Source organism: Erythranthe guttata, chromosome 10 (genome assembly GCF_056151865.1).
Source record: "Erythranthe guttata isolate IM_541 chromosome 10, IM_541, whole genome shotgun sequence".
Classification (NCBI taxonomy): Eukaryota; Viridiplantae; Streptophyta; class Magnoliopsida; order Lamiales; family Phrymaceae; genus Erythranthe; species Erythranthe guttata.
The window spans coordinates 15,079,762-15,203,368 of NC_142542.1; the positions used below are offsets into that span (position 1 = coordinate 15,079,762).

The 123,607-nt window shown below is 33.8% G+C and overlaps 11 protein-coding genes and 1 long non-coding RNA gene across 14 annotated transcripts; 10 read left to right on the forward strand and 2 right to left on the reverse strand.

Moving 5' to 3' along the window:
- Window positions 1–1,140: 1,140 nt before the first annotated feature.
- On the forward strand, window positions 1,141–2,364 carry LOC148767665 (F-box protein CPR1-like). The gene is made up of 2 exons (XM_088824895.1): window positions 1,141–1,600; window positions 2,180–2,364. The coding sequence occupies exons 1-2, from the start codon at window positions 1,269–1,271 to the stop codon at window positions 2,250–2,252; spliced, it is 405 nt and encodes a 134-aa protein (XP_088681021.1). The 5' UTR covers window positions 1,141–1,268; the 3' UTR covers window positions 2,253–2,364.
- Window positions 2,365–6,607: 4,243 nt separating this feature from the next.
- LOC148767666 (uncharacterized) lies at window positions 6,608–8,357 on the forward strand. Its single transcript, XR_016034064.1, has 2 exons — window positions 6,608–7,411; window positions 7,898–8,357. It is a non-coding gene; the product is annotated as an uncharacterized LOC148767666 (long non-coding RNA).
- Window positions 8,358–11,109: 2,752 nt separating this feature from the next.
- LOC105971515 (F-box protein CPR1) lies at window positions 11,110–13,218 on the forward strand. The gene is made up of 2 exons (XM_012996369.2): window positions 11,110–12,307; window positions 12,913–13,218. Exons 1-2 carry the CDS (start codon window positions 11,208–11,210, stop codon window positions 12,971–12,973), a joined length of 1,161 nt encoding a protein of 386 aa, XP_012851823.2. The 5' UTR covers window positions 11,110–11,207; the 3' UTR covers window positions 12,974–13,218.
- Window positions 13,219–14,400: 1,182 nt separating this feature from the next.
- On the forward strand, window positions 14,401–29,282 carry LOC105971569 (F-box protein CPR1). Its single transcript, XM_088824196.1, has 2 exons — window positions 14,401–15,667; window positions 28,988–29,282. The coding sequence occupies exons 1-2, from the start codon at window positions 14,562–14,564 to the stop codon at window positions 28,989–28,991; spliced, it is 1,110 nt and encodes a 369-aa protein (XP_088680322.1). The 5' UTR covers window positions 14,401–14,561; the 3' UTR covers window positions 28,992–29,282.
- Window positions 19,944–24,062, forward strand: LOC148767667 (uncharacterized). Its single transcript, XM_088823858.1, has one exon. The coding sequence runs from the start codon at window positions 19,977–19,979 to the stop codon at window positions 24,060–24,062; it is 4,086 nt and encodes a 1,361-aa protein (XP_088679984.1). The 5' UTR covers window positions 19,944–19,976.
- Window positions 29,283–36,143: 6,861 nt separating the features above from the next.
- On the forward strand, window positions 36,144–37,433 carry LOC148767668 (protein FAR-RED ELONGATED HYPOCOTYL 3-like). Its single transcript, XM_088824745.1, has 4 exons — window positions 36,144–36,208; window positions 36,297–36,566; window positions 36,655–37,161; window positions 37,271–37,433. Exons 1-4 carry the CDS (start codon window positions 36,144–36,146, stop codon window positions 37,431–37,433), a joined length of 1,005 nt encoding a protein of 334 aa, XP_088680871.1.
- A 1,434-nt stretch (window positions 37,434–38,867) lies between these two features.
- Window positions 38,868–42,181, forward strand: LOC105971518 (uncharacterized). The gene is made up of 9 exons (XM_012996372.2): window positions 38,868–39,116; window positions 39,685–39,769; window positions 39,898–39,972; window positions 40,077–40,113; window positions 40,689–40,833; window positions 40,971–41,077; window positions 41,261–41,326; window positions 41,749–41,878; window positions 41,950–42,181. Exons 1-8 carry the CDS (start codon window positions 39,035–39,037, stop codon window positions 41,854–41,856), a joined length of 705 nt encoding a protein of 234 aa, XP_012851826.2. The 5' UTR covers window positions 38,868–39,034; the 3' UTR covers window positions 41,857–41,878; window positions 41,950–42,181.
- A 3,119-nt stretch (window positions 42,182–45,300) lies between these two features.
- On the forward strand, window positions 45,301–50,563 carry LOC105971538 (two-component response regulator ORR22). 3 transcript variants are annotated; one of them, XM_012996388.2, is made up of 6 exons: window positions 45,301–46,095; window positions 47,300–47,452; window positions 47,588–47,947; window positions 48,053–48,129; window positions 48,573–49,472; window positions 50,213–50,563. In XM_012996388.2, exons 1-6 carry the CDS (start codon window positions 45,960–45,962, stop codon window positions 50,279–50,281), a joined length of 1,695 nt encoding a protein of 564 aa, XP_012851842.2. In that variant the 5' UTR covers window positions 45,301–45,959; the 3' UTR covers window positions 50,282–50,563. The 3 variants fall into 3 exon arrangements, with proteins under 3 accessions (XP_012851842.2, XP_088679824.1, XP_088679823.1); XM_088823698.1 differs by lacking the exon at window positions 45,301–46,095 and adding an exon at window positions 46,389–46,504; XM_088823697.1 differs by lacking the exon at window positions 45,301–46,095 and adding an exon at window positions 46,484–46,744.
- A 5,536-nt stretch (window positions 50,564–56,099) lies between these two features.
- Window positions 56,100–59,387, reverse strand: LOC105971543 (uncharacterized). The gene is made up of 3 exons (XM_012996394.2): window positions 58,950–59,387; window positions 57,072–57,095; window positions 56,100–56,747 (listed from the first exon to the last, which is right to left on the reverse strand). The coding sequence occupies exons 1-3, from the start codon at window positions 59,140–59,142 to the stop codon at window positions 56,446–56,448; spliced, it is 519 nt and encodes a 172-aa protein (XP_012851848.1). The 5' UTR covers window positions 59,143–59,387; the 3' UTR covers window positions 56,100–56,445.
- Window positions 59,388–61,276: 1,889 nt separating this feature from the next.
- Window positions 61,277–63,451, forward strand: LOC148767669 (uncharacterized). The gene is made up of 2 exons (XM_088824746.1): window positions 61,277–61,677; window positions 61,929–63,451. Exon 2 carries the CDS (start codon window positions 62,072–62,074, stop codon window positions 63,449–63,451), a length of 1,380 nt encoding a protein of 459 aa, XP_088680872.1. The 5' UTR covers window positions 61,277–61,677; window positions 61,929–62,071.
- Window positions 63,452–66,080: 2,629 nt separating this feature from the next.
- Window positions 66,081–73,214, reverse strand: LOC105971545 (alpha/beta-Hydrolases superfamily protein). Its single transcript, XM_012996396.2, has 10 exons — window positions 72,544–73,214; window positions 71,233–71,413; window positions 71,000–71,133; window positions 70,798–70,910; window positions 70,596–70,719; window positions 70,342–70,497; window positions 67,677–67,829; window positions 67,496–67,575; window positions 66,552–66,601; window positions 66,081–66,461 (listed from the first exon to the last, which is right to left on the reverse strand). The coding sequence occupies exons 1-10, from the start codon at window positions 72,928–72,930 to the stop codon at window positions 66,328–66,330; spliced, it is 1,512 nt and encodes a 503-aa protein (XP_012851850.2). The 5' UTR covers window positions 72,931–73,214; the 3' UTR covers window positions 66,081–66,327.
- A 26,379-nt stretch (window positions 73,215–99,593) lies between these two features.
- LOC105971566 (VAMP-like protein YKT61) lies at window positions 99,594–103,515 on the forward strand. Its single transcript, XM_012996419.2, has 6 exons — window positions 99,594–100,051; window positions 100,997–101,094; window positions 101,211–101,315; window positions 101,407–101,472; window positions 102,747–102,833; window positions 103,258–103,515. Exons 1-6 carry the CDS (start codon window positions 99,856–99,858, stop codon window positions 103,306–103,308), a joined length of 603 nt encoding a protein of 200 aa, XP_012851873.2. The 5' UTR covers window positions 99,594–99,855; the 3' UTR covers window positions 103,309–103,515.
- The last annotated feature ends 20,092 nt before the right edge of the window (window positions 103,516–123,607 follow it).

The window sequence follows — 123,607 nt, forward strand, 5'->3', positions numbered from 1 at the left end:
CTTTTCATCCTTAGTAATATTTCAAAACTAATGTTCATGATCAACGAGTTGTTAACCCGAAAAAAGAAAGAAAGAAAGAAAATCGGAATGGACCCATAAGTTGATGTTTTAATTAAGGTAGTGTTTGCAAAATATTTTGCCTCACAATCACAATCAGTTTTTTAATGTTTGCAAGTTTGCAACACTAGTTTTTGCTTCGATTGACTTAGAAAGATGACGACAAGTTATACAATATTCATAACGTTTCCATTTCTCATCTGATTGAGTTGATTCAAAATAGTTGTAAAGCTTACAAATTGACCTACAGTGTCAACATTTCAAATTAAAATTATTACAAACAACAACTATAAAACAAATTTCGTGATTTATTTGGATTATAACTTTATTATAAAATTTGGAGTTTTCGAGATTTCTTATGTATCATGCTCTAAGATCAATTAGAATAATTCAAACTAAGATGGGGTATTTTTGTCCATTAATTAAGGTTCGTTAATATCTTTATAACAAACAAATATACTAGTAATCAGTGGAATTCAATCCCTAAAAAATGTCGCAGAACTCGTTCATGAAATACTCCGACTGCCCGCCGATTCTCTCCTGCGGTTCCGGGCCGTCTGCAAGGGATGGCGCCGCCGCATCGACGATCCATCATTCATCAGAGCCCACACCAACAACCAAAACCCCTCCACCACTCTCATCATCACAAACCCAATGGGTACCTGCCTCTATTCCTTAGAACTGGACTCCCTCAACTCCAAAGATGCCCACCAAGTGATCGGCGTAATGCCTGTGAAAACATTGCACCGCATCCTCTAATACCGGCTTCGCCGGTAGCCTCGTGCAACGGTCTGTTGTTCCTCTCCTACTACGGCTTCCAAAAAACATGGGTTGTGTGGAACCCTTTAACACAAGAGTTCCACGAGTTGCCGAAATTTAGCTATCGGGCTTGGCTATGATTCTGCTTCTGATGACTACAAAGTTGTGAGGGTAGATGATCTGCCTATGCGCCAAACTTATGTTTATAGTCTAAAAATGGAATCTTGGAGAATGATCAAGGAATCGCCCCCTCGCGACTTTCCCATGCCGAATCAAAGTATGGGGGTTTATCTGAATGGGGCATTGCATTGGAGATCACGGGATTTCGTAATTGCTCTGAATCTTGAAATCGAACATTACTACCAAATGCATCTGCCCTTACCCACCGGACAAGTCGAACCTTCCGGAACGCATCTAGATGCGTTGGGTGGGTGCTTGGTTACTACTACACGATGGACCGAATGGATGTATGGGTGATGAAAGATTATGGAGTGGCGAAATCGTGGGTCAAGTTGTTTTCGTTTGGGGGACTAGGTAGTATTATTGGTGTGGGGAGCGTTAGGCCTATTGCTTATTTCAAGAACAAAGGTCTCGTTTTTCTTCAGCATGGTGATGAGTTTTTTCGGTTGGATATTGAGAAAAAATCTGCGAAAAAGGTTACCGTTGGTGGGCTCCCGGACAATTTCTCTTCTCAAATTTTCTCGGGAAGCCTTTTTCGACTCGATGGGAATCGTGCTTTTGTAGTTAAGATGAACAAGAAGAGGCCGAAGAAGGATAATACCAGGTGAAACTACTCAACCTAGCCTCTTTGTTTCCCCTCTTTGGATGATTTGTAGAGTGATTGGATTTTAAGTTTGCGGGGGCTGAATGCATTAAAAGTTTTATGAAGGGGAAACAATAATACTAGTTATACACGATTTCTTTTTTAATTTTTACATAAAAAATAGGGATTCGAGAATTGCTAGGGGCCATGGCCCCCTATGGCCATATGCCGGTTCAGCTACTGACTATATACCAAAACACTCGAACAAAAACAGTATATTACATACAAAAAAGAAATCACAAATAAATATATATAAAGCTACATAATTATTAATTTGGTCCTTATTTTCTTCATCTGCAATACTAGTTGTTGATAATGGACAAAGACACGAGACAGAATGACCTAATCTATATGAACTGGATATATACATATATATATATATATATATATATATATATATATATATATGCTAATGATTCGAATGATGAAATGCGGTGAGAAAAATAGAGAGTTATGCCTTATGAACATGTTGGCTTTTAGCTTATTTCTCGATCATACACAGGTATGTGATAAATGACAGATGATGTTTTATCGTTGCAGGTATAAGCACTTTGTAACAATCACTGATGTTAACTGCTATGGACAAGTTGTTTTTGGTGGAAGCAATGGATGAAAGAAAAATGCTTCGGAAATGCCTCGTGTCGATCTTTCCTCGCTTCTTTTGCATGGATAAATATGTTAAGTTGTGGGAGTGATCTTAACAAATGTTTGCAAGTTCAGTGCTTTAATTTACGAGTTTATTTATATCAAATAATCACTAGCAACTGTTTGGTGAATTGAAAAACGAGATTTTTCTGGTTTTGATGATGGTTAAGAAAATATGCAGTAATCAAACGATTGCTGAATTTCATTTGTGAACTTTGCGAGACGCACCCTGTACCGGAAGTCGTATTTGCAGTAATCATGTGTAGCATCTAACTCTCCCCATGAACTTTGAAAACCATCAAAACAATCCCCTAAACCACGGCTGGGCATGGGTCGTTATATCAGCCAACCGATCCACTTTCGAGCCAACCGATCCACTTTCGACTTGCTTCTTTCGGCCGATAATTTTAACCGACGCATATATAAATGGGTCGGTTGGTGGTTTCAGTTTACTCAAAAGTTGGTTGGCCGATATTATCGACCTACCAGTTTTTTTAATTATTTTTTTTATTATAAATATTTATTTGTAATTTTTATTTTTTTAATATTAAACTAAGATATAAAAGACTTAAAACTCAAAAACTCAAAACACAAATTTATAAACCTCTTTTTACTATTTCTATTTTATAATTCTTATTTCATGTCATTATATATTTACTTATTGTAAAATTTTAATTAAAAAAAAAAAACTCGTAATTTTAAAGTTTAGATTTTTGCAACATAAGTTTTACCAAAATTTTTAATATCTTTTGAATTTTTTTATAAAAACATCTTATTATTGTAGAAAAAAAAAACAATAAATAGATGGCCGATAATACCAACCACCCATTGTTTATTCGACAAAGTCGGTTGTCAACCATTATTCGACCCATAATGGTCGGACCGATAATGATTTTCAATTTTCAGCAAAATCGGGTGGTCGGGTCGGGGTAGATAATTGGCCGATAATTACCCGACCCATACCCAACCCTACCCTAAAGTATAAGCACTATATAAAATCCCAATATTATTTTTTGGATTCAATTTGGCCTATATTTTGTGTTATTCTAATTTCATATTCTTTTATTAAAGGGTATATTTGTTCTTTTACCTCAGTCAACGACTAAAAATACAATGGGTCAAATGTGTTATTAAAAAAACCACAGAGGGATTTTTTGCTAGTTTATTTATTACAAGGGTTTTTGCATTATTTCGAAATTATAGAGACGTGCTTTTTACAGTTTACTCTACCTTTTGAGCATCATTTGTTGCAGCAAACATTTCTACCGATAAATTGCTGAGGCTTTTTTTTTTTTCCGGTTTCTTTTTTAAGAAGAATGGGGGTGGGGTTTGGACTGGACCTTCAACCTGTCTATAGAGTAAAAATCAATGAGTACATAAAGAGTTTCTGACAATATATTATACCCAAAAATGGCTAGAAATAGCTGATACGATCTCTTGAGTATCATAAGATTTCTTTACTGAACGTAAGAAAACTCTCCTTTATTATTTCTCTTCATTATAAAACCCTAGCACAAGACGACTATTTAAAGAGAATAAAACCCTAGAATCCTAATCTAACTAGGAAAGATAATTACCTATACTAATAAAATACTAAATAATCTCCTAACCACTACTAACTCACGGCAATATCTATATCTAAATATACTATTCTAATTAATTAATAATTAAATATTAACTAAACAAATAATTAAATAATAAATTAAATAATATATCCCAACATTCCACCCCGCTTGAAATGAATCTTGTCCTCAAGGTTCGTCTTGCGTTTCCATCTATGCTTGATGCCATCAAATTTCTTCAAAAAGGATTTGCTCCCATGTAGGATGCTGAGAACAGGAATCTCAAGCAATTGATCAACTCCTTCATCACATGTCTCCACAATCGTTGACTTTTTAACATATTGTTTGTTATTGTCAAACAATTCATTAAACGTCATCAAGGAGATATTTGGCACTTTTAGTGATACATCAATCGTCTCAATAGCATTGTTAGATTTCTTAATCTCCTTCAAAATCGTCAATAGTCCTTCGTCTTCTTTCCTTTGAACATCATGGAAATCTTCCAATATCCATCGTAGCTCTTCGTTCTCCTCCTTTGTTAATTCCTCGTCTTCGTCCCAAATTACTTCTACCGAATCCGGTAATTCTTCTTTTGGCGAAATCACAAAAAATCGGGGCTCTTCGACAAAATCATCGTTGTCCTCTTCCTCTCCCTCCGGCGACAGGCTCGGCAACGACGGTGGTGATGGTAGCGGTGGCGTTGGCAGTGATGGGCGGCGGTCCCTTCGTCTTTTGTGTTGGCGTTGACGTCGTCCTTGACTTTGTTCGAGCAATTTCTGAAAATTAATCCGTAATTTCTCTACGGATTTTTCCAATCGCTCCAACCGTCTTGTTTCTGACATCATGATTTTCATAAAGTTTTGATGTGATCTCAACTTTGCTCCAGCGTAGCTTTGATGTAATCGCTGCCTTGCTAACGAAGCGTTGGTGTTAATCGCAACTTCGCTCTGATACCAATTGATACGATCTCTTGAGTATCATAAGATTTCTTTACTGAACGTAAGAAAACTCTTCTTTATTATTTCTCTTCATTATAAAACCCTAGCACAAGACGACTATTTAAAGAGAATAAAACCCTAGAATCCTAATCTAACTAGGAAAGATAATTACCTATACTAATAAAATACTAAATAATCTCCTAACCACTACTAACTAAGAGCCTGTTTGGCTAAGCTTATAAGCTCCTAAAAACATCTTATAAGATGTTTAGGAGCTTATAAGTCGTTAAAATGTGTTTGGTAAAGAAATTACAAAAGATCTTATTTTTTCCAAAAATAAGCTGTTAGGGAGCTTATAAGATGTTTTTAAAAAAGTACCTCTACCCCACCTTTTTTCTTTAAGATCTTATTTGCTTCTTTACTAAAACACTTAAAATACAAAATTACCCTCAAATACTTTATTATATTACATGAATACTAATAATATTTATATTTTATTAACACAACGTATTCTTGTAATCATGATTAATAACTAGTTAAATATAATTATCGTAATTATCATAATAATTGTAAAAAAAATTATTCTCTATTTATATTTTATATGTATATAAAAATACACAAATATTCTTATTATCTCCATAATAAATTATATTTCTTTCATCTATAAAAAAAATTATATTTATTTTACAACTTTTATTTTATATTATTATTATTTGAAAAAATAATTTGTAAATATTATAATAATATTTTAGGAACAAAAGTATTTGAGTCAAATAAGTTTAACAATTATACTAATAAGTTTAACAATTATACTAACGTCATGTACTTTTTTGTCATTATAGCAATAAACAGACCTTTTATTTCCAAACACCTGAACAACTTATAAAAACAAAAAGTAACTTATAAGCTACATATCCAAACACCTTAAAAAATAATTTTTAAAATAAGATCTAACAGCTTATCAGCTCCTAAAACATCTTATCAGATGTAGGAGCTTATAAGATGTTTTAAATAAGCTTAGCCAAACGGGCTCTAACTCACGGCAATATCTATATCTAAATATACTATTCTAATTAATTAATAATTAAATATTAACTAAACAAATAATTAAATAATAAATTAAATAATATATCCCAACAATAGCATCTGCCAAAAAAAAAACTGTAAAAAATAGAATAACATGGGTAAAACAGGCGGTCCAAATTAATGATAAGAGAGAGCAAAGTGGTCATATAAAGCCTGAAAAAATCGAGAGTCAATTCACATCACCACAACAATTGAGACCACTTACCACCAAAGATGGACGGAACAGGTATAGCGGCTGCAAAAATTATGGCAACAAGCAGCAACCAAACAACTCCAAATCGGCCCAACCAGCCTATAACCACTCCATCGTGGCCAATATAGAATAAACGATAACCTGTATAATGTGAAAAACTACTAAAAATAGACACTGCTGAAAATGAAAAAGCGTGAAAATCATGATACGTATATAGAAGAGTGACATCGAAAGGATGGATACACAAACTGGTCCACTCGAATCATCTGCTGATTAGTCCGAGGGCGCTCCGCTGCAGCGAAAGTACAAGCCGAATCGGTCTAAATACCGCGAAATTGATGGGTTGACATTTGCAGCATCAAATTTCTTTGCAACAAAGTCACCGGTAATGGCAAACTCCTACAAAAATCGCAATTGATTGTCATTCTTCTTCATCATCCTCCCAGTCCAATAACTTACCCCCACCACACCATTTACGTTTCTACTCAAAACCCTAATCCCCAATTTCTCTAACAATGTTGGACATCCCCAGAGATTTATATATGTGTATATACTTTTAGGTGTTGCTCTTGATTTTTTAGCTTTTGACTGATCCGAATCTTTATTATCCTCAAGTGTCGGAAATAGTACATATGTACCAGACGAACAGTGCTAAGTACGAGGAAATTGCTCGGAGCTAGACCAAAAGTACGCGGCGGGTTAGTACAATTGTGGGTACGGTCGCATTGTAAAATTCCATATGGGTTGTTCTTTTTGTTCTTGTATAAGTTGAGGTTAAAATTGATGATGGCAAATGAAGTTAAATGATTTTAGTGGAAGAGAAAAGGGATAATTAGTGAGAACCCCCACATCATTTACATATATTAGGGTGGATATATTCTCATTTTCATAATTAGTGAGACCCCCCCTATTAATATTTTCATTTAGAATAAATATAAATCTTTAGTTTTATGTCTATATTACCCTTTTACCATATTACAACATCAAACCCTATTTCTCTAATTCTTCTTCCATTTTTTATTTACAAGCCGCCACGCCTCTCTGTCGTTCTCTCCCCTGCGCCACTGCTACTCATCTCCACCAAGCCGCCTCTCCACTTCCATTGTTTCTCAACTTTTCCCCAACGTCGCTTCACGATCTTCCTTGTTTCCACTCGTCTATATATCTTCGTCTCTGATCCACAAATCGCCGCAATCAATCCCCCTTCTAAATTGTCTGCACATCCGCCGGTGGAGACGACACGCAATCAGCGATGACTCGCCGGAGTATATGGCGGCGGCGACGCATATACTGTTGGTTGTTATTGAGTAATTAGTAGCCTTCTGGTTTGCTCTTCTATGCTTCGTGGGTATGTATTTAATTATTAATTAGTTTTGATGGATTTAATTTATTTAAATACATATATAATTTGAAGGACTCATATACATTTGGATTATTTTAGACTGAGAAGTATTGATTCCAGAATCAACTATTTGATCCCATAATCAACTATTTGTGATGAATGTCCCTAATTTAGTTTTATGTCTAATACCTTGGATTAGATGTATAACACATAGAAGGTATGCATAATGGAAGGGAGTGGCAATGGATGCTTATTCGCTTTTGTTTTGCAATGGATTGATTTTTTAGATTTATGTCGTGTTGAAGAATCCAGGACGATGGTGAATTGAAGAAGATAGTGTTTATGTAGTTGTATCTGCTCTAATTTATAGTAGTTTTGCTGAAATTATGGTTATATTTTTGTTGTTGATTACGATGTAGCTGTAGTTGTTTTTGTTAATTTTATAGTTGTTTTACTTGGTGGTTTACATAGTTGTATTTTTTGTTTTCGCAGGTAATTTTGTGTTGTTTCGTTGGATTGGTTAAATCCATAAGAGACATGATTTATGAAGAATTGTGCTGTGTTGAATAGACGGGGGATGAACAAGGTGAATTGGAGAAGATCGTATTTTATTGTAGTTGTATTTGCTTGATTTTATAGTAGTTTTGTTGGAATCGAGGGTGTTTACTTTGTAGTTTCAAATCCTTTGTAGTTGTTTTTGATAATTTTATAGTTGTTTTAAAAAATTTGGAGAAGATCGCATTTTTTTGTAGTTGTATTTGCTTGATTTTATAGTAGTTTTGTTGGAATCAAGGGTGTTTACTTTGTAGTTTCAATTCCTTTGTAGTTGTTTTCGATAATTTTATAGTTGTTTTAAAAAATTTGTAGTTGGTTTCGAGAATTTTATAGTTGATTATGAAACAAAAAAATAGTTGTTTTAGTAATTTTGCAGTTCACTTCAATTATTGGTAAACTAGCTGTTGACCACCACAATTTTATAGTTGTTTACGATAATTGTATAGTTGATTATGGAAAAATATGAACTAAATAAATTAAGAAAAAAATTGTAGTTGATGCAAGAAATATTATAGTTGATTTCGAAAATGTTGTAGTTGTTTTCAGAAGTTTTTTAGTTGTTCTGGTAAAAAGAACTGATTTTTTTAAAATTATTTTTTTATTATTTTTATTATTTTTTTTTTATTTTTTTTATTTTTTTAAAAAAAATTAATCTTTTTTAATTAAACAAACGAAAAAAATTAAAAAAAAAAAAGAAAAGAAAAAGGCTAAAATGGTGGGTAATGGGTAGTGAATAGATGGAGGGTAAATTTAGAAATAAATAAAGAGATGGGTCTATCACTAATAAGTGAAAATGGGCTGGACCCATCCTTATTAAAAAAATACTATAGGGGGGTTTGACTAATAGTCCCAAGAAAAAAAGGAAGGAAAAAAAGAGAGAAGAAAATAGATAGAAAGAAAAAGGGTCAAAAAATCATTTTGTCGAAAAAAAATTATTGGAAAACTTTTACAAAGAAAAACGTATTTTTGGTGGAAAAAGGTTTTTGGAAGAAAAGGAAGGGTTAATGTAATTTTAAATTAAAGCGAAGAGTATTGTGGATATTTTATTGAGAATTGGGAGAGAAATATCAGTGAAACATAAAAGTAGAAAGTGCACTCGTAGAAATGTTTCTAAGGGGACCAATTAGTATATGAAAATGTAGGGAATGAGAAAAACCGCCATTACTAAAAGTTTAATTAATTAGGGGTCTTAAGATATAGGTCACTGGTGACAAAATTAATTTGAACTAAATGACGAACTCAACTAAACATTTGTTTCACACCATTTATTAAATTCATTTCGAAACTGCCATTTCACTCATCTTTCTTTTTTCAAATTTCACTCTAGCATTTTTTACATTATTATAAACAATATTTTTCCTTATTTTTTAAATTTCAGGTTTCGTTAAATAATTCAGCAGATTTTTAAAATACTATGGTTTACACAACTATTAAAAAAAAAACTTTTTTTTCTACGTACTATTTTTCGTTTTTTTTTTAATTCAATCTACATATATTTTAATTTTAATTTTATTTTATTTGTTGTCAATACTGTAGTAGACTATGGTATACTACAATATACTATGATATACTAGTGTGAACTGTGGTATACTACGGTGTATTATGGTATACAACGGTGTACGACCAAACCCTACCAGCCAACCACCCAATCCTTGCCAACCCTAGCAGTCAACGCATCAGCCGTCAAACCCTAGCAGCCAACATCCGCAGCAGTCGCAATCGTAGTCACCTACCAACTTTGGGGAAACCTAGATTTACCACTTTGAACCCAAATCAAGAACAATCTCTTAAAGATCAAGAAAATCAGATTCAAATGGTAAAAAGGAAAAATATGATTTCCATCATATATCCACCATAACCACATCCTCGCCGCTGCCTCGACCACCACATCCCGTGTCGCCGCCTCGACCACCACAGCGGCACAACCCCCCGCCGCCTCGACCACCACAGCAACACAGCCCACCGATGCCGCCCCGATAATCACAACCCCTCACCCCCATCTCGAACAATCACAGCCCCCTGCCGCCGCCTCAACCACCACTGCCCCCCGCCACCGCCTCGTCTACTATAGGCCCTTCCTTGTGCTGCTAGTGAAGAAAGCAAGAGAGAGATATAGAGATAGACAGATGAGAGAGAGAAAAAAACGTGAAAAGAAGATGCACAGAACTTGTGAGAGAGATGGAGAGAGAGAACGTGGAAGAATACCAAAAGAACAAAATAAATCTGAATTGGAGAGACGTGAATACGTAGGTTAGAGATTTTAGATTAAAAGGGCAAGATAGGGATTAAAAAAATTAGGAATATTGCTTATATATTATTTTAAACTAAGGATTTAATTAAAAAATGAATTTTGACTAATCATTTAGTTCAAATTGAGCTTCTGAGGAACTCATTGCATATTACCCCTAATTAATATTACAATATATTCTCATTTATTTTCAATAATAATGTGAAGGGAGAGAGAATTTTGATCACATCATATGGGTTTTTGCATGGACCACCCTGTAGAATCTCTAATTATTATAAACATCCTCATGTTAAAAAACATTATCAAAAACCCTCATGTTGTATTTATATGGCACACCGGCCCTACATGAGATTCCGCCCCTACATGAGATTCGGAAGCTTACTTAACTATGACAAAAATACCCATAATGATTTTTTTTTAATAATCAAATTTAGGGCAAATTACGGCCACCCCTGAGTTATCGTCAAATCACGAAATCCCCCCTTTTGTTTGCGTAATTACAACCACCCCTCTCAACTATGTATTATCTTTCGAAAAAATCCCTCCAGAGCTAAAATTAGGGATGTTAAATCGATAAAACCGAATGAAAATTTTGGTACGCCAACATTTCATACCGTTTACCGAACGAAATATACGATTTGGTTAGATAAATAACCGAATTACATAAATTTTACGTAAAAAAAATTTAAAAGGAGGGAGTGGCTGTAATTACCCAAAGAAGAGATGTTTTTTCGTAATTTAAACGTAGCTCAGGGGTTGGCCGTAATTTGCCCTTAAGTTTAAAACAAACAAAACTATATATTAAATATTAAAATAAAAAATAAAAAATAATTAAAAAAATGTCATCTTTTTCTTGTACCATGTACAAGAAAGAAAAAGGAAAAGAGGATCATCATCCGAACACAGATAAGAATTCAATTTCAAGCCCTAAACCCCTCTTTTTTTCAGCCCTAAAACAAAAACCTTCTCCACACACTGTTTCGAATTCGATCCCTTAAAATGTCGGACATTCCCTCCGAACTCTACGACAACATACTCCGGCGAGTGCCCGCCGATTCTCTCCTGCGTTTTCGGACCGTCTGCAAGGAGTGGCGCCGCCTCATCGACGATCCATCCTTCATCAGATCTCACACCGACAACCAACTCTCCTCCGCCACTCTCCTCATCAGAAACTCAGACGGTACTCGCCTTTATTCTATATCTTTTGACTCCCTCGACTACAACAACGATGCCCACCAAGTGCTCGACGTAATTCCTGTGCAGGCTTTGTACCGCAAAGGCGTCCCTCGAATACCTGAGTTGCCGGTGGCCTCCTGCAACGGCCTGATGCTCCTTTCCGAACCCTACATCGAAAAGACATGGCTAGTGTGGAACCCGTTAACCCGACAGTTGCACAAGTTGCCCGAACCCGACATCAAATATCCACGCTTAGTAGGTAGTGGGATTGGATATGATTCTGCTTCCGATGACTACAAAGTTGTGAGGGTAGATCGACTGTACCTTGGTAATGAATCTGTGTACCAAACTCGTGTTTATAGTCTGAAAACGAAATCTTGGAAAATGATCGAGGATTGCCCTCGTCATTTTCCCGTGCCTAATCCGAACGCATCGGTTTTTCTGAATGGGGTAATGTACTGGAGATCACATGAATTCGTAATTGCTCTGAATCTTGAGACCGAACATTACCACAAACTGCCTCTCCCACCTTGTTTAGGGAATCCGTTCGAAACTCATCTCGATGCTTTGGGCGGATTCTTGGTTCTGAGTGAATACTACTCGATGAAGCGAATCGATGGATGGGTGATGAAAGATTATGAGTGGGTGAAGTTGTTTTCGTTTGGCGGAGTATATGGTAGTGGTTTTATGTGGAATCTCAGGCCGGTTGCTTATCTCAAGAGCAAAGGGCAGCTTTTTCTGCAACATGATAAAGGGTTTTTTATGTTGGACATGCAGAAAAATTTTGCGAAGAAGTTTACGATTGATGGGCTCCCGGATAATTTCTCTTCTCAGTTTTTCCCCAGAAGCCTTCTTCGACTCGATGAGAGTTGTGATGTTGCAGTGGAAAGTACAGCAGGGATGAAGAACAAGTATAATCAAAGGTGAAACCGTGAAACTACTCAATCTATCTAGCCCTTTTTATTTCTTTAGATGATTTATACGACTTGTTAACTTCTGTTTTGGTAATTTTTATAATTGACGTAGACATGTAGTTCAAAATACGAAATCCTGTTTTTTCCGTGTAGATTGAAGGATATTTTTCGTGGGATTTATCTTAGCATGAGAATCTTAGTGCACGTGATGTTTAAAGAGTTATTCCATCTAAATATGATTCTTCAATTGAGTGCAATAGTATACTTTTATTTGTTGCAACTTGGAAGATGTTTTAACGTAGCAGCAAAACGTAACTTTTGGCCCTTATTTCATCGTTTGCAATACTAGGCTGTTAATAATTTGTTGGGACGAGATATTTATATGATAAATATGCTAACGATGAAACGGATGCAATGAGAAATAGAAAGTTTATACCTTACGAACATGTGGAGCTTTTACCTTATTCTCGAGTATGTATTAACCTTTCATGTTATAAATTTTTCACATTCTTTTGTGTTGTAAATGACGGGGATTCTTTTTTTTTTTCACATTCTTTTGCGCTGTAAATGACGGGGATTCTTTTTTTTTTTTTTTTTTTCTTTTTGCCTTGCAGGTTTAAGAACTCTGTAACAATAACCGATACTCGTTCTCATTCCTATCGAAGTGATGTTTAGTACTTTGGAGGAGTTGTTTTGTTTTCTTTTGTGGAAGTGAAAGCAATGGGTGAACCGAAGATGCCCGTTCGTCAATCAATCGTTTCTTCTCCAATTCCTTTTTGCATGGATAAATATGTAATTATCTTATATCTACCACATAATATTGTAATGTTGACTTTTGTAGATGGAGCTAATGCTCATGGTTATGAATTGAAGTATTCTTAACAAATGTTGCAAGTTCTTGCTCTTTTAAGTGCTTTAAATCACCGGGTTTATATGATATAATCACTAGCAACTGTTTGGTGAGTTTAGTCTGGTTGGAGCAAATGTATATATATCAATTGACTCAGGTTCGAATCCCCTTGGCAACAGTCATTAGGTGGAGCTTGTCACACATGAATTATGATTAGCCTAGTGTTGTTTACATGATTAGTCTAGTGATGTTTACGTCTCTAGTATGATTTACAACAATAAATTATGTAGCATGTAATGTTCAATATATTGTTATATAAAACCCAATTATTCAATCTAACTAATGCAAGAACAATTTTTCATTATCACTTAGTATTTGTCAACTATCAAACAAAAGATAGCCTTAAACCCCGGTATCCTCGACTCGGAATTGGTAGTGGTGCAGGTGGCCTTAATTTGTCCTTTTCTATTTTGTTTATTTAAAATTGAAATAATGTTTAAATTCTAGGGGTTACTTTTGTCATTTCGTCTAAGTCAATGCATAATTTTGATAGATAATTTTTTTTTCCGGTAATAAAGGAACCTGCACACTTTTATAATAGCTTGAAAATCATACGAAAGACGTAAATCACATTAGGGCTTAGGCTAATTATGTGTGACAAATTCGACATATCAATCGTTGGTAAGAGGATTCGAACTTGAGTGAATTAATCGATAATTTTGATGCAAGAGGCCATGTGCATTGCAAAACAAGATAGGGGTAATTTGGTAATTCTTTGAAGGGTAAATTACAGCCCCAAGGTATTGTCAAATTACGAAAACCCCCGTCTGTTTGGGTAATTACAACTACCCCTTAATTATAAATCTTCTTACACGGCCACCCTTGCGGTTTCAAATTTAGTGGAATCTTCGAGATTATATGGAATATTATCACTTTTGTACCCGCTTTATCCCACTCGAACCTCACATTTTGAAGTAAGATGATCATAATATGTATTTTTTGACTTGTATATATCAGACTGTGGTGCATCAGAAACTGTATTTTGACACAAAATGAGTACAAACTAGAGCACATTCCAACAAATGTAGATGATTATGTTGAATTTGACACTATAAGGATGGAGGTGTAAGAAAAAATCATAGTTAAGGGGATTAGTATAATTATCCAAACAAAATGGGTTTTTTCGTAAATTGACCAAACCTCAGGGTGGTTGTAATTTACCCTTCTTTTAATTGATGGGCTTATTCGACAAGTAGAGATTAAACTCTTTCTGTGCATACCTCTTCATTTGCAGGATCAAAATTATCTGCAACAAAGTCACCGTCAATGGCAAACCCCCAATTCATGTTTCTACCCGAAACCCTAATCCCCAATTCTCCCTCCTAAACCACCACCTCCCAATTTCCCCAAACAATGTCTGAAATTCCCCTAGAACTGTGTCGCGAAATACTCTCGCTATTGCCCGCCGAGCCCCTCCTCCGCTTTAGATGCGTGTGCAAGTCGTGGCGCGAAACAATCGACGATCCGCTTTTCATCAGACTGCATCTCGACCGTCAACTCCTCGACGCTCGAGACTCATCCAACGGCGTCGGCCGCCTCATCCTCAGAGGCGATCTCGATAACAGGTTCTACTCATTACCTATTGACTCCGTTAATTCCGACACCGTCAAACCAACCCTTCTTAAACACACACCAACTCACGAATGGACGAATTCACCCCTGTCCTCGTGCAATGGCGTAATTCTGATTTCTTACTCAAAGCGAAACTATTTATTATGGAACCCACTAACCAGAGATCTCCACAGCTTGCCACCTGTCACTACAATGAGCAAGAAAACTCGAGGTTTGTACCATTCGGTGAGTGGGCTCGGTTACGATTCCGCTTCTAACGACTTTAAAGTCGTGAAAATCGCGCAAATTTTCGATCCGAGAGACAGAAGCCTTAAATCGGAGACGATGTTGTACAGTTTAAAGTCGGGTTCTTGGAGGAAAATTGACGATTTTCCTTACAGGATATCGAGGTTGAGCGGTGCGGTTTTCTTGGAAGGCGCGTTGCATTGGATTTCGGGTACGTTGCCACTTAAACACACTGACGATTTGATTGTCGGCCTCGATCTCAGCACCGAAGAGTATCGTTTGCTGCCGTTGCCGTTTGATGTCTATGGATACGAGAAGCCGTTGGCGAAGCATTTGAGCGCGTTGGGTGGGTGTTTGATTCTGTGTTGCTGTTATCGAGTTGAACGTTTGGACGTTTGGTCGATGGAGGATTACGGGCTTGAAAACTCGTGGGTTAAGTTGTTTTCGGTTGGGGTTTCGGACTTTGTTGGTTCTGTCGTGACTTTGAGGCCTGTTGCTTATTCGAAGCGCAGAGGCGAAGTTCTTCTGCAGCACGATAAGAGGGAGTTCGTGTGGTTCAATCTCGAGACCAAATCGGTGACGAAGAAGATTCGTATCCATCGTCAACCGACCATGTTTTCTTCTCTGTTTAGCGTGGCAAGCCTTGTTCGACTGAATTCTCGGTAACAATTACTCTACCAAATTGGCTCCTTGGTATATGCTAAAATAAAATTGTTTACTTCCTTATATATAAATTTAAGGGCAAATTACGGCCACCCCTGAGTTATGGTCAAATTACGAAAACTCTCCTCCTGTTTGGGTAATTAGAGCCACCCCTCAACTATGTATTACTATTATCTTACGAAAATACCCCTTCGAAATTTCGGTACGCCAGCATTTTATACTGTTTATCGAACTGAATATACGATTTGGTTCGGTAAATAACCAAATTACATAAATTTTATGTAAAAATATTTAAAAGGAGGGGTGGCTGTAATTACCCAAACAAGAGGGATTTTTCGTAATTTATCCATACCTTAGGGCGTGGCTGTAATTTGCCCTAAATTTAATGAATTACGCAGAGTAAGTTTGTGATTTTTACTCGAGTAATTCTAGTGTGTTGTGTTGCGTTCATTTAAAATTCTGATTAGTTTGCCCCGTATACGAAGTTGGTAGTTATCGAATTATTCGTTCTTATTCATCTGCGATCAAGGACGTACTTGTTTTCGTTTTCCTTGAAATGGGTACACATGATTGACTATTGAAAATTGAAATATTTATCAGAAGCAAAACGACTATGCGATTAACTCCGTCTCTATATATTAAACAGCCGCTTCTATGAATTTAGTCGTGTTTCGGGCATGTAAACAATACACTAATTTAGTTGGTTATGAGTGTCTTAATCTCTCGTCTAATTTCATAGGAAAACCTCGTTGGCTTTTACTCTTTCATTGGGCATTATTGTTTCACTTGAGGGTATTTCGCTTACAAGAATATTCCGTTTGGGAGAGAGAACTAATTTCGGGATGGGACACAGTATCGAGGATCATTTAGATGCACAAAGAGCAAGTGAATCAAACAATTACTTTTAGTTTCAAAATTTTGATATGTCAAGTTTTATTTTTGAAATAAATATTAAAAATTACAGTCAATCTTAACATTTTTACTTTTTTATGAAAATTATTTATTGATAAATTTTCCTTGCATATTGAAAAAAGACCCGGGTTTATTTTTCGACGGCTATATTGAATAACTTTTAAGAATATTACTTTTAACCCCATGTTAAAAATGGGAACTTTTTTAAGAATATTACGATTGCAATATTTTAAGGTTGAGAGAATACCATTTTTCACCATCAAGCCTACAATTCCTGCACCATGCATACCAAAAGACAAAATGCATTTCGCCTCCTTGAAATCTTTAATTTTCACACTTTCCCCCCTATAAATTAATAAATGGTGAATTTGACATAGATCTACAAATTTAAGTTTCACTACAAATAGGCTCATCCTTTAACTTTCATTTCAAATAAACCCACAAAAACATTAATTCACAAAATGGCATTACATATTTCTATTTGAGATAATCTCAACATACCCCATCCCATCTCACCCGCTCGCCAGACCAGTCTAACCCGGTCATATTTTTTATTTTAGAGAAAAAAAAAAATAAATCCCGGCGGCGGGTCGTCGGAGCTCCAGGTAGCTACTCAACATTAGTTAACTTCAACATTAAGTAACTTTAAACAATCCATTATTTTTTCTTTTAATTTTTTTTTTCCGGTGGTGGGTCGTTGGAGCTCTGATTAACTGACTCAACATTAGTTAACTTTAACATTGGAAGACAATTTTTTTTTAAGGAAAAAAAATTAATTTTTTTCCGGCGGTGGGTCGTCGGATCTCAAGTTAGCTGACTCAGCATTAGTTGACTTTAAACAATCTATTTTTTCCTTTTTCCTTTTCATTTTTTCCGATGGTGGGTCGTCAGAGCTCTAATTAGCTGACTCAACGTTAGTTAACTTTAACGTTAGTAGACATTTTTTTTTCGGCGGCTGATCGTCAGATCTCCGGTTAATTAGTTCACCCAACATTAATTAACTTGAACATTAGTTCCCATCGAGTCTTCGGGATACCCCACAAAATAGCATAAGTCGGACTTACTGTCCAACTTATCTCCCATTAATCGCTTCACATAAGCGGGACAACCCCATATCCTAATATGTTTGTAGTTGGATTTCCGGGAATGCCAAAGTTCATAAGGTATGGATTTAAATGCTTTGGTGTTAACTCTATTCAGCAAATACGCGGCAGTACGAAGTGCATGACCCCATAAGTACGCCGGTAAGTTTGTGAACCCCATCATTGATCGAACCATATCCAATAAAGTTCGATTCCGACGTTCGTAGACTCCATTAAGTTGAGGAGTTCCAAGTGGAGTCCATTGAGATTGTATTCCATTCTCTTTCAGATAGTCAATGAACTCGATGCTCAAGTACTCTCCACCACGATCGGATCGCAGCTTCTTAATACTTCGTCCGAGTTGCTTTTCTACTTCGTGTATAAAATCTTTGAACCTTTCAAATGTTTCAGACTTGTACTTCATCAAGTATACATACCCATACCTAGAATAATCGTCGGTAAAGGTAGCGAAGTAGTTTTATCCACCCTTCGCACTAACACTTAGTGGACCACATACGTCTGTATGGATTAGGGCTGTGCATGGATCAGTTTTAACCATCAACCAACCCATTTTCGACCCACAATTTGTGATGGTTAATCAACCATCAACCGACCCATTTAAGTTGGGTCGATAATGTCAACCAACCCATGTATAGTTGGGTCGATAATGGTTTCTAATATGCTAAAAAGTTGGTTAGTCGGTTAATATCGGCCAACCAACTTTATTCATTAATTTATTATTTATTAATTTTCATTAAAATATTTAATAGTTTTAATTTCAAATTTCTATTTTATATCACATTTATTAAATTGTTTAATATTGACTAAAATCCTAAAAGCAATAAATCTAACCTAATTATCTAATTTTAACTATTTTAATTTTAAGATATACAGTCTAAATATTTGGACGATTATTATTTGTTGAACCATTTATGTTTAATTGCAATATATATGCCCGTAATGTTTTTTGAATCTTTTATTTGAATATTATTGAACTAGTCGCATTTAATTTATAAAAGATATAGCGTTGTAACAAGTAATAAAATATTAAAAAAAATTAAAAAAATATTTAGATGGATGAACCATCAACCAAACCACCAACCAACCCATTAAATTGGTTTTCAACCATCACCCAACCCATGTAAGTTGGGTCGATAACGGTTTCCAATATTTGCCAAAGTTGGTTGGATGGGTTGGGTTGGTTTTATGCCCGGTTTTTAACCAAACCAACCAACGCACAGCCCTAGTATGGATAAAATCCAAAAGACCTTCGGCTCGTTCCATTTTCCCTTTGTAGGGTGACTTGGTCATTTTCCCTTTAAGGCAAGATTCACAAGTTTGTAGTGATTTCACGTCCTATAAAGAGAACAATCCTTCACTAACAAAATCGTTCATTCTCCTTAAAGAGACATGACTAATCTAGCGTGTCAAAGTTGTGCGGGGTTTTGATCTATCTCCTTACGTTTTGCTGATATAACATTAATAGGTATTTCATTTGGATTTAGTTCATACAAGTTGTTTAATAGTCGTTGATATGACTATTGAACCAGCCCAATAGACTCATATTTATTGGGCCACAGGCCCAACTTAATAGCTACTTCTACGAAGGCCCAATCAATAAAGTATAAATAGAATTTAAATTCATTTAATGAAGGTACGTTATTATTATCCAATCAATTCTTCTATTCGAATTCTCTCTACAATTACCAACTATCTTCACGTCTGACTTGAGCGTCGGAGGGGTTTCCGCCGGATCAACCCCCGGCTTAGATTACGTGTTTTCTGTTCGCAGGATCCTAGAGTAAATTAAAGTTCCCAGGACTATCTAGCTCGTGAGCACGTGACCTACTTTGATCTCCCAGCTTCAACACACTAGGTGATTTATTTAATACGTCATCATTTTGGCGCCGTCTGTGGGAATGCAGACCAGATCACGTAGCCAGCAAGATCCTCCTGAGTCCATTCGGAGAGAGAATGACACAGCTAACAACCTCCCAGTTCGAGGAGGCTCTGGCTTGCCACCTCCTCCACGTGCTCCGGATCCACCACGCGAGGTTCAGGTGATTCCCCCTCGGGACCTACCACTCGCCGATCCTCCACTACAGGCTCCACCTCTACCTGCTTCCCGAACGGTTCAAATAACCGAGGAGGCACTCCAACGAATGATAACAGAAGTTTCTACTCGCGCCGCCACTGATGCGGTGGCGCAATACATCGCCACGGTGGCCCCCCCCCCCCCCCCCCCCCCCCCCCCCCCCCCCCCGCGATCCCAGCTAACGCTCCCCCCGCGATCCCAGCTAATGCTCCACCCGCAATGCCACCCAGGGTACAACAACCAGCCCAGAACAATGACGATCGGATAAGTGTATCCTCATCCACCTCAGATCCAAGATCCCGGATGCAGCTATCTACCAATCACAGGGAGCCACAACCCAGACAACAACGCCACCATTCACTCCAACGGGGTGATGCGTCTCTACGAAGAGCTCATATCTTTAATGAATGGGAAGACGAGATAAATAGTAGAGTATCTCGCCAAAACCAGTTCCCCAGATTGAACAACCCTATTGACGGAAGAGCGCCAGCCCCAACAAGGCGCAGTCCTTTCACCCTAAACATCCTCAACGAGGTACTGCCTCAAGGAGTGAAAGTATCAGGCTTACCTCAGTTCGAAGGAACCACAGACCCGGAGGAACACATAGAGAAGTTCCACGCTATGGCAGATTTATATGGCCCAACAGATGCAGCAATGTGCAAGATGTTCCGCACCACTCTTTCCAAGAGAGCCATGAATTGGTTCAATGCTCTGCCCACAGGATCAATTGACACTTTCGCTCAGTTATCATTGCGCTTCACCAACCAATTCGCCATCAATAAGCAATATGCTAAAACTCCAGCACAACTCTTCTCTATCGTACAGAGAGACAATGAAACACTCCGCAACTACATTAGGCGTTTCGTGGAGGCTGTTCATGAAGGTCCCAGTGTAGGACAAGATATGCTCTCAGGGATTATGCAGCAAAACCTGAAGTCGGGTAGGTTCAAAGAATCTATCGCAGGAAAACCTCCTGGCAACTTAGATGAGTTGTTAAATCGAGCTGAAAAATACTTACGCATAGAGGAAGCTTCTGCCAATGCTCCTCCCAAGAGGAAGAGAGAAGATGACCGCCCGGATATTAGGAGACGAGATGATCGACGTCCTCCACCCCCGCCTCAAGGCCAATCATCTTCAACTTATAATCGATTCACTCCACTCAATACTCGCCTCACTGAAATACTTCATGTGATTGAACAAAAAGGTCTGGCAGAGCCTCCACGCCCAATGCAACCCAATGCGAAACGAGAAAGATCGGATCGCTATTGTCGATTCCACAAAGATAAAGGGCATACTACCGAGGAATGTGCGCAACTCAAATTGGCGATTGAGAGGTTGATCAAGCAAGGCCACTTAAGCGAATACATTGATAAGCCTCGAAATAAACGCCGCGATGATCTTCCACGTCGAGATAACAATAGAAATCAACAGCAACGACGAGAGGAGGGGGGTCATCGGCGCGACCCAGATAACAATGATAACCAACCCACCCGGGGAATCATCTCATTTATCTCCGGAGGACCGGCAGGTGGCGACTCACAAAATGCGAGACGCACCCTCGCTCGATCAGCACGTATGAATCAAGAACATGCTTCTCCATCCGCATCCGTCTATCAAATACGAAGACCTGATCATGGCATAGTCTTCAACTCCTCGGACCTTGAAGGTCCAGATGAAGATCATGTCGATGCGTTGGTGATAACAGCAACAGTGGCCAACTTCTTAGTTAAAATGATATTAGTGGACGGTGGGAGCTCAGCCGACATTATGTATCTCCACACATTCAAGCAGCTAGGCATAGATAACGCCCGGTTCAGTCCCATCACTACACCACTGAAAGGATTCACGGGAGAAGGTGTTTTATCCATGGGGGAAGTAGAGTTACCCATCTCCTTAGGGGAAAATCCTTGTAGAGTAACGAAAATGATAAAATTCCTTATCGTCGACAAACCATCCCCTTATAACATCATCTTGGGAAGGCCAGCGATCCATACATTCAAGTCTGTGCTTTCATCTTACCACCAAAAGTGGAAATTCCCCACTCCTTATGGAATGGGAGAGGTACTTGGAGATAGGCGTCTCGCTCGAGAATGTTATGCAAGAGCTCTACGTGAACCATCTAAGAGACCTAATCCTTCAGGGAAAGGAGACGACACCCCGAGACAAGATAAGCGAAAATGGGTCAACGCGGTCATCGAAGCTGATAAAGAAATCCTAATCAGCGTACCCGACGACATCGCCAAGCTAGCCGCGGTTGAAGAACTAAAATCAGTAGAACTCATACCCGGAGATAATTCTAAGCTTCTCCGCATCGGCTCTGATCTAGATCAAGAAGTGGAGAATCAGCTAGTTAACTTCCTTAGACACAATGGGGACGTTTTTGCTTGGAAGGCTCAAGATCTGACGGGAAATCCTCCCAAAGTAGCATTGCATCGACTAAACGTTGACAAAAGATTGAAACCGGTCAAGCAACGTAAAAGGACTTTCGGTCCTGAGCGCAACAAACATATCAAAGAAGAAGTGGCAAAACTCTTAGATGCAGGCCACATTAGATCGATTCAGTATCCCGAGTGGTTATCCAATGTGGTATTAGTACCTAAACCCGGAGGCAAGTGGAGGCTATGTGTAGACTTCACCGACCTCAACAAGGCATGCCCGAAAGATCCATTTCCCTTACCAAGGATCGACCAGCTCATAGACTCAACCTCAGGGTGCGAACTTCTCAGCTTCCTCGATGCATATCAAGGATACAATCAAATATTGCTCGCCCAAGAAGACCAAGAGAGAGCTAGTTTCATTACAGACCAAGGCATCTACTGCTATCGAGTCATGCCGTTCGGTCTCAAGAATGCAGGAGCTACTTACCAACGCCTAGTAAACACGATGTTCGCAGACTTGATTGGTAAAAACATGGAAGTATACATTGATGACATGCTCGTCAAGAGTATTAAAGTCGCGGATCACCTAACCAATTTAAGTCAATGCTTCTCCATCTTACGTAAATACAAGATGAAGTTCAATCCCCTAAAATGTTCGTTCGGAGTTCGAGGCGGAAAATTCTTAGGGTACATGATATCACAACGGGGAATTGAAGCCAACCCAGCAAAGATTGAAACTATCACCTCCATGGCCCCTCCCACTTCGATTAAGAAGGTTCAACAACTTAACGGTTGTTTGGCAGCCCTAAATCGATTTATATCCCGATCAGCTGATAAGGGTCTTCCTTTCTTCAAGATACTAAGAGGTGGGAAAAAGTTTGAGTGGAATGAGGACTGCCAAAGAGCTTTCACAGAATTCAAAGCATATCTCACTTCCCCACCTCTACTCACGAAGCCCCAGCCAGGAGATACTCTCTTCCTATATTTGGCTATTTCTGCTGATGCCATTAGCGCAGTGCTCATTCGGGATGGTAAAAAAGGTCACCAACCGATATATTACATAAGCCGAGCTCTCCAAGGCCCAGAGCACCGTTACACCAATATGGAGAAACTTGCTCTCGCCCTCATTAATGCAGCCAGAAAGTTACGTCCGTACTTCCAGTCGCACCAGGTGATAGTTCTCACCAACTATCCCCTTAAACAAATATTGAGAAGTCCCGAGACTTCCGGACGATTAGCTAAATGGGCTATAGAGCTAAGTGAATATGGGGTTGAGTTCAAACCACGCCCTGCCATCAAAGCTCAAATCCTAGCAGACTTTGTAGTAGAGATGACTACATCGGAGGAGAACACCTCCATACCCACTTGGACTATCAATGTCGATGGATCATCTACCGCTACAGGGGGAGGCGCGGGTATTGTATTAACAAGCCCAGATGGAGATGAATTCGAGTATGCTCAATGGTTTGATTTCAAAGCCTCCAATAACGAAGCCGAATATGAAGCTTTGATCGCTGGTATCCGCCTCGCTTTAGCAGCTGGAGCTCGCAAACTCATAGTACACAGCGACTCCCAGTTAGTGGTCAACCAAGTCCTTGGGAACTATGAAGCCAAAGAAGAATCCATGGCAAAGTACCTTGCTCTTGCACTTACCCTCCTCTCAAAATTGGATAGCTACGAGATAAAGCAAGTACCACGAGCCAACAATATTGATGCAGACAAGTTAGCTGGACTTGGTAGTTCCATGGCAAGCATTGGAAGCCGGAAAATCACCCTCCTCACGTCTTTCCAACCAGAAATAGTCTCCACCGACGGAGTGAATTGCGCCGAAGAGAGCGAACCCTGTTGGATCAGCCCCATTACAAACTATCTCAAAAGCGGGGAACTTCCGACTGACATCGCCCAAGCGAAGAGGTTAATGATATGACTATTGAACCAGCCCAATAGACTCATATTTATTGGGCCACAGGCCCAACTTAATAGCTACTTCTATGAAGGCCCAATCAATAAAGTATAAATAGAATTTAAATTCATTTAATGAAGGTACGTTATTATTATCCAATCAATTCTTCTATTCGAATTCTCTCTACAATTACCAACTATCTTCACGTCTGACTTGAGCGTCGGAGGGGTTTCCGCCGGATCAACCCCCGGCTTAGATTACGTGTTTTCTGTTCGCAGAATCCTAGAGTAAATTAAAGTTCTCAGGACTATCTAGCTCGTGAGCACGTGACCTACTTTGCTCTCCCAGCTTCAACACACTAGGTGATTTATTTAATACGTCATCAGTTGTCCTTTGCAAATCAAATTCTCATTCTTTTGTATGATGCAAATCGAATTTACAAAAACAAAAGTAAAACCTTCAATATCTAATACATGAATAGAAATAAGGTTTCTAATGAGGGACGGAACAAATAAACAATCGTTCAAAACAATAGGAAAACTAGAATCCAAAACATTTAAGTAAATCGTGCCAATGGCTTCAGCAGCAACTCTTGCTCCATTCCCCATCCTTAGGTAGGTCTCACCCGCTCTAAGCTTTCGACTTCTTGTCATTAGCTGCAAATCATTGCACAAATGTGAGCCACAGCCCGTATCCAATACCCAAGAAGAAGAGTTGACAGATAAATTTACGTCAATGAAATACGTACCCTTTTCAGAACTTTTCTGCTTTAGGTAAGCCTTGCAGTTGCGGCGCCAATGTCCTTTCTTTCCACAGTGATGGCAAGCATCATCAACTTGCTTGCTGACCTTTGTCTTGGGGCCCCCACTACCTTCACCCACTTCGAACTTGCTGTTTGGGAAGGGAACTCTTTCCTTTCTCTTCTTTTGGGAAGAACTCTTCTTTCCAGAAGTAGCAGCAATGAGAACAGACTTCTCTTTCTTAATGGTGGACTCGAAACTGACCAACATGTTCATTAACTCATCCAAGGGAGGATCTAGTTTGTTCATGTTGAAGTTCACTATGAACGATTCATAGGAACTAGGAAGAGACAACAGGATCAAATCCAACGAGAGCTCGGCCGGGAGGGTGACATCGAGATTCACTAGCTTTTCAAGGAGAGTGATCATTTTGAGACAGTGCTCGTGGACCGAAGGCCAATCCGAACGAACTATCAAAACCCTAGAAGATCTTCTCCGCGCTTGTATTCTTGACTTTGGAGGAAATTGGGAATCCCGCCTCCCACTAATCGAGTTCGCGTACAACAATAGCTTTCACTCGTCAATTGGAATGGCACCTTACGAAGATCTGTACGGCCGCAAGTGTAGATCCCCACTACATTGGGACGAAATCGGCGAAAGAAAATTCCTTGGTCCCGACCTAGTCCAACAAACCGTTGATATCATCAAAAACATTCGGGAGAAAATGCGAATTGCCCACGATCGGCAACAAAGCTACGCCAACACACGAAGGAGAGATCTCGAATTCGAAGTCGGAGACTCCGTATTCTTGAAAGTGGCGCCTTTCAAGGGAATTATGCGATTTGGGAAAAAGGGAAAATTAGCACCGAGATTTATTGGTCCATTCGAAATTCTCGACAAAGTTGGTACTCGCGCCTACTGACTAGCCTTACCACCCAACTTATCCAACTTTCACAACGTCTTTCACGTTTCGATGCTTCGAAAATACATTCGCAGACCCGACCACATATTGAAAACCGAACCGGTCGAACTAAACCCTAACCTATCCTACGAAGAGCAACCTTCTCAAATACTTGATTCGAAAACCAAAACCCTCCGAAACCGAGAGCTAAAATTCGTTAAAATACTTTGGCAAAACCATACACCTGAAGAAGCCACGTGGGAACGAGAGGAAGAAATGCGCGAACATTACCCCGAGTTGTTCAGGTAACAATTTTGGGGACAAAATTTCTTTAAGGGGGGGAGATTGTAACACCCCACCTTTCCAAAGCCCGAAAAAAACCCTAAAAACCCGAGACTAATATTTCTAACTCGAGAACCCTTAGGAAATATTATTACGTGATATTAATTATATGCATTACGTGAACTTAATTATGTTACTTAAGTGAATAATTACGTGCGCTATTATATGTGTGATTTATATGATTTAAATTCCCGTAAATTGAAATACTATGGAATTTCGTGAATTACGTGGTTTATGTGAATAATTGCGTATTCTATTTATTTGATAAATTATTTGAAACTTGGTAAATTATGCGGATTGTATCTATCTATATATATACGTACGTACATACATGCATGCATACGTATACATACATATATGCTAATACTTGCATTATACATTAGAATATATTTACATATATATGATATATTTATATATGTGTATGTCCGAAGTGTGTGTGTGTGTTGTGATGATGCAAGTTGAGGTTTAATTTAAATAAATAAATTATGACTAATTAGGCATGCATTACACTTGGCAAAATACTCATCATTTTCACTAAACTTACACTCAACACTCTCATTAATAAGATGAAGAGACACCTTTATCTTTCTTCTTCCAACACCTCAACCATTGCTTGTCTTCTCCTCCTTTCTCCACCGAAACAAATCACCACCACCATCGGCCTCTCCTCTCTCCACCTCACCTTCTATTTACAAAGAAATTCCCAAAATAAGATGAGAGTTCCTTATTTAACACTTGCCTTAGACTACTCCAAGAATACTATCAAAACCACTTGTCTCCTTTTGGGAGATCACAACTCCTCCCTCCTTGAAGCTCACACCATTTCCTTCACAATTAAGGTGGCTTGGTTGGACTTCGGTGCTTGAAAGCCTCTCTTCCTTCGGTTATTTTTCTTTCTTCGATTTTAAGGTAAGAAACTCCGATTTCTTGCTGCAATTAAATGGCATCAATAGTATTGAAATGGTTTTCATAAAATTTTCTAAAAGATTGGGAGTGATTTCGAAAATTTAGGGCTTTTTGAAAAAAAAATGAAAAATGAGTGTTTCTTGTTAATTTCTTGTTCTTGCATGCATCATCTATGTTGATAGTGGGTAGATACAACTTTTATTGGCCAAAAGTATTAAAATTTTCGGATTTCAAAAAGGGATTTCAAGAAAAATGAATTTTTAACTTTTATTGGATTGCATGTGTAAATCGAAAGATTTTTGGGTCAAATCTGTAATTTTTGTAAAGTCAGTCCTAAAAGTGTTTTCTAAACTGTTTTCCAGCATTTATTGAACCAACAATTTCGGATTTAATGAATTTTTGTAAGAAAAGTCGATTTTTGAAATTCCAGTAGGCTTGCATGTGTAGATCTAAATATTTTGGGGTAAATTATGCAATTTCCGAAATTTCTGCATAAAGTAATCTTTCAACTTCATTTTTCTGCATCTAGTAAAGTGGAATTTCAGGTTTGTTAGGGGTTTTCATGAAAAAGTGGAAATTGAACTTCTAGTGTGGTTGCATGTATAAATTTTGAAACTTTTGGGTCAAAACTGCAATTTCCGAAAAATCCCTCATTTTTAAAGTTTGGATCTGTTTTTCCAGTAAGTATTAAATGGGGAAAAAGTTTTCTTCACAAGTTTTCAAAGTAATTAAGGTTATATTAGAGGTTTTGATTTTTTTTAAAGAAAAATGGAATTTTCGAGTTTGTAATTTCCAGAAAATTCGAAACTTTGTAAAATTTTAAATTAATTTCAGAATCTGAAATTTGGATCAGTTAGGCATTCTAGGAATTACTTTGAGAATTTTTGGAATTAGTTTGCTATTATTTCGAAATTAGGACCATTTACATGTCATTTATATATGTTTTGTGCCTTAATGTTTATGTTTTGATTTAATGGTTATGAGTGATGAGTTTTGGTATTTTTGTACTTTTTTTTTTTTTTTTTTTTTTTTTTTTTTGGTAATGCAGGAACCCGCAGCCAACCATATAGGTGCACTGGGTAAACCTACACTCTCGTATAATAGCTTGCAAACCATACGAGAGATGTAAACCACACTAGGCTAACCATGTGTGACAAGCTCGACCTAGCGACCGTTGGCAAGGGGATTCGAACTTGCGTCAATTGACCCAAGCTCTCTTGCTCCAACCGCTAGGCCACCCTTGCGGGTAGTATTTTTGTACTTTTAATTGCTACTGGATGTGGTTTAATGGCTGTGAGAGGTTGTTGAAATGGATTATTACCTAGAAGTTGTAATAAGTTCATTAAATGAGATGTGAGAAAGGGGTATTTGTTTTTAAGCATGGTTTGATGTTAAATAGTGAAGTTTAATGTGTTGGCTGCATGTGTGTGTGCTGAAAATGTGTGAATATGTGTGTGCTGATTGTGCATGGTGTGTGTGCCGTGTGTGGTTGTGTGTTTATATGTGTGAATTTGGGATTTTTGCCCAATTTACAAATATGTGGTAAATTGTAAGATTTGTGTGATTTTGTGGCACTTGATTGATATTTGTGATGTCATGTGTGGGGTATAGCATTATTTCGAAAAGTTGCATTAAATGATTTTTATTTGAAAGATTAATGGAATATCGGGTAATAAACACCTCGGATATAGTGGGCCGGTATCCAATTAGGATGATGTGTGTAGTGGTTTGATTCCACTTAGTGAAAACGGGCTCGTAACAGGTTTATTACTCGGGTACAGAAATTAATCTTTCACGGATCCGATAAAACGAAAAATGTGTTTTTCATGATTTTCACAAAAAGGGCATTTTAGTCATTTTGCATAAGTACGTGATTTTGTGTTAAATGATGTGTTTTCGTGAGTTACGTAATGTTATCGACTATCTTGTGTGGTTGTACGGAACGTGGGTAAGAACGGGTATATAATATTATATATTATGTATAACGTATTTCCAAAGTTCGATATTACTCGGATTTCTTACTGAGCTTTATAGCTCATATAGATGTCTTTTAATTGCAGGTAGTAGTAATCCTCAACCGGGATGGATCGAGTAGTGGATCGAGGTCTTGCCCGGAATTTTTGGAAGACGTACGAGGACCTATGAACGATGTCATATTTTGGGTTTCTTTTGGTGATGTAATATGAAAAACGTAACATTTTCTTTTCGTACCTTTTGAACTCTTTTTCGTTATGAATCGTACTTAACCCCTACTATGATATAGTAAGTTTCGTAATTTGCTATTTTCATGCCTCCGTTAGTGATTTCCGAATTATTCACCAAAATAACCTTTCCAAACTCTGATTTATTCTCGAACCGAAAACCGATAGTGATACTGTAGCACTCGAACAAAAAACCTCCCCTCGAAACTTATTTCCAAACAAAACCTTTATTCGGCTAAAGTAACCTAAGAAAAAATTTTCGAAAGTGCAAAGTTTTCAATACCCAAAGAAGATATTTTTGGTAATTGCATTTTCCCCCCATTCCAATGTTTCAATATTTACAAAAGAGATCCTTTGCTTCCGCTAGTTCAATAAACATTCCGATAAACCGGTTCGATTTATCGCCCGACTAGAAGGGGGGTGCTACAATGATTGTTTGCAATTAAATGTTTGGTCTTATGTTATTTAATTGTTCTCCCATTAATTTTATCGAATTCCACTTCCCTCTAGTAGACAAACGAGAAAATTGATTTTTCTTAATGGGCTTTAGGTCCAATAGACAAATATAACCCGTAGTTAATCTAGCCCGATTATATTTGCCCATAGGTAGATCACAATCAATCATATCCACAATATGACCCTAAATTAATTTTCCTCACACTTGATAATGACCTAAGTTAATCTCGCGAATATCAAAATCGTCATGTGCCAAGTCTAACCTACCAATCAAAGATGCTCATAGAACTTGATTATGCCAAACTAATGCAGTCCCTAGTTAATCTAGCCGACCACGTTAATCTAGCATAACCCTTTTCTATGGCTACCTTCATCACTATGTCAATTGAATTACAGCTTACTCTACCATAGCACTTCCCGCTAACACGGCTTACTGCACTACAGTAAAGGGCTACACATAATCCAACCGTTGGCAGAAGGAAAGAAATAACTCAACAGATTGGGTTTTTCTTTACAGCTTGAAATGATCCTTAATTAGATTAAGAATGAGGGATTTTATTAAAAGTTTTATCTCATCAGAAGGTTTGGATTGGTCTATGTGATTCCTACATCTATGTTCAGTAAAGATATATGGAAACGCATATTGTCCTAAGAGGAACATATGACCTAACTACATAATTAATTACATTAATTAATTATCGGGTTTTTCAAAATAATTATAGAACCTCAACTAGCATAAATCATTCATATAATGTTGAGGTACTACTAATTAAGTTGAACTTATAATCAATATTATATATGTGTTCTATTAATTGAAATCAATTTAACGATTTAAATTAATTAATAAATCCAACACCTATTTACTAAAGTAGATGATTGTTGACTCGATTATCTAATTGGGATTAATTGAAAATAATTTTCCAAAAATTAAAATCAATTTGTTTTAAGTTTAATTTTAGAAATCTGAATTTTTTTTTTTTTCAGTGAACCGGTTCTGCCCGGTCCAGTTGACCCAAATCAGTGGGCCGGGTCAGTCGGACTGAGAACCGGTCTGACCGACCCGAATCCACGTGGATTCGGTCAATTGGATCGCACACAACCATCGAACCGGCCGGTTCGACCGGTTCGATCCGAGCAAATTAAAAACCGACATTTTAAAATAATTTCAGATCCGATTTTCCAATTTTAAACAATTTTAAAGCTGGAGAAATTCTAAACAATATTTCAAAAATATTTTAAACTTACGAAAACTCTCAATTACATAATACAACAATCGCTACTTTAATAAATCGAACATGCATAAAATCATAGCATATTAAAACGTACGCAATTAATTACGCAACGAGCTCTGATACCACTGTTGGGGATCGGACACGTGTACGCAGCGGAAAACAAAAATTTTATGCGATTTAAACAAATTTAAAACACATAAACACATGCCCGATAATTGAAACAATTAATTGCGTACCTTTGCGCTTCCAGCGAAATTAAAAACAACATACATGCTAATTTATTTAACCGAATTTAAATCAATTAACATGCTCGCGTTTAAACCAAATAACATGCTCGCAACAATTAAAACGATTTCACGTAATCACATAAAATCATACGAGAACGAACATGAATATATTGTTTAAACGTATACGAATCAAGAACATTGAATTCGTGTGTTTACCTCTTGAAGCGTGAGGTAGGAGCGCTAAGCAAGTCGAGATTGCTACGGAAACCAATCCGTACAATCCGGGGCAGCAGCGGTGGAGCGGCAGCAGCGGCGAGACGGGCCACGGCGGCGCGTGTATCTCACGCGCGGTCTTCGGGGCGGCGCGTGGGGTTGCGTGCGGCTTCGGCTCGTGTGCTGCTCCTCGATTCTTCGATCTTCGATCTTCCTCCTCTCGGATTTCACCTCGTATACTTTGATCTACTAAACACGTGGCACTAGACACGTAATAGTTAGAAATAACGGAAGAAAAGAAAGAAGAAAAGAATACCGAAAGTAATCGGCCAACGAATGGTCGATTCCGGCGGAGCGGCGACGGCGACGGCGGCTGTGGCCGTGGGAGATGGTGGCCGAGAGAGAGAGAGAGAGTGACGGCTAGGGTTAAGGTTTTGTGTTGTGTGTTGTGTAAGACCTATAAATCTTGTATTTATAGTGTCTTGCATAAAACCCTAGCGGGCTTAAGTTGGACCGGGCCCAACAGCTTAAGTTCGCTAGTACTTTTACTTGCTCGTCTCTCTCAATTCAATGACCGAAAAATTGCAACGATTACATTTTCGGAATCATTATAAAGTCCTCGTCATTACGAGTGCCAATTCTCAATTTCCAACTTTCCAAAAGTGGAAACCCTAGTTCAGTGCACTTTCTAAATATGGAAACTTCCCGATTTAGAAAGTCCACTACAATGTTCGCCTATTCTTTTCCTTTTCTTATTCTCATTCGTAATTCCAAATTACGAATGTTGGATCCAATCGTATTGACTTCCAATCATGCAAAGATAAACTATTTTATCTCTGACCGTTTATTCAAAGATCTCATGTGCACGAGCAGTGTGACCCTCGATGGTTCAGGTGTAAGCTAGCCGTGGGCCCACAACTCTTTGTGGTCAAAACTCGTCCCTTAGAGTTACGATTAAGATGAAACTCGTTTCACCTTAATCACCCAACGAATCAAGATTGGCGTCTAGCAACTACGCGTCATGATTCCCTAGATACAAATGAAGTGCCTGCAAGAACCTTCAGATATAGTTAACGTACAGTACGGTCCCTTCGATACATATGTCCCGATTGAACTAGAGGCATTGGTTCGTCGAGACCTCTTTATATGTTCAATGACGGTGCGATCGTTCTAAGTGTTGTAATCGTTATGTGCATGACTTAGAGAATCGAATTCTCTAATCATCACTTAGTCAGCTCTGGCCAGAGACTTAGAATGATTACAAACTTTCAGAACACACAGGACATCCAAGAGTATTCTAGCGATCGAATCCCCGACTACAATGCACAGACCTCCCACTAGATTTCGGACTGCACGAACACTGGCCCTTGGGATGGTCCTCGGTGGAACTCAGGGACAGGTCACGATACAGCTGGTCCTCTAGCGAAGTCACGGTGATGTCTAGGTCATAAGGACTAATGGTGTACAACTATACCATAGATATCTCTACTCGATTATTGGGAACCACTTAGAGATTTCTAGGGTGAGGGAGTTCAGTGAACTCGTCAACTTACGAGCACCCACTTATGCATGCCGATATCACAATACCGTTTACTGATGAGATGCAGTACACAGACACTTAGTGCTAGTCTCTTAATGGGAAAGGTCGATATCCTCATTGGTGGCGTAACCCTTCGACTAGGAACACGTTTAACAGTTATAACACTTAAGTAAATATCTCACGATCCTAACGATCAATTACTAGTACTTGTAATAACTGTAAGGACTATATCTATGCTTGTGACAAAGGGACAAAGATATAGAATGCCAAGGTCTTTTATCATTAATACGAATAAAGGTTCGTTTATTACAATAATAAATACGAAAGACCACAGCCACATGTTGGCTTGTTGGTCACCTACTCTAACATATCCCACATTATATAAGCTAGTGAGGGGTTATCTCAAATAACGCCATTAATAAAATAGACTCTCCCTCTTCAAAATCTTCTCGTAGCCCAAAATTACAATTTACGGAGTATTTTTCATCAGAATCATGATCGTATCAGTTAATGTCCAACGAATAATGATTGGTGCCTAGCAACTACCTACCTCTCGTGATTCCCTAGATACGTGTCCGCAAGAACCTTAAATTACAGTTGACGTACAATATGGTCCCATTGACAACACATGTCCTGATCGAACTAAAGGATTGGTCCATCGTGACCTCTAATTTGTTTGATAACTGTGCGAATTTTTTAAGTCATGTATTCCTTTCGTGTGTGATTAAGAGAAACGCATTACTCTAATCACCCCAGTTATTGTTTCAGCTGAAGACTGAAGACTGGAATATATACTGAAAGAATACACAGAACATCCATACATGTACTTAAGCTGTCAAATCCCTAACTACAATGCACAAACCCCCAGTAGATTTTAAAGTGTGCGAACGTTGGCACTTGGAGAAGTCTTCGATGAGACTCAGGGACATGTCACAACACATTTGTTCCTCTAGTGAATTCACAGTGATGTATTAAGTCATAAGGACAAGGACTAATGGTGTACAACTATAATCGTAGAACCTCTCGATAAATGGGAACCACTTACCCCTTAGAGATTATAGGACAAGGGAGTTCAGTGAATTCATCTACTATGAGCACCCATTCAAGTATGCTGATGTCTCTTCACCGTAGCTGATGAGACACATCTCACATACACTAAGTTCTAGTTTCGAAAAGGAGCCACCATCCTACTTATTGGCGTAACCCATCGACTAGGAATTGGTTTAATAGTTACAATACTAAATGAACTATCTCACGATTCAACTAGACCAGTTCATAATATATTAGAGTAACTCTAAGGTCTATATTTATGCTCTTATGAGGACAAAATATATAAAGTGACTAATGTTGAGTTTTTTTACTAATACGAAATATATTGTGTTATACAAGTAAGAGGAAAACCGAAACCAAAAGTTGGCTTGCAATTCACCTACTCTAACAATTACAACACTTATCTCATCTATGGACTATGTATACTCCTTGTAAATCAATTAGATGAGTCATGTCTTTTAGACTCTTAACCACGAGTGTAATCACTTGAAGATCTAAATAGCCATGGAATGAGGTGATAGTGCTTGTACATCTTCTATAAATAGGATCCGTATGCTAATGGAATTGTCGGCGTCTAACACTAACTTGGGGTCACAAAAATTGGAGTTAGTGACGATGATGAATGTTATGGGGGCTACAACACTGGAGGTCATCGACGCAATGAATTTCGAAACAATCCCCATAGTTGAATTGAATCAAAGAAGACTATATTTCAGTACTAATCAATGATTAACATCATTTTCCCTCGATTCTTTAAAAATCATGAGAATAATATGAGATTGCAATTTCATCTCGAATTCAGAATCCCTCGTCCTCCCACGATCAATTGATGGTTCTTGTAATACTCTGACGAAGAACATTTGCAGATGATAAGTGATTAATGAGATATGAAAGAGAAGAGATTATATATGAGAGAAGAGAGAAAAATATTGTGATAAATAAAAAGAGACTAGATATGAGAAAAGAAAGAAACATATTGAGATATAAACGAGAAGAGATTATATATGATGGGAGTGAAAAAAATTGACACACTATATAGAAGAAACATGATTTATTTCCATAGTCAGTAACTGTTACGAAACTGTTAAACACAAGGGTACGATTGGGATGAACCAAAAAACTGACATCCACAATAATTCTAAGAATGAGAAATTTCGTTCAGAATAAAAATATGAGGGTCATACCACGCATCTAATAATTAATGCAAATAATCATTGAAAATCAACAAAACCTGTTACTTGATCATACTTCTCCGTCTCACATATTAAGAAAATCATTAGACGCGTAATAATTAATGCAAATAAAAAAAAAATCATTGAAATATCCAAAAGGAAAAAGATTTTTTTTTTAATTATTATCAAGTCTTTCAATTTATAAAGTGTGACAAACTGAAAAAATTGCAATTTTTAATTTCCGGGCAAAAAGAATTGCTCCAAAAGATGGGAAAGTCAATACGAGTTAATAACAAGGGGTTTACTATTCATAGTGCGGTTTTTTCCAGCTACAGTGCGAAATAATTCATTTGTCAAAAAACACTTTAACCTTTTACAAAATCCTCTCAACCTCCAAATATTTCGACTTTTGTAGATCGTGATTTGTTTTCGTAGAAATCAGTTAAAACCCAACGATTATCAAGATGGCCAATATCGATCCCGTAAATGAGGTAAAAAATTATGTTTTAGTGTGATTTTTTTCGATTTTCAGTCGTTTCGTGTAGAATATCACGAAATTATTCAAGTCGTTTCGTAGTGCTTTGCACGAAATTAACACCATATTCGTGTTTTCCAGTCATTTCGTATACAATACTACGAAATTATACCTCTTATTTCGTGTAAAACCACACGAAACAGCAGTAAACTGTTTTGTTATTCATTTCGTGCATTACTACACGAAATGTATACATTAATTTCGTGTACTTTTACACGAAATACCTAGTAATTATTATTATTTTTTTTTGTGCAAGTATCTAACTTTTTTTTTATTTACGAAGACAATTTGTATTTTGATCCCTCGGTTTTTGATCAAAATGAATATGAAGATTTCTCTCACTTCTTCCAAGTTGATATTGTGTTCGATAGTAGGGAAGAATTAATCAAGTGGGCCAAAGCAACTGCAGTTATTCATTGTCACCGTTTGATTTGTCAGTCTAGAAGGGAGAATGCACAGTACTTGACGTGTAACAAATATGGACATGGCCGACAAACGAATATCGATGTGGAAGATCCTAGAAACACTGGAACAAAAAAATGTGGTTGTCCGTTCAAATTGATTGGCAAAAAGTCAAGGTTTGATGAATAATGGCGGTTGACTATCAGCGATGGCAGGCATACTCATCGTCCGGCTTTGTTTCCTCACGGACAAGGTACGACTAGTCGTATAACTCCACAACAGAAAGCAAGAATTAAAGAATTGCGAAATTCTCACGTGAAGCCAATCCTAATCATGGATAGATTGAAGAAAGATGATCCGACGATACAAACCTCTATGAAGCATGTTTACAATGAGTTGGCCAAGATTAAATCTGAGGAAATGGAGGGCATGACTGTTATTCGGTTTATGATGCATAACTTTCAACAAGGCGAGTATCGATATTGGCATCGCGTCGATAGTGAAACGAGCAACACGATTACAGATATTATGTTTGCATGTCCCGAATCTATTAAGTTACTACGGCTGTTCCCGTATGTTATATTGATGGACTGCACATACAAAACCAATAAGTAAGTAAAAATTACGATTGTTTAAATTATGATTATTGTGTTTTAATGTATTGTATTGTTTAAATATGTAAAAACAACATTGTTGTAGGTATGCTATGCCTCGTTTGGAAATAATTGGGATAACTCCACTTGGGAAGAATTTTACAATTGCTGTTGCATTTATGTCGGATGAAGATGCAGACACCTACGAGTGGACTTTGAATTGTTTGAAAGAGTTGCTAGATGGTGTCGAACCTGATGCGATCTTGACAGACTGGGAGTTGGGTCTTTTGAAAGCACTGCCAAATGTCTTCCCATTTTCGTATCATATGTTGTGTATATTCCATATAAACAGAAATGTTGAGGCAAATGCGACGAAATTTATGGGAGGCAACAAAGACCAAGGTCTAATATTTCGACGTGGGCTGTGGGCTAAGCTGGTGAAATCAGAAACCGAAGAAGAGTATCATTACAATTACAATGAAATTGTTGGACGGTATGCAGGGCATCATAGACTGATACAGTATTTGAATGATACGTGGTTGATATACAAGAAGAAGTTTGTTCGAGCCTATACTCGCAATGTGTATTATTTTGGCAACACGAGCACCAATAGGTATTACATGTTTTAGTTATTTAAATGATAAAATATATTATATAAAAATAATATTTATTTTGTAATTTGATGATCGTTGTATGCTTTGATTGTTGTTGTAATTGGATAGGGTAGAGAGTGCTCATTCTTCTGCGAAGGGTTGGTTAAATGCTTCGACCGGAGGTCTGGATAACGTGCAAGGCAAACTTCGGGACCAAGTTTATATCCAAATTAGTCAGCTGAAGTACGATTTTTCATTATCATCCAAGATAAGGAAGCATACTGCAGCATGACCGTGTTTTCAGGGTTTGATTTGTTATGTTACGCATCTCGTATTCCCACACAAGAATCTGTTGCCCATACAATATCTGCACATGAAGGAATCGACTTTTATTCTTTCGTGCCCATATTTATGGTCCGTCTTATTCAAGATTATGTTAACGTGATGGCGGATGGCAACTGTGGGTACCGGTGCGTTGCTCAAACCGCGTAGGGGGATCAAGAAAGATGGCCGCAAGTGAGAGGGGAGTTGCTTATTGAGTTATACGAGCATGCTAATGTGTACACGGCGATGTTTGGCAGTACCGGATACGTTGAGGTCATACGCAAGTGTGACTGGACCTCAGGGCCTTGTCCACAAGCTTATTGGATGGACAAGAATGAAATGGGATTGACCATTGCTACCAGATATAGTGCATTAGTGGTACTTTTGACTCAAGTAGGGAGTATGACTTACCTTCCTTTGTTTGGCAGTGGTCACTTATCATGTATGATTGTTGTGACATTGCACAACAATCATTTCATGTTTGTTAATTTGGTCGCGAATAGTCCTCTACCACCAATCCATCCGGCATGGGTACACCATGGAGCTAAAAACCTGAGGCACTTACTCAAAATGTACAAACCCCGACTACTCTTGTACGAACAATTAAAGTCTGGTCGGTAGTTCAATTTGTAGTTGTATTTGAATTCTAGTTCAATTTGTATTTGTATTTGAATTTTAGATCAATTTGTAGTTGTATCTGAAATCTAGTTGAATTTGTATTTGTATTTGAAATTTAGATCAATTTGTAACAATTAAAGTCTGGCCGGTAGTTCAATTTGTAGTTGTATTTGAATTCTATTTCAATTTGTATTTGTATTTGAATTTTAGATCAATATGTAGTTGTATCTGAAATCTAATTAAATTTGTATTTGTATTTGAAATTTAGATCAATTTGTAGTTGTATTTGAATTCTAGTTCAATTTGTATTTGTATTTGAATTTTTAGGTCAATTTGAGTGTGTGAAATAAATTGGTTAATTTAAAAAACAAATCAATTAGTGATTTCGTACTGAATTTCACGAAACATTACATTATATTTCGCGGAAAAATCGACGAATTGTAAGGTACAATTTCGTGGAAAACTCCACGAAATATGATGTACAATTTCGTGGGTTTTGTCACGAAATAGGCAATTTTTTTCAATCCAACAGTTTCGTCCTTCGTGTTCTATAACAATAAACACTTATATTTCGTGTAAAAATACACGAAATTATTGAGTGGATTTCGTGTAATAATACACGAAATAGCGGGCGAATTTGTTTTTTTAGGAAAGTTACAAATGAAATAAATCGCACTGCAAGGCGGTAAAAGTTGCGCTATGAATAGCATTTCAGTAATAACACTTACCAAACAAGGCCTAATAAAATAATAAAATTGAAAAAATTGATCTAACATCCTAAATTAAATGTTAATTTTCCTTCGGACCCCTTGAAAACCAGCGCCTTCTATATTTCCACCCCAAAAAAGTATAAATCAGCACACACCGAGAAAACCTCTCCTGAAGCCACGCCCATATATTTTCTTTTAATCATAAATAAATTTCGAAAATTGTTCATCAACAAAGAGAAAGATGACTCGGGCATCCAAGAGAAAATCCGACCATCAAACTTCTGAATCTGTGAAAAGTGTTCGCACCGATTCTGTTCGTTCTGGTATATTCTACCCTGCGCAATTTCTTTTTCTTTTTTTTGTGTGTTTATTTATTGCATATTTTATTTTTCAAATATAATGTTTTTTTTTTTGCTGTGATTAATTTTCCGTGGTATTGAATGTAAATTCTTGGTTCTGGGTTTTATTGTTGCCGTGTAAATTGATTGATTCCTGGACTAGGGCTAATTTTCTGTTTCTTGATGAAGTGAAAATATAGGGTCTAACTGGAATTGAATTTCACTTTCTTTCGATTAAATCTGAAATTGAAGTTTAGTGAATCTAAGTTGAATTTTGGATTTTGAAATTCGATAACAAATTCAACCAGCTAAGCTCGTTTCTTATCGAGTAGTTTAAGCATAGTTTGCCTTGAAATCGAAATCCGAGTAGGGTATGTCGATGGTTTTATCAATCAGTTGGCCCGGATTCTTTTACCGTACGGATCGGGTAAATAGGGAAAATTCGTAATTTTTCTCTTTTGCACAATGCGTTAACGAACAGTACGGAATTTCGATGAATACTTTTTAAATTACGTCCATAATAAGTTACACTGTCTTTACGTTTGGTTTTCAGCTTCGAGTAAAGCTGCGATGAAGTTGCAAGAACGTATTGATGAACTTTACAACAAATACGCAAATACAGCCTCGGCCATAATTGAGTGAGTAGTTTTTCGATTATATATTGTCGTTATCAATTTATTGTTACATGTATAGTGAACGTGCTTTTATTTCCGAGGATTGCTCGACAAAATCAGAATATCTTATTTTTCTAAATTTTGTCGTACAGCCCAGAAGGCATCGAGAAATTATGCTCTGATTTACAGGTGGATTATACCGATGTCAGGATTTTGATGCTTGCTTGGTAAGCTATTTTATTGTAGAAAGATCGTACAAGTTTGCCTCGAGATTTACTCGTTATTTTGCTACGAAAACCGAGCCTTAACAAATTTCACTTGTTTTTTTAAGGAAAATGAATGCTCAAAAGCAAGGATATTTCACTCAGGTGAGTCCCGTTTCTGTTAAACATTTAGGCCTCGTTTGGTTGTGGATATTAGCCATGATTAACTAAATAACGGGACTTTGTTTGATGTTTGGTATCCCTAATAACTTGCCGGGTCGACCCGCAAATATTATGTTATCATTCCGTTTAGGCATGTTTTTTTATTGGATCTTCTAAGGTCCAATAATACAATTGGGTTTCATTTAAAGTATTTAATTTTATCTTGGCTAATCTTATCTTGGCAACCAAACAAGGCCTTAGGCAGTTAGGCTATTATGATTATTAATATATCATATCTCTTTCGACTATGCGTTTGATAGGATTGTAGATGTCCTTTGCGTGTACTAGGGCTTGTACATTGTCCAAAAAATATTTAATAATTCGCGTGTAATAAGCTAGTGTGTTTGTATTCTTCGGTTTTCCAATCATTGAATCTTCTCGTGAAGGAAAAAAAGAAAAGAGAAACTTATGGGAATTCCTTAACTTGAGAAGATTTTGCAGATAATTCGAACATTGTACATTTGTCACGTCGTGCCGTGGTGTTGCTTTATCCGTAAATGTTTATTCTTAATACGCAGGATGAATGGCGACGAGGATTTAAAGCTCTTAAAGTCGATACTATAAATAAACTGAAGAAAACACTACCGGACCTGAAGAAAGACGTCTTGAAGTCCGATAATTTCGTGGACTTCTATAACTATGCCTTCCGTTACTGTCTAACAGGTTTGCGTTTACGGAATATGTTCTGCACCTTTTTTTTTTTTTTTGTTTTTTTGTTGCAAGTTTCTGTTTGTTATTTTCTTGTGCCTCGGATAATATTTTGTTCCTAAAATTTGACACATCTGTTCGACTCTTTTCAGAAGAAAAGCAGAAATGTTTAGACATCGATAGCACCTGCATATTAATAGATATGGTTTTAGGGTTCCAATATCAGCCCCAAGTTGATTCATTCATTAAATTTCTTAAGGTATTTATTTTCTCGTTAACCTACTATGAATTTTTTTTTTTTTATTTAATTTTGATATATATATATATATATATATATATATATATATATATATATATATATATATATATATATATATATATATATATTTTGGCTGTCTCGAATTACCCTAACCTGGATAATGATTATTTGTTCTGATGTCAGATCCAAAGTGACTACAAGGTGATGAATATGGATCAGTGGACAAACTTTCTTCGATTTTGCCAAGAGGTTAATTTTTAATGCGTTGATTTGCACCATTATATATATATATATATATATATATATATATATATATATATATATATATATATATATATATATATATATATATATATATATATATGTATAGTTTATTATTAAATTATTGAGTTAATAATTTAACATGTTTTCACCAAGTCGGGACTGAGAGAAACTATTACTTAATCTAGGTTATTAATTTATCGAGTATTAATTTATGGAGGTTCTACTATATATGGTTTGTATCGTATGGTTTTTTATTTTAAGTTGCATCAAACTGAAAAGTAGGTGTTGGTTCTTTGTTCCAATTAAGCTATGATTTTTATTTTTAATTTTTTGTCCTGTGTATGATTTATATACGGGACTTCTAGTTTATTCAATTATTTTATTATAAGGCGGTATTTCTTTCTCAGATAAGCTTTCCGGACCTTGCGAATTACGATACGGGAGAAGCGTGGCCTTTACTTCTCGATAATTTTGTTGAATGGATGAAACAAAAAGCAAATGTAGACTCCCCCTAATGTTTCTCGAGTTTCAGACAAGGTAATAAAATGTTCAGACAAGGGTTCCACCGTTTTAATTATTTTTTTTTCTAAACTTCGTTTCGATTGCAGGTTTTGCAGAATCCTAAATGTTGAACAAGGCATACTTCCTTGGACTATACGCTGAAGGTCACCTGTACGATTTTTGAATTTTTTTTTTTGATTTTTTTTTCGATATAACTATAGTTTGCAAGCTGTTATGGAGATTGTTATACATTTTCCAAGTTTTTGTATCAATTGACACGTAAAAGTTGGGGAATCATTTTTTGAAATATACATGAGAAATGGATGCTATGTTGCCTAAGCCTTCGTTCGGATGGGTAGATTAGCCATTATTAACTAAATAATTAGATTTTGGTTTCATGTTTGGTATCTCAATAAGTTGGTACGTCAACTCGCAAATATTATATTATCACAATTTATCGTTCTTTTTAGGGATTTTTTTGTAGGATGTCTTGGGGTCCGATAAAATAATTGGATTGTTATTAGATTATTTAATTTTATCTTGACTAATCTTATTTTGGTAATCAATGGAGGCTAAAATGTTTTCCTTTTTTTTTGAATATTTTTTTTTTCTTTTTTTTTTTTTGGTAATTTTCAAAACATTGGAACACATTTTAGTAGCAAAAATCTTTATATCATTTTAGTGGCAAGTCCGAAATTGGTAGCGGTGGTAATATTTATTGAAAATACCTAACATTTATGATTTATAAATTGATAAAAGTAAAAAATAAATAAAAAATACGTATATGAATTTATATATATTCCACTATATTTATTATTATAATTAAGATTATTATTATTATTTGAAGCGTAATGGGCCAAGCCGAAAAATCATATTATTATAATTTATAAGCTGCGACAAACGTATCTCACAAACTTTATAGAAGCAAAAGGGTGCCAAATCTTATATTCTATGAGAATCTGGAGTGGTCCTACGTAAGCCCTTTACAGCCAGCTAATCAGATTCCGAAACGTGGAGCTAATCTTCACAGTTGTACATCCAAGCTTTACATGCTTGTACCTTTTTTTGTCATGGTACAACTTAAATTGATGCCAAGTACAATCATTTCCAGAGTCCTTTTCACTCTTTGAGAGAATGAATATTGTGATTTGTGAAGGCATCTTCCTGCAGAGGGTTACCTTCCCTCCGGTGGCAGAGGGGCCATGGCCCCCAATATTTCTTATATGTAGAAATAAATAAATAAAACTTGCATAATAGTATTAATGGTTCCTCCTAAATTATTTTAATACATTTGGCGCTCTGAATTTAAAATTCTGACTCCGCTAGTGTTTTCCTCCATTTTTCATCTCTTTCTTCGCTTAGCACGTAACACTTTCGTACTTCATTTTTTACACGAAAGTGAACATTATAATTTTTTTTTTAAATGTTATGTCGATAAGTTTACTATACTGTAGTCGGCTACATAAGTAGAGGATACATTTAGATTTGTACTTTCGTGTTTGTTGTTGATGAAGCTCTTCATTAAGAGGGATATTTGAAGATTTTCAAAAGTTTGAATGGCAATTCGAATTTTCGTTAGATCTAAAGAAGTGGAAATCGATTGACGGTGAGTGTCTAAAGCCTTCTTGTTAAGTTCCAATATTTTTTTAAATATGATATAGAATCTGATATTGACAGAGAAATTTATTTAATGAACTAAGAGTACTGAGTGAAACCCTACCGAAAAGAAGCATAAATAACAATTAGAATGTCAAATTACTTGAAAGAGATGAATGATAGTTTTTTTTTATAATGCATTAGTTGTTTTATCACCTATATCTACCAATAGTAGTTGCCTCTGCATAAAGAAATTTCTCAAAATTGAAGTTAATCAACTACCTTCGATAAGCCACGAGCTAGGAAATTACTAACTGGATTAACTATGTTTCTCATTGAAAAAAAATTTGACCGAAAAACTTGATTTCACTGGATTGGTTAGTAATTTTGCAGCTCAGAAAGTAATTAAGAAGAATTATTTTTCAATGACATCAGATCTTGTACATTTCAATAGTTCGAATAGTTATAACTATATTATTTGAAATACTAAACGTATATCAATTTGAGACAATTATGTGTTTATCGCATTTTTTAGTCCTTATTTTGATGTTAATACGATGTCACATAGAATCAACATTCATTTATTTCTATATTAATGTTTAATTATATATACAATGAGCTCCATTTCAACCACCTTTACAAAATTTGCCTTGAGCCTCTGAAATCCTAAGAATGAATCTGGTCGCCTATATAGTATATATTATAGTATAAGAAATTGGATATTTTATAACAATCTTTACAAGGAATGAATCTTTTTTTTTGCAAAATTAGCATTCTAATCAACACACATTACATAGTACGAATATGAGTCAAGAAGAATAACCTTCTAGAGAAAGTGTTCTCATTGGATGGTGGTTTATACTGCTTTTAGGCTTAATTAAGCTCTTGCTATTATTCAAATTAAATAGGTTGTTAACTTTGTATAGCTGGAAGCTGTAAATGAAATGATTACTACAAAAAGGAAAATTATACATAATTAGCAATTTAACATTCAACTCCTAAATTATTACCAAGATTCTGTTGTTATGAGTATTTTATTCACCAACTTTTACAAAAAAGACACAAATACCCTTCAAGTAAATTTGTGCCATAAATCTAGGATTTTCCTTATTAAGGTGAAGTTCTACATATTTAGTTCACTAATAATATTTTTTTTTTTAAATAATTCTAAGTGTAGTGCCGGTAAAGATGGTCTCCCATTTCATTTAATATTAGAATTTATTGAAAATATTGCAGTTAATTCATTCAAAATCCCACCACCCTTAAAATTTTGAAGAGTGTTTGGTTAAACTTATAATATAACTTATAAGCTCTTCCAAAGTGTTTGGTAAAAAAAATTAAATAGGTTTTAACATAACTTATCGGACGTGACATTTTATCAAATGTAACAACTTATAAGTTCATTATTCAAATATTTTAAAAATTAATTATAAAAATAAGACGTAATATCATATCAACTTTTAAAACAACTTATTAGACGTATGAACTTATCAGATGTTTAATATAAATTTAACCAAACGAGCTCTTAATTAGGGTAGTCCTCATCCAATTAGAGGGTGATTAGGAAGGAATGCCCAAATCATTGATAAGAGACAACCTTAAAACATTTCCAAAACAACATTATTTATCCGTGGAAAAGATGACAAAAATATGAACACCAAAAAAAGGAACAACGTGTCGAAAAATGGTGGCTTTACATAATTGTACTTTTGAGGGGAAAGTACAATAATATAATTATGGGATGTGGGTGTATGGGATCTCTTGGTGGGAACTACACAGTGAATAATTGCCCCTCCAAAAAGTCTCCCACTTCCAAAAATTGCATGCTTTCTTATATGGCTTCAGATTTAGAGAGAGAAAGTGATAGAGAGAGGAAAAAAGTTACTGTAAACAAAAAAAAAAACCTCCATTATTTGTCTCTTCAATTATTCAGTTCCCACCACACACACACATGGATATGGAATACATACACTAATCTGTATCTATATCCATATTTTTTTTACCAATAATAATACTTGCCCTTTTGTCATCATTCACTAATATAACAGAAGGGGGGAGAAAAAAGCCAACGACAAAAAAGATCTACATAACAGAGAGAGAGATTGAGAGAGAGAGAGAGAGAGAGAGAGAGAGAGAGAGAGAGAGAGAGACTATCAACTGATACGATTTTGGTGTATTTTGTTGGGTTGAAAACCATCATCATTGTCCATATGTACAGCTTTACTTACTTCAAATAAGTCTTGGCCCTGTCTTTTCTCTCTCTTCTCTCTCTCTCTATAACCACACAGTCACGGTGTAGTTCTCTGTGTGTGTGTGTGTTTTTTTTTCTCCCTCAATTAGTGACGAATCTTCGATTTATTTACAGTGAGAGAGGCTTTTGGCATCTGGGTTTGTGTAGAATAGTTCAAGAAAGCGACTTCTGGCTTTTTTTTTTTTTTTTTTTATAAAAAGACTCGATTTTTAGGCTTCAATTTGTGGGGTTTTTTTCATCTGGGCTGTTTGGAATTGTGGATAAAAGAAGATGACTGTGGAGAAAACTAGGGGCGGCGACGAAAATTGCGACAATTTTCCAGTGGGTCTGCGTGTTCTTGCTGTTGACGACGACCCCATTTGCTTGAAATTGCTCGATACCTTGCTTAGGAAATGCCAGTATCACGGTATTTGTTCTTCTTAATGGTTGACATTTTTTTCCTTGCTAATTTCATATAAAAAATCTGTTGCTAATTCTTGAATTGGTTTGACTTTGAGTGTAATTGCTTGTTTCTCTGTCTTTGGGTTTCCAATCTTTTGTGAGATTCTTGAACATTTCATAGGGTATGGATTTTGTGGATCCAGTTGTTCCACTTGCCGAATTTCCGAAGGTTCCGACTTTCGTTTGTTGTCTGTGTGGTTTGTGGTCCTTGTCTTAGATTGAACTTGATACCTAGTACCCTATGGCGATAAATGCAGTTGGGGGTAAAATTAATTTGGTCCCTTCTCGATTCTTCCTTGAAAACCGAACGCTTTTCTCACCGTTTTTAAAATCGAATTTCATGGATGAATCTTGAATCTCATAAATTTTGAAAGGTTCCGACTTTCGTTTGTTTTCTGTGCGTTTGGGTCCTTGTCTTAGATTGAACTTGATACCTAGTACCCTATTGCGATTAATGCAGTTGGAGTACAATTAATTTAGTCCCTTTTCGATTATTTCCAAAGATATGCTCACTTCGTTGTCGTCTTCGTTTCTTCCTCGAAAATCAAACGCTTTTCTCACCATTTTTTAAATCGAATTTCATTGATGAATCTTGAATCTCAGAAATTTCAAAGGTTCCGCCTTTCGTTTGTTTTTCTGTGTGTTTTGGGTCCTTGTCGTAGATTGAACTTCATACCTCCTATGGCGATTAATGCAATCGTAGTGAAATTAATTTTAGCCCCTTTCCGATTATTTCTAAAGATATGCTCACTTCGTCGTCTTCATTTCTTCCTCGAAAACCTAACGCTTTTCTCACTGTTTTTAATTCGAATTTCACTGATGAATCTTGAATCTCATAAATTTCAATGGTTCCGACTTTCGTTTGTTCTCTGTGTGTTTGGGTCCTTGTCTTAGATTGAACTTGATACCTAGTACCCTATGGCGATTAATGCAATTGGAGTAAAATTAATTTAGTCCTATGCTCACTTGGTCTTCGTTTCTTCCTCGACAATCAAACGCTTTTCTCACCCTTTTTTTTTTAAATCGGATTTCATTGATGAATCTTGAATCTCACAAATTGCTTCCCCTTTTCAATATATATGTAATGATTTTTTTCTGTTGGATCTTTGAAAACGAACCAATGCTCCGAATTTACATGAAATATTTTTTTTTCTTCGATTTTTCGACAGTTACTACAACCAGTCAGGCAAGAATGGCTTTGAAGATGTTACGGGAAAACAGAGACAGGTTCGACGTAGTCATAAGCGATGTCCATATGCCCGACATGGATGGTTTCAAGCTTCTCGAACTCGTCGGTCTCGAAATGGATCTACCCGTTATTAGTAATATTCCTATTTCCTTTTTTCTTTCTTTCGTACAAAAGTAATATTCCTATTTCCTTTTTTCTTTCTTTCGTAAACAAAAAATTCGAGATTTTTTGTTTAAATTTCAATTCTAATCGTTTTTACAATTTACAGTGTTGTCAGCAAATGGCGACCCGAAACTCGTGATGAAAGGGATTACTCACGGTGCTTGTGATTATCTGCTCAAACCCGTTCGAATCGAGGAGCTGAAGAATATATGGCAACACGTACTCAGAAGAAAAAAATTCGAACCCAAAAACCAGAATAATAAATCGAGCGATCAGAATGCAAACGCGGACCAAAATGGAGATCAGAATGGGAAATTCAGCAGAAAGAGGAAAGAAGATGAAGACGTGAGTGAAGATAATGGGAACGAAAGTGACGACCCTTCGTCGCAGAAAAAGCCACGTGTCGTTTGGTCTATCGAGCTTCATCGGAAGTTTGTTGGAGCTGTGAACCAATTGGGAATCGAAAGTAAGTTTCTTTTCCTTTTTTTTTTTTTTTTGCATGCATGTCTTTCGGTTATTTTGCACATTTTTCACGTGTGTGTAATAATAATTCCTTTTTCGTAAATTGCAGAGGCTGTGCCAAAACGGATTCTTGACCTGATGAATGTCGAAGGGCTGACACGGGAAAACGTGGCGAGCCATCTCCAGGTCACTAATTTTATTACCTTCTCTTGTTCGTTTCTTTGCGTAAATGACGTATCTTTTCATCGATTATATGACTAAGAAGACGAGGTCATTAATATATTCGGTACAATTCAAGACTCGGTTGATACGAAACTATGTGACTACATGGTATATGATTTAATCGGATATATTTTCAATTTTTCCACGGATAATAGTAAATGTATAAAGCTTATCAAACGAGGCCTCAAAATATTATATCTTAAGGCCTCGTTTGGTTCCCAAGATAAGATTAAATAATCTCATGAAAACCGAATTAGTCAAGATTACTGGCCGGCCCGAAAAGTTAATCAACGATGTTTAATTACTTAACTAATCAGGGCTAATCTTACAACCAAACGAGACGTTAATTCTATACATCAGTCCTTTTAAGTACTTCTTGAATTTTTTATTTCTCCTAATTATTGCAGAAGTATAGGCTATACCTGAGGAGAATTAGTTCAGTTGCAAATCAGCAAGCAAACATGGCATCTGCACTCGGAATTAAAGATTCACCTTTCATGCGCATGGGTCCGTTCGAAGATTATCGAACTTTATCCGCACAAGGAAGACTCACGCCAAACGCACCCTTATCACATTACACAACAAACGGAACCATGCTCGGTCGGCTAAACACCCCTGCTAATAATATAAACCTCCATAATCTTATAACCCCATCAACCCTAATCCAACCAAATCACGCCCAAATCTCGAAAATCTCACCCTCGACACAAAACCCTAGTTTATTTCAAGGAATTCCATCTCCATTAGAGCTCGATCAGTTACAGCAGAATCTCGTGAGCTTCAACGGCGTAGGAGGGTTCGGGAATATTCCATCTTACAACTCGGAATCTTTCGATGCTTGTGTTAATAATAATAACGGTTCTGCCATGCAGCAGAATTTGTTGCTTTCCACCGAGCCAACTTTTCACAATAGCTCGAGGCATAATGGTTTTTCGGGGGGTGCGTATTTACAGAACAACCCTTGTGATATTATTTCTCCGACCACCATGGCTGCTTTACCTATGGAGGATTGTAGAGAAATGCAGAATTATGGGCACGGTTCGAAAAGTACTTTTGGAATGCCGAACGGTTTGATTAACCCTTCGAACGGTGCGGTGTTGTCTCCCTTGAGACAGGATTTGGACCAGGGTGGTGGAGTTTTTAACGAGAAGATGCAAATGTTTGTGAATGGCAGATTGGCAACGGAATCGAGAGGAATGGGTGGTAATGACGGTTTTGCCCTTTTGGAGCAGCCGAAGATGCATGGGGGGTTTGTTTCTCGTGGTTTTGATCCATTGGATGATATGATGAATGCTATGATCAAACGGGTACGATTATTATTATTATTATTATTATTATTATTATTATTATTATTATTATTATTATTATTATTATTATTATTATTATTATTATTATTATTATTATTATTATTATTATTATTATTATTATTATTATTATTATTATTATTATTATTATTATTATTATTATTATTATTATTATTATTATTATTATTATTATTATTATTATTATTATTATTATTATTATTATTATTATTATTATTATTATTATTATTATTATTATTATTATTATTATTATTATTATTATTATTATTATTATTATTATTATTATTATTATTATTATTATTATTATTATTATTATTATTATTATTATTATTATTATTATTATTATTATTATTATTATTATTATTATTATTATTATTATTATTATTATTATTATTATTATTATTATTATTATTATTATTATTATTATTATTATTATTATTATTATTATTATTATTATTATTATTATTATTATTATTATTATTATTATTATTATTATTATTATTATTATTATTATTATTATTATTATTATTATTATTATTATTATTATTATTATTATTATTATTATTATTATTATTATTATTATTATTATTATTATTATTATTATTATTATTATTATTATTATTATTATTATTATTATTATTATTATTATTATTATTATTATTATTATTATTATTATTATTATTTAATGTTGTGTTTTTATTTTTATTTTATTTATTGATGTGTAGGAACAAGATGAAGGGGTACAAAATGGCAGCTTTGGATTGGATGATTATTCGTTCGGACCGTGTTTATGAGGCTCCGTTTGTCACTCTTTATCATGGCTAGCTGCAGGAGATTAAAGAAAGGAGAAAAATGTAATTTCTCAATTAGGAGTTTGTGTCTATATGTTTCATTTGTGTTTATCTTTTTATTTGAAGAAGAATCTTTTTAGAGTAAATTCATGTTCATGTTTAATTTTTAAATATGGGGCTGCAATTGAGAATAGCATTTTAGAGTTGCAGTTGGTGTTAATTGTCAGGAGGAGAAACTCTCTCAACTCCTTCTTACTGAGATAAATAAGGGGTTTGCTATTATCAGTCTGGTTTTTATCACTCGCAATGCAAAATAATTCTTTTTTTTTTTTTCTTTTCTAAATCTTATCCAAACCCCCTCTCAAACACTCTCAATCTTTAATTCTTGAAATGTTTCAAATTCAATAATTTTTCGACCAATATCAGTTAGAGCACAAGTATTATTCGGCTTCGATTTTGAGGTGAAAGTACACGTTTTTTGTTCATTTCCAACATTTTTAGATCTTTCGTGTTATACACACGAAATATATACTTCCATTTTGCGTAATATTATACGAAATGTGTCTTAAAATCGTTTGTTGTTTGTTTCGTAGAAAAACATACGAAATTAAAGCTTACATTTCGTAGAAAAACGTACGAAATGGAAGCTCTTATTTCGTATGTTTTTACACGAAATTGTAGCTTACATTTCGTGTTATTTCATATGAAATCCCTTATATATTGTCTTTTAATTTCAAATGTTTATGCAGGAACTAAGAGAACAATCTCACGATCATAGTCATGTCTTTGAACGTGGTATTGTGTGTGATAGTAGAGAAGCGTTAATTATGTGGGCAAAAGACACAACAATTAGTCATAATCATCGACTGATTAATCGTTGTAAATCAGAAAAATATCATGTTTTAACGTGTGCAAGATATCAATCTGGACGACACGTACTATTGAAGAAACGTTCTTGCCCGTTCAGGTTAATTGGCAAAAAATCAACGGAGGATGGATTATGGCGATTGAGTGTGAGTAATGGTAATCATAACCATCTGCCATGTATTTGAAAGTTTAACTTATGTTTAAATTTGTATTTGTTTTAATTTTGCATTTTAATGTTTAATTTATGTTTTGGAATATTTAAATTTGTAACGTTGTGTTTTGCATATTTATGTTTAACCTATGTTTTTGGAATGATTAAATTTGTAAGGATGTTTTGGAATGTTTAAATGTGTACTTTAATTGCTTCAGTTGTACCTAGTTTCTAAATTCAAATAAAAAAACTAGTGAATTAAATACAATACAACAAACTAGTAAATTAAATAGTTCGTAATAATAATAAACAAAACTAGTAAAATAATTAGTTCCTAATAATAATGAAAACAAATTATTAAATTAAATAGTTCCTAACAATAATAAAAATGCGTAGTCCTAATAATAATAAAAATAAAATTTAAAATTAAATAGTTCATAAAAATACATAACTGGCAAAAAAAATCGATAAACTACCGCCTCGCTCTTCTCGGCGGCTGCACCTCATGATCGTCGTCGTCGTCGTTGTCGTTGTCCTGGTTGATGCCAATATATCGGGCGGCGGGCTGCATAATATCTCCAAGATCGGCACGTAGATCGACAAACTGCTGCATCCAGTCCTGTCCAGTGCTTCTGATGATCGGGTACAATGCACGTACTATCTGGCAATAAGCCGGCTGATCTGGTGGCCTCACATTCTCTCGATGCAGTGGAGCCGGGCCTACGTCGGAGTTGTTGATCTTCAGATGAGTCCGATCGGTATACCACTCCATGTAGTGCTCGTCGACTTCCCCCCGTTGTCGTGCCGTCTTGTATACGTTGGCACGAATGGAATGAGCCTGGACCATGTCCCACATACCACCCGGAAATGGGTAGTTGACTTTGTACGATGTACCTCCTTTGGGACCGCGTGAACATGGCTCCATTGATGGAATCAGGCCGCGCAGAATATCCTGGACCCACCCAAACTGTCGGACGCAACGATCATGCATATATGGCTCTACGACCCACATGTACTGGATCGTGCCATGATACAACGTACGAGGGATACTCTCGTGTATATCCCGACCATACAGTAGCCACTCGACCTAAACAGAAAACAATATAAATACATAAAACAAAACATTCATATTTAAAATACAAACATAAACCGAAAAATTCATATTTAAACAAACTACAATTACGTAAAATCGAAAATTTTATATTTTAAAAAATATAAACACATAAATCGAAAAATTCATATTTAAAAACAAATATAAATACATATATATAAAAAACTTACATCATCCGCTGTCATATTGTCGAGTAAACCTCAAATATGCTCGAGTGTGCCCGCTTTTGGTAGCGCGTTCCACCTCTTGCATCGAGGCTGAAACTCGCGATACCGCCCGCTCTCCTCCGGCGGCTGGAATCTCAGGAAATACTTGTATATCCAGCACTGCAATATTTTATTTAAAGATATTTAGGGAAATAAACAATAGAGAATATATAAATTTAAAAACATTATCAACAAAATAAGTACAAAAATATATTACAATTTACCTGAAGAAGGGTGGTGCAACCCGCCAAGCTCCTCGACTGTGCTCGACTGCATATACCCAACTCCCTGTATAGATTGTCCAAACAGGCCGAACCTCACGAATACGTGCCGACCTGATCAAGCAATGAATCCTCGAGCACGTGCATATACCACGGCTTCACCCGATCACATGTCTTGTCGGGGAATAAAATCGATTCGAGGAGAAACACCAGATATATCTGAACTCGGCCTCTCATAGGCGTGTCGGGCATCAACAACTGTCCATGTATCATCCTCCATGTGGGGCCCCCACGCTTCCATGACTCGTCAATCTCCTCAAAATCGAGGTTTAATACCTCGGACAACAAATACACGCAGTTTGTCGCTCGATGACCTCGTCGTACCTAGGCTCGACCACTCGTCCCTCCACATTGGCACCTAGAATCATCTGGACATCGTGGAGAGTGATAGTCATCTCTCCCCACAGCACATGGAAGTTGTTCGTCTCCGGCTGCCACCGCTCCACGAATGCAAACAACAGCGGAGCATCTAGGCGCGGTAAATAACATCGGGCTAGGGGATACAAACCGGTCATCCGCAGAAAATGCTTGTCTACGGATACACCTATGTCTTCTAGGGCAGCTGTTATCTTCTCGTAGTTGAAATGGTTCAGGGAGTTGATACGGGACTCACTCTTCCAACCTGACGTTCATGCAATCATTTATTTAGAAAACATATTAATTAATCAACTATAAAAATATTTTAATATAAGATACAAAAATTATAATATTAAAATTAAAACATGTAATTAACTTACTTCTCCCCTCCAAATATATGCCACTACGTGCGACTTGAAACTCGTAATCAAAGACGGATCCCGCGGGCCACCGGGAAATGGAAATCTAGCACATCCGGATTGACTCAAGTATGAGCTCGACCTCCATGGCCCCGTCCTCGGCCTCCACGACCTCCACGAGCTACAACCTCAGTCTCGTGAACGGGATCCACAGCATCCTCATCCTCCTCCATAGCACGAGAAGACCCAACATCGGGATCAGCAACCGATGATCTGGCTTCACCAGCTCTCTCAGCCTCTCGCCTACGTCTTGTAGACATAGTCATGCGCTCGCGCTCTTGATGCTCAGCCTCTTCACGAACTGCTCGCATAATTGCCTTTGATTTGCCTTTGTCTGCCATCTGTTAAATAAGACACTATTAACGTCAATCTAAATAAATAATGATAAATAAAACAAATCTTAAAAAAAAAAAGAAATTTTCCAGTTATTTCGTGGAAAAACACACGAAATTAATGCTTACATTTCGTGTTTGTGTTCACGAAATACAAGCACTAATTTCGTGTGTTTTTGCACAAAATAACTGGAAAATGGCCGAAACGTAAGAAAAACAAACAATCCTGCTAATTTTGTGGAAAAAATCACGAAATTAACCCTTTAATTTCGTGATTTTTTACACGAAACGCAATTTTTTTCCGAAAAGTTTCGAATTTCTTCGAAATACTGAAAACGTATAGATTTTCGACGAAATTTGTTACTATACTACTATAAAACATTGGGTTAACAATTTCGAGTTTGAGTTTTACCTTAAATCGTTTTTGAATTGCTCGTTTAATCCGCAGGAATTCGAAGGACCTTGGATAGGGTTTTGAGAGGATTTTGAATTTTGAATTGCTCGTTGTTGAGAGGATTTTGATTTTTTTGAAGAAAAGTTACAAATGAATATAGTCGCACTGCAAGCCGGTAAAAGTTGTTCTATGAATAGCATTTCAGGATAAATAAGGAATGCTTAATTCTTTAGTATCTTATTACTTATTTATTTTATTCCAAATTGTTGAAGCTTTTTTAGATGGTGTTGGCCAAAGTTTTTGGAATTTTAGTGAAAGAAATATAACTTTTGCTTTAACTTCTCTCAAGATATTTATTTATGGGTTATTAGAGCTAACCTCAATGGAGTAATTAAATGGTATATCAAAACCACTATTTTGATATTCCAAATTAAAAAAATTGGCAAATTTTACTTTCCCACCTTGTACTTTAACTTGGTACCAATTTATTCCCTTCTACTTTTGATTTCATCGATTTGCCCTTCTATATTTGAAAAATTGTCTCATTGTGGCTCTCGCTGTTAGTTGTCAGATATTTGACATTAACATCATTTGGTCTAAGCTCTGAAATTACAAAAAAGTCACTCCTAGTTTAAATAATTATAAGAAAAAATTAGAAATAAATGAAGGGGGCAAATCGATGCAATCGAGAGTAAAATGGAGTAAAATGATACCGAACCAAAGTATAAAATGGGGAAAGTGGAATTTAACCAAATAAAAATCCACTCCAATAGAGTTATCAAATAAAGTTTGTATTTTAATAATTTAATCTTGGGATGTAATAACAAATGGAAGTTATAACTAAATGACCACTTAGAAAATGACATCATGGAGAAATAATAACACGTGGAAGTTACAAATTTAACCACCTAAATAATCACTTAAAAAATAACACATGGTAATTAAATATATAATTATTTTATTTATATTTAATTAACCAACTCTTGATTACCTATGGTTTGAACAAAATAATTTATATATGTATCAAAATAAAATATTAATTATCAAAATTAATATTTAATATCTCATTTTGATATTTTGGTCGGAGTTGCCCTTAGGAATAGGCCCCCGCAAACCGCTGAGAAATGAATTAAGTTCACCCCTAATTTTTTTTTTTATTTGAGAGCCCGAAGCACTTTTTGTGCGGAAAATACCTCTCCCTCCACATAGATCATTATTTACACTAACATTTTGTATTTTTTTTTTTTCTGATTTTTTTTCTCAATGTGTTTATTAGGTGGAATATGACTATATGGGTACAGCCAAATATGACTTTATTTGGCCACAATCAACTATCGTCGAATATGATTATAGTCATGTTCTGTTTGTATTCCATCAATAACAATGACTCGAATATGACTATCTTCGAATGTGGACATCATCAATGGATGTGGGTGGGCTATAGTTTGTAATGAAAGAGTAAAATAGGGGTATAACAATTCCAAAGGGGTCTCACTAATTTAAAGTGAGATTTGGGATTTAGTAAACGTCCATAAAGTCAACTTGATTTAGTTCCTAATATTTACCAATTGAGTGGGATTGTATATTACCCCTTCATTTATTTATTTTTTTTATAAAAAAACACCCCAATTAATTTGAGACTATACTCAAAATCACAACTTTAAGTCTTCCAAAAACAAATAAATTGAAGAAATAAAAACAGCTACAAAAAGTAAAGGCACTTCTTTAAATCTCTAAACAGAGATGATTCATTATCCTTAACAAATTACATTGGAACATCAAAATAATGTAAGTTCAGACATATTTAATAACTAGAAAAATACTTTCTATACTCTCACTGCAGTCTGCAGCTAACCTCCAATTTTGTGAGACACATATCTTAGCCAAAACATGCACTGAATTTTTAACACTTAGCAGAAATCGCTCGAGTATTTTTATATATATATTATCATCCTCCTGTGATTCACAATCTATATTATAGCATCATAAATAGTAAAACATATGTCTAGAGAGAGAGAGAGAGAGAGAGAGAGAGAGAGAGAGAGGTATTCATTCCCCTTCCCAACCGAGTTGTCTGGCTCGTGTTTCCCACAAAGAAGTGATCTTTTTCTCCTTTCTCATAAGCACTTGAGCTCTTTCTCTAGCTTCCTCGCATGTTTCTGTGGCGGTGTTGCATTTCTCGGCTTCTTTCTGATACTGTGAAGCCAATCTTTTTGCCTCTCCGAATGTAATGTTCATATGGTGCGAGTGCTCTTCGCTCACATTTTCTTGCAGCTTTATCTCTTCCGACAATAAGTCCACTAATTGCTTCTCCATCTCTTCCTTGAGGTCAGGATCGTCTTTTCCGCAATCTATTTCACAAGTCAAGATTTATACCATGTTATATATACTGCTCATGATTTCACAAGAAAATAATAGACTTCCACTGAGAAGCGAAATGCAAGTGTGTGTGTATGTTATCAAACATCAAAGTTTTAGTGCAGACCTAGATCACTTCTAGCTACATTTTTATCTAATTGGTGAATGCCATGAAAATGAATTTACAATATCATCGTAATTTTTTTCCGACTTTCAACTTCTCCGAATCAGTTGCACAACAATTGAAAGAAGAAAATTTTTAGAATCTTTAAGAATAAATTGAAATTGTTATAATGATGGAAATAACTTATCTTTACCTGTAACAGAGAGATTAGCCAAACCTGCAAGGGGAGGAAAAAAACGGAAAGTGTCAGCTAAACGGAGTTTCCTAAACCTCAAAACAAGATTGAATCAAACCATACTTGCATCTTTTTAGACTAGTGATAAAAATACATTAGAAAATAAGAATAATAAAACGGGTCGAAGTGTATAGGAAGGACGATAATGACCTCGTCACAGAGCCAAATTAATTTCTAGTTAAGGACGTGATTCAGTAGGTTGTGTTTTAGAACAAGACTATACTTTTAACAGTTCTTGTTTTTTAGCATCTTCTTCTTTACTCTTTCTCTTTGTGACTTTAAAGCGAGAGAAGAAAAGAAGAAGGGTAAAATTCCACGACGACACTTCTTGATAGCAAAGGCTTATTTGAATGAATTCTCAGTCCCTTTAACTTGCAAGAGAATACATCTTAGCTAACAACTTTCACGAATTTATAAACTATTCTTTCTGAATTGCATAACCAAGAAAGGAAGTTTATTACTCTCATAACTTGTTATTAATGCCTCCAGAGGATGTAGTGGATATGGAGCTCGTTGAATAATGAATAATGATAATATCGCACGACTGTACTAAATGCTTAAATCTTACTCAAGAGGCTACATTTACTACCCCAATAATTGAGTTCTAAAATAGGACTAAATGACGGCAGAAGTGCGTGCCTGAAATAAGATTGTGTAAACTTAAACATAATCACTAAAATCTAGACGAGGTTTTCTAAAATATGATCTAGTGATTAATTACGAGCAGAAGACTGTGACTGCAATCCTGACGCTTTTCTGCACCTACATTATTTCAGGATAGCTTAATTCGTAAGTACAACTACGATTTACAAAAGATACATAATTGCATAGGATCCCTTTGAGCGCCAGGTGTAACGTGATAATTTTATGCAGCACTTTCTGAAGAGAAGTAATGTGCAATAGTCCTTTCTCTCTCTTCCTAGCAATTTGCCAACAGCGAAAAACCACTCCTTTCAGACTATATTAGAAAACCCCGTTCATCATATTTCAGCACAAGAAAGTATTTCAATTGCTCTTATAAATCTAAGATTGTACTAGTCAAATTAACCCCGAGACAACATCTAACAATTGTGCATCGATTAATTCTTGCATCAACAATCTTATCCAGGAGAGTATATTTGTTACTTGAACTATCACAAGAGAGCGTATATTAGAAAATTATTAGTAGTCACTTTGTTTATAAAACTCAAGCTTTTAGAATGTCGTAGATTCGTGATCATAAAAAAACACAAAAAAACGCTAGTGCAAGCATAAAAAACGGCCACTCTTTCTGTTGCTGACTTACTAACGAACTTTTACCAGGCTAGAGTGCAACGAAGCTTTGTACAATTTGCATAAATACTTTGAAATTCTTTATGCAATAGAACCCAAAGATGGATAGTTGTGTTAAATTCAATGGTAGACAAATTATTACCACTAGTGTATCCCGAAAGACAAACACAATTTACTATAATACTGAGACTCGAGACGAGATTTATTACGAGACTTAAACCCAATCACCACAAGGAAAGTACTCAGTTCCAAATGCAAATTTTCCTCCCAATTATGGAAAGCAAGCTTCAAAATATTGTAGCTCAAACCGAAAAGCAATAAATACCACGAAATCTAGAACACAAGATCATACAGAACAAGAAAACATCAGAGCATTAAAACGAATTTCAGCTGAAATCTAGCAAGTTCATCGGAGAAAACATAATGGATACAATCAAAGCTCAAATATATCAAGAATTACACAAATCACCAAGAACCCATAAGCTTAAAATTAATTAAAAAAAAAAGAAGCAAACACAGAAAAAGATTTAGACATGGATCGAGAAGAAGAGAAGGTCATAATACCAGGAACAATCTGAAAAAGGGATTTCTGAGGGGCACATTTGCAAACACATGGTGGGCAAGAAGAAGAAACCCCTTTCAATTTAAAACCATTCTTCAATTTGAAATACAAAGCCGGACCAGATACACAGAGAGCTGAAACCACTGCAAATATCACAAGGCAACACCGCAAGCAAGTACCGGATCTCCTACTCATCTCTCTCTCTCTCTCTCTCTCTCTCTCTCTCTCTCTCTTTCTCTGTGTCTCTGTGTGTACAAGAATATGAGATCTAACAATGGGTCAGCATATTGTGGGATCTATCTCTGTAATGTGATTTATCAACGCGGTAGAAATGTTTTTTTTAGTGATTCTGGGAAATTTTGGTAGGAGTCGGTGGTGAGTGTGTGCGCACACAGTGGTGGTGTAAACGCTATAAATGTATGTAGGGGGTGAAATTAGAACATGATATCCCAATTCTGCCGATCTGAATTTTTTTATTCTTCGTCAATATTTTTTATTCCAAATTGTGAAAGTTCCAATTTCCGATTTGCCGAATTTTATTTAAACCAAATTTGGGCTAAATATTAGATTTCGATTTCCGTCAATTTTAATTTTCGAAAATATTTTTGAAAGTTACACTTATGTATTTCATAATATAATGACTACGAATATAAAAATCCCGAATTCCTACGATTCGGACCTGATTTTTTTTTTTTTTTATTCTTTTGAAATAAGTTTTTTCATTCTAATTTATGAAATTTCAATTCGAAATTTTCGGATATTATTGGAAACGAGATTGAAATTAGTTCACTCCTAAAAAATAACAAAATAAAATTAGTTGACTTGCATTAGCAGACTACGTATTAACTGACTTCAACATTAGCACCGGCACAGCGGAGAGAATAAACATACTTCACATCGGCAACGAGAGACTCAAGGAGTGAATACCCGGCTAAAGGGGGTAGCTTGGTAGTTCTGACTTGACTGACTCTTGACTCCTTCCTTCTTTCTAGTGCTTAAGGCGAAAGTGCGAAGATGAATTAGGCAGAAGGTCCAACTTTTATTCTTTTAACTTTTGTTTTCATTGATATTAAACATGAAAAAAAATTCCATGTTCATTTTGCAGTATGGTGTGAATGTCAAACATCAAGAATACTTTGCCGACACTCCATCGATCTGCTGGTTTAGATTCCCCTCCGAGAGACGAGTAAAACACACAATGTCGTATTTTAAGGTTTCGTTAAGTTGCTTTTGTAATCTCGATTGACATAATTCTCCTCAAAGTCAAATTATTGGCTATTTCGAATGTTTTGTGATCGGGAGTCTTGTGAATTTAGTACATTGTGATTAGACTTGTGTATTGCGTTTTTTCGTAATGGTGTACTTAGTATTTTACTATATTACATTATCGTATATCGGTCAAATTAATTCTCGGAGATTTTTGTTTGATTGTTTGGCTACTTACACATTCTTAGATATCCACTGACGTTCATAATTTGTTTTTTTTTTTTTAATGTCGAATACATGCTTTTCAAATGTTTATATACAATTAAACTCATATAAATTAAATGAATTCTGGACAAATATTAATTAATTGATAAATTAATTATTATTATTTTATAAAAAATACCGGAACTTTTTTAGATAACAAGTGCACTCAAAATGCAAATTTTAATCAAATGTTATGAGTTATCGTAATGAATGAATGTCGAACATCTCGTTACTATTCTAAAAAGGATGAAACAAATGAATATTATTAAAGTTGATAATTGAGAATATTATTAAAATTGAAGATTTTAGTTTTGCTCAAGTAGCATTTTTTTTTTTTGGTTAAACGGTGAAGAACATAAATAATAGGGTAAATTACCACAACCTGAGGTATGAGTCAAATTACAAAAAAAACCTCTCTTGTTTGGTTAATTACAATCACCCCTCAACTATAAATCTTCTTACACATCCGTCCTTGCGGTGTCAAATTTAGTTGAATCTTGTTGATAATATGGAATATTCTCAATTTTTGGACCCATTTGAGCTCCACATTTTGAAGCATGATGATCAATAGATGTGTTTTTTGTCTTGTATATCAGATTGTCGTGCATCAGAAACTGCATTTTTGCACAAAACAGGTACAAACTAGAGAATATTCTGCGGAATTTAAAAGATTATGTTGAATTGTACACCATAAGGGTGGACATGTAAAAAAATTCATAATTGAAGGGATAGATGCAATTATCCAAACATGATGGGTTCTTTTGTAATTTAACCTACATCAGGGGTGGTTGTAAGTTACCCTAAATAATACAAATAGTTATTTGTATGTTAAAAAAAGAGTAAAAAGCAGTTTACCCCCTAAACTATAGCCCGTTTTGCACTTTACCCCCCAAACAAAAATTTTTTGCACGTTTTTACCTAAACTACGGTTTTCGTTGCACGGTGCCTTAAAAAGGGAATATTCAGGGCATTTTTGCCGGAATCCCACACACGTGCCTTTCACGTGATTTTTCGAAGGGTAAAACCGTCTCATCACTTAAAAACTAAAGAAGGGCTGTATTTCGGTTTTCTTTTACCGACTCGATTAACACTTCAATAATTTGTCTGCAATTTTCCCCAAATCATTTTTCTAGGGTTTTTAGTTCAAAATCTTTCCTCTCAAAATTTCTCCTGATTTGACGCGTTGGTTGCTCGAAATGGTCTGGAAATTAAGGAAAGGCAATGACGAAATTCCTCCAGCACGATTTGCTCCAGAATATGGTAAGTTACTAAAATGTTTATCGATCTTTGTTGTGCTTATTTGTTTTATGAAATCGATGACAAAGTTCATTTTTTATTCAAAATGTTTCTGTTTTTTATTCAAAATGCTTCAGAATATTTGTTTAAAATATGAAAAAGTATGGATCCCAAATACATTGTTCCCTTTTTTGAAGTATACTTGTTTATTTTTCCCACTGTCATTTCTGGTATTTTTTATTCTTGACTGTAATTTTCTATTCATATTAATGCAGGTCCTAATAGTGATTATTTTACTATTAGAATGTACCATTATGGTAAAATTGTTGAGTTAAATGGCAGATATTATGTGGATGGTAAAGTTGATTATTTTGATTGGTGTCATGAAGATGAAATGTCTGTGTTATAATTAAATGAAATGGCTAAAGAGTTAGGATTGAATGATGTGGTTCATTTTCTGCACAATAGGGGTATGCCACATGACTGCAATTATGTTTCAAAGTTAGAACATGATATTGATACTCTGTGTTTAGTGAATTTTGCTGATGATGAAAGAGTCACAGAAATATATGTTCAGCATGAAACTGTTGTGCAACTGAGTGCAAATGAATCTGATATAGATACTGGGAATGAACCTGTTGGGGGTACTGAGAATGAACATGTTGGGGGTACTGGGAATGAACCATTAGATTTCAGTGATGGTTTAATTGATATGAATGATAGTGATGGTAGTGATGGCCAATCAGTTGGGGATGATTCTGACCACTCTGATTTTCTAGCTGATAGTGATTTTTATGAGTCTGATGATGATATCCAGTATGATGAAAATGTAGACTTTGATGTAGAATGGGGAGGGTTAAGGGAAAAATCAAAAACAGAGCCTACCAATAGAAGATCTAGGAGATTAAATAAAACAGTTGATGAAGAGGGGTCAAGCAAGAAAAAACTGAATGAATGCACCCACAATAACTTCCCTGTTTTCAATGAAAAACTTGATATGTCAGACCCTCAATTTCAACTGAGGCCTTGTTTTAATGATGCTGATTCATTTAGAAGTGCAGTAAGACAGCATTCTATTGTCCATGGTAGAGACATCAAATTCAAAAAAAATAAAAAAAATAAAGTCCAAGTAATTTGCAAACATAAGACTTGTGACTGGACAATTTATGCTTCCCAACTTAGAAATGAAGCTACATTCCAGATCAAGAGTCTTAATGCAGTTCATGAGTGCAATAGGAAAGAGAGGGTGACTTGTGCAACATCTAGGTGGGTAGCCAACAAATATAAAGATAAGTTAGCCTCAGATCCTAAATGGCCAATTGATTCCATGATGTCTATTGTGCAGAAAGACTGTAAGCTTTTGTTCAGTAGGCATCAAATGTACAGGGCAAAGAAAAAAGCCACTGAGTTGAACATTGGCTCAAGTGTTGAACAATATGGCTTAATGTGGAGGTATGCTGCAGAAGTGGTTAAAACTAATCCTGGGACCACAATTAGGATTAAAACTAAACCTGTTGGGGATGGGAATGAAATGAGATTTAAAAGAGTTTATTTGTGTTGGGGGGCTTTAAAGGAAGGGTTTCTGTCAGGGTGTAGGCCTATTATCTTTTTGGATGGATGCCACTTGAAAACATCATATGGTGGTATCCTATTGTGTGCTGTAGGGATAGATGCTAACAATGGTATTTATCCATTTGCATATGCAGTAGTTGAAAAGGAGAAAAGTAATGTTCGAATAGTTGTGGGATTTTTCTCGAAGAAATTGAAAAACATGAAAGAGGGCCAACAAAAAATCTGAATCGAGAGAAAATAGTTTATTTATTCTATTTAACATTTATTCCATTTTTAAAATGGAAAATACGTCAATACCCTTGGATTTGTCATGTGCAACGCACATGAGTTGAGAACAGGTCATTTTGACCTGAAAACCGGCAAAAATGGGCAAAGTGACACAATTTATTAAGTACGGGTGAACTCGTGCAAAAAAAAATTGTTCAGGTGGTGATCCGCAAAAACTTAAAAAGTTTAGGTGGTTTAATGCTATTTACCCTATATATTTTGTACATATATACTTGGATTTATTTCATATAGTTACATATACAGAAAAGTGAAATTAAAGATCACATTATCAAACATGTTTTGTTTCAAACATTATTAAATATACAAACTTCGATAATATTTTTCAATAAAATAAATTTCAAGATTCAATGCTTACATGAATAAAATGAAAATCAATGATATTTAAATATTTGAACTAATATTTTTAACTTCGAGAGAAATTTGTCAGTCGTCTAGTAAACGAATTAGGCAGTGTCATACGACCTTGTATCGGCAAAACATTCGCCTCTCCATTCAAAACCGAGTATGACAATCCCTTACAATTTCCAAATATCAATTCTTTGTTATGCAAACCATCGTCTTTCAATCTGCACGATTCAATCATATTAAAAGTATAAGCGAGGCACATGTCTTTCCTAAACCCATCGAACATAGCGTTCGAGAGGATATTCATTTGAAAAATATAATAAAATATAAATATTAATTAGTAAGAATATGAAACATATTGTAAAAATCAAGAGATAAAGATGATTTATTCATGTATTTATACGAACCTATATGATTCTTTCATAAAATCATTAAAAGTATTAACACCAAATTTGAGCATATAATATATTGAAATTATAATTACGAAATTTCGAAGGTAATACAATTTTATAAAAATAAAAATGTAAGAAAAATACTCAATAAAAAATAACGAAAGAACTGAATAACATAATGAAAAAAAATCAAGAAAACCTAATTTCAAAAGGGAGCCGGTTTTATCAAAACTACCATACGTTTTTTATAGATTATAATAAGTGAAGATTTTAAATTGAATTTAAATAAATTTAAATTAAATTAATTACTATTAATATTAAATTAAAAAATAAAACTATTGAGAGTTTCCAAGTAAGTTGATATATTTAGACATTTTATAAATGGTATGATATAAATATATAATAAAATAATTAAATATCTTTTTAATTTTGGAAAATGGTGACATGTTTTTTGATAATTTATTTTTACCAATCAATTTGCAAAATTGGATGAAATTGAATACAGGTCACCAATTGAAATTGACAAATGTCAATCAATTAGGTGTGAAATTCAACTTTTATATATATTATATAGATATATAGATTCGTGTTTTTATAGGTTTATTTGAAATGAATGTGAAAGAGTGATTCTATTTGTAGTGAAATTTGGATTTGTGAGTCTATGTCAAATTCGCGCAAGATCATAACTGAAATAACTAAAGTTACAAATATTAAGCCCGTAAAAGGATTCATTTATAAAACAAAGACTCTTTTTGGATTTGTTCGACCCTACACCCGGTGAAAAACACCGGGTGGGTCTTCTGCTACCACGTGTTCTCTTTTTCAAATTTTATAATAGATTCCCCGCTAGGGTTTACCTTTAGGGGTTTTAGAAAAATAAAAAAAAGAACACGTGGCAGCAGAAGACCCACCCGGTGTTTTTCACCGGGTGTAGGATCGAAGGAACCCTCTTTTTGGATGTCTTGATAGAGGAATAAAAACAAAAATTTTGAGATAGAAGTGTGACATTGTGTGTTCTTGAATTTTTACCATACAATGTTTAAGCTAAACCAAAAGAATTGATAACCAACTAGATAAATGATGATAGGGAACTTTTCTTATTTTGTAATGAATTTCATTCAACACTCCAATTTGGCAATTTATTAAATAAGGGCTGATTAAAGAAAAAGGGGGAGACTAATTTAATTTTCATTAGATGTAAGGCTGAGTTTATTTTGGTTTTCGATCAATTCAACCCCCACAATTTTTACGTTACCCCAAATTGTCGTGCACTCAAATCTTCGCTAGCTCTTTCCAATGTGCGCTGCGGTCAATTGAATGTTTATCTCTCGACTTCACGAACTGAAAGAATTGATATGTCGGGCGATTTATCATCTAAAGCATGCTTGCTTAAAGGCCATTTTTAGCCTTCTTGATATATGAATTCGGAATTGAGTTTACTATCCACACAATTTGATTTTTGAGTTTCTTAATCATCGTTTCGAGTATTCTTCCATTTATTATGGTCGATTCAAAATCTATGTAACATGGTCAACTGAATAGCTCGATTAATATGGTCAACTAGGAAAGTCAACTGAATATATATGATGTTGACCAACCGACCTCTTTATATTAAGGAAAAAATGAGCAGATAACAAGAGGGAGAAAGACGAGAAATCGAGAAGTAAAATTGTGAGAGACAAAGGCACCCTCTATGAAGGGCAAATGAGTAAAATGATAGTTAAATGTCAATTAGAAGATTTATCACAAATAAAAATATAAACCCAAAGGACTTTAAATTGAAAAAAAAAAAGCATATCTCTATATCTAATTCATGTATCTTAGTGAGAGTTTTCTATAAAATTTTCCATTAAATAAACCATGTCCACCTTAATTAGTGGAGGAGTATAATACATTTTTTTTGGGAATCTAGTAGAAATGACACTTCATTTACTATAAATTAAAAGGAAAACAAAAAATATTTCAGAGTTTATGAAAATGAAACTCTGATATACTTTGGTGAATTAGTTATTTAATTTTGGTAAACGAGAAGAAACCTTCAACATTATTTATGCAATATTCATATTCATATCACCATCTAATAACTTGTCTTAATGTCTATATAGTAATCCGATATCCACTTTTGGATTATCTCGATTTCTTGCTTTCTCTGCTCGATTAGCCAATCGGGATCTTTCCTCGTTGCGCGACGCAAATCGGTATGGTGTGCTCCTGTTTCAATAACCCAATTTTAAGCAATATATGATAACAAATGAATATTTAATCCTATCTCTCTTAACTACATATATATATATGAAATACCTTTCTCAGCTACTAGAGCCACAATGCTGGTAGATATGTTTTTCAGCACACTGAGCACAAACAAATTGATAATGTCAAAAAAGTTATTGTCGCACTTAATTAGTACCAAGGCCTAAAAGTATTACTACGAAACGAGAAAATTAAAGTTTTCACCCCTCAAGTTTGCACCGATTCCACATTTAATCCTTATATTCACAAAAAACACATTTGATCCCTTGTGTTTCAATAATTTAACACTTTTGGTCATTCTCGTCAATTTACCGTTAGTCCTTTAGTTAAGGCGGTGATAGACACATGCTTGATTCCGCTAGTAGTAATGGGAAATTGACGAAATGACTAAAAAATATTGAATTTTGAAGCATGAGGGACCAAATGTGTTTTTTTATGGACATAGGGACCAAATGTGAAATTGATGCAAAATTGCGGGGTGAAAACTATAATTTCCCGGAAAAAATACAGTTTTCTTCCCTCACATTAGCACCAATTTCACATTTGGTCCCTCATGTTCACAAAAAACACATCTGGTGCCTCATGTTTCAAAAATTCAACACTTTTAGTCATTTCCGTGAATTTTCCGTTCAAACTAACTGAATCAAGGGTGTGCCCATCAATGACTTAACTGACTAACGGTAAATTGACGGAAATGACCAAAAGCTTTAAATCATTGAAACATGAGGGACCAAATGTGTTTTTTGTAAGCAAAGGAGACCAAATGTGAAACCGGTGCAAACTTGAGAGGTAAAACTGTAATTTTCCCATATTTTTCCCAATATGAAACAGTAAAAACCAGATTGTTTTATCTTTAGTAACCAATTTAAATTCTGTAATTTCCATTACTAGGTGATATATATATATGTATATATATATATATATATATATATATATATATATATATATATATATATATATAACACTACACTTGCATGCATGTTTTCAGTACTGACCTGCCTCTGCTCCATGGATCTTGTAATCCATTAGAAAATATAATGTTGCTACCAAACCTCTTCAGCACTTGTTCGATATTCTACGAACACGGTTAAATTTTAGATAAATCGGTGTCAATTTTATGTAATAAAAATTATTAATGAAATTAAAATTGAGACGAAAAAGAAGTCGTGTACTCACAGTGCCCCCGAATTCGGTAGTGATCCAGTGTGGACGAGGCCTTACTCCGTAATTTTTGAGGCAATCATCTGAAAAATCTTTGTAACTGAATTGATATGGAGGAAACATGCTCTCGTTTGAAATTGACATCGGCATTACCATCTCCGTACATGCCTAAAACATTTTTATTTATTTATTTATTTAAAGATCATACATAATCCGTTTATACTGAGAAAAAAAGAACGAAATATATACATATATATATATATATATATATATATATATATATATATATATATATATATATATATATATATATATATATATATATATATATATATATATCTCCGGAAATGATTTATGTAAGTTTCGATAAATGGTTTCGAAGAAAATTAGTTTCTCCATTTTCATAAATGCAGAGAAAAAGGACAACTTGCGAACTTCGAAATCATCTAAACAATTTTTTTCCTACATTTAAACTAAGGGATTTTTATGCAAAAGTCCCCAACCAAGCATGTTTATTATTCTAGGTTTAGGGGACATATCTCTTTTACCAATAAGCCCATCCCTTTAATATTTATTATAACTAAAGGAAACATTCATGTATATCCCAATATTACCCTCAACCATTTATACCCAATTCTTAATTGTAATCCAAATTAATCAATTTTGTCCATAAAAGTTCAATTTTGACCACAAAAATTCAATTTTGACTTTTTTTTGGAGTATAATTTAATATGCTCCAATTTCATCCTTAACTTAATTTAATCTCAATTTGACCCCAAATTTCACAAATTATTAAATTTTGACCCAAAAAATTTTTTTTTTTCAAAAAATATTTTTTTTTTCAAAAACTTTTTTTTTGCCGCCGGATTCCGGCGTTGACCGGCGGTCAACGCCGGTCTCCGGCGTTGACTTATTTATTTATTTTTTTTTTTTTTTTTTTTTTTTTTTTTTCTTTCTTCCGGATTTTTTCGCCGGTTTCCAGCGTTGACCGGCGGTCAACGCCGGTCTCCGGCGTTGACTTTTTTTTTTTTTTTTTTTTTTCTTTTCTTTTCTTCAGGATTTTTTCGCCGGTTTCCGGCGGTCTCTTTTTTTAGTGTTTTTTTAAGTTTTTTGTTTTGTTTTGTTTGGTTTGTTTTGTTTTTCCACGTCCGCCGCTAAACGTTGACCGTAATTGTGCTGTCACTGACAGTAAATTAACGTAATTATACTGTCAATGATAGTTAATTAACGTAATTGTACTGCCGTTGACATTACATTTATGTAATTGTGTTGCCGTTGACAGTAAATTAATGCAATATTATATTTTTTTATTTATTATTATTTTTTTTATTTTTTTTTGATTTGTTGACAAGTCAACGTAATTATATTACTGTCGTTGACAGTAAAATAACTGTAAACACAATAATATTACTGTCAACAACATCAATATTATTATTTTTTTGTGGTGTTTGTATTAATATTACTGTCTATTATTGTAATATTACTGTAAACACAATAATATTACTGTGGTTGACGGTAATATTACTGTTTGTTATAGTAATATTCATGTCAACCACATCAATATTATTCTTTTGTTTGGATATTTTGTTTGTTTGAGTTATTCACGGAGTAACGTAATAATATTACTGTCTACTATTGTAATATTACTGTTGCTATAGTAATATTACTGTCACTCACAGTAATATTAATTCTTTTGGTTTTTTTTATTTTGTTTACATTTGTTGAACGGACAACATAGTAATATTACTTTATTATACAATAATAATGAATTTTGTTGTGTTAATATTAATGTGCTAGAGATTAATATAGCAATATCACTGTGTTAAACTATAGTTTCGTTATTTTTACTGTGTTTAACAGTAATATAGTTAATATTACTGTCATTCAAAGCAATATTGTTGTTTAAACGGAAAAAAAAGTTACAGAAAAAAAAAATTAAAAAAAAATAAAATAAAAAAAATAAAAAAAAAGTCAACGCCGGAGACCGGTGTTTACCGCCGGTCAACGCCGGAATCCGGAAAAAAAATCCGGAAGAAAAAAAAAAAAAAAAAAAAAAGTCAACGCCGGAATCCGGCGGAAAAAAAAAGTTTTTGAAAAAAAAAATTTGTGAAAAAAAAAAAGTTTTGGGTCAAAATTGAATAATTTGTGAAATTTGGGGTCAAATTGAAGTTAAATTAAGTTAAGGATGAAATTGGAGCATATAAAAGTAAGAGGGGTTATTTTAGTCCTTTACATAAATCTGGACCATGTGTGGACTTATTGGTAAAGGAGAATATTGTCTGGATCTCTTTATGAATAAGTTCCCACTGATGGGCTTATTTGTAATATGCCCTTAAACTAATAATTATGGAAAATTTACAGTTTTCACCTCAAGTTTGCAACGATTACACATTTGGTCCTCCGTGTTTACAAAAACCACATTTAATCCCTTTTGTTTCAATAATTTGGCACTTTTGGTCATTTCTGTCAATTTACCTTTAATCCGTCCGTTACGGTAGTGATAAGCACACATTTGATTCCGTTAGTTTTAACACAAAATTGACGAAAATGACTAAAAGTGTTGAATTTTTGGAACATGAGGGATCAAATGTGTTTTTTGTGAACACGGACCAAATACGAAATCGGTCCAAATTAGAGGGACGGAAACTGTATTTTTCTCATTAATTTAATTTTTTTTTACCTGCCAATTCCAACCATGGAGGCCATGATCATCATTTTCATTTTCTAACTCGAAACATTTTTCCGAACGCGAGTAATTGTAATATAAACTTGCAGCTTCGAAAACTCTGCTAAGCTTTGTAGTTTCCGGCGACAATCCATCAATGATCTTACACATCTTCATCCATGAAAGAAATAAAAAAGGTTGTAATTAATTCGACAAAATAGAAAATCTACATTAATTAATTAATGATCTACCATGATTAAGTATAACACCTGTTTCACCGGGTGGGCAGGTAACGGCTTAATAAAATTGGACTCCGTCGGATAATTCGTCATTGCTACATAAACAAAGGCTTCCCACAGCCAATCTCGAGCCGAGTAAATCGATCGAACTTCTCTTTAATTAATATAATAGTCACCGTTACTATAATATTCTCCGTCTAAAAGCAAGTTAAATTAACGATTTTTAGCTTACTTGCAAGCTCGAAAATTCCGACTGAGTTCGGCTAAACCTTGTTTGTATCTCGGAATGTCTTCCAATTCAGCCCAACTGCCCTTTATTACTTCATAACAATTTAAGCTTGCATCCTGTCGTCCCGAAAAAAAAAATTATTTAAACAGATTTCGCTAATATAATATTTTATTTTCGTTTATATAATTTCGGTTTTTAATAAAACCTTGAAATCCTGGGAAACAGCATCATAGAAACTAGACCAAGGAGTGATGTCATCAAACTGCAAGATTGGTGCTGAAGAAGCCAATGCTCCAATTGCAATGTGAGGGTATTTCAGTCTAAACCAAGCAGCTAACACTGAATTATGACATCATAAATATTAATTAGTGATGATTATTAAATAGTAAAAAAAAAAAAAACTTGTGAAAAATAAAGTTATGAATTTTTGGGACTCACTTCCTCCATAAGACCCTCCAAATACAACAACAGGGGATGAGTCTGAAGATAAGTTGTGTTTCAAACTTCTTATTAGAAGAGCAAAATCAGCCATAGCTTGTTGTGAATTTAGGTACCCTAATTTCTTTGCAGACTTGTACGAATCCTTCCCGAACGGCTTCGATTCTCCGTAGTATCTATGCTGAATTTTTTTTTAAGCGAAAAAAAATAGAAAAAAATAAAAAAATTCCAACATCAACTTCAGTTATAAACCGAGGTCGAGCCAGCATATGGCCAAGGGGCCATGACCTCCGACATTTTTTAAATTTCTTTTATTTTATAGGGGAAATTACGGTCACCTTCTGAAGTAAGGTCAAATTACCCAAAAAAAACTCTTTATGTTTGGTTTATTACAACCACCCTTCAACTATGAATCTTTTTACACGGTCGCCCTTATAGTGTCGAACTCAACATAATTTTCTAGATTGCATGAAATGTTCACTAGTTTGTACTCGTTTTGTGCAAAAATGTAGTTTTTGATGCACCACAATCTGATAAATCTGATATTTATTAGACAAGAGATGTATCTTAAAATCATCTTGTTTAAAAATGTGGAGCTCGAATGGAGTTAAGCGGTTACAACCTAGAGAATATTCCACATAATCTAGAAGATTCTACTAAACTTGATACCGCAAGGGTGGATGTGTAAGAAAATTCATAGTTGAAGGGTGGTTGTAATTACCCCAAACATGAAAGGTTTTTTTCGTAATTTAACCTTACCTCAGAAGGTGACTGTAATTTACCCCATTCGAGCTCCACATTTTGAAACAAGATGATCATAAGATGTGTCTTTGACTTATAATATCAGATTGTGGTACATCAGAAACTGCATTGTTGCACAAAACAAGTACAAACTAGAGCATTTTACGGAATCTTGAATATTATATTAAATTTGACACCGCAAAAGTGAACGTAATTGATGGGTGGTTGTAATTACCTAAACAAACAGGAAGAGTTTTTTTGCAATTTGACTTTATCTTAGGGGCAGGGGTGACCGTAATTTACCCTATTTTATATAAAAATTTAAGTTTTTTTGTACATAGCAGGCAACATTATCGGAACCCCTCATAAAATTCTAATGCATTCGCCTCTCTCGGATTTAAAATACTGGCTCAGCAAGCAGTTGTTTGAAAAAAACATCAGCTAATTTAATGTGGGATTTTTATTAAAATATCCAACCACACTCCATCAAAATCCTTGAAAAAAAAATCAAGAAAACTCTGAAATAGTGACAACATGCATATATATTGAGAGATGGAATTTATGTGGGACCTCAATGAAGACAAGAAGAGCACGAAACCGGGGAGCAACATCAAGCAAGAAGCCAGTGTTTGCAGCAAACCAATCAATATCTCCTTCGTTGCCTGTGTATACAAATATGGGAGCTCCCTTTTGCCAGAAATCTCTGTTAATAAGATATTTCTGGTTGAAGATTCTGTAACTCTGTGGCAGAAATGTGAAGTGGTCTACATTCTGAGGGAAGTAATGGGTTTCGTATGGTATTTCGGGCTTCGGGTTTGTCGAACCATTTTTTCTGAGGGCAGATTGGTAATTAATTCCTGGGAAATAAGTTGTTGGAAGTGCTTCTGCTGCTATAGCAAAGAAGAGAAGCAGCAGCAGCAGCAGCACAATGGAAGAAGAAAAAGAGAAAGAAGCCATGGTTATTTCTTAGTGTGTGTGTGTGTGAGAAATTAAGGAGATGAGTTTTTTTTTTGTTTTTTGATATGATAATTGAAAATGATGTGTGATGATAATTAAAATTCAGCTTTATTTTTTGGCTTTTTGGTGAAGGGATTTTTTTTGTTGGGGAGTGGTGAATGAGTATTTGGGATTTATGGGATATGCTTGCATGCTTTTGAGCAACAATGCCAGCTCATGGACCTGGCCATACAATGCTGACAGATTTTACTTGTCTTTTTACATGGCTGGTGATTTGCATTTTCTTGATTCCTTTGAGTGCTAAAGGGAATAGTTTCTTTCCTTCTTTTTTTTAATAAAAAAAAAAGGGAATACCAATTTTGTAATTCATGAAAATTAATTAATTGAAGGGCAAATTACGGTCAACCCTAAAGTAAGATTAAGTTATGATAAAAAGAAATCTTCTTATTTGACTAATTACAACCAACCCCTCTATTATGTATTGTCTTACACATCAATATTTACAGTGTCAAATTTACCAACTGAATGAGGGTTTTTTACATAAAATAATATATAGTTGAGTAGGGTGATTGTAATTACTCAAATAAGAGGAGGGTTTCGATATTTTGCATTATTTAAATAACGTATGATATGAAACTTATGAAAAGTGACTGTAAACCAAGAAAACTGACAGTACTGAACTTCAAAAAACCGTTATCGTACTTATGAAAACTGGAAATAGTAATAGTAAATCGAGCGTAAACTTATGAAAATTGATTATTTTAACAGAATATGATAAGAAACTCAAGAGAAGTGGGCAGTAAATCAAGAAAATTGACACGTTAATTGTGAAAACCGATAACAAATATGTGAAAACTGGGAATAAACACTAGTAGAAAAATGTTTTTTTACTACGACCATTAACTGCATTAAAAGGTACCAAATTCGTAGTAAAAAGACTTTTGCTATGCATTTACCCTGTAGCGTATATGGGTGTGACAAAAATTTTGCTATGATAAATGGCTGTAGCAAATACTTTTTTGCTACGTTAAATCCTAACATTTACTACGACTCCAAGATTGTCCCGTAGTAAAAGGTATCTTTTGTTACAACTCTTTACAGTAGCAAAAAAAATGTGGTAAAAACTAAAAAGTCATTTTTCTACAAGTGAAACTTGAGTTTACAAGTTTTCAAATACGATGTTTATTTAATTCCATTTTGGAATATTCTACCTCTTTGTATGTAAAAATACATCCTGTAAATTGAGTTATCAAAAAAATAACCACCTAAACATCCAGTCACAAAATGACACATGACAATTACAAATAAAACCACAAAAAAACTTCCAATTGAATATTAATTTTGATTATCATGATTGAAGTAGATAAACTGTAAATGGATATTAATATATTATCTTAATTATCAAATGATATTTGATATTTAGCATTGAAGTTGCTCTAAAATTAGCAATGTTAGCAATGTTTATCTAGTGTTAATAAACTAAGCGTCTTTTGAAAAGAATTGAAAATCAAATTTTGATTAGATAGTAGATTTAAAATGGCTTAATCCCACTTTGCACTCTTGAAATACATTATTTTGACACTTTGCACCCTCGAAACAAATTAATAGCACTTTGCACCCTCGAAACACAATATGTCATACATGATGCACCCCACTTGAGTTTTTAAAGCTAACAGAGGTAATTTAATATTTTTAGTGGTATTTAAAAATTACATTTTTATTACAAAAGAAAAATTTTACGAAAAAAAATTTCTTTAGCTATTTCATTATCAAGTTATCTGAAAATCAGATTTTCTTCCAAATATTTCAACATGCTATTTCCACCAATTACAATAAAAGATCTATCAATCGAATAATTTAGTGATTAAGGTTTATTTGATTTTATTTTGCAAGAAAATATAGTTTTTTTTTTTAAATTATCCTGTGTAATTCTTATTTTTTTTCTGACTTTATCTCGAAATTAGGTTCGAGGTTGAAAAAAATAACTATTTAATTTGTTATTTGGTACCCCGAAAAAAAAAACCAATACAAAATGAATCATCCTTTATTATTCAATCAAGGGTGCATTGTGAATGATTTATTGTATTTTGATGATGCAAAGTGCTATTATTTTCAAAGGTGCAAAGTGCCAAAAGGCCCCATTTCAAGGGTGCAAAGTGAGATTAAGCCATTTAAAATCGAATGACAAAAAAACATTTATTCGCATATGGAGGCCCTTTTTCTTGTGCAACTTGCCCCTCAAATTAAAAAACAAAATACTTTTGTTATTATCAATTACTTGTTAAGTGCAATTTACAATAACTATATGTGATGTTTTGAAATTTGGAGCAATTGATACGAACCCCGTAGAATTTATTACGAGACCCAATACCTTACGTGGAAGTAAACATCAAAAAACAAAGATTCAAAAGGGTGGAATCGCGACCCGTTGCTTATAAAGAAGCAAGAACCTTGGTATGTGAAGACGTCACAATCAATTGCGGAAGATTAATTGATAAGTCAGGGCGAACGCCACGGAGAAACTCCGATAAGTTCATAGAGTTCTGAAAGAACCAAAGAGAATAATCTCAATTTATTTATCAAAATTCGTCCCTTTCATCACCTCTACCATTCCTTGACATGGTGTTCCAACTGCAAAATATTGTAAAAGAAAACAAGATTTTCCTCACCACCCCCTCACGTGTATCCCTCAAGATGATGTTCACTCAATTCACTCGTGTTTCACACAATTTGGCTTTTAACCACTTTTGATCTCAACTATCTGGCCTTTTAGGACTCGTAAACTCCCTTCAAAGTTCTAAAGAAACTAATCGAGAAATTTTTGAAGTAAAATTCCGTTTTTATTTAAAGCTAAATAGTATTTGGTTAATTCATAAATTATTTGGAGGAAAATAGAAGAGGAATTCGAATTTATGATAAAGGAAACAAAAAGGTACAAGAAAGAATGAGATATGTAGCAGGAAACTACCAAAGAAGGTGGATTTCATTTAGGAGACAAGGTAGATAAGCAAATAAGAATTTCAAAGACTACGAAACTAATTGTATCCTTGCTTGCTTGTATTTTCGAATTGTGCTTCTTCTCTCTCTTTTTTTTTTTTTTTTATTTTGTTGCTATGTCCGATCTTCTTTTTGCTGATCGGAGATTTTTTTTTTTTTTGAAGACTCTAGAAGATACAACTCAAGAGAAGATGAGATTGACTAGAAGACACAATCAAGAACCGACATGAAAAGAAGAACGAAAACAAAGACACAAAAACAAAAGATAGACGAAACCTGTTTTGGAAATTGGCTCTGGTTAACAATGTTGTGAATATTTTTAGAAAATACAATTTTATATTAAACAATTAAGAACATGCAATATATAAATAAGATAATCATATAGGAATAGAAAATATATTAAAGTAAAAGTAATAGAACGGCTGGCCTGAATAGGAGTCGTGCCACTAGACACTGTCCTAAGAGAATGATTGCCTCCCTTCGTGCAGGTATTGACGGCTGATCATACTCCCAAGATAAAACCCAATGGCCTCGCCGGTGCTTCGTCTATGAGCAACGATCATAGGAAGCTAAAGAACGAACCTTATCTAAGTGCCCAAGGTTTATAGGAAAATATAGAAGATGATGCATGCTTTGTGTAAGTGTGTATGTGTAGTGTTATATGCTATGATGTGTTCTAGCAAGTAAGCTAATGACCCTATTTATAGGGTGGTTGTGACCTTAAGGGTCAAAGAGAGTTTAATGGTGCATAATGACCATTGAAGGGGACGTTACAACATATAATTAAAATAAAAGCAATTTTAAGTTTTAAAACTTTTCAAATTTCCAACAATCCCCCACAAGGTTTAAAACTTAAAATGTATGCATGTATACTTATATATATAAAATAGGGCACTAATACTGTGCAATGGGTGTAGGAGCCTTCCGATCTTGAGCCTACACTTAGTGTTGATGATTTCCATTTGAGGGAACGGTAATGGCGCAAGCGCTTTGAATTACGTCCATTCACCAAACTTCAATGCATCACACACACAATATATATATATATATATATATATATATATATATATATATATATATATAGGTTCAGTTCAAGCGGGTTAGCGCGTTAACGGCCATGCGCTCTTATCTTGATTCTCATGAAAGTTTCTAGGGTTAGCCCAAACCCATAACCACGGCCTCATGGCAACTTTTCACGTAGGTGAAACCTCCAAGGGTACGTATGACCTCCACCCTACGGTATTCCCGCTTTGGTTTCATTAAGGGTTAAACCCATCCTTTTCGTCATACTATAAAGCACTATCACCATAGAGATGGGAAGGAGGTGCTCTCCTCATAATTTTAATTTAGTGCTTAATGAGTCACGCATTTACGGGTTGTTTCTACCACATTGAACCTTCTTCATGGGGTCTCCAATCACAAAGGTTGGGTTACTCCCGGAGGTGACTCCCTTACGGGCTTATGCCCATCCCCCTTGATGAATTTTTACATCCTTATAGGATGAATCTTAATAGATCAATGATCATTTCTTTCGAAATTTTAATTTGATCAATGATTTTTACACCCTTAGAGGGCAGATCTTTAACAAGTGTTTCATACTTTACTGTTGAGAGAATATCATATTTCTCTTCAACTGATACTCAATACTTTGAGATTTTTCTGCAGGTGTCAAACTCAATTTCTTGTTCGAAGATCAATGATCAAATATTTAATTTTCTCAGATATGACTTGATATGACATGACTTGATATGATCAAGTTTTTCATTTTGATAAATACCCCCACATTTCAAGAGAATTTAGGCATGAAATAATTCTTTTAACAACAATAGCATAGAGCTTTTACTTTCAAGTAATTAAAATTAGCTATTTAAGCAAAATTCACAAAGGATAGTGGGAGTTTTAGATATAAGATGAAATATATACTCCTTTTAAATCACGTTATCTTTAATAAGGTGAAATACTCATTGAAATATTTTTTAATGAATAAACTCTCAAATTTGTCTTTCGGGTATTTCTTTGAAAATGTTTGGCAAAAGATAAAGAAATACCTCAAAATATTAATTAAAAGCAATAGTCAATTAGCTTTCAAAGTCACCATTTAATGCCATGCATCGGCATACTTAAGGATAATTAACCTTTGATTTAATTTACTACGAAAACATATGTCTATCAAATTTTGATTTTCACCAAGATAAACTGCACACTTAATTCAAACTCAGTATTTCACTTTTGATAACATGAACATATTATGAGAATCATTTTCAATGTAAACGGTGTGAAAATAGTTGAGTCATTATCATAGAATGGTTTTCATATAAAGGCATTCTAGAATTCAAACAAATCAAATAGCCCGAATCATACATAGTTTCAAGGAATATCAAAATTTCACATACATAAATTCACGCATGCAATAATATTTAGAATACATGAAGTGTTAAACTCCATTTGAAATTTCTCCAAACAGCCACATATTTTATTTTTATTTATAAACAATTATGCAAACAATTATCCAAAACGAATTCATGAGTGGAAATGGAATAATTAAAGAAGAGTGTGAAAATTACTTTAACACCATTATAATTATATTTTAAAGTAAACTAGTAATTCACCCGTGCGATGCACGGGATCAATTTTTTCAAAAAAAAATATTTTGGATAAAATAAAACGAACGAAAACTTTGAACAATTGACATACATGTAAATAATTAAAAAAAATGTTTTATTGAATCAAAATATTCATTTGTTTGTGATTTACCTACATATTCGCTGAAAATCTTTTGTGCACACAAGATTGCTCGTAATTTTAATTATATCGTCCGATTCTGAGTTGATAAATATCTTTATCTCAAATCTACTTTTAACTCTGGACATTGCGGCGTACAATTGCCTATCCACCCTAATATTAACACTAATATTATACTAACAACAACTACTACTACTAATACTAAAACCAACATTGATAATACTAATACCAATACTAATATTAATACTAAAACCAACACGAATAATACTAATATTAATACTAATCCTAATATTAATACGATGATTAATACTAATAGCTTAATACTAATATTAATATCAACACTAATATTAATAATAATACGCCACTTCTAATACGAATATTTAATGTTTAAATTAATACGCCAATACTAATAAGAAAACTAATACTAATACTCACACTAATACTAATACTAATAATAATACTAATACTAATGCTAATGCTAATGTTAATGCTAATGCTAATACGCCAAGACTAATATGAATTTGAATACTAATAATAATACTAATAATGATAATAATAATGATAATAATAATGATATTAGTATTGATATTGATACCGATATTAATATTGATACGAATATTAATACACATACTGATACACATCCACATATTGATATTGATACTGATACCGATACCGATACCGATACTGTACTAATATTATTATTAATACTTATACCAATACTAATATTCATACCAATAGTCATACCAATACTCATATAAATATAGATATTGATACAAATATTGATACTTATATTGATATTGATATTGATACTCATACTCATACTGATGTTGTTATTGATAATGATACTAATACTGATAGTGATATTGATACTAATACTGATATTGATACTAATACTAATATTAATACTAATACTAATACTAATACTAATACTAATACTAATACTAATACTAATACTGATATTTATATTGATATTGATATTGATATCGATACTGATATTGATACTATTAATGATACTGATACTGATATTATACTGATACTTATACTGATACTGATACTGATATTATACTGATACTTATACTGATACTGATACTGATACGAATATTGATACTGATATTTATACCCATACTTATACTCGTACTCATACGCATACTCATACTCATATTCATACCCATACTCATACTCATACTCATACTCATACTCATACTCATACTTATAGTGATACTGATACTAATATTGATATTGATATTAATACTGATACTAATATTGATATTGATACTAATACTAATACTAATACTAATACTAATACTAATACTTATATTAATACTAATATTAATACTAATATTAATACTAATACTAATACTAATACTAATACTCATAGAGATCTTCCTCAAATTTCAGTTTGCAATCTCAACAAATCCGTAATCAATACCTACTTCATAAAAATCAATATCGTAATATTGTACGTCGATTTCTTTTCATTGGAATATCAAACCATTTTGTTTTAGGGAAAGAGATAATTTCTCTAAAATGTTTTTAATGATCCAAAGAATACACACACATAATGTCCTCGTTGGATTGACAACATCCATTTTCACATATGTATATTTTACTATATATTTCGCACATTATTTTTAATGTGTTTTTTTCATTCCCTGACCAATGTAGAATTTTTGCTATATAATTTATATATTTCTCTAGTTAGTATAGGTTTTTCTGCAAAAGCATTACTTCTAAATTCTAACATGCTTGCACAAATAATTATTCCTATTTCAAAACATGCAAAATAAAATATTGTCACAAATACATCTAGGCACAATGTTTCTAATATATCATAATATTGGAATTACAGTGAATGAAGAAGGGTGAATATAATGTCATGTACATAAAGATTCAAAAGATTAATAGCAAAAAATCATTATGAACGTACAAACTAATAATATTTTACGTAAATATTAAAAAAATGATAAAAATAAAAGAATTATTACGATACGTACAAATTAATATTGTAACATGAAAATATAAAACTAAAGAAGATTTATTTAAATATATTCAACAAATCATATAAGAATCTCTATTACAAATAACGAAATACATACATGAGTTACTTTAATATTTTTTTATTACATTATCACCTTCATTAAACTCAACTTCTTCTTCATCGAAACTAAACTTACAATTATTGAATGTATAATCAAAGATGGAAAACCAGAAGTAAAAGTTTTTAAAATCCATCCATATAATATATCTAAATCATATATTTGCATACACAACGCCACAATGCTTCTCTCTTGCGGACGTCGCCGCATATAACACACACGATGTTATTCATGGTTCTGAAAATTAAAAAGAAAGCAAACAATGATTCGTTAGATTATTATACATACGCATACATAATAAACGTATAACGTAATAAACACTTGACGATAAATAAAATGCTTCAAAGCGAGCATGCACATCGCACAATAGTGATCGCATTATAAAATTATAAAACATAAATATGAAAAAAAAAAAGCTTTAAGGCGAGGACCTTGGTTTAGCATGATCATAACAAAATGTGTTGATAAAGAATGAGATAAATGAGTTTGTGTTGATGATATTTATACTTAATTTTCACATACTAAATAAGTTAATAAAATAACTTTAAGCAAACAATATATTTTATTATTTGTTTGTGTTACTCGGTTAGAACAAATCAAACAAATTCAAACAATTAGAATTAATAAGAATCCGAAATTATTGAGATGCATAATAAATAAATGCGATTGTTAGGGGTTACTAAAAAAATATTCAAATCACATGTATTGATTTGACTATAACATTAAATAGTAATGTATTAAACAGAATCATAAATAACATAACCAAGGAAACATAAAAAAAATAACCAAACAATCAAATCAATTAATCTACCTCGTAAAAATTGGCTAATGGATATAATTAACAAAGACAAATTAAAGATATGAAAGCATGGCTTTTAAAATATTACCACTTTTACGTGTTTATTAGGTACAAAATATTATGCTCATAATTTATTTAACATAATACACACATTGATTTGATACAGTAATAAATAGAAACCTAAGTAATATCAATTTGTATATAACAAAGGCAAACATAACAAAAAATAAATAAACAAATAAAATCAAGTGATCAATCATAACCTTAAAATTAATACTTTTAATAAGAATATCAAACAAATCGAATCAAGTCATTAATTATATCTTTAAAATCAATACTTTTCATAAGAATATCAAACAAATCAAATCAAATTATTATTTTATGTTAATGTAAGACATTATTTTTTTTCTTCTCTAAAGTATAATTTGATATGCAAAATAATCATTACAAATACTTATGTTACAACATTATCGAAAAAAAATTCATAATGAAAGATGCGAGGAAAATTAAATAAATAAAATAATTTATATAATTAAAAATTATTAAAATAATTAATTCGTAATAAATGTAATAACAACTAAAAATCTTGTTAATAATGCATTTTATTAATTAAATAATTCATTAAATACTTAATGGAATAATATTGAAATATATTACTTATATATATACCATTTATTAAATTATTTATGATAATTTAAATATATTTCATTCCATTAATTGATATATTACTATTCCATTAATATATGTATAATTTCCTAAGATTGAGTATCTAAAAAGGACAACTCGATACTACATTTTATTCCATTAATTGACATATTACCATTCCAATAATATGATAATGCATTAATAAAATAAATTAATGTAAAATTATAAAACAATATAATTACTATATGAATTAGTGATGATATATTAGCACTCAAGATTTCAATGTAGTTAAGTGAAACAAATCAAGAAAAAAATACGAAACAATTAGTTTCCAAAACAAAAAACGACAGGTGATCTAACTTTACACAAATTAAAAAATGAAATATACAAAATTTTAAATAGCGAAATTGCATATATAACCATATACTAAATGAGCTTGATGAAACAATATTAAAAATAATTACAGACATATATAAAGAATAGAAAATTGTTAATTACATATCATGTTTTACATTTATCACTTCGATGACGGTCCTTTAAGGAATGAAAAAAATGAGTATTTTTTCTTGCACAATTCATATGAGATTCACAAAATTATTTCTATTCCTTTGACGCAACCGATGTCGTCACACGTAGCACATAGGTCGATGTTATCCATAATATCTACAAAAATAACATAAACAAACAACAAATAACATGTTAGACTAAATACATGTATATGTGTAAATAACCATTAGACACATTCATTTTATCAAAATAATGAAATAAAGATCATGTAAAACTATGAATATATGAACAACAAAAAAATACAACATTTACCCTTTGCAGCCATTTCGGGCATGACCTATTTTTTTTATTTTTATGTGAGTGTAAAATTCGAGTAGAGAGTATGAGTGAGTGAAATGGATTGGAATGAGGGGTATTTATATATGAGTTTTATATAATAAAAAAGTAAAGAGTAAGTTATTATGGAAATACACATTTAATGTTATAATCTTAACCAATTATTTGATTAGATATTTTCCATGAATTAACCATATGAATCAAAACCAATCAACTTAAATAGGTAAGAAATCAAATTATATGACATAAAATTGGGGAATTGATTGATAATTTATAGTAAAAAAAATATTTGAAATTCAAAATTTGGAATCCGAAAATTTAAATTTCAAAATTTAAATGTTGTTTAGTTATTAATATTTATAAAATTAAATTAATACATATACATTAAGTTGGAAAAATATTAAAAAAAAATCCATGTATGGTGATTAATTAATTTATTGGTATATTCATATAAGTTATTAATGATTTGTAAAAATAATAATTATTAGTATTATTATTTTTTTTGAATATTATTAGTAAAAAAACTAAATTCGAAAATATATATCATAGGAAAATGAGTGTTCTATTTAAAAAATAAAGACATTCGAAAAATATATTTGGAAACACCATTTGAATTGTCTTTCGGAAAATTAAATTAAAACGTGAGATAAAAACAATTAATTAACCGTGTATAAATAATTAAATATAATTATGATTATCTCGCTATAAAAAAATAGTGTGTAAAATATGATATAAAAAATCGAATACTCGTTAAAAAATTGAGTGTTCTGAATTTTAAAAAAAGAATAGACGAAAAATATAGTTCAGAAAATTAAAATTATAAAAAGTATAATATTTTTAGAAATGTTAGGATATTAAATTCCTGAAATATTATATATAAATATGTGGTAATTATTAAATGATTGTGTAAATGTGAAATAGGAAAGAACTTAAAAACATACCAAAATAAAAATGTCACATAATCAATTGAAGAATCCACCTCATCAATTGAACTCCAACTAAGCAATTTTGATAAATGACATCATCATTTGCCACATGTCAATCATTGAGGGCATAGATCCTCTTTTTATATTATATATAGATAGATTGGTGATTTGATATTTTATTTGAAATAGTAATTGACAAATATAATGCATAATCCGGTTTATAGTTCGAAACATATTATATAATAAATAGTGTTTTCGAAATATACTTTAAAACTACTGCATTTAGAAAACAATTTCTTGTCCTAACAATTGCGGGCTGGAGATCACAAAAAATTTAGAAAACAACAAATATGCTTTAAATTGTTAAAATATACTGCATTTAAATTATTAAATTTTCAAATTTCAAAATATTGCATATTTATTAAATAGTATAATTATTTTTAATTTGAAATATGGTATAATAAAAATTATATACAAAAAATATTGTATATTTATTAAATAGTTCAATTAAAAAATAAAACATTTTTTTATTATTATTTTTACGGGAATGGATATTCGAATATTCTAAAATATTGAAAATTAAAAAAAAAACAAAAAAGAAAACAACAACAACATATTCCTATATTTTAATATTTTAGTATTTAAAAAAAATTATGAAAATTATTTGAATATTCGTAAAAAAATTGAGTTTCATGAATTTTTTTCAATAAATATATTTTGATATACCGAAAATATAAATAATATTTTTTTTTATTTCGAATTTATATAAATATTAAATTTGGAAACAATATATATACATGTAGTAATTATTTAATGATTGTGTAAATGTAAAATAGGAAAAAACTTAAAAACATCCATAAATAAAAATGCCACCTAATCAATTGAAGAATCCACCTCATCAATTGAACTCCAACTAAGCAATTTTGACAAATGACATCATCATTTGCCACATGTCAATCATTGAGGGCATAGATCCTCTTTTTATATTATATATAGATATTAAAAAAAAAACAACGTATTCCTTTATTTTAATATTAAAAAAAAGTTTTTTTTTCTGAAAATTATTTGAATATTCGTAAAAAAATTGAGTATCATGAATTTTTTCAATAAATATATTTTGAAATACTGGAAATGTAAATAATTATTTTTTATTACGAATTTGTAAAATATTAATTTTGGAAATAATATATATATACACGTGGTAATTGTTTAAATGAGTGTATAAATGTTAAATAGGAAATAACTTAAATACATACCAAAATAAAATTGACAACTCACCAATTGAGGAATCCATCTCATCAATTGAACTCCAACTAATCAATTTTGATAAATGACATCATCATTGGCCACATGTCAATCATTGAGGGCATAGATCCTCTTTTTATATTATATATAGATGCGCATGTCATAAAATAAATAATAACTAATTAATTATATAGAATGGCCAGGCTAATGAATGTTATCAAAGCATTTCTCAAATTGTCAATTTTCTAACAGGCAAATAAATAATAATGTTTCAGTTTCTTTTCAAATTATTCATTTCATTAAAATGACAATACTAAGTGATTACAAAACTAATAATAAATTATTTAAATATAAAGGCTATACAATTCACGAGTGAATTAGAGGGCAATAAGATTTTGCATCTGATGCATACACTAGGATAACCTATATGGATATATTAGACTATATCAAATTTATGAGTACTAATTAACCGTAATGAGCTTTAACCTTGACAAAATAAATTGAATTCTAATTTTATCATGTGCCACATAAATATTTCTTTTCGGTTACAAATATAAATGCAATTAAATATTTAACTAATTATAAATTAAAGATCATGAATAGTCAAGCTGCCGATTATGCAATCCATGCGTTAATATATATCTAAGTGCAACATGAAATATATATAGTTGACTGCGATTCTGATTACTATAAATATCTACCATAATATTCCCACTTATAAAATAAAAACCATATATAAATAAATTTTGTTATGATGATGAATCAATTAATGAACCGTCCAGACAAATTATATACAACACATAAATTACGAATAAACTATTCATGTTCAAATGCACAGACATAAAGGAAAATTTTCATTTCTATGTTCAATTCTTCTTCGATCCTTATAAGTTATAACTATGTAATTAACGAGTTTGGGCATTAATATGACTATCAAATAAATGGATTTATCACAATCCACAAATATATGCAAGATTAACAGATCGACCAAAATAGATTAAACAAGAACCTGATTTGTGTCACCATAAAATGATATACTATATTGTAACATATGCATGTTATAATAATGATTGATATTAATCAACTTTAGATGAAATTAGTACAAAACCTTTTGCATCATAATTATGGTTATCAATTAACAATATGCTATAACAAATACCCATATTTTTATAAGCAAATAATCATTCTCTTAGATTTTGTGAATATTTTTAGAAAATACAATTTTATATTAAACAATTAAGAACATACAAAATATAAATAAGATAATCATATAGGAATAGAAAATAGATTAAAGTAAAAGTAATAGAACGGCTGGCCTGAATATAGGCATGGCAATGGGTACGGGTTTGGCGGGTCTTGGACCCGGAACCGATCCGTTTGGGGCGGGTCTGGGTCAGCTAAATAGTTATGGGTCGGGTAATGGGTTTAAGTTTATATAACCGGATGGTTCTGGGTCGGGTTACGGGTCTTATTGGAACCGACCCGGAGCCGACCCGGAGTCGACCCGTATATATATATATATATATATATATATATATATATATATATATATATATATATATATATATATATATATATATATATATATATATATATATATATATATATATATATATATATATATATATATATATATATATATATATATATATATATATATATATATATAATTTCAGATTTCATTTATCAAACTATCAATTTCCATCTTGTCTATTCACATTTACCTATTTTCACTGTTTTATTTTTCGAATCTCATTTATCTTGAGTAATATTTATTACTTGTCGACCACCGCTAATTGTCTTGTATTTTGAGTTTTACTTATTATCGAATTTAAATATAATTAATTGTAATTTTATTGTTCATGTTATATCACTTGTAGAGATTTTTTAAAATATTGTATTTTAGTATTTAGATTATTTCGTAAAAATATACAAACAAAATGTTATGAAAGTTAAAAAATATTAAACTTTTTGTATGTTAATGGGTCTAGTGGGTCTGGCGGGTCAGAACCGTTTTGTTAGGGTTTGGGTTGGGGCGGGTCTGGGTCTAAGATAAAGCGGGTTGGGGCGGGTCTTGGGTTTATATATTTTTCGTGGGTCGGGTCTTGGGTTTAGACAAACCCGGCCCAGAACCGACCCGTTGCCATCCCTACCTGAATAGGAGTCGTGCCACTAGACACTGTTCTAAGAGAATGATTGCCTCCCTTCGTGCAGGTATTGACGGCTGATCATACTTCCAAGATAAAACCCAATGGCCTCGCCGGTGTTTCGTCTATGAGCAACGATCATAGGAAGCTAAAGAACGAACCTTATCTAAGTGCCCAAGGTTTATAGGAAAATATAGAAGATGATGCATGTTTTGTGTAAGTGTGTATGTGTAGTGTTATATGCTATGATGTGTTCTAGCAAGTAAGCTAATGACCTTATTTATAGGGTGGTTGTGACCTTAAGGGTCAAAGAGAGTTTAATGGTGCATAATGACCATTGAAGGGGACGTTACAACATATAACTAAAATAAAAGCAATTTTAAGTTTTAAAACTTCTCAAATTGGCTCTGGTTAACAACTAATACGAACCTCGTAGAACTTGTTACGGGACCCAAATGTCTTACGCTGAAGCAAGAACGGAACGTCCAAAGAAAGGATTCAATTGGCGGAATTCGGAATATTGACCCCATAGCTATAGAGAGCTGGATTCCAATATTATCAAGATGAAAGTATTGATTCCGTGATTATTATGAATCAGAACCAATACTATATCTCTAAGAATAGTTCACAAGAATCCACTCGCAAAATATAGCGAAGAGTTGTTAAAGAACAACGAAGGAGAATTTTAATCTCTTAAATTAATGTTTAAAAAAAACGTCCAAATAATTATGAACCTAAAACACCGATTTATAAGTGTCAAAGAGACCTAATCTAAGAAGGAAAATAAATCCTAACTTATATATTATAAGAAAATAACGAAATAAACTAAATTTATTCCAGATTGGATTCTAAATAGCAAGAAATAAATTGTCCAATAATAAAATATGAAAATTAATAATAATCATTTTTTTCCAAGTCACGTCTTCTCAGCTGGATGACTAGACGGACTCAAGTCCTTGAGCTCGTCTTGCTTCACAATCTAGCCCGATAATTCGCTCCAATTAAGCTCAACTGGGATCGAACTAGACTTCGTCAACTTTTCCTTTCGGATCTCGTGTTCTACTAAGCTAAGCATGGCTGCTACAATGCGCTTGGCCCGAGCTCGCGTAATCACTCCTCTTGGCACATGCAACTCGTCCAAGTCATCAACTCCTTCATCCAACTCGGCATTACCTCGCATAATTGGCTGGATCGTATCATCCATACGAGACTAATGAAAGAGCTAATTTGGGAAGTGATGGTGCGCTAGTTGAGGAAGAAGTAAGTGATAATATTGAGGTCGAGTCCGAGGAGCGATAAAATTGCAAACCCGTGCCACCAATTGAAAGAAAAGAAGATTCGGATTCGAGGACGAATCCTTTTGAAGAGATGGAGAATGATATGATCCAGTCATGCATCGAAGTTAATGCCGAGCTTAGTAAAGTGCAAACTCTCAGTGTGAATGTTGATGAGATGGCGGTGCCTAGAAAGATGCTTCAATCATTCTCTATACAGAGGTTGAACGCATTGGCACTTCGAGCTACAAAATATCCATGTGCATATACACTTCAGTGGCTGTAAGATGATGTGCTCTGTGATGTGGTGCAGAGATGTGCAAGTTTGCTACCGAACAAAGAGATCGATCATGAGATGTATTTTGTTTATACTCCTTGTGATATTTGTCTGGATTCGAGGACGAATTTTGATGATTAAATTGAGATTATCAATCGATCTTTCACAATCGATTGTGACGTCTTCACATACCAAGGTTCTTACATCTTTATAGGCAACGGGTCGCGGTTCCACCCTTTAATTTCTTATTTTGGACGGTCCAAGATTTGAAATCTGAAGTATTGATATCGGGTCTCGTCACATGGTTAGCGTGGTTCGTATCATTTGGTACTCATAGCCATCTTCCTAAGAAGGTTCGCTTATCATTTATCTTTATTATTGAGTCAGTCGTTTTTTTTTTCGTGTCTTCGTTTTGTTTTTTGTTTCGTGTCTATTAGTGTTGAGTCTTCTAGTCTTTCGTTTTGTTTATTTAGAGTCCATAAACCAAAAAAATAAATAAAAAAAACTCGATTTTTTTTTTTTAAGTTTCTTAGAGTCTAAGTTAGGTTTTGTCTAGAGCCCATAAAAAAATCAAAAAAAAAAAAAAGAAAGACTGAGTTTTGTTATTCATTAATCTCGTGAATTATATTAAATTTCTTTCTTATGGCGTCAACATTATAACTTTGGCTCGTGGTTCTATATAGCCATTGGGTCAATTTGGTTGTTCCATACTTCATGTTTCTGTTTCTATATAAACGTTAGGTCGGAGTGCTAACAAGGAAAACTTGATCTTGTTTATTGGATGAGGAATTTCATTATTGAATTGTTCGTTAAAAAAAAAAGAAAACAAAGTTCCAAATACAACCAAGAAATTTCTGCCTCATGGATTCACTTTCAATACTACACGCTCATTCCGAGGAATTGAATTCGAGGATGAATTTTAATGAATATTTGAGTATTTTGAAGGGTTAATTCTCTTTCGCTGTTCTACAGCAAACTTCGAGATTTTACAAGTGAATTCTTGTAACTTTCTTAGCAACTTAATATTGGTTTCTGGTTCTTTATAACCAAGGGTCAATATTCCACATTGATAATAATGGTTTCTAACTCTTTATAGCTATGGGGTCATTATTCTTTGCTTCCGTCAATCTGATTCATTTGTTTTTATATGTCTTCGATCTTGCTTCCGCGTAAGGTATTGAGTCTCGTAACAAGTTCTACGGGGTTCGTACTCGTACGCTTGCGCTTCTTCCAATTCTTCATCTTTGAGCTTGCTAAGATCGTATCATGCTCCCCCTCTTTAAAAGGATTCGTCCTCGAATCTGGACAAATATATAATGTAGCATATAGAAGGCATCTTTCATGATCATCTTCAAACAATTGTAGCTTATATGGTCTAGAATACTCCAAACTTGATGCATTCAACTTTCCCACTGGAGTATAGCTAGTCACAGTAGTACAACCAACTCATCAAAAATCAAGCTCGAAAATATAACTTCATGGCACTGAGTAGGAGCAAGATAATCTTTATGTATTGCACCACCATCTTCATCAACATCCACAATTGGAGTTTGCCCTCCGGTTAGCTCGGCAGTAACTTCGATGCATGGCTGGATCATATCATCATTGACCCGGACAAGCTACTAGGTTACGGTTGGACCAGTTCAGCCGGGGGCCAACCGATTTTTTAATTGTTTATATATTTTATAATTACATAATTTTGATAGTAAATAAAGCATAATTTTTTTTCACACACGTTAACTCATTATTCATTCTCAATTAAAGTGTAAATCAAACTTATTTTTCTTTTACACACAACATATCAACGCCCACATATCACACTTAATCATTTCAAATAGCAAATAATTTATAATAAAAAAATAACTTTTCTTTCATTTTTTTAAAGATGTCATTTTGGCTATTTTATTTGTTCATTTTTTTTAAATAATCACAATTTTGGGTAAAAAAAAATCAATTTTCACTCAGGTTCCGATATTATAATTTCACCGGACAAGATAATGGTTCGCGGTTTAACCGGTTCAACATACTGGTCCGGTCAAGGTTTCAAAACACTATTTATATGGAAAAAATCAAATATCATACATAAAGAAAAACTCATTTTTATTTTATTTAATATTAACATAATAATATTTAATTTGTAATATTTCTAAAAGAACTTTAGGATTAATGTACCAGCCATTTTTTTAATAATTATAATGATATCATTTCTTTGCTTGTCATTATGATGATAAAAAGAACTTAATAACAAAATTCTTGAAAAACTTATAAAATATAAATTACATGTCAAAACACCTTAAACATTAATTTTTAAAATAAGATCTAATTAATTAATAACTTATTAGATTCTTAGAACTCTTATCAAATATAGGAGCTTATAAGATATTAAAAATAAATTTACCCAATCTCGATTGTTCTGAATCATCAAAATTGAGGTTTTTTCTTTTTGGATAATGAAGGAACCCGCAATAACAATATAAGTATAATGGGTAAACATACACTCTCATATAATAGATTGCAAACCATACAAGAGACGTAAATCACATTAGGCTAACTTTGTGTAACAAACTCAACCTAATGATCACCACCAAGGGGATTCGTACCTTGGTCAATTAACACTGCTCACTTACTCTGACGGCTAGGCCATCAACGAGAGTAAATAAAGGGCACTAACAGACCATTAGACAATAAATTTAGGGATTTATTTGATGGACCCACCTCATATGAAAAAAAATTAAACTAATCATCATAGATATTACATCCTGGTGCATATTCCCTCCATTTTGATATTAATTTGGGATTCCCCTGGACGTTTTGGAGTACCTAAAATGCGATTTTAAAATCAGTTTTAAACCCTAGCCAACTCACTATCGTCTCTTTCTTCCTCTCTCAACTCTCAGATCCAAATCTCCCCTCATAAGTCTCCAACGGGTGATGTTGCTTCCCGAAGTCATAACTCTCCCTCTCCAGTGGTTGGAATTCGATGGTTTACCTACCGTTGTATTCATCTCTTCGAGCTCTTTATTTTGGTGGTGTTTTCGGACAGTTTGGATATCTGGATCTGTTACAATTGTTTTACAGTCGGCGCATATTTCGACGACGGTGGGTCTTGCCGAATGTGTAATTTGTGTTCTGGCAGTCAAAATTTGACAGGACTACCCGCCGTTGGATTCCTCGTCCATATCTATATTTTTATGGCAATTTCGTTCTATTTCTTATTGTCAGATTTATTTCTAAACTTTTTTCATGACGACATTACGAGCGCGGAACCTTGGGTGGTTAGTGGCAGCTAAGGTTTTGGTAGAAGGCACTTGGTATGAGGAGTCATTGGCGGTTTGGTCTAAAATTTGTAGCATTCCACAGCCATGACCCCCCCCCCCCCCCCCTCTCTCTCTCTCTCTCTCTCTCTCTCCCTCTCTCAAAAAAAATTAAAAAAAAATAAAAAAAAAATGAAAAAATAAATAAAAAGAAAAGATTAATAAAAATATACATATAAAAAATAACAAAATAAACAAAAAGGTTACTTAAAAAATAAAATAAAATAAATAAACACATCAGCGAAAGTGGTAATGCAGGAACAAAAAAACTTAACGGAAAAACCAAAATACTGAATACAGTTTGGACGAAAATTACATATAAGGACAGGATAGTACTTTCGCCTCTTTAGGGAGTTATTCACAAGGATAATTTTTGTTTGTGTTTATCCCAAATTTATTAGGCAATGAGGGTATAACAAACCATAAACTTATGCATGCGCTCACACTATTCACAGGAACTTCTAGCTAATAACAATATAGGGGTATTTTTGTAAAATGAAAACAAGAGAAGCTTTCATCGAACCAAATACTGGGTTTCCTTCGTGACTATGGAAGCAACTCCAACAAGGTGATGGAAACCTATAATTTACATATTTTACACAATTTTAATCAAAAACCACATCTCCAACAACAAAATGCAAATGCTTAGAATTGGTAAATATGTAAATTTGGTTTCTCAAATTTGGAAAACCAAAGTTAATTTTTAACAAATTGTGTAAACATTTAAAATAATAAATAATAATACTAAATCCCATTCAACCGCAAAATATGGTCAACTCCAAGTAATTTTTTTAATTAATAAAATTATCTTAATTTGAAATTACATTAACAAAAATATTTATATATAACACTTCTTTATTAATAATATTAAAATATTAGTTATTATCATTAGTATTATTAATTTTTTAAATGATTTTACAATATAGTTGTTGGACTATTGTCCTTGAAATAATTGTTTTTAAATTAATTAAAAAATAAGTTTTGAAAAATAATAAAATATAGTAATTGTGTAAATATAAACAATGTTGTTAACACTGTTGATATGCTAAATTATAGATATAGACAACCATTTTTAAACGAGCTGTTGGAAATGACCAGAAAAGTGGAAAACTACATCTGTAAGAGCAACTCCAACAGTCATGTGCAAATCTATTTTTTGCAATTTTTTACACAATTTCAACTAAAAATAGAGCTCCAACAGCAAAATGGAAAAATGCAAAACTTGTTTACTTTTAATTTTGGTTTCTCAAATTTGAGAAATCAAAGTTACAATTAACAAATTGGGTAAAAAAAAATAATAAATTTACGACAAACCATCCCTTTCAACATACATATTGGTGGTTAATATATATATATATATATATATATATATATATATATATTAATTTAGTTGTTCGAAGTTGTTTGGATTTGTTTTTTCAAATTTAGCCTTTTTATTAAGAAATATTTTTTTTTTATTAATAATATTATTATTTCGATTAATTTTTTAAATGGTCGTTACAATATGGTCGTTTGAATTTACTCGTTGAAATATATTTGTATAAAACTAATTTAAACTAAAATTTTGTAAATAAATAAAATATGATAATTGTTTAAAATATAAACAATGTTGTTGGAGTGTGAGGTTAAAATGGTGTGGTATAACAGTGTTTATTTCTTATATTATAGATATAAACGATAAACTTTTACCCCACTGGTAGAGATGGCCTAAGTTGGAAACTGAAAGCCGCTTTTGTATCATACTCTAAATTCAATGTAAAAATTTTAAGCATGGTGAGCAATGGCGAAGCCAAGAATTGATTACTAGGGAGACCAAATATAGAATTAAAAAAAAAAAAAAACATAAATGAATTAATGACAGCAATGATTGTTTCAAAAGCGAGGGTATGAGATTGTTACTGGATGATCTTTAATTTTTGGGGTTGGGGGCAGTGCCCTCCAAAAAAAAACCAGGACAATTTTGTTGCATTAATTTGGATTTTGAGTGAACTAAATAATAAAAATTCGGCGAACTTAATAAATATATAGGTGTAATGTAACGAGGAAGAAAAAATTCAATTGAGGTTGGGGTTGGTTCGATCTAGGGGTGCAAGTTGGAACGGAAATTCCAATTTCTGCCGGTTCCGATCTGAAAAGTTCCGATTTTGAACAATCTTTTTCATTCCGACTTCCGAGATTCCGACTTCCAATTTTTTTCGATTTTTTTGGATTGAAATGAAATTATATTTTTATAAAAAAAAATTGAAATTTCCGATTTCCGATCCAATTTAATTTCTGAAATAATTCCGATTTTTTTCCTGAAAAATACACATATAAATAATATATATGATACAGTAATTATTATTTTTTATAAATATACTAAAAAAATTCAAGTAAAACAAGAATATGGGAGATCAAATATAAGGATAATAGAACCTTTTCTTCTTATTCTTTCTTGTATATTCAAGTGTGTCTTTGTGTTTTACAAAGTAAGCTATTTATAGTACAAGGAAGATTAATGTCCTAAGAGTTACAAGAATGTACTTCAATTAAAGACCATTAATGGTTGGTAACTCTTTATTAATTGGATATCCACTTAATGCATATTCAATGCATTTACAACATATTTTAAGGTTTTTATTTTTTTTTTCTCCTGAAATAGTAATTTGATTTAAGTTTTATTTTAGGATTTTGACATATTGAATTGTTGTTAGAAGTTTTATTGGATAGTCATAGTATGACGTGGTTTATTGTTATTTATTCTTTTGAACCGACATTTAATAATTATTAGTTTTACTTTTATGGAAATGGATGTTCTTATTTTTGGAAAATTATGAAATTTTCAAAAAAAAGTCTCTAAGTTTTAAATTTTAAAACTTATGTAATTCCCGAATTTTTTCCGAAATTCTGAAATTTCCTGACCTTTCGGAATTTGAATGAATTTTTAGATTCTGAAAATTTTGGAATTGGAATAGGAATTAATTTTGTACTTCTGAAAAGTTTTGGAAATTTTCGAAAAGACTAATTCCAATCTGATCCATACGACTTTCACCCCATTTTATCATTGACCAAGGGTGGATTCGGCCCATCGCTCATAGTCACAATTTGTAACTTCCTTATCTTATTTGTTAGACTTTTTTTCTTCAAATAAAAATAGTAAAAGATTTAATTTTGTTTCTGGCTTTTCTCACCAAAAAATAATAATATAAAAAAGGGGAAATTACAGATAAATCCCTAATCCAAAACACAAGACACAGATCAGTCCCTAGGTAGTTTCCCCAAGCAAATCAGTCCCTACTCACGCTTCTAACATGGAGATCGGTCCCTAATGTGAATTTAATATATTTTTTTATATTCGCTCTCTTCTTTTTCACTCTCATCATTTTCTCTCTCTTTCTTCTCTCTTTCTCTCCTCTTGTTTCCTTATTTTCCGACAAAAAAATCACTGTAAAACCCACTCACCCCACAATGGCTACAAATGATGTACCAAATGATGTGCCCACTATGATTCCGATACAAAGATCAACTTCACATTATTAGTTTATTCAGATCTTTATTAGTTTTGGGAGTTCTATTTCCGGTTTTCGTCGGTGTAGGCCGATGATATGTTTGGATGGGACTCACATTTAAAAATAAGTACAAAGGATGCTTGCTTTCTGCTGTGTGCAAGGATCCAAATGATTCTTTATATACATTGGCATATACTATATGTTTCAATTTGCACTATGCTTTTGCTATTTGTATTTTGTACTATGTATTATGTACTCTATTCGTTGATGGTTTATCATTTTCAGTCTAATGGTACTATTTATATTTACACATGGTATTAGAAATGAGATAGGATGGTATGCCTATTGTTTGTTGATTGTTTATCATTTTCAGTCTAATGGTAATATTTTTATTTATACATGGTATTAGATATGCGATAGGATGGTATGTCTGTTGTTGCTTGATGGTTTATCATTTTGAGTATAAATGTACTGATTTTATTTACGCATGGTATTATCTATGCGATATGATGGTATATCTTATGTTGGTTGATGGTTTATCATTGTCGGTATAAATGTACTAATTTTATTTACCCATGGTATTATCTATGAAATAGGATGGTATGACTTACTCAATTTATGACCGTTACAAACTAATATAGTCGTTGCTTATTAACAGAAGTAATCAAGTCATAATAAGAGCATAAATGACACATATGCTCATTTGTTTCTCATTCATGGCTACTTCGAGTAGCACCACTCAAATGAGTGGGTTAAAATACAAAAAAAGGAAATGCAAGCGTCTTGATTGTGGGAAGAAAACAATAATCATGGTTTCATAAACTATTTCGAATCCCGAAGGTTATTTTACTGTTGCCCACACCATGGCTACTTCCATTGGTGTGAATGGGCAAACTTTTTCCCTCAACAACTTAAATCGTGAAGAAAATGAAGCTACAAGTGTGTCGATGAACCAAGTTCATCAAGAAAGTGAAGTGAAGAATTGAAATTCTGAAGGTGGAGTAGTTCATAGTTTGATAGTGTTGAATATAGTAATATTTGCAGTCTACATGCTATGAAAAACCTATGTACTGTTGTTTAATTAATGAACATAAGAGTACGGTAAAGTTAGGGTTATTCGTGAATATAGTACGCTTTGTTCACCAAATAAGTACAGTGTATAAGCTGGTAAAGTTCGGGTTATTCGTGAATGTACTACGCTTTGTTCACCAAATAATTACAATGTATAAGCTGATAAAGTTCGGGTTATTTGTGAATATATAGTATTGTTACAATGCATCCATATAATCACATTTTAAGACACAATTCTTCATTTTAAGACTATTAAAAATGAATGGAGACAATGTGGGAGTCGATCAATATCGATTATGGTAACATTTGAGGAAAATATTAGTTTTACTCTTGAGCATCATACACTTATACGAGTATCTTGTATAGTATATGAGTATCATGTATGAAATTCAACATATTTATCGGTTGTATTCCGAACGCAACAATAATGCTCACATACCTTGGAATAATCATCTAAAACATAATTTATGCATCTCCCATACTTATTGATCATTGAAGTATCAATGAAATTGATACAATTCAATTCATCACAAAACATGGTACGCTTTGTTCATCAAGTAAGCAGTGAATACATAGGTGAAGTACAAGTTATTCGTGAATATAGTACGCTTTGTTCATTCATAAAGTATATGTTTGCCATTCATATAGTATTGTTACACTCTATATATTATTGTGTGGCCAATGCATCCATATAATCGCATTTTAAGACACAATTCTTCATTTTAAGACTACTAAAAATGAATAGGAACAATGTGGGAGTCGATCAACATCGATTATGGTAACATTTGAGGAAAATATAAGTTTTTTGTGAATACAAATGTGAAGTACATGTTATTCATGAATATAGTACGCTTTGTTCATCAAGTAAGTACAAGTCTAGTGTTGACAAGGTATCTTCGAATAGACTAGAAAATATTTGTTGTTCATTTTTATGGTACGCTTATATTCTTTATACAAACTCAATTCATCGCAAAATAAAGTACCATGTGTTCAAAAGGTAAGTACAATTCATTGAAACATATAGTACGATGTTTACAATGGAAAAGTACGAGTAGAGCTAACCAATAGTATTATTAGCCCTACAACAAAAGGACAAATTATTTATGGCACAAAAACACATTCATTTGTTCATGAAAAAAAAACACAAAAACCCCAAAACACTTCCACTCCCAGATTTTTCACAAAAACGTTATATCTCTTTCATCTCTAGCTTCCACTTCTACTCCCGATGCTTCAGAAAGATAGTTGCTAGTTTAGGGCGAAGTGTTTTGATATCGCAAGTTTTTACCTTAAACCAAATATCTCATGTACTATCTACAACATGACAATATGCCCATAGTTGCTTGAAAAGCGATCGGTGAGCACCTGCAACCTATTGCTAGCTTGCTGCTATCTTCTTTTACATCAATTTCTGCAATTACATACACGTAAAAGTACAATTATAACAAATACAACGTACTATAATGTTCCACTACTAGTACTTGCAGTAATTTCGTTCAATACCATCCAAATGCACTAGCAATACCATTGTTGCATATGACGCATACTACATTACAATCAAACATTATACTCCAGTACCCTTTGTCAATACAAGTCGAATGCACTAGCAATACCATTCAAAGGCACTAGCAATACTATTGTGGCATATGACACATACTGCAGAACCATCAAACATTATACTTCCAGTACCCTGTGTCAATACCATCCAAAGTCACTAGCAATACCATTCAAAGACACTAGCAATACTATTGTGGCATATGACACACTACAGAACCATCAAACATTATACTTCCAGTACCCTGTGTTAATACCGTCCGGAGTCGAGAGCAATACCATTATTACATATGACATATACTACAGAACCATCAAACATCATACATCAAACCCTTGTTAGGACTAAATGCTTTCGGGACAGCACTATTAATACCATTACTGCGCATGACACATACTATAGAACCAGTACGAAAAAACAATAAGCCTCTTTCCCATATCCTATATGAAACCCTTGTGAGGACTCAAAATGCTTTAAGGACATGCTAATGTCACCGAAGAATAATACCCAGGAGGAAAGTGTTATAAAATCATGAAATTCGATAACAAATAAATGATCTTTGCAAACCCAAACAACAAAACAACAGATATTGGAACCGATTTAATGATTAGGGGAAACACCGAATAAAGTCGAGGCACAATACCCACGAGTGGATATGTTCAAAATCATGCAATTCTACAACAAATAAACCTTTTTGCAAACTTAAGCAACACCCAAATAGGTCTGTTTCCAAGAAAATGAAAAAAAAAAAAAAAAAAAATCAAACCTTGTTGTTTACTCTGCTTCACGATTGTCTAGAAATGAGTTTGTTTATTTTTATTTTTCCTTTCGCTTTATTATTTTTTTGCGTCTTTGTTGATTCTTCTTTCTTTGTTGTTTATTTGTTCTTTGTTTCTTCTCTGTTGTTTTTTCTCTGTGGTTTTTTCTGCGCCTTTTTAACTTCCTTCTTGTTGTTTGATTTTTGAAATATAACGGGCAAATAGCGTGAAACACAAATGGCGCGTTGGAAGTTGAAAATAAATCATGTAAAGTTAGTATAACGTAAAGGGTATTTTAGTATTTGCACATTTTATTAGGGACTAATATATATGTTAGGCGCGTGAATAGGAACTGATTTGTTTGGGAAAACTACCTAGGAACTGATGTGTGTTTTGTATTTTGGATTAGGGATTTATATGTAGTTTCCCTTATAAAATATTTGGTATAGACTATAGAATATAGATAATGAAAAATGTATTTAAAAATGTAAATGAAACCTTAGTAATATTAAAATGGAGGTAAATGAAGCACACGACTTTACAAATTACAATCTCCTAAAAACCGACCGCATCAGATTCTCGAAAGTCCGATAATCAAAAAAAGTGTCCCAATTTTGAAACCATAATCAATTGTAGTTGTAGAGAGATTCATCTAGCAATTTGAGTTTTGCTTTTCTTGTTATTCGGGAAACTTAGCTTAATCCCTAACCTCTGAACAAAAAGAAAAGAAGAGGGGAAACGGCGTTTAGAAATGGTGAAGATCACGGCGTTGATGGTGCTGAAATGCAGGCCGGAGGGCTCCGATCCCGTTATATTGGTAAACGCATCGGATCTTAGCAATTTCGGGTTTTTCCAACGACCCAGCGTTAAGGAATTCATCGTCTTCGTCGGTCGGACCGTTGCTAAACGGAGCCCGCCCGGCCAACGCCAGTCCGTCCAGCACGAAGGTCTCAAATTTCCGTCTATTTTTTTTTTTTTTTTTTTTTTTAATTTCCGTTTGATTTTCCGTCTTTAAATTGCTAATTATACCCAATTTGATGATGCTTGGTCGTGATTATGCCAATTAAGGTTTGATTTTTTTAATTTTAATTTAATTTATTATTTGGTTGGTTGGAATTACTTGTTGATTCATCTGGATTAGGAATTCAAATGACAAGAAGTAAAGAAATTCATTATTTTCTTTACTCCATTTTGTGGTATGATTCGGCTTCGATTAGTTTGTTAGAATCATCAATCGTGTACATCATCTGAAATAATATCCGACGAGAATAATTAATTACTTATCCATCTCTTATTCTTAAATTTTGAATGTTAGAGAGGAAGTGGCGTCGAGTTTTAACCAATTTTTTCATGGTTATATCTATTGAACCTGATTGCATCGGGTTTTATGTTTTTGAGAAACTTGCTTGAGTTACATCAGGAGTAGGTAGATAATCAGCTTTATTTGCTGAAGATTTTTTCGTCTTTGGTTTAAAAATTAGGGTAAATAGCACTTAACCCCTGTGGTTACAAGCTTTTGCAGATGACCCCCGGTGCTCGTAATATCAGCACATAACCCCCTGTGATTTATGAGGGGTAACTTCCGTTAGTTTTTCCGTCAAACGTAACCGCGTGTGCCAAACTTCAAGGGGTTCAAGGGGGTCATCTGCAGCAAAAATGAAAGCACAAGGGGATCATTTGCAGAAACATTACTTTGACGTTTGACACTCAGTTAAGTTTGACGGAAAAACTAACGAAAGCTACCACATCAACCACGAGGGGTTATGTGCTGATATTAAAAGCATAAGGGGATCATCTGCAAAAGCAAAACTTGTAACCACAGGGGTGTTAAGTGCTATTTACCCTAAACTTATATGCAATATCTTAGTAGTCTTTGTTCATTTACCATACAGAATACAAAGTTCATTCGTACAATCGGGACGGCTTGTGTGCATTGGGTTTTATGGATGACCACTACCCAGTCAGAAGCGCATTTTCATTGCTCAACCAGGTGCACACACTATTTGTATATACTTTCGTTGAATATACCGTTTTGAGTTTTATTGGGGGAAGGTTGCTTTTCGATAATTTTTTTAATTTGCAATATTTTCTGATTTAATTGGTTAGGTCTTAGATGAATACCAGAAGAACTTCGGTGATTCTTGGAAAACTGTGCAAGATGATAATGCTCAACAATGGCCGTATCTAAGTGAGGCACTTACCAAATTTCAGGTATTCGCTCCTTTTTTTCGATTATTTGCAAATTTTGAGGCGAAAATGTTTGGAAAAGCTTTTCGTTTACTTCCATCTGTTTACTGTTTAGGACCCAGCCGAGGCAGACAAGCTGTTGAAAATTCAGCGGGAATTGGATGAGACGAAAATTATTCTTGTGAGTATTTGCTCTAACTATTTCCATGGAATTAAATTAGCTCTCATTTTTTTCTGTTATTTACGATCATATTCTTTTCGATGGAATAGTCAATCTAGCTCAAGAAATAAAATGAAATCATAGGGGAGGTTTTTGCTATTAAAAATAACATGAGGAGTTTTTGTAACAATTAGTGTAAGCATAGGGGTACTGAACGCAATAAACCGATAAAAGTTGTATCATAGACATTCTCTTCGAGACCCCGGCATTTAATTTAGTAGAAGATGATCATATAACCTTGTGATTTGTTCGCCACTCTATTTATAAGCGGTAGATGTTCTTAAATTGTCTATTGGCTATTTACAGGTTGATTAATCTTGCATTAGTTGCATAAGCAAATGACCATGTAGTTACCTAAAAGGGTAAATTACTGGCACCCTCATAAGGTAGGACTAAATAACTTACAAACCTCTGTAGATATTGGTAATTACAAATACCCTCTGAGCTATTTCTTTGTCTTACAATTACACTTTCACCCTTGGGAGTTATGAGTAGAGATGGCAATTTAACCCTCCCTACCAGGTACCCGCCATGCCCTGCCCCCGATTTACTGGGTAATCCCCGCCCCGTTTGTTAATGGGGCGGCTACGGGTTTTGAACATGTGCACCCTTACTCGCCCCGTATCTAACCCGTTTATATATTTTATATTAAAAAATACCAATTTTTAAACATATTTTAATTACATAAATTATAATATAAAAAAAATTATATTTTTTACGGGTCCGGGGTGGGTTTTATACGGGGCGGGGGCGGGGCCGGGTTTAATTAAATCAAACCCGAAACGGGTGCGGGTTTTCCAAAACCCGCCCCACCCGCCCCATGGCCATCCCTAGTTACGAGTAACGGAATCTTGAACATTCCATTGATTATCCGTTCTGAATTTCCAAATCTATCCCGGGGGTAATATACCCACAGGGGGGTTAGTGTAATATTTTGTCTTCCCTCAGGGTATTTGTAATTTTGCCCATAGTTTGGTTGTTTAATAAAAGGGGTAATGTAGACAATTCATTCATATTAGGGTTTATAACGGACTGTTAGTTTTAAGGGGTATTTGTAATTACCAATACCTCAGGGGGTATCCACAATTTTACCCTACATAAAATTGTATCCTTTTTAATGAGCTAATGGGAATGTGCCGAAGATAGTTCTGTCAAATTGATGCAATAATCTCTTACGGGATTTGTTTCTTATTTTCTTGTTAACCTTGTTGATATAACATATTCTGCCTTCTCAGCACAAGACTATCGACAGTGTCCTTGAACGAGGTGTAAAGCTTGACAGTTTGGTTGAGAAGAGTTCAGATCTCAGCGCAGCTTCTCAGGTTTGCATTTCTATTTATATTTCCGAAATTTAATGCCAGCATATATCCATAGTGCATGTGTAAAATAAAAACAAACAAACATTTCGATGAGGGTAAAAATGTCATTTACAGATTTCAGATTGATTTTTATCATGAACCAAAACTTAATAAGGGAGGTGTGGATAATAATAATTAGACCTAAACTCGTTTACCAAAATTTAAAAGAAGCTCGAGTTTGAAATTTTCAAAAGCTATATTGGTTTGCATCAAACCTTGTGAATTGCTAATCAATGCAGCTTTATCGATTCATTACTGGTCCACTTCAATTAGTTACGCAACGAACATTTTGTTTCGATTAGAGAACTTTTAGTACAAGTGGTCCCAATTATTATTATTTATTTATTTATTTCTAATTATTGAACTTTCTTGAAATATTTGGGAACAGATGTTTTACAAGCAAGCCAAGAAAACAAATCAATGTTGTACAATCTTGTAAAGTGTTCAGAAGAGAAGGGGGATCTTCTCATCCCAAGTATGTTGACTTTTTTCCTTCATTGTTGAATGTGAAGTTTGACTGAGCTGTTTATATATATAACAATAGAAAGCTGAATTATTTGGGTTTTATTGTATCTTATTCCACAATGAGATGAATGAGAGAATAATGTTGCAATTTATGTAATAGTTTCATTATGTTTTGCGCTTAGTTTTATTTTCTTGGCTTATTTTTTGTTTATTCATTCGAGTCGACAGCCGTGCATCTTTTGTTGTCGATTTACTCGTTTGATATATTTTTTTCAACTAGTTTACTTTTGAGCCATACTCAAGTGGTTGAATATGGAATTCAAAGGGATCAAATAAGGAATGATCGTACTCTAAATCATAGAACGGTAATGAAATATACGATCAACTAACATTTATCGAATTTGAAAAGGAGTCAAAAGAAACGGTTCGATTCTGTTATCTTGAATTCATTCGTAAATCCATGACTTTGGATTCTCATACAAAGGGTTGAGACGTGGGTTGGGTCGGTCAATTACCAGCCTAAAAATGGACCTATCTGACAAACCAATTTTGCTCAAATTTGAAAACCATTGTCGATCCAATCTTTTTGGATCAGTTGACAGTTGGCAACTGAATATTTGGTTCCGAAATGGATCGATTGATGGGTAAATCTGCCCTAGTTTACTTTAAAAAATAAAATTTGAGAAAAATATGCACATTCAGCTTAGTTCATGATCATTTATCAGTTAAAAAAAGTTAATAGAAATTCGACAAAATATATATATTTCTAAAATTCAAACTAATTCTAAACATGCACATTTCTAATTTATGGTGGAATATTTATGTCTAGATTTTTTTTCCTCTTTGATTTTTTTTTTGTTTAATTTAAAATTCTAACTATTATGATAATTCCATACCTCCTTAAAGAAATCACATCCTTTATTTTATTTTTTTAACAAAAAAAATATTTATATAGTTTGTTGACCGATAATTATCGGTCAACGAATTTTAATAATATTAGAAATCATCAACCGACCCATTATAGATGGGTTGGTCAAAAAAATTTGACCACGCCCAATAGAGCGGTTAAGAAATTATTATTCACATAAAAATATAAACCGACCCAGTCTCAGCCCTACTCATACATATAGATCCAATTGTTATTTTCAAATAGTGTTCGACTGATTATGTATTTATCAATATTCGATTGGTTTGAGATTATTCAAAAAAATATTTTTTTATAAGACTGTTTTTCTCTTCTTTTTCATGATTTGATTATATATACAGAAGAGGGGCAGGTCTAAGTAGAGTTGTCCGTGGAATGGGTTGGTTGATTACCGGCAATTAAATCAACCCAACTCAACTAACCAACAATAGTAAATATTGAAAACTATTATCGACTCAACTTAGATGGATTAAATGTTGGTTGGCACCCAACTTTGTGAATCGGTTGGTAGATTGATTGATGGGTCATCCGCATTTAAGAAAAAAAAAATTGAATGTTTTATTATAACAATATTATTAAAATTAATAATTATCGCAACAATATTTAATAAAAAAAAATTAAATATTATATTATTACAATTAATAATTATCTCAACAATATTTAATAAAAAAATTAAAATATTATAAGCTATATGTGTAAACATAAATACTTCAGCAATATTATAATAAATTCAAATATTTCAGTTCATGTGTCTAAAAATTACAATAGTGCAACATAAATAAAAAATCCAAAATACGGCACAACGTATTGAAATTTTATGTGTTTCTCAACTAGCATGAACTGAAAAAGAAATCAATACATCAAAATAGTTAATCTCCATAAATTAGCTTATGTGTTTTGAGTTTAGTCAATATTAAATAAGCAATAAAATTAATAAATAATAAATAAAGTTAGTTATTACCCGACTAACCAACTCTTTAGCATATTATAAACTATTATCAACCCAACTATATATGGGTTGGTTGATATTATTGACCGAACTTGAATGAGTTGGTTGATGGTTGATTATTTATGAATAAATTATGGGTCGAAAATGGGTTGATTGTTGGGTAAACCGGCCATGGACAACCCTAGGTCTAAGTTCTAACACTCTCTGATATATAGAGGTGGAGTATGGCAAATCACGGCCATCTCTCTGAGGTAAGATCAAATTACGAATAAACCATCTGGTTTGGGTAATTACAACCACCCTTCGACTATGTATTATCTTACGAAAAAACTCCTCATTCAATAGGTAAATTTGACACCGTAATAGTGAATGTGTAAGACAAATACATAGTTGATGGATGGTGGTAGCTACCCAAATAGAATAGGATTTTTTTTATAACGTGAACTCACATCAGAGTGACCGTAATTTGCCCAAAAAAAATGAAAAAAACTAATTCCCAGTCAAAGAAATGATTAACGAGGAAGTGGATAATCAATTAAAATTAAATTCATACTTATTGATGTTTCATTGTTTTTATGATAGATTTGATGTTCCATTTCAACTAGAGGTGCAAACGAATCGAGTTTGGTTGTTTTGGCGAGCTTGAGCTTGAATCTATTTTGATGAGCTCGAGTTCGAGCCGAGATTTTGTGCCCTTTTCTAATTTATTAACGTTATTAGAATTATTATTATAATAAACTGTAATAAAAATTCAAAATAGAAAAAAATGATCTGTAATTTATTTAAATTTATGATTTATTTTATTAATTATATTTAAAATAAAATAAATAAAATTAGAAAAAAAATTCCCAACCGGCTCGCAACCTCGCAAACAATTAAAAGTGAGCTCGGACTCAACTCGTCAGAAAGGTTAAGCTCAAAAAATTCAAGTTCGAGTTCGACTGTTTATCGAGCCGGTTCCACTCATTTACAACTCTAGTTTCAACCCAATGCGATTGCCTCTTTATTTATCTTTTTTTAATTAAAATTACATTTATCTCAGAGTTTTGGTCAAAGTTTTGGAGCAACACACTGCAACACCGAATATGCTGGTCAACATTTTCGCAGTCAACTATTCACACAGACCAACTTCATGAGTGGGACTCCCACTTTGACCGTAACAGCTGGAGTTCTATATATTAATATATTACTCAATTATAATAAAATACTCAATTCAAAAAAATAAAATTATAATAGTTATTTAAAATTATTATTTTTTCTTTTTTTTTTCTCCCGACCAGAATAATTCTACCTAGTCAGACCTCGGATAAACGTTTTGGTGGTGTTTACACTACTTTCAAACATACATCACCTTTTTTTTTTTTTTTTTTTCTTCTTTTGTTTCTTCAATGCTTTAGCTCCTATTTCTCTAAGAAAATGGAGAAAAAACAACAGTTCTAAACCATAATTTGAAAAAAACACCATTAATTTGCTTTTGCAATTTAAACACTTAGGGCATCCTCAATGGAGTAAGCAAATCGGGTCTCCAAATTTTGTTTTGGAGACCCATATGGAGACCCGGTAAAAAAAGATATTCCACAATGGAGGGCTCTATAATTTTGAGTCTCTAAATTTATTTTACGATTTTTTATATAATAATGTGATTAAGGTTTAAATTTTATTCATATGTGAGGTTTTAGATAATTAATTTATATTCCATCAATCATAATTACTTTTAATACACACTTTGATCAAATAAATAAATAAAATCTGAAAAGATATGATATATGTCCAAATATAATGAAAAAAGATATATACACCAATTGATCCCTGCCATTAATTATTTTATCGACATTGCTATAGAAAAATAATTCTAACAAATGAAATGACAAAATATTAACACAGATATATGTTCAAATATAATGAAAATAATAAATACATTTTTTTTCGAATTATATAAATATAAAATAAGCACCCCTTAAAAACTAAGAAGGAAAAAAGAAAAAGAAATGAAAAGCCGTGGGACCCAGCAAATAGAGAGTCTCCAAATGAAATCACATATTTAAGAAGACATTTAGGAATTTGGTGAAAGTCTCTAAATTTGCATACCCACTAAAACCCTTGTTGGTGTTACTTTTTCTTGTAGAAGTTCTATAATTTAGAGCCCAATGAAGTATGGAGCCTCCATTGGGGATGCCCCCTTATGTAATTAATTTATTTATTTGAAAACACATCAACCTCTAAATAGGTGCTTTAATCTGATTTTTCTTATTATTTTTAAACATCCCAAGTTTTATAAATAAGTGATTATTTCGAACTTGACCAATTAGACCATAATCACCAACTTTTACTTTTACAATAGATTTTTGCAAAAACCACCGTAGTCTACTGATAAAATAACATTTTTAAGCAGTACTCGAGATAAACTATATAAAAAATATTATCGTATGAGGGTTAGTAGTTACAGATAAACCTTTTTAAATTACTACAGTTGGGACTATCGAAATTATATTAATTTAGCAAAATATTAAATTATTGAGTTAATAATTTAGCACGTTCTCACCTAGTTGGAACCATAATAATTTATTATTTAAGCGAGGTTGTTAATTTATCGAGGTTTTATTGTATTGTGCAAAAACATAAAATGTGATCAAAATGTTATTTCCATCAACTTTTTTTCCACCAATAACTGTCATAAAATAGTTTATCCCCTTATTAAGAAGGGTTAATGAGGTGTAACCCCCTCAATAGCAAAAATATTAGAAGTAGGTATCAAGCATTTTTTTAATATAGTGCAACCCCCTCCACTTTACGTATCACAATACTATTCCTACATCTTTTGAACTAGATCCCCTCCCTCTAAATAGGGTTGGTCAACCAATTCTCTCTCTCTTCTTTAATTATTTTAATCTTTTTAATTATATTTCCATCTTTTTTTACTTTACCTTTTTTTTTTTTTGAAAAGATGTACGAAATATTAGTGAACAACTAAATTAATGAATTTAACTACTGACTTTAGTAGTCAACTATAATATTCTACTAATTTGCTATAAAATTGTGTCGGTCAACTACAAAATAGTGAAAGTTAACTACGAAATTTTAATAGTTAACTTTAAATTGTGATAGTTAACTACTAAATTATAGTAGTCAATAATCATTTATATACCATAATTTTAAGACCAAAACTCACCACCCTCAAATTATTCAACCATCGACAAGTAATTCCAACACTTTCACAGTTACGCCCAAAGTCCCAAACGATCTCAACCATAATATTGTACTAGTTTGCTATAAAATTGTGTCAGTCAACTACAAAATAGTGAAAGTTAATTATGAAATTTAATAGTTAGCTATAAATTGTGATAGTTAACTACTAATTTATAGTAGTCAATGATCATTTATGTACAATAATTTTATGACCAAAATTCACCACCGTTAAATTATTTATCCATCGGTGAGTAATTCCAACACTTTCACAATTACGCCCAAAGTCCCTAATGATCTCAATAGTCTGAAGCATATGGATATCTTCCCTGTAAATTCAATTTCCCTAAAAAATAAATTTCCACAATACAACTATCACTAGCCGTAATTTTTCTTGAAAAAATAGACCTGAGCCAATGAAATGAGCATAAGGCTCCGAGACAATAATGCAAGACTCTAGCGGCAGAGATTTTTGAGTTAGAAAATCAGCGGTGGGGGGTGCGTTAAGAAAGAGCGGCGGCGGATGCTACTTCATCAAAAAACAGATCTGAACGTTTCATTGTTACTAGACCGGGTGAACCAATGGTAGCCATGAAGATGCGGCGGCTATGGAACCGTCAATTTTGGTAGAGAAGATATACAAGTCGATTTGAGTAGAGAAGAGAGACAGAGCAAATGATTCGAGAGAAAGAAAAGAAAAGAGAAATTGAAAGAGACGTATCAGGGAAGAGAGTGACGTGGGAGAGAGAAAGTGAATGAGAGAAAGAGGAAAAAAAGATACGTAAAAAATATAAAAAGAGGGGGAGGAGAGAGAAAGAAAGGGACGGTTTAGAAGAGAGAGTGGGAAGAGTGAAAAAGAGTGGGAGAAAAATGACAAAATTGGAATAATAAACACGTGAGGAGGTCTCACAATTCATAATGTTAATTTTAGATTTCTTTACAAATAGTGAATATTAAAATTGGCCCGAACTCTATTATTTTGTGTATTGAGGAGGTTATCCCTCATTTTCCCTATTAAGAAAGTTATTAAATACGATTGGATTTCGGAAAAAACACTTAAAAAATATTAAAGTATCCTATTTAATGAGGTGACAATAGGGTGTTAATATTTAGGGGCCTTAGAGCAACTTCAATTGGGTTATCGAATAGAGTATTCAAACATTTAACACCCATTTACATACTTAAAAATAGAAATCTTTAACTCCAATGGAGTTATCAAATGAGGTTTCCATTTTGATAATTCACCTTTTGAGTTGTAAAAATACTTGCTGGAAATTGAGTTATCAAAAATGTAACCTCCTAACCATCCAATCAGAAGTTGATACGTGGCAATTATAAATAAAATCACCAATAAACTTACAATTGATAATTAATTTGATACCCATGGTTGGAGTAAATGAATTTTAAATCAATATTAAAATAACTCAAATATCAAATGAGTATTTGATAACTCAATTTTGATATCTAGCATTGGAGTAGCTCTTAGAGCAACTCCAATGGGGTTATTAAAATGGGATATCAAATCCCTTAACCTCCATTTGACTCCCTAAATTTACAAACTCTATCTTCCAACGGGGTTAGTAAAATAGGGTTCTATTTTGATAACTCATTCATCCGGAAGTAAAAATACATCCTAGATAAATAATTATCAAAATATTCTCCTAAAATATAGGAGCACGTGAAAAAAGAAAAAAAAATAAAAAAAAAACCTCAACATAATTGAGTTTTCTTTTCTTTACGTAAAAATCTCAACAAAATTAAGTTAAATTTTCTCTACGTCTTCAACAAATTTCCACTAGAAAAACAAATCTCAAAAATATCTCAACAAATTTTTTTTCTAGGTCTTCAATAAATTTCCACGGGAAAAAAAATTTATGTGTATATAAAATAAGTTTGCTGCATCAAAATTCTCCACACAATTATTACTGTTGGAACATCGAAGGCCGACTCGGTATAGCACTCACCATTGAAGAAACTCCAAGCGATTCTTTTTAATATTATGATGGATTAAAAGACCTGTTAGAGTAGGTGACCAACAAGCCAACTTGTGGCTGTGGTCTTTCTCTTTTTCCTTGTAATAAAACAATCGTTTTTGGTTCGTAATAATAAAATATTTCATTTGGCATTCTATATCTCTTATCCCATGCAAGCAGCATAGATATAGTCCTAACGAGTTACTCTATTACTGTGAGTTGGTCTAGTAGAATCGTGAGATAACTCAGCAATGTAATGTAACTGTTAAACCTTGTTCCTAGTCGATGGGTTACGCCAATAATGAGGATACCGGCGTTTCCCTTTTGAGACTAGCACTTAGTGTATGTGTATTGCGTCTCATCAGTCCTCGGTGTTGTGACATCGGCATACTTGAGTGGGTGCTCATACTAGATGAGTTCACTGAACTCCCTCGCCCTAGAAATCTATAAGTGGTTCTCATTCATCGAGTAATAGGTTTCTAAGATATAGTTGTACACCATTAGTCCTTAAGACCCAGACATCACCGTGACTTCACAAGAGGACCGATTGTATCGTGACCTGTCCCTGAGTCCCACAGCGGACCACTCCAAGGGCCAACGTTCGTGCAATCCGAAATCTAGTGTGAAGTCTGTGCATTGTAGTAGGGGATTCGAGCGCTTGAGTAGTCATGGATGTCATGTGTGTTCTAACGGTTTATAATCCAAGGAATCTCTGGCCAGAGTTGATAGTGGGGTGATTAGGGAAATGTGTTTCCCTAAGTCGCACACGAACGGATTTATAATACCTAGAACGTTCGCACGGTTATTGAACTTTATAAGAGGTCTCGGTGAACCAATGCCTCTAGTTCAATCGGGACATGTGCTGCGAAGGGATCGTACTGTACGCTAACTATATCATAAGGTTCTTGCAGGCACTTCACTTGTATCTAGGGAATCATGATGCGTAGTTGCTAGACGCCAATCTTGATTCGTTGGGCACCGATTTTATCGGGGATTAGGTAAAATGAGTTTTACTCTAATCGGGACTCTTGGGAGGAGTTCGTATAAGAACAATGTGTTGTTCGAATCACAAAGAGTTGTGAGCCCACGGCTAGCATACACCTGAACCATTGAGGGTCACACTTCTCGTGTAATATAGATCCTTGATAACAACAAGCATAGATTAATATGTTAATCTTTGAACGATTGGATGTCGATATGATTGAATCCAAGATTCGTAATTGTGAATTGCGAATCGGAATAAACGTAGAGAAAGAGAGACATGCGGAATTTAGTGAACTTTCTAAATTGGGAGGTTTCCCGATTTAGCAGGTCCACTAAAGTGGAAGTTTCCAATTTTGGAAATTGGAAATTTCGAAGAGGCACTCGTATCGACGAGGACTTTGAGCTCGTCACAAATATAATTTTGTGAACGATCGTTTGTTATAAACGAGGCTGACAAGGGAATGGGCTTAATGCAACAGTGGGTCAAGCCCAATGACTTAAACCCACAAGGGTTGAAAACCCTAGTATAAATAGACCTCAAACAAGAGTTTGAGATCAGATTTTAACACACCAAAACCCTAGCCGTCCAGCCCTAGCCGCTCGGCTCTCTTGGCCGCTGCTGCCCCGCCGCGCCACCGCCGATCACCGCCGCTTGTCGTCGGTTTTCCCCTCTCTACTCATTCGTTTATTCTTTGTTGTTTATTTAACTCGTTTACATCTAGTGCTGTAGTTCGAGTGGGTCAAAATATATGAGGTGAAACCTGATTGGAGGAGAGGAACGTCGCTGCCCCGCCGTCGAAGTCGCACGCGCCGCCGTTACGCAGCACGCGCCGCCACCGCGTCTGCCACGCGCCGCCGTCCGCCACCTGCTGGACCAGATTGCTCCAGCCGTGAGTTGCTGCCCCGAGGATTGGTAATTCGCAGCTTGTACGTGTTCGGTTCTAGGTTTCGATTCGTCGAAATCTCACGCTACAAGAGGTAATTAAATCGGAACTTTCGTAAATTTGATTCGAACATGGTTTGTGTGAATTTTAATTTACAAGCATGAGTAATATGTGATTACGTGTTTCGATTTTGCTATATGATGAATAAGCATGTTTTATAATTCTTTTTGGTTTTACATGTTTTAATAAAATTGATAATTACCATGTGTATGGCGGAAGCGTTAAGGTACGTTGACTATGTGATTAGTTTATGCATGTAATTGAAACTAGTTCGATCTAAAAATTTTAAAATTCCGCTGCGTATACATGCACGATCCCCAACAAGACCACCGAAAGAAGGCCCAAAGAAGAAAGCCTATTCCCACTCCAAGAGACTAGCAAAAAAGGAGTATTGGGAGGAGTCTCCCGGTGTTAGCATCCGACAATCAAATCAGTTGGGTATTTTCTCGAGAAGAGACAACATATGTACAAAATGGCAAAATAGGTAAGATTCTGAATGACTTCTTGTACCCAAGACTGCTTATTTATACCTGTCCTTTAGGTAAGGCGGTGTGTCCCACTACCTCTTTGCAATCATACCCCTCGTGGGAGTGATGTGACCTTCCAGGCTTTCTGGTCTGTTAGCGGCGAACGCTCAACATGAGGGTGCGGGCTCTTTACCGTAAGTAGTGTCCTTCGACAAGCGCTAGCGAACTCTTATGGCTATGCGGAGTAGGGGGTCGCTATCTAAAAGTTGGGTGCTTGTTTTGGAGGAGAACTCGCCTCGAGCTCACGTGGGTGGGTCTCCTGTCTTTTTCACTGCAAACCTTTCCGACCTAGTTGTCACTTCAGCCGCAAAACTAGTCTCATTTGTCAGTTGTCCATTTCTTGTGAAGAAGGGTAATGGGACTAATGACAGACTCCGTGGGCTTTAGGCCTTAAATACATTGAGTATTTTTCTTTCTGGATCTTATGGGACAAATGTGCCTGGATCATATATATATATATATATATATATATATATATATATATATATATATATATATATATATATATATATATATATATATATATATATATATATATATATGATCTGATGTTATTTTTAGTTGAAAATGTCATCGTTGACCAGATTCTTACTATAATTTCATCTTAGTTAGACAAAGTTGTTGATAATGTTGATAATGATAATTGCTTATTGATTATATTAAAATATAAAACATTGATTAAATTGGTCAAATCCACTATTCATTAGTAACATAACATGCGTATAAAAGGTTCGATATATAATGCAACTAACAATCTCAACCGTGCGATGCACGGGGTAATCATATTTTTTGGAAATCAAGCTAGAAAAACTAGCCCCTAAATAGGAAAATTTTGAAAACAACATTCTCTTTTATATATATATATATATATATATATATATATATATATATATATATATATATATATATATATATATATATATATATATATATATATATATATATATATATATATATATTATTTTCAGTTGAAAATGTCATTGTTGACCAGATTCTTACTAAAATTTTGTCTTATTTAGACAAAGCTGTTGATAATTTTAATAATTGCTCATTGATTATGCTAAAATATAAAACATTAATTAGATTGGTCAAATTCACTATTCATTAGTAACATAACATGAGTATAAAAAATTCGATATATAATACAACTAACAATCTCAACCGTACGATGCAAGGATTATTCATATTTATAGAAAATCAAGCTAGAAAAATTATCCCCTAAATAGAATTTTTTTTAAAACAACATTCTTTCATGTGTGTTAAATATCAAGCGAATTCGAATTTTTGAAAAATAAATGTCGATTTAAAGTTATAAATGTATTAGTATCAAATCGTAATATTACTGTATCCGACCGCAATATTATAGTCTCATGCAATAATATTACTGTCTGGGATAGTAATATTAGTAATATAATTGTTCGGGAAAGTAATATTCATAATATTACTGTCACAAACAGTAATATTAGCAATATTACTGTTTGCTACCGTAATATTAGCAATATTACTGTTTGGTACAGCAATATTAGCAATATTACTGTTTTGTATTCAATATTCCTATTTCAGACAATAATTTTGTTGTTAACAAAGTAATTTAGAGATTAAAAAAATTGAAAAGAAAAAGAAGAAAAGTCAACGCCGAAGAACGCCGGAACCTGGCCGTAAAATAAATTCAGAAAAAAAATATTTTCTGAAAAAAAAATTATTTTTTCAAAAAATTATGAAAATGGGGGGTTAATGTGATATATTTGTTCAAATTCGGGGTCAATGTGTAATATTGAGGAAGTTAGAGTGTAATGGATGGAATTAATATAAAATATATTATGGAGGGTATTTTAGACAAAAAGAAATGGATATGAGTTTATTTGCAAGACTTTTTTTTGTCTGGACCTATGTGCATTTAAGTCCCTTGTCATGGGCCTCTTTGCCATTCGCATTATATTATAAACCACAAAATAGGCGGGAAAAAAAGCCCTTAAGATTTCGTTAGGGTTTCTTCAGGAACCCTTCTTTTGTTAATAATATTACATTATGGAGGGTATTTTAGACAAAAGACATGGGTATGAGTTTATTTGCAAAACTGTTTTTTGTGTGAACCTATGTGCATTTAAGTCTCTTGTCATGGGCCACTTCGCCATTCGCCTTATATTATAAACCACAAAATGGGTGGGGAAAAAACCCTTGGGATTTCGTTAGGGTTTCTTCAGAAACCCTTCTTTTGTTAATAAGATTATATTATTGAGAGTATTTTAGACAAAAGACATGGGTATGAGTTTTTTTACAAGACTGTTTTTTGTCTGGACCTATATGCATTTAAGTCCCTTGTCATGGGCCTCTTTGCCATTCGCCTTATATTATAAACCACAAAATGGGCGAGAAAAAAAACCCTTGGGATTTCGTTAGGGTTTCTTTAGTAACCATTCTTTTGTTAATAAGATTTGAACAATCCTCAAAAAATCGCAATTTGGGGCTGTTGTTAATGTTGGGTTTTTCAAATTTTCCACGCCCAAAACGGGCGTGTGAAAGTAGTTTCCACGCCTAAACCAGGCGTCAAAAACTGCTTTCACACGCCCATTTTGGGGGTGGAAAATTGGTTCGGGCATTCGGTCCAAACGCCGGTCAGGGATCTGCACGCTCGGTCCAGGCGTGCAAACCCCTGACCGGTGTCTGGACCGGTCGTCCGGTTCAAGTTTTTTTTTTTTTTTTCGGGCGTTCGGTCCAGACGCCGATCAGGGGTCTGCACGCCTGGACCGACGTGCAGACCCTTTGACCGGTGTCTGGACCGGTCGTCCGCCTCAAATTGTTTTTTAAAATTACTTTATTCATTCATTAGTTAAGTAATTTGTATATGCTGATTTTTGTAGAAGTCGATGAGTAGGCTTCAATTTTTTTTTTTATTAATTAATTTATTTATTCATTAGTTAAGTAATTTGTATATGTTGATTTTTGTAGATGTCGACGAGTTGGCCATACGGAGTTGGATCCAATAACCAGATGGATTTGCTGGAATCGAGGGATCGGTAGATGAGACTACTGCACAACGCGAGAGTAGGACACACAAGCGTAAGGTTACTGGATCTACACGGCGCGAGCGTAATTTGCGACTAAGGGAGTCAGAGGCATAGACTGACAAGGATGATGATGATTCACATGTAGGTTTCGAGGGTCAGTATGTTTATTCGGTGCCAGATTTTGGATTAGATGACAATGATGATGGAAATGATAATGGCAATGATGTTGGCAATGCCGTTTCCGTATCCCCGACTACTTTGACAGGTGTTGCTGCTACTTCATCCGTTGGTGCTACTCATCGCCGGGTAGTACTTCGTCCGATACTGCTACTTGTCCGTGGAAGTTAACTGGTTCGGCACCTGGTGGACCTACTGATTATCACTTGATACCGAGTTTCGGAGCGCACATCGCCTATGACATTTGGGAGGAAAAGGTAACATTTATTATATTCATTTTTATTGTCTTTTTTTAAATGCGTATAGTAGATAGTTGCATACTTAAGATCAGATATATTTTGTATATGCGCGATCTATGGTGAAATTGCAATCCCGTACGAAAGCGGTGACTGGTTGGCGTGGGCCAACAGATGCTCGGTATGTTGCATTGTTGGAGGATACATATTTGTACCAATTGCAACATTGTGTACTCCCTCAGCTCAATAACCCACTGATAGAGGCATTCATTGAAAGGTGGCAGTCGGACACCAATACGTTTCATATGCCTTTTGGAGAGATGACGATTACACTCCGTTATGTGCATTATATCATGGGGTTGCGAGTTAGTGGACGTCGTCCTTACAATGATATGCAGAAGAGCTTGGTGATTGAATCTGGCTCGAGGGCATTCGGACTCGATATTCTCTAGATAGAGAGTTGGTGGCACAATAGCGGCCCCCAATTAGAGGACTTGCAGGAGCTATACGGAGATCATTCATCAGCTTCGTCAGAGTGTAAGGTGCGAGCATACATCATTTACTTGTTGGGATCGTCTTTATTTGTCAATAAGAGTGGAGGCAGAGTGAAGCCAGATTTTTGCCCACTTATAGAGGAGATCGAGCAGATTGGAGAGTACGATTGGAGAGTACTTGTGGGGCTCCAGTACATTGGCAAATCTATATCGACAGTTGAGCATGGTTTCACGAGCTGAGGCGAAGCAGATTTCCGGATGTCTGACATTGTTAGGTAATTATTTATTTGTGTATTTTCTTCAATTATTTATTATAATTAATATTTATACAATTTTAAAATTGTGTTTCATACGTTGATGTAGTGTTGGATATACGAGTATTTTCCGAGTTTTCGACCTCCGACGGTTAAAACACACGTTATAGGAGAGTCGTGGTGCATGAGGTGGCATATATCAAACGTGGTTCGAAAGAATAGCAGTCGATTACTTGAGTATCGTCGAATGCATGATTATTTACGTGCAATGTATGTAAGTAACTTGTATAATTTATTGTTTCATTTGTCTGAATCAACTGTACTATTAATATGTATATTTTATTATAATAGGTTTACTAGGTTCCGTTTGGCTAGAATGTGGCATGTGATGTCGAGAAGACACTCCATCACGGTACTATCAGGTTCATGGATACGATCGAGCCTTACATGTCCGATAGAGTCTTGCCCCAATTGGGCTTTCGACAGATTGTTCTGGCGTCCCCTATTCAACCGATGTGTGGTTCTAAGAGGGAAATAAAACTTGTTTCGTATAAAGTACGTTACGAGTCCAACGATCATGCATGTAGTATCCCGCACGTGCACAGACTTGAGCAGACTTACTAAGGTCATAGGGCGCATCCAGCTTGTGAGGTTCCTACCAATTACATGGATTGGTATATACCACGTACTCATCTTCGCTTCGTGTAGATCCCAGTACCGATTTATTGGAGAGAGCAGAGCCATCTCCAGTTCCATTCGTGTACGACATCACATGATTGTTGCATCCGTACTACTACAATCACTTGTCGCCATCTCATATTCCAGGATATCATATCGTACCGGATGATATGTTTGGACAGGTTCAGGAACTGTGCAAGCCATTTTCTGATTGTTTACAGTTGCAGCCACCCGATATCCCCGATGATGATATGGATGCTGAGTATGATACTGGACCGTCACATATGTCATATTCCCAGAGCAGACGGCACATGAGGGACTACTAGTTATTTTTATATATATATTTTTTATTATCAGCAGACTATTAGTTATTTCTATGTTTTTTTATTATCGACAGACTACTACGTACGTTTTGGTTTTTTTTATTATGCCGGATTACTACGTAATTGTTTTTTGTTTTTTCATATTTCTTTAGGTTTTTTGAAACACCGGAAGCTTTGATTTTCCTGGAATTGCGATTATATTTATTTTTTTGCCCAGGATAAATGAACAATGATTATATTTAAATAAGTATTAGTTAACAAATTCGTTGTAGCCTAGTTGGTCTGGGGACTCGTCTGTTACAATAACATTTCTTTGTGCCAGTCCATCTGTTCTTTGGCATATATGTGTTTGTTTTACTTGGTCGCTTCCCCCCAAATAGATCACAAGTAATATATGCTCTATTTGGAGGGCTACTACGACTCACGAACTTTACACCAAGATTCTTGGCGGTCGTTTTCGCCCATTCTACCATCTCAATCCTCAAGTTAAATAGTTCTCGTACTATAAAATGCTCACTATGATCAACTTCAAACGTAGAAGAATTTTGTTGTTGCTCTTCCTGAAATAATTATGAATAAAATAAGATTAAAGAGTAATAACAATAACAATAGAAAAAAAAACTGTGTTGAGAGCCCAAACCGGACGCCAAAAGCTGTGTTGCGCGCCCAAACCGGACGCGGAAAACTGTGTTGCGCGCCCAATCGGGCGCGGGAAGTACTTTTGCGCGCCCGAACCGGCGTGGAATACTGGACGGGGCGTTTGGTCTGGGCGTAAATCGGACTTTTTCACGCCCGGTTTGGTCGTGAAACGTATTTTTCGGCGTCCAAATTGGTCGTGAGTCGCGTTTTCGCGATTTATAGAACAAAAACGAACAAATTTTATATCATTAATTGGGTTCCGTATCTCGATCCTCATTCGATGCACTCATTTATCTTTGCAAATCGCTACAATATCATGGGTTTTGAAACGAATTCTAATATAAAAGCTATTAAAATAAAATTGTAGAGAGAGAAAGATAGGTAGAGAGTGAATTATTTAAACCCGCATTCGTAATTGTGCTACTGCAAATATCACCTCCCTTTCTAATACTACATTAATTGCATAACTATCTCCAACACTCTCTCACATTAGTTATTGGTAAGGGCATTTTAGTATAAAAGTTATTTTCTTAAAATTAACCAACATTTATTGAGATCTTTAATCCTAGTGCATAAGCTAAAAACGACAATTATGAAGGAATGGAGGGAATATATTTTATGGTTAAATATGATAATTGGGAGAATGAAAAATAATTATCTCAATAAGTCTTATGCTGAAATTAAAGAAAATTAACCTATATCAAATTAAATAAACTTTAGCAAATTTGAAATAAAAGATAACAATTAAAAAAATGAAAGGGTTAGAAATTTGCTAAACCCCATACAAAATTTGTCACTCATCACAGTAGGTGAACAAAATCAACGGCCTTTAAGAGGCGTAACCATGAAAGCCGTGTGGAACGGAACACATCATTTTGAATCCCCGGTCTTAAGGACTCTGCGATCAAACGTTTAATCCCAGCCGTCGATTGTAGTCCAGCTATGGAGATGAGGCCGATGATCAAAATCCAATCTGACGGCCCTTAAAATGCATCTCTCGTGTTAATCAATTTTCCAACCGCCCCATTTTGTAAAAACTTTCGGCCAAAAGCTTAGAAAAAAATTTGGACCAGCTAAGGCCATTGTTAGATTAATAAATTAGAAATTATTTTGTTTGGCGATCTACCTTATTTTTGTAAAACTAAATAAACTGTTATGAAACTTAAAAGTGTGGATGACCACCATTACACCACCATTACTCCCACTACCACCACCATAACTCCCACCATCATCTCCACCATTATTCATCATTAAAAGTGTTGTAACTCTTGACCTTTGAGAGGTCTTTCTTGTACTATATATACAACACAATGTAAATGTATTTTACACAACAAGAAGAAGAAGAGAAATACATATTGCATTCTCTCTATTTACTCTCTTATGTTCTCTTTGTTATGTTGTCTTCTTCTTCATTTTCTAACACGTTATCAGCACGATTGTTCTACTTAAATTTTCGTGTAAAGATGGTCCAAGGAAGATGACTCCTTAGCCATAGAAGATGAAAGGGAGTTGATTTTAAATATTTTATTCTTGTTTTTAATTGATAAAATATTAACCATCTTACTTTTGTTGTAGGTGATTTTTCGTGCAATTCACGAGTTTGTACTTCGATGTCTGTTTTGGACCTGATAATGTCCAAATTTCAGAAAATGCAAAATACGAAACTTGTAGCATTTTCTATTGGCTGTTCGGAACATTTTGAATCATCAAAATCGGATCTCTATCAAGAGAGATATGCTTAAAATACTCAGACATGCCAGATCTATCATTTGTGGTCATTTTTCAAGACTTTGAGTCCCGTTTCGGACCTGATATTGTCCGAATTTGATAAAATGTAAAACACGAAAGTTGTAGAACTTTCTGTTGGCTGTTCACAGCATCTTGAAGCGTTGAAATTGGATCTCGAATGAGAGAGATACAAGCAAATTACTCAGACATGACAGATTTGTCATTTGTGGACATTTTTCAAGTTCACAAAATATTGAAATGAGAAAATTGATAATTGATCATAATCAATTTATGGCTTGAAGCCTAGATCACATTTTGAGACTATAAGTCTCAATAGAATATGATAGACTCAAAGTTTATGCGATAATAATACTCAAACTTAAGATTTGAGTTGATATGTATTTCTCATTCATAGTACTATTATTCTATGGTTAAGTACTATGATGATCTAAATCATATATATATATATATATATATATATATATATATATATATATATATATATATATATATATATATATATATATATATATATATATATATATATATATATATATATATATATATATATATATATATATATATATATATATATATATATATAGGCTTGAGGCCTACATCGAGTACACAAAGTCAAGTTATAAACCTCATATATGTACTCAAAAAGATTATTTGTTGGTGATTCAATAATATGAAAAATATCACGAGGTTTGAAATTATCTTGAATGTTCAACAAAAAAAAAATGAGATATGGATCATTTAAGTTGAAGATCCATTTATGTGTCACGAAAACATAAACTATTTCATGTTGGTGATATATGTTTTGAAGTCACAAGCCACATATTTTATACTTAAATGTGGCTACAAGACACAAACAAAGTATTTTGTGCCATGAAAATACATATAAAAATTGGTGGCATGTGTCTTGCACAAACAAGTAAAAGTAACATAAATATAGTTACTTATGGAGATATAAGAGAATATTCTCCAATATATGTGACTTGAAATACTCCATCAAAATCCATACTTTGGATATATTTTATGCTCATGAAATAGCAACATAAGAACTAAAGTTGCTTTCATTGTAGCGAATCGAGAGAATATGAGGGCATATCGTATTTTAATACGAGTTGTGAGCTAAAATTGAAATATTATAAAGCTCGTTCAAGTTTTGTTATTCCATGAAGTGGATATAACAAATATTCAATATTTGAAGAGATGTCCTTGAGACAAATAGATATTTTGGTGCTTATTATATTTTTTCTATCATCATTTGAAGTGGAAGATAGATGAGAAATATGAAAAATATTGGTCATGTATCCATTTTATGATAAAACATTTTGATAAGTTTTATCAAGCACCAATATAAAAATAAGAAAAAATTGTGTCACATTTTGGACATGGCATATCTATCGCATGTTTTATTACATGTAGATTACAATCAATTATTTATGCGATTAAATAATCCCTAATGGGAGATAATTATATGACATACTTTGTCAATTGTGTTTATATGAGACAATTTTCCCGCCGTTAGGGGGAGATTAGAAGCCGATTTATTTACAAGGAACGGCGTGAAATTATATAATATAATATGTCTCATCTTGGTTTGTGCATCAAAGAATTAACATACATTACAAAAGAATACATTGCAACAATCTTATAAGTAAAATGCGAGATGCATTGATTGAAAAATGTGTTGCAAATGAATACTCTAGAAGGGTGAAAAGAGAATGTCCGAGGAGGACATGTTGTACATTGTGATTGCATCGAGAAGTCCCTTGAAGGGTGAATATGGTACACTAGCTAACCAATTATAATTTATGCATATAAGAGGGGGAGATATTTATGTTGGTTCGAATGATTTGCACCTCAAGAAGTGGGTGAATATCGTTTAACTAAAAGTATGCTAGCGCTAGTAGCATTGTAATCTCATCCTATTATTTATCCCATTTGATGAAAGGAATCGTCTTACAGACGATGTTGGGGGACGCCTCAACACCAATATCCATCAATATGATTTGAAAATCTTTGCCAATTACGGTGGCATAAATCAAATTTATATTTGGATGAGAAATTCATTGATGATTATACGGTAAATACCGAAATCATTTACAATCGAACCGAAGTGCCAATAAAGAGTTTGGCAAATAAATCATGGTTAGCTTGCTCTCTAAATGAAATAGAGAGACATTTGAGACTAGTAGTTCTCAAGTATTTGTTGTACCAATCTATCATTTTGAAGAATTATAATATCTTTGAATTGATTTTCATGTACCAAAGTGATTTTGTTAATATTGACTTTGAAAATATAGTGGACCTATAGTCCCTTATTACTCCCTCCATATTGTGAAACTCAAAAGCGCGCGTTTAAGTCCTTATCGGACATTTAGTGAAAGAAATAATGAGCTCAAGCACATAAAGTATTATGAAAACTTTATTGGTGCAAGATATAAAATTCTCTACAAGAGAAAAATACATGGTACATGAAAAATATAGATCTCTAAAAGAGATCGTACCCACAAAGGCTACAATCCCCATAATAAATATAATTCTCAGAGGAGAATCCGGTACCGGAAAAGTGAAATAACAAGCTATGACTTGATGATGTAGAAAAATATGGGGAGTACAAAGATATTGTTGATAAATATTTGTGCAATTATTCTTTGAATAGTGAAGAGCTTGAAGCTCATAAAAGCAAATACATGTCGACATGCAATTGGCCATACAGTTAGAAAATGTAATTGGCCACGAGTATTTGAGATTTGAGATAAAATAAATTGCACATTGACTTGAAGTCAACACATATGAAGTTGTGGAGCCTTTAGTACAAAAGTGGGTAGTATTATCGCGGTACATTTGAATACCTTTTTGAAAATATTTTATTATGAGAACGATGCAATCAATTTTCGGTATTCAAATGACTTGACATACAACATGTGTATACAAATACCGCATATCTATATGGATCATCAAATAATAACAATGAAGTAAATTCTTGAAAATATAATGCTTGTAGCATATAATAAAAGGTCTCATGAGTTAGACCATTGTGATGATCCATACACAAATTAATAATTATGATGGTATAGTCACTTTAGTGAATACCATATTAGAGAAATGAATAATCAAATGATTCGTTTATGGTATATATAAATGACTTAGTCTTGTGAGGCTCTTGAAGAGCTCACATAGGCATATTTGATGAAAGAGATTGAGATCAATTGAAGGATAAATTTTATAGATCGAAC

Excerpts from the sequence above, each read along its gene's own strand:
- LOC105971545 (XM_012996396.2), bottom strand. The coding sequence starts at position 72,930 with ATGGCTTCTTTCTCTTTTTCTTCTTCCATTGTGCTGCTGCTGCTGCTG. Across the intron at positions 71,134-71,232 it reads TGGAGGGTCTTATGGAGGAA|TGTTAGCTGCTTGGTTTAGA; the intron begins GTGAGTCCCAAA and ends GTCATAATTCAG. Across the intron at positions 66,602-67,495 it reads GATCCATGGAGCAGAGGCAG|TGTGCTGAAAAACATATCTA; the intron begins GTCAGTACTGAA and ends GTTTGTGCTCAG.
- LOC105971515 (XM_012996369.2), top strand. The coding sequence starts at position 11,208 with ATGTCGGACATTCCCTCCGAACTCTACGACAACATACTCCGGCGAGTG. Across the intron at positions 12,308-12,912 it reads AAGAACAAGTATAATCAAAG|GTTTAAGAACTCTGTAACAA; the intron begins GTGAAACCGTGA and ends TTTGCCTTGCAG.
- LOC148767665 (XM_088824895.1), top strand. The coding sequence starts at position 1,269 with ATGGACCGAATGGATGTATGGGTGATGAAAGATTATGGAGTGGCGAAA. Across the intron at positions 1,601-2,179 it reads CCGAAGAAGGATAATACCAG|GTATAAGCACTTTGTAACAA; the intron begins GTGAAACTACTC and ends TTATCGTTGCAG.
- LOC105971538 (XM_012996388.2), top strand. The coding sequence starts at position 45,960 with ATGACTGTGGAGAAAACTAGGGGCGGCGACGAAAATTGCGACAATTTT. Across the intron at positions 48,130-48,572 it reads ACGTGGCGAGCCATCTCCAG|AAGTATAGGCTATACCTGAG; the intron begins GTCACTAATTTT and ends TAATTATTGCAG. Across the intron at positions 49,473-50,212 it reads TGAATGCTATGATCAAACGG|GAACAAGATGAAGGGGTACA; the intron begins GTACGATTATTA and ends ATTGATGTGTAG.
- LOC148767669 (XM_088824746.1), top strand. The coding sequence starts at position 62,072 with ATGGCTAAAGAGTTAGGATTGAATGATGTGGTTCATTTTCTGCACAAT.
- LOC105971569 (XM_088824196.1), top strand. The coding sequence starts at position 14,562 with ATGTCTGAAATTCCCCTAGAACTGTGTCGCGAAATACTCTCGCTATTG.
- LOC105971518 (XM_012996372.2), top strand. The coding sequence starts at position 39,035 with ATGACTCGGGCATCCAAGAGAAAATCCGACCATCAAACTTCTGAATCT. Across the intron at positions 39,770-39,897 it reads ACAGCCTCGGCCATAATTGA|CCCAGAAGGCATCGAGAAAT; the intron begins GTGAGTAGTTTT and ends TTTGTCGTACAG. Across the intron at positions 40,834-40,970 it reads CTTCCGTTACTGTCTAACAG|AAGAAAAGCAGAAATGTTTA; the intron begins GTTTGCGTTTAC and ends GACTCTTTTCAG.
- LOC105971566 (XM_012996419.2), top strand. The coding sequence starts at position 99,856 with ATGGTGAAGATCACGGCGTTGATGGTGCTGAAATGCAGGCCGGAGGGC. Across the intron at positions 101,473-102,746 it reads ATGAGACGAAAATTATTCTT|CACAAGACTATCGACAGTGT; the intron begins GTGAGTATTTGC and ends CTGCCTTCTCAG. Across the intron at positions 102,834-103,257 it reads ATCTCAGCGCAGCTTCTCAG|ATGTTTTACAAGCAAGCCAA; the intron begins GTTTGCATTTCT and ends ATTTGGGAACAG.
- LOC105971543 (XM_012996394.2), bottom strand. The coding sequence starts at position 59,142 with ATGAGTAGGAGATCCGGTACTTGCTTGCGGTGTTGCCTTGTGATATTT. Across the intron at positions 57,096-58,949 it reads CCTTTTTCAGATTGTTCCTG|GTTTGGCTAATCTCTCTGTT; the intron begins GTATTATGACCT and ends CTCCCCTTGCAG. Across the intron at positions 56,748-57,071 it reads GGCTAATCTCTCTGTTACAG|ATTGCGGAAAAGACGATCCT; the intron begins GTAAAGATAAGT and ends CTTGTGAAATAG.
- LOC148767668 (XM_088824745.1), top strand. The coding sequence starts at position 36,144 with ATGGCGGTTGACTATCAGCGATGGCAGGCATACTCATCGTCCGGCTTT. Across the intron at positions 36,209-36,296 it reads TTTGTTTCCTCACGGACAAG|ATTGAAGAAAGATGATCCGA; the intron begins GTACGACTAGTC and ends AATCATGGATAG. Across the intron at positions 36,567-36,654 it reads TGCACATACAAAACCAATAA|GTATGCTATGCCTCGTTTGG; the intron begins GTAAGTAAAAAT and ends ACATTGTTGTAG.
- LOC148767667 (XM_088823858.1), top strand. The coding sequence starts at position 19,977 with ATGCCACCCAGGGTACAACAACCAGCCCAGAACAATGACGATCGGATA.